This window comes from Ornithodoros turicata, chromosome 3, assembly GCF_037126465.1.
Source record: "Ornithodoros turicata isolate Travis chromosome 3, ASM3712646v1, whole genome shotgun sequence".
Taxonomy (NCBI): domain Eukaryota; kingdom Metazoa; phylum Arthropoda; class Arachnida; order Ixodida; family Argasidae; genus Ornithodoros; species Ornithodoros turicata.
Genome location: NC_088203.1, coordinates 32377018 through 32521196, shown reverse-complemented (window position 1 = coordinate 32521196; position 144179 = coordinate 32377018). Strand labels below are relative to the sequence as shown.

The 144179-nt window shown below is 45.8% G+C and overlaps 1 protein-coding gene and 2 long non-coding RNA genes across 3 annotated transcripts; 1 reads left to right on the top strand and 2 right to left on the bottom strand.

The window, feature by feature from the left end:
- Window positions 1-42316: 42316 nt before the first annotated feature.
- LOC135389272 (zinc finger BED domain-containing protein 4-like) lies at window positions 42317-113750 on the bottom strand. The gene is made up of 5 exons (XM_064619336.1): window positions 113553-113750; window positions 111887-112813; window positions 109821-110059; window positions 109444-109651; window positions 42317-42576 (listed from the first exon to the last, which is right to left on the bottom strand). The coding sequence occupies exons 1-5, from the start codon at window positions 113748-113750 to the stop codon at window positions 42550-42552; spliced, it is 1599 nt and encodes a 532-aa protein (XP_064475406.1). The 3' UTR covers window positions 42317-42549.
- Window positions 52239-90817, top strand: LOC135390162 (uncharacterized). The gene is made up of 3 exons (XR_010421741.1): window positions 52239-52293; window positions 57489-57672; window positions 90447-90817. It is a non-coding gene; the product is annotated as an uncharacterized LOC135390162 (long non-coding RNA).
- LOC135390161 (uncharacterized) lies at window positions 91708-92850 on the bottom strand. Its single transcript, XR_010421740.1, has 2 exons — window positions 92405-92850; window positions 91708-92330 (listed from the first exon to the last, which is right to left on the bottom strand). It is a non-coding gene; the product is annotated as an uncharacterized LOC135390161 (long non-coding RNA).
- Window positions 113751-144179: the final 30429 nt, after the last annotated feature.

The window sequence follows — 144179 nt, the reverse complement described above, 5'->3', positions numbered from 1 at the left end:
GCGTGTCCTCTATGCTACTCGATAGAAGTCGCTTGCAGGGCGGTATCGAATTTTCCTGGGGAGCGGGTGACGGGGAATGTGAGCACGCAAACGTAGGAAGTGCCGAGCCGTTTCACGTTCACGTAGAACCTCAACCGGGAGTTCACCAGGTTCAGCCAGTACTTGCCGTGTTTCAGCCATTCTTGGAACTCCGAGACAGCGACAAAGGCTTCGAGCAAACAGGGACCGAAGGGTATTCCAATGATGTTATTGATATCCTGTGCAGAATAGGGAGGCTGTAAAGCAGTCGCCCTCACCAACGCCTCGTGAACTGCGAGCAGGGAACGCTGATCGCAGCCCCATCCTGAGCCAGAAAGATGTTGAATTGAGGGGAGCTATCGCTGCACTTTAGTTTCAAGGTGTTTAATGTGGTGAGGCGAGCGCAAGTTCGAGTCGATTATCACGCCAAGGAAGCGGTGGAAGCGTACCGGCTCAAGCTTCTTGGCACCAACCCAAAGAGGGAAATTGGTCATAGCTTTGCGACGCAGTTTTCGGGTGAAAGGTCCATCCCAAGGTGCGTGAGGCACGTATGTACATTATTTAAAGCGAGCTGCAGGCGGCGCTGTATGGCCGGGCGTGATTTTCCTACTGTCCAAAGGGCGACGTCATCTTCATACACGGAAAACGCCACTTTGCGAGGAATCACTGATTGTAGGCCGGCCATCACCACATTAAAGAGTGTCGGACTGAGAATACTTCCTTTGGGGACTCCTTGAGGAACAGGAGGCTGAAGGCATTGGCCTTGGGACATACGGACAGCGACAGTTCGGTCCGTAAGGAAGTCTTGGAGCCAGATGAAGAGCCGACCGGATACCCCAAACGAGTGCAAGGCCTGCAGCAGAGAAATGTGCGAGATGGTATCATATGCGCGCTTGATGTCGAGGAAAACCGATAGGACGATCCGCTGATGGGCACGAGCATGTTGGACTGTAGAGACTAGGTCGGGAACTGGATCCAATGAGCTGAGGTGGCGACGAAATCCAGCCATTTCGTGGGGGAACGCACGTTGTTTTTCGAGCCACCAGTCGAGGCGATGCAAAACCATTCTCTCTATAAGTTTTCCCATACAGCTTGTCAGGCTCACCGGGCGAAAGGAGGATAGGGCATTTGGGGGTTTGCCTGGTTTCAAGATGGGAACAACCAATGCCTCCTTCCAGGTAGGTGGTAAAGATCCTTGTTGCCAAGACGTATTATACACATGAAGGAGAGCTCGGAGTGACCGCCCGTCAAGGTTTCGCAGTGCGGCATAGGTGATTTTACCGGGTTTACGAGCCGGCGTTCACAAGCTTCAACACTTCCTGTAGCTCGATTAGTGTGAAGTCGAGGTCCATAACTTCCGGTGGACGGGGACAATCTTGGTGAAGTTCAGCCGTCAACCTGTGGACAAAACTGCGGTGTAGCGGTGTCGTCGAGGCAGTCGCCGGTGTCGTTAGTACCACACAGAAGTTCGTCGCTAGCGTCTTTTCGTCTACACCCTTATAACGATAGCCAATGCCGCGAGTTGATTATTTTAAGGGTACGCCTCCTTGAGAGATCGGATTGTCTGCCAGATTTTCGTGACCGGTTCAAACGCTGAAAGATGGTGACAAAACTTACGCCTACGCTTCGTATCCTCTTTCTTAAGTTCTCCTGTTACTTTCATCCGGCGATATTCCACAATGTCCGTAAGTTGCCCTGTGCGACGAGCCGTTCTTTCTGCTTCGCGACGTAATGCCCTAAGGTGGTTAATTGCTGGGGAATGACCGACATGTCCTGTTACCCTTTGAGACATGACCACCGCGTCCTGAATACCGCGGCTAATTGCTTGCGAGAGAGCCTCTGGGGACATACCGGTGTGCACAGATGTTCGGAGGCCCGCTCGAAAAAGTCTCCAGTTTGTGAAAGAAATCAGTTCAGTAGTTGCTGAGAGGGGCAGTCTGTCGTGCGAAATGTATAGAGGAAAATGATCGCTACCTCTAGTGTCGACATCTGTAGCGCACGACAAGTGGCGAATTATGTCGGTTGAGCACCACGAGAGGTCCAATACATCGAGTGACGTTGGGGATGTCATGTAAGTTGACTCTCGATTGTTCAGCAGTCACATGTTACCCCTACCGTCCGTCCTTCGGCTTCCCCAGGCCGAGTGATGGGCATTGATGGGCATTGAACACCATGCCCCCCAGGCAAAGGGGACAAATTGGTGGAGATAGCTTTCTTACGAAAATGCGAGCCGATAAAGAGATAGAGGGAATAGGGAACTTACCCTTCATTGCCGGTAGCACGCATCACAGTTAACTTGAACGCGATTGCGGCCTGTGGATGGCGTTTTGGTCATCTATTTGCAGTTAGTGGGGTGACCCTCGTTATGAAGGCGTTGCTTTCTGATAGGCGCTGCCAGGGTGGCTCTCTTCCAGCTTCGCAGACTGGAGCGGTGTTCAAGTTAATGATACATGATCATTCATGGTTTGGGCATGCCCAGTCACGTTGATCTGAGGTACTTCGGTTGAAGTGCTAACGGTCCTCGCCACCGCTATTTTGCACTGAACTACGGTGTACAGTAGAACGAGTGGCAGGGTAAGTTAAAGGAGCTAGGAAAGCACTTTAATCACTAGCATTTTTTTGAACCAAGGGGTTAATAAGCATATCAAAATGCACCATGCGAAGTAATACTATCAACAGGTGCATAAATATCGCAGAATTCGATTTTGAAAATCGCGACCGTGCGCAACGGTGGCAATACCCGGAACGAGCCGTCGAGCCGCTTGCGTCATTTTGACGTCAGAAAGGTGGATCCCCTCATTGGTTTCGAAGAACGTCGTCTGCTATTTTTCACTCGGAACGCCGCTGCAACGGTGGAAGAAGTTTCTTTTGCTTTTTCTTTGGTTTATCAGATACAGTAAACGAAGTCTGGTCTACAGACACTGTTCAAGGTTAGACCGTGAGATTGTAGAGGCCTCCTCATTGAACTCCCCGAGCGAAGTCAACCAAAAATCGGTCAACCTCTCCCCGCTTGACCTTGCTTTTCCTAAAGCGACCTTCCGGAGTAGGTGGATTATGAAAATAAACTTCAGATGCCAGTTGAACGCTGTTCTGTCCGTGTCTGTGTTTTGTATGCTGTTCGTTATCGTGGTGACTGTTTCTTGTTGTGTTGTTGGTGGCAATACGTATAAACACAGTGCGGCACTAAGCGCTGCTTCACTTCACGCCTCGAAATGATCGCTGCATGGCTATGACCACTAATTCCGTCCGCTATGTCATTATATCAATATACGCTATATCACTAATTCGCTATGATCACTAGTGCCCGTCACTTTGACTAGCAACTTTGTAGTCATTCAGTTAATTCCTTATTCAGCTGGAGGAGCGTTCTTGCCCATACGTTGTCAGATGCAATCCAGTGAAATCTATCGCAATATGCCGCCGCCGGCACATCGTGGCATCAGGAGTTGAACATTAATTGCCTGAGTTACACACCAACATAGCCAAGCAGTGTCATAAGACCACCACAATTTATGGTCAACTTACCAACCATCGAGCTAAACGAGAATTGGTCGATGCAGACTACAAATGTGGACGACGCAGACACGCAAGTTTGAGTTCATCCGTGCTTGGCGCCATTTGTTTTGTCACCATATAGTGCATCAGTTTTATCCACCATATAGTGACCGACAACGCCGGTGAAGTTTGCGCCCGACGACATATCAGCGTGCACTGAAACAACACGTGACTAGCGTAAATTTTAGCTGACTAACTAAAACTGACTAAAATTTTAGCTGTGCACATGTTGCGCGCGGAAAACTGCCAACGGCAAACTGTGACTAACCCACCCATAATATTGCAAGCACACAACTAACCAACCAACATGCCGCCCTGCTAAGCCAAATGGCTTCTAAATGTGTCTTTCGTTCGCTAAGGCGACTTGAACACATATAGAAAATTCCTGAATTTGAGTGGTTAAATAGTGATGTTATGTTCTTAATCGCGGCATAACATCTTACGAAGCAGCATTTCCACTTTTCCTTGTTTCCAGAACATGAATTTCGAGAACGGGGGTTTCAGGACCATGAATATCGAGGTCCTCCCTTATTCATCCCTTGACAGAGAGAAAGCAGGGTGAAAGAAAACGGAAAGAAAGAAAAGAAAACCAGTCAGCACTGACCCGGATAGAAGCGCGGTCGCAGCTTTCAACTTTTATTACGTCACCAATGACGTTTTTTTCTTTCTCCTCCTCGTTTGACCCGGAGGAGCGAGTCGAGTGGGAACACGCGCGACGATGTTCAAGTGTCTTTTTTTCTACGAAAAACATCGCGCACAGATAAAATTTTCGTGTTAATCATCAAGTTAAGTTACCTGCTTCCACAACGCGTTCGGAACGGAAAATTTTTTAGATGGCTTTCAGAGCTCCTTTAAGGGAACTGTACAGTGAATGGTAAACCCATACAAAAAGTAACTTTTTATGAAAGCAGGAAACCAAGTTATGTAACTTGGAACACATAACGTTAACGAAACGTTCTGAAGAGACTCCCGCGCCATCTATTGACAACTTAAGGAACTGCATTAGCAGGGGTCATCGAAGCGTCGAAGATGCACGCTTCGTTGCATCAACGGAACATCACAACATAAGCCAGACATTTATAGAAAATAGCTGGGTGCGAAGTATTGCACGCGGCAGCGAGAAAAGCGGCTTTCACAGCTTTCACTCTCTGGTCACTCTATTCACGCCGGGACATGGATAATGGCGGAAGAGCAGTCTGAGCAGACGACACGGAGAGAGGCGAACACATGGCACAACAAATGTCGTTGACGCAAGGGTTGCAGACCGCTCCAGGCGCGTGACGTTCGTACAGGTTACAACTCTCTAAACTATGATTTGAACCGAACTAATCAGTACCTGCCGGCACTTTTTCCAAAACTAGCTCAATTGAAATTAGTACCTTAATGCCACATGATACATCTCTGTCAATCCTGGTTGGCCTCTAGAGGTGTGCGCCGCGCCGCCACGCCGCGCCGCCACCGGGCAATTTTTGCTCGCCGCCGCCAGTTCACTGATCGGCGCGCCGCTGTCGGTGAACAAAATTTTATTTTTTTCCTGGGCATTTTACAAGTCAACAGGGTGTAAACATGAGTTCCTGGGAATAATATTGCGACTGTCCCATAGACCGTTCAGTTATTATGGCGAACTGGAGCTTCAGCTCTGAGCAGCAATGAAACCGCAATGGTATTGGCACCGCAGGCAAAAGGTGATAGCAAATTCGAGGAGTGCATTGGCAGACACGGAGTAAAGATTCGGAGAAACAAGACAAACATGCTAGTGTGAAGTCTCCCTCACACATGCCCATAGCATGTTCGCGATTTCTCGTGCCACTTTAGGCTAGGTTGGGTTGAGTTTGGTTAGGTTAGGTTACGCTAGCCAAACCAAATGTGAAGATGAACTCACAGAGATTCCAACGGTGTCAGGACAAGAAAAAAAAAACACTGCTTACATCAACAGGCAACTTCATCGCAGATTGAATGTCGCGATCATCATAGTCGTACGAGAATGTTCCCACCATCTGAGTCAGTGACGGGCTGCAGAGAGCAACCCGAATAGCAGATTCCAGGAATACATCGCATTCAATAAGGTGTAGAAGATGTATTTAAGAAAATGTATTTTCTAATTTAGATAGCCTAACAGAAAATGTACGGGTTTAGGAAGGAGAGAGTTCGTGAATGCGAGTCTGAAATAACCAAATAAAACGACTATATCAAAAAATAATGATACACCGGGTTGACTTTCACATTTCAGAATTTGCTCATCCACGAATCAGGCGTGGACATAAAAGGGAGGGGCATGACTTGGTCCCCCTAAATTTCTGTCAATAAATAGCGCTTCAATTGGATTTAGGTAGCGCATGTGTATGACATGTTGTCCAAGGTCGGAGCCCTATACCACGAGGAAAATCCTGGATCCTCTACCGCACAGAATATAGGTAAAGAACAAAACAAAATATGGGTTTCACCGAATCAAGTGAGCCATGAATTGCATGGCGACGATAAGTAAAGCCCCAGCGGTCAGTCGAGGTGCATGGGATTGCGTGTCATGAGGTTTTTCTTTCTTTTTTTTAATGTTCATTCGCATAAAGCATACGATTTGTCGGATATCCCTCATAACCTTCATCTTGACTGTGAGCAGGGTAGACTTCTCGGAGGGGGCCAGGCCCTCCATGTGAAAGTTTCGGGGGGTCTGAGGACCACAGGTCCCTACGGTCGGCGCCGGAGGGTACAGGATTGGTTACCTTTGTGGTCCAAGTGATTTTTCCGCAGTTCGAAACATTGTTCACGCAATCTAACATTTCGTTCCTCGATTATATACCCTGCTGTGTTTAGTGTCAATTGGAAGCGGCACAGAAAGGCGGACGCAGCCAGTAAATGTATAATTTGACTAATGCGCCGACTACAAAAAGCATTTTTATGTACATTGAGATTAACTGCGCCGTCATTGTGCGTCCGAGAAAGAGCGAAAAAAATCCCGCCATATCTGCTGACACAGGAACGGGGGACGCGTCTCCAAGATTCCATCATATCTCGTTGCATAAGGGTGGAATGAGTAAATGCTTAATAAACTTGATATTTGAGAAACAGACAGCGGACGATTCCAGTGTCCGATTTTTAACAATAGCGGTAGTGGTTCTTCTTTTAGCTCATTTACAGTTTTGCTTTTTTTCTCTCTCTCTTCACGTTAGGGCTTTTGTAAAGCGATCAGAAACCGTAACAACACATTTCTTCGAATTACTATTAATGCGCGCACGCTGGAAGCATTTATGTGCGACGCGACCAGCATAAATACAAATATTGATATAAAAATGCGTCTTGGTGATCTACGAAGTGTCTGAAATAAATTTGAGGAGAGATGTTGAGTGCACCGCACTGACTACCAAGTTTTTAATCTGTTATGAGGGCTGATTGACTCTTGTAATAGAGACGGCGCATGTAGCACCAGCTTCAACGACGGTTTGACGAAGTAAATGCAACTAATTTTCACAGTTCTGAATTGGTGTTATATCTTTTGTGGAATTGATTTCCCTGCACTTCGAAACACTGTTGGCATAAATAATCATTTTGTGCCTCGAGTAAAGCTTGTTATGTTTCGTATCAATCGAAAAGGAATCTCACATAAAGGCGAACGCAGTCAGTAAAAATGTTATTTAACTAAAGTGACTTAAAATGCTCTTTTATGTACATTGAGATCGCCGGCATCATGCCACCGAGAAAGACAGAAAATGCATCTCATCCCACAACCACCATAACTGCCGACGCAGAAAGGAGACGCCTTACGATTCTTGAAGGTTCCAGTACATCACGCGTTTCCAAAACGGCATGGTTTTTACCAGTTTGGACCAGTATAGCTATTCCAGAAAGGAGGATGACCAGGGAAGGAGGTATGAACTGATAAACAAATACAAGCAAAAAACAGTAACACGGAGGAGAAAGATACGCCATTGGTGGTCACGCAGTGGCTTTGGCCAATCTGCCGACGGGGAGGGGGAGGTGGTCCAGAAGTCGCACACGGGGGGTACGTCTTGCATTTATTGTTTGCAGTTTCTTACTACCTGCCATTCTTCCTCGAATAAATCATGTTGCACCAATGCACCAATTTGTTGTATTCTTTCAATATATAATTCTCGAGAGTTTGTTACATTGAAGCACTGTGTGGATCAAATGTGTGGAATTTAGGGTTCGTACCTTCAAGCAGAAGCTGTCTAGGAGAGGATGTCTAAGTGGACGGCGTTAAGTATCAAAATTCAAAGGTAAACTCGCACTTGGATACTCATTTATTCAGGTTCTAACAATTCAACGGTGCGTAGAACCGCATGACAGTGTACGTCATATATTAGAAATTCATAACGAGGCTGCGTTTCACAGTGCAGTTCGTTAAACATGAAGGAAGTGAACTAGTTGCATTCGGAGGATCTTCTTTATCAGTGTTCACTTTTAATTTCGAACCATTGAGTGTATGACACCAACTCGCTTGCTTTGTAGCTGAAATATTGTTCGTTAATGCCATGGAGGTAAGGTTAACGCGCGGATGAGCACGCCGCCGATCTGCGCTAATTGCCGCCGCCGGCGATGATGCCGCCGGCTCGCTGATTCACGCTGCCGGCCCAAAATGGACCCAACGCTGCCGCCGACAAAAACGGCATTGGCGCACATCTCTAGTGGCCTCCACAAAGTTTCGCATGGCGGACATCTGTGAATCTTTGAAATTCACCAATGAATAAATGGAAAAATTGAGACGTAACCGTTTGCGTACGTCATCACAAACCCAAGTTCTACCTGGTGGTTCATAAAAATAGTGGGGCTGCATTTCACTGTACAGTACCTTTGAGGTATCGTTCCGTACACGCCGCTTGACTACCGCTTATTAAGGAGAGACAAAATCGCAAAAATGTCGCCGCTGAATTAGAGGGTTTCTACGCGGCTTTCAACCGCGTCCTCGGCGTTCGTCTTCAAGCGGTTCCCAGGGGTTCGTATTTTTCCCTCGCGCTCTTTCATATCGTTTCCCATGCTATGCACCACCTTTCCCCTTCACTTCAGGTGATTTCAGACGAGGTGACTTAATGCGACCTGAGATCTTCGGGTGAATTCAGACGTCTTCAGGTAACTGCACACTTTTTAAGGTGGCTTTAATGACTTCATACGACTTCATGCGACTTCAGATGACTTTTGGGTGTCTTGATGCGGGTTCAAAACTTTTCAGGTGACTTCAGGTAACTTCAGGTACTCCAGACAACTCCATGTGACTTCAGGTAACTTCAGGTTACTCCAGACAACAGCAGTGACTTCAGGTAACTTCAGGTGACTCGCAACGTCTCCAGGTGGCTTCAGGTGACTCCAGACGTCTTTACGGAACTTGAGGTAACCTGAGGTGACTTCCGTTAACTTGAGTTGACCCCACACATCTTCAGATGACTTCAGGTAAATTCAGGTGAGCTCACTCTCGTCTTCAGATTGCTTCGGACGACTCCAGATGAGACCGAGCGGTTTCAGGTGATTTCAGGTAATTTCAGACGTATTCATGTGACATGAGGCGGTTTCAGGCATGTTCAAGTGACTTCAGGTGACTCCAGATGTCTTCAGGGGACTTTACATGTCTTCAGGTACCTCTAGGCGACTTCAGACATTTTCAGGTGTCTTCAGCTGGCTCCAGACGTCTCAATGTGACTTGAAGTGACTTTAAACGACTTCAGGTGACTTCCGACGTCCTCAGAGTACTTCAGACGACACCAGATGACTTCGAATGACTTCATGTGACTTCAGGTTCTTCAGGTAACTTGAAGCCACCTCAGACGACTTCAAGTAAGTTCATACGTCTTCATGTGACTTCAGACTACTTCAGGTGACTTAATGCGACCTCATTTCTTCAGATGACTTCAGGTAGCTTCAAGTGACTCCAGACGTCTTCATGTAACTGCATTTTGAGGTTGCTTTAGGTGATTTTAGACATCTTCAGGTGACTTGAGTCGACTTCAGACGTCTTCAGGTGACATTGCACATCTTTAGGTAACTTCAGGTCACTTCAGACGTCTATGGAAGTGTTCAGGTGACTCGAGAAGTTTTGCAGTAGCTTAAGGGGACATGATAAGTCTTCAGGTAACTTCAGGCTTTGGACTTGAGGCGACTTCAGACGATTTGAGGCGACTTCAGACGTCTCGGTTGACTTCAGACGAGTTCAGGTGAGGTGAGATGTGTTTTGATGACTTCAGCGGACATAGACGTCTTCATGTGGCTTTAGACGATATCAGGTGACTTAATGCAACCTCAGAATTCTTCAGACGACTTCGTATAAGTCCAGGTGTGCAGGTCTAAAGTCACCTGAACACGTCTGCAGTCGCCTCAAGTCACATGAAGACGTCTGAATTCAGCTGAAATCCCCTGAATCTGCCTGAAGTCGTCTAAAGTCACTTGAAGTCACATTAAGACGTGTGAAGACACCTGAAGACGCCTGGACTCACCCGAAGACATCAGAAGAAGTCTGAAGTAACCTAAAGTTTCCTGAGGATGTGCAAAGTTACCTGAAGTTATCTCAAGTCACCTGAAGACGTGCAAAGTCACCTGACGACGTGTGGAGTCACCTCAAGTCACCTGAAGTTACCTCAAGTCGCCTAAGTTTGAAGTAACCTAAGTAACCTGTGTTAGCGCTGCGCAGGTATGAGTAGACAGAGACCACAGCAAGAGTCGAACAAGGAACGACTTTACTCGTGAAGGAAAAGGGAAAAAGTAAAGGAACAGCGTGTTACGCGAGACACGCAGTGTGCGCAAGATGAAAGTGAACAAACACGTGAGCATACGTCAGACGAACACGAAAACGAAACTAGACAACACATTGTGTAAATATATCTAACACCCTCCCTCAATGTGTCGTCGCAAAAACCCTTGTCGATGGTATCGGAGTCTGATGTTTATGAAGACCCAGACTCTCACAATGCCGGCGTGTCCTGTTCCCATTCAGAGCCTTGGTCATGATGTCCGCGTAATTTTCCGATGTTCTGACGTACTGGAGTTTCAATTGTCCGGTCTCGATCTTCTCACGGAGAAAGAAGTGTCGCAACTCTATATGCTTGTTGCGTTCGGATACCACTTGATTATTTCCGACCGCAATTGCACCCTGATTGTCAACGAAGAGGGTATGTGGCTCACCGATGAATTCACTCGCTCCCACTCCCTTCGTAAAATGTTGCAACCACAAGACCTCTTTAGTTGCGTGGCACATTGCGATATACTCCGCTTCGACTGTTGAGAGTGCGGTTGACGTCTGCTTTTTGCTACTCCAGGATACCGCTGCACCTGCTAGCGTAAAAACGTAGCCACTGAAAGAACGTCTGTCAACACAATCAGTCGCCCAGTCTGCGTCGCAGAAGGCTTGAATTTGCTTCCCAGTCTTTGAAAACGTTAACGCAACGTCTTTCGTTTGTTTGAGATAGCGTAGCATGTGCTTCAATCCGCTCCAATGCTGTTCGGTAGGCTTCACATTAAACTGACTCATATATGACGCTGCGAATGCCAAGTCAGGTCTCGTTCCTCCAGCTAAATAAAGTAGCCCTCCAATCGCTTGACGGTACTGGTGAGACAATGCATTCGCTGCCTCGTCGTCATCACACGCTTTCTTGTACTTCATTCCTGGATCTAGTGGTGACGAAGCTCCCCTCGCATCTTTCATGCCAAAGGTTTCCACGAGCTCCTCAGCATACTTCGTTTGGTCCAGGATCAGGCTTCCGTCTTCATTTCTTCTGATTCTCATAGATAGTATGTGGCTCGCTTCACCAAGGTCCTTTACTTCGAATGCACTTCGCAGTTTCTGCTTAAAGTCCTCAATTTTCCTTTCCGTCTTCGCTAGGATTAGTATGTCGTCCACATACACACCTATAATGAGGTCTTCACAAAAGTAAACGCAGGGATCTGCTTTTGACCTTGTCATGCCTTCGTTCTTTAGGAGTTCGTCCAATCTTATGTTCCACTCCCTCCCTGATTGACGGAGTCCATAAAGACTTTTCTTTAACAGGCAAACGTTGTCCTGGTCTTCTTTACACAAGATAGTGGGTTGCTCCATATATATGGTTTCCTTTAGAATTCCGTTGAGGTATGCTGCTGTAATGTCAACCTGATGTATTTTCCAATCTCTCTCAATTGCAACCGCAAGGAGTATCCGTATTGACTTCATCTTTATAACGGGTGAATAAGTTTCGTTGAAATCAATTCCTTGGACTTGAGAATAGCCACAAGCGACAAGTCGTGCTTTGTACCGTTGTAGATTCCCGTTCTCGTCATATTTCTTTCGAAATATCCACTTGCATTTGACAACTCCTTGATCGCGCGGTCTTGGGACAATTTCCCACGTACCGTTCCTCTCTAGATTTCCCAGTTCTTCATCTATGGCCTCCTGCCAATAATTGCCATCAGGCATCGACAATGCTTCTTCCAGAGTGATAGGATCTGGGATAGCGTCGGCTTGTGTGACCGTGTAACAGTAGTTTGGTCGTGGTTTGTTCGCTAGTCGTTGAGATCGTCTTGGTAGCTGTTCTACTTCGTCCTCCACTTGACCGGCTTCATCGACGAGCTCTTCGTCTCTGTTTGCACATTGGCATGCCACTTCTTGTTGCTCGGGTTCTCGTATAGGAGTCTCCTTTGGGGCCTCGTCTTCGTCGTTGACTTCAAGATTTACGACTACGATTCCGTCGTCGTTACATGACTCCGCAGTCACTGGCTCCGTGACTGTTTCGACAGTCTCGGGTTTGCAGGGAAATACGCCTTCGTCGAAAACAACATCACGGCTCAAGAAGAATTCATCATTCTTCATGTCCCACAGTTTGTATCCTTTGACACCTTCAGGATAACCTACAAGAATGCATTCGACCGCTTTGGGGTCCAACTTCGTCTTTCTACGTTGTCTCCGCTGTACTGCCCAAGCTCGACATCCATAGACTCTGAGGTAGTCTATTTTGGCCTCTCGGTTGAGCCATAGGGTTTCCGGCACTTGATGGTTGACGGCTTTTGAAGGACACTTGTTACGTATGTGCGCTGCTGTATCAAGCGCATCTGCCCAAAGTGTTTTAGTCAGGCCGGACTCAATCAACAGACATCTGGTCATGTCCATCAGCGTTTGGTTGTATCTCTCAGCTATACCGTTCTGTTGCGGTGTCCCAGGTACTGTCAACTGTCGTGTTATCCCGTATTTCGTCAGGTATTGTTTGAAGTCTTCTCCAACATATTCGCCACCGTTGTCGCTTCGAAGGGTCTTGATGGTAGTGCTGTGAAGATTTTCCACCATCCGTCTATACTCATCAAACTTTTTAAGGACTTCGTTCTTCCTTTTCATGGGGTACACGACTGCGTATCTGGAATAATCATCAATAAAAGTTACGAAATACTTCGAACCTCCTTTCGAAGTTGGTGTCACACTCCCCACGTCTGAGTGGATCAGCTCTAACGGCGCTGTAGCTCTCACTGTGACGTCACTGCTCGGAAAACTACTTCTCCTGAGCTTACCTTCCACACACGTCGAGCATCTTCCTTCATCGCTCCTGAAGCTTTCTGGACAGAGCTGGTATACGGCATCCAGGTGGAGATGGCCGAGTCGACGGTGCCACAACGATGCATCTGCAGTACAACCACGTTTCGATAGCCTCGATGACGAGCACAACTCTTCTACCGTGTATAATCTTCCCGACCTTGTTGCCGATAAGATGGTCTCTCCGTTGCTCCGTCGCACTTCTGCTTTTCCATTGTGGAATGTTACTTTGAAATTAAGTTCCTCAATTTTCCCTACAGATAGGATGTTGCCGTCTAGCTCGGGTACGTACAGCACGTTCTTGAGAGTTAAGAAATTCCCACCGTACTCTTCTTTTAGTTGGACCTAGTACCTTTTTCGCTTGCCGTCGTCCTGTTGATTTCTGCGGTGTGGTGTCGTCATCAACCTCTTCACAGTGTTTGGCGATGTGTCCCAGTTTCCCGCAGGCGAAGCATCTCACACGTCGTCTTCCAACATCGTGTCTTACATTTTGAAAACTCTTCATTCCACGGCCTCGAGAGGACGATTTCCCTTCAGACATGTTGGACATGTTGTCGCCTACTGACTTGTACTGACTCTCAGCTTCCCGTTTGGTGAACAAAGCTCTTGCTGTACCATCACTCTCCGTCGTCTGCCCTTCATCTCGACGTTTCTTGCGTTTTTCTTCGACTAAGAGTCTTGCCTTTACTTCCTTAGCGGTGAGTGTGGCTTCGTCCTGCTCCAACTTGAGGATGAGGGCTTCGTAAGATTCCGGCAGTCCCATCAGCATGACAAGCGCAACCTCTTTATCAGTGAATCCGTATCCACCGTTAGTCAACTTGCGATGTAGGTCCATCAAGCGGCTCAGGTACTCCTTCATCGGTTCATCGTCTTTCTTCTGGACATTCACAAAATCTCGCAGGAGTTGTAGGACGTGCAGCAATCCGTATTTCGTGTGAATTTCCCGAAGGATTTCCCACGCTTCCTTCGCGGTTGTGCAAGTGCCAATGTCATCCAGATAACTGTCCTCTACTACAAGGAACAGGAAAGTGAGGGCCTTGTTATTGTGTTTCCTCTCCTCGTCTGTCATTTCTGAGCCGGAGTATCCAGGATCCACTGCTTCCCAGCAATTCTTTTGTACGAGTGCAGCTTTCGTCCTAATCGACCACGCATGGTAGTTCTCTGAATTCAGTTTCGTGATCTTGAATTCGTCGCTGAAAGCCATGACTGCTGAATCTTCTCTGGTTTGACTGTCGCCCCGTCTCGGTATGCGTCGCTCAGAATCGCTTTGTCGTCCCAGGCACTACTTCTGTGTTCCTGGCGTCTGGCTTCGCTAACGTCGCTTCGGGCTTCGGTCGCTATCTTCACTTGCGTCCTGGACTGCCCTCTTCACTTACGTCCTGAGCTGTCGTCTTCTCTTGCATCCTGACCTGTCGTCTTCACTTGCGCCCTGGGCCCATAACCTGTTAGCGCTGCGCAGGTATGAGTAGACAGAGACCACAGCAAGAGTCGAACAAGGAACGACTTTACTCGTGAAGGAAAAGGGAAAAAGTAAAGGAACAGCGTGTTACGCGAGACACGCAGTGTGCGCAAGATGAAAGTGAACAAACACGTGAGCATACGTCAGACGAACACGAAAACGAAACTAGACAACACATTGTGTAAATATATCTACCAACCTGAAGTAACCTAAAGTTTCCTGAGGATGTGCAAAGTTACCTGAAGACATCTGGAGTCACCTGAAGTTATCTCAAGTCACCTGAAGACGTGCAAAGTCACCTGACGACGTGTGGAGTCACCTCAAGTTACCTGAAGTCACCTGAAGTTACCTCAAGTCGTCTAAAGTATTCTGATATCACCTGAAATCACCTGAAGATGTCTGAAGTCACCTGTGATCATCTAACCCACTTGAAGCCACCTGAAGTCATCTGAAGTCACGTGAAGACGACGAAAGTCTACTGAAGTCGTCCAAAGACATCTGAAGTCACCCGAAATAATTTGAAGTCACCTGAAGGCGTCTCAAGTCACCTGAAGCCACCTGCACATGTCTGAAGTCACCTGGAGTTATGTGAAGCCTCGTGAAGCACCTGAAGACGTCTGGAGTCACCTGAAGTTACTCAAAGACGTCTAGAGTCACTTGAAGTTAATCAAAGACGTATGGGGTTACCTGAAGTCCTCTGGACGCATTTGGAGTCACCTCAAGTTACCTGAAACGTTCCGAGTTCGCATCAAGTCACCCGTTAGTCATCTGAGGTCACATGAAGTCGTATAAAGTCACCCAAAGGTCTGAAGTCGCCTCAAGTCACGTGAAGACGTTTAAAGTCACCTGAAATCACCTGAAGATGCCTGTAGTCATCTAAAGACCTCTGAAGTCACATGAAGTCATCCGAAGACGTCTGAAGTTACCTAAAGCCGTCTAAAGCCACTTGAGGTCATATCAAGACCTCTGAAGTCACCAGAGTTTCAAGTAACTAGAAGACGTCTGGAGCCACCTGAAGATGCCTGAAGTTGCCTAAAGTTACCTGAAGATGTGAAAAGTCACCTAAAAACATCTGGAGTCACATGAAGATACCTGAAGCCACTTGAAGACGTCTGAAGTCGCCTGAAGCCACATGAAGACGTGCAGTCACCTGGAATTACCTGAAGTCGTCTGATGTCACATGAAGCCGTCCGAAGTCCAGTGAGGTCATTCAGACCCATTTGAAGTCACCTGAAGACATCTGAAGTCACTTGAAGTCACCTGAAGTCGTCTGTAGTCACATGAAGTCATCCGAAGAGGTCTGAAGTCACCTGAAGTCGACTGTAGTCATATGAAGTCATCCGAAGAAGTCTGAAGTCACCTGAAGTCGTCTAACTGCTTGAAGTCATCTCAAGGCCCCCGAAGTAGTCTGGAGTCACCTGAAGACTCCTGGAGGTATCTGAAGTCGCCTAAATTTACCTGAAAACCTCTGAACTCGCCTAACGTTACCTGAAGACGCCTGGAGTCACCACATCTACAGGTGACTTTGCATGTCTTCAGGTAACTTTCGGCGACTTCATACATCTTCAGTTGACATCAGACGACTTGAGACGTGTTGATGTGACTTCGAGCTGCTTAAGACGACTTCAGGTGACTTCAGACGTCTATGAAGAGTTTGGGAACAAGAGAAGTTTTGCAGTAACTTTAGGCGGCTTCAGATGTCTGCAGGTGACATCATGTAACTTCGGGTGACTCCAGACGTCTTCAGGTAACTTCAGGTGACTTGAGATTACTTCGGATGACTTCAGATGACTTCAGGCGGTCTCAGGTGATTTCAGGTGAGTTCAGACGTCTTCAAGTGACTTCATGTAACTTCATAGGACTCCAGACCGCTTCAGGTGACTTTGCATGTTTTCAGGTAACTTTAGGCGACTTCAGACATCTTCTGGTGTCTTCACGTGACTTCAGACGTCTTCAGGTGAATTCAGGCAACTTCAGACGCCTTGATGTGACTTCAAGTGCCTTTAGACGACTTCAGGTGGCTTCAGACGTCTTCTGATCTCTCCGTGTGACTTCAGGTAACTTGGGGAGACTTCAGACTTGTGCATGTGGCTTCCTGTCACTCCAGACGACTTCAGGTGACTTCAGACGTCATTGGTTGACTTCAGTAGACTTTCTACATCTTCAGGTGACTTCAGATGTTTATGAAGAGCTCGGGAGACTCGAGAAGTTTTGCAGTAATTTCAGGTTGCTTCAGACGTCTTCAGGTGACTTCATGTGACTTCGGGTGACTCCAGACGTCTTCAGGTGATTTTGCACAACTTCAGGTGACTTGAGACATCTTCAGATTCCTTCAGACGACTTCAGAGGACTTCAGGCCGCCTGAGGTGATTTCAGGTAACTGCAAACGTCTTCCTGTGACTTGAGGCGACTTCAGACATCTTCAGGTGAATCATTCCAGATCACTTCGGACGTCTGCGTGTGGCCTCTGACGACTTCAGGTGACTGAATGCGTCCTGATACCTTTGATGACCTCAGGTAACTCCAGACGTTTTCAGGTGGCTCTAGGTAACTTCCGGCGTTTTCAGGTGACTTTGCACATCTTTTCATCAGATGACTTCAGACGTCTTTAGCTGATTTCAGGCGTTCAGTAGCTTCAGGTGACTCCAGGTGATTTCAGGTAACTTCGGACGTGACTCGACAATTGCGGTAATTAAGGTGACTCCAGACTTCTCAGGTGATTTTGCACTCTTCAGGTAATTTCAGGTGACTTGAGACATCTTCAGATTCCTTCAGACGACTTCAGAGGACTTCAGGCCGCCTGAGGTGATTTCAGGTAACTTCAAACGTCCTCCTGTGACTTGAGGCGACTTCAGACGTCTTCAGGTGACTATATGTGTTTGAATCACTCCAGGTCACTTCGGACGTCTTCGTGTGACCTCTGACGACTTCAGGTGACTGAATGCGTCCTGATATCTTTAGATGACCTCAGGTAATTCCAGACGTTTTCAGGTGGCTCTAGGTGACTTCAGACGTTTTCACGTGACTGCACATTTTTGATCAGGTGACTTCAGACGTCTTTAGCTGATTTCAGGCGTTTAGTAGCTTCAGGTGACTCCAGGTGATTTCAGGTAACCTCGGACGTGACTCGAGAATTGCAGTAATTAGGGTGACTCCAGACTTCTCCTGTGATTTTGCACGTCTTGAAGTGACTTCAAGTGACCTTAGACGACTTCAGGCGACTTCAGACATCGTTGGATGACTCCATGTGACTTCAAACGAGTTCGGGTGATATCGAGTGACCTCAGACGTCTTCAGGCGACTTGAAATGTGTGTGGACGACTTTAGTGGACTTAGGCGTCTTCATGTGACTTCAGACGATTTCAGATGACTTAATGCGAGCTCAGAACTCTTCAGATAACTTCTTGTACGTCTGGGTTATTCCGGATGTGTTTAGGTTCCTCCAGGGGACTCCAGACGTCTTCAGGTAACACCAGGTCACTTCAGCCCAGAGAGTCGAACCGAACCCGAACCTGAACCGAAAACCGTTATTAACCGTTATTTTTGGCCGAACCGGAACTGAACCGAACCAAAAGAGCCGACGCCATCTTGGAGCTGAACCGGAACTAAATCGGTAAAAAAATACCGGTTTCCGGTTCAAATAACGGTTCACACGGAATTAAGTGCGAAAGTTTGGATGTTGTGCATGAACACAAAACTATTTTTCGTATTTTTTCTCCATGTATTAGCTTCGTAGACATCGTCTTTCTTCCCGAAAAAGTCGCGCCCTGCAACAATGATTTGGATCTTCTCGAGTCACGAAATAGCAGCAGATAGTAACTGAAAACTGCCAGGACTACTAACGTCTAAGACATACACATAAATATATAAGAATTAAAGGTCAACAGGACATTAGGGACAGCTTTGGGTAGTAGTCATTAAGTGACATATTATAATAATATACTGGTCAGAGTCAGCTATACACAGGGTGCCCTGGCGCTGCATTTCAAGATCAGTCCATTGCAACAAAAACGTGTCAGTTTTTCTTTGACAGCGCTATGTCTTCGAGATCATCTCTACCGTTATCGCAAGCATCCTGTATATAAATACCAATACGCGGACCAACCGACGTATATGTCGTCGGCTGTGCGACCTTCGGTCTTTCAAATATTCTCCCCTTCGTTTTTTTTCTTTTTCTTCTTCTGTTCTCTTGCACGTAATGCATTGCGAAAGCAAGCTACCTGAGCTCAGCTCTAGCACATATTCGTGTATACAACGCTGCACCATAATTCCCAACGTGTGTGCGTGTGAACTTACATAAGCCCCTTATACGCTAGCCACACTTAATGAAACGGAATGGCGCTAAGTTCACCTCCTCACCAACTATAATCTTGTGTGGCTTGATGAAAGCAGGGGCGTGTTGCAAAAACGCAGTCATTCGGGACGATGGTTGCTCAGGAGGTGAAGTTACTGTCATTCCGTTTAAAGCATTAAGTTTGCCGCGTGCCTAGGGTACTAGAAAGTAAAGCACCGGCCACACCATGCTGCTCAAATGAAGAGAACATGAGTTGAGAACATGAGAACAAGAGAAAATGAGTCGAACTCTCTGTTTGCATGTTTGCACTTGCTTTGTCTTTGTTCCACATACACTTCACGCTCACGCCGAGCACGGCGGCGGTCAGTGCTGACACAATAACGTCCCCGAGCTCACGATCGCACCATTCCAATTCAACTACATACCATGAAGCGTCGTTATTTGATTAACGTGTATTCGCGATCCTTACTGATAACGAATAATTTCAATTACTTAAATGGCTTAGGCCAAGGTAGCACGCTTGGTTGACATGGCAGATAATCCTGGTGAGATTCCGCTAACAACCCCACGCCCTGAGCTATACGTGCGGGGAAAGTCAACCCAAACCAGTAATTCATGGGTATGCTCTTCTTGTACCCGCTACTAATCTTGTCTTTCATGTCGCACAAACTCTTTCAAAATCCTGAACCACCACTGACGCCTTCCTGCCCACTTCAAACACTGTAACACACACACGGAAGCTTCTTTTGACCTGCCTGTTGTGCTCCATTCGCACCCGTCGTTCCTGAACCGGTTCGGGAACCGAACCGTTTGGAAAGAACCGGTTTGAACCATTATAATTGCCTTCTGGACCTGAACCGGATCCGAACCCTTTTCGCCGAACCTGAACCCGAACCGGACCGCTAAACGTTTCGGTTCGACTCTCTGCTTCAGACGTCTTTGGATGACTTCAGTGAACTTCAGACGAAAGGCCAATGCAGTTAACTGAAACCATTTGACGTCACCTGAAGTCGTCTCAAGTCACCTGAACCACCTGAAGCCACCTGACGTCACCAGGTGACTTTAAGCGAATTCCGGTGACTTTAGGTGATTTCAGACGACTTGAGGTGATTTGAAGAGGCTTCAGAAGTCGTCAGGTGACTGAAAGCGACGTCGGATCTTGATGGTGACTTCAGGTAACTTAAGTTGACTCCAGACGTCTTCAGGTAACACGTTTCCAGGCGGCTTCAGGTGGCTTCAGACATCTTCATATGACTTCACGTGACTTTTGGGTGGCTTGATGCGAGTTCAGAACTTTTCAGATGACTTCACGTAACTTCAGGTGACTCCAGACAAATCCAGGTAACTGCAGATAACTTCAGGTGACTCCAAACATCTTCAGGTGACCTCAGCTGACTCCAGACGTCTTTAGGCGACTTGAAGTAACCTCAGGTGACTTCAGGTAACTTGAGTTGGCACCACACATCTTCAGGTGACTTCAGGTAAATTCAGGTCAGTTCAGCTTCGTGTTCAGATTACTCCGGACGACTCCAGATGACAGGCGGTTTCAGGTGATTTCAGACGTCTTCGTGTGACTTGAGACAGCTTCAGACATCTTCAAGTGACTGCAGGGGATTCCAAACGACTTCAGGTGACTTTGCACGTCTTCAGGTAACTGTAGGCGACTTCAGACATTTTCAGGTGTCTTCAGGTGGCTGGAGACGACTTCAGGTTACTTCAGACGACTTGAAGCGTCGTCAGGTGATTTCAGGTGACTTCAAATGTCTTTGTGTGACTTGAGACGATTTCAGGTTACTCAGACGTCTTCGGATGACCTCATGTGACCTCAGACGTCTTCGAATGACTTCATGTGACTTCAGGCGTCTTCAGTGACTTGAAGCGAGTTTAGACGACTTCAGGTGACTTCATATGACTGAGACGACTTCAGGTGACTTATATGGACAAGTTATGAGGTCATATTAAATGACCTGAAGTCACTTCGTATAATTTGAAGTCGTCTGAAGTCACTTCGTATAATTTGAAGTCGTCTGAAGTCAACCAAGGACGTCTGAAGTCGCCTGAAGTCGTCTAAAGCCACTTGAAGTTACATAAAGATGTGCAAAGCCACCTGAAGACGTCTGAAGTCGCCTCAAGTCACCCGAAGGCGTCTGATGTCACATGACTTTGTATCAAGTCACCTGAAAGCCATCTGAAATGACCTCAAGTCGTCTGAAGTCACCTGAACTTCTTTGACGCCTCCTGGAGATGTCTGAAGTCACCTCTAGTTACCTTAAGACGTCTCCAGTCATCTGAAGTTAGCTAAAGTGTTACGTAAAGTTACCTAAAGGTATCGTGTTGTCTTTTTTCTGTTCCGTGTCACCGGTTTTTATCGTCGTTTTACCTAAAGTGGTCTGGAGTTACCTGAAGTCACCTGAAGTTACCCGGAGTCACCTGAAAAGTTCTGAATTCGTATCCATTCACATGAAGTCATATGTCATCATAAGTCGTATGAAGTCACCTAAAGCCGCGTGAAGACGTCTGCAGTTAACTCAAAATGTCTCAAGACACCTGAAATTACCTGAAGTCATCTGAAGTCATCTCAGGTCGCATTAAGTCACCTGAAGTCGTCTGAAATATCCATGTAGACGTCTGAAGTCCACTCAAGTCACTCAAACACACCTGAAGTCACCAGAAGACGTCTGAAGTCACTTGAAATCACCTCAAGTCGTCTGAAGTCGTGTGCAGTCACCTGACGTTACTGCAAAAGTTCTCCAGTCACCCAAACTCTTCATAGAGTCACCTGAAGTTATATGAAGTGATCTGAACATGTGGAGCCCCTCAAGTCGTCTGAAGCCCATGAAGTCATTCAAACACGTCTGAAGTCACTTTAAATCGCCTCAAGTCGTCCGAAGTCACCTGAAGTCGCTTCAAGTCACATGAAGACCTTTAAGTAAGAAGTCTGAAGTATGAAGTCTTTGAAGTCTGAAGTAACTTGAAGACATCTGGAGTAAAAACTGAAGTTACCTGAAGTCACTTCAAGACGTCTGAAGTCGCCAAAAATCACATGAAGACGTCTGAAGTAACCTGAAATCGCCTGAAGCCACCTGAAGTCGTCCAAAGTAATCTGAAGATGTCTGCAGTCACCTGAAGTTTCCTCAAGTCATCTGAAGATTTGAGGTCATATTAAGTCACCTGCAGTCGTCTGAAGTCACATGAAGACGTCTGAAGTGCACTGAAGTCGTTCAAACACATGTAAAGTCTCCTGAAGTCGTCTGAAATCCCTTGAAATCACCTGAAATCGTCTAACATGACCTGAAGGCATCTGAAGTCGCTTCAAGTCACCTGAAGTTATATGAAGTCATCCAAAGACGTTTGGAGATACATGAAGCCGCCTCAAGTCACATGAAGACGTTTGAAGTCACCTGAAATTACATGAAAACGTCTGAAGTCCCCTGAAGTTACCTGAAGACGTGCAAACTCACTGGAAGACATCTCAAGTGACACGAAGCCATCCGAAGTCACCTAAAGTCGGTCGTCTAAAGGCACTTAAAGTCACATTAAGACGTCAGAAGTCATGTGAACTCACCTGAAGACATCTGGAGTCGTCCAAAGTCACATGAAGACGTCTGAAGTCTTTTGAAATCATCTCAAGTCGTCTAGAGCCACCTGAAGTCGTCTGAAGTTGCTTCAAGTCATCTGAAGACGTCTGAAATCACATGAAGTGATCCGAAGATGTGTGAAGTCTCCTGAAATTACCTGAAGACGTCTGAAGTTACCTGAAGATGTGCAACTCACCTGAAGACGTCTGAAGTCACACGAAGTCATCCAAAGTCGTCTGAAGTCACCTCAAGTCACCTTTGAGGTGAGTCGTCTAAAGCCAATTAAGGTCACATCAAGGCATCAGAAGACGTCTGAAGTCACCTGAAGACACCTCAAGATGTTTGAAGTTGCCAAAAGTTACCTGAAAATATGCAGTCACCTGAAGTTTTCAGGTAACTTCAGGAGACTTCACATAACTTCAGACGAGAGCATGGGGCTTCGGTTGACTTCAGATGACTTCATGTTAAATGATTTCAGTTGACTTCAAACGTCTTCGGACGACTTCAGTAGACCTTTGACGTCTTCATGTGACCTCAGACGCCTTCATGTAACTTCAGACGACTTCAGGTGATTTCAGGTGAATTCAGACGCGTATGAAGAGTTCGGGTGACTCGAGAAGTTTTGCAGTAACTTCAGGTTACTTCAGACTTCAAGTGGATTTGGCCCGATTTCAGGTGACTTCAGACGCCTTCAGGTTATTTCAGGTGACTTCAAACGTCTTCATGTGGCTTAAGGCAGCATTAGACATCTTAAAATGACTTCAGGTGACCTCAGGTGATTTCAGGAAGCTTTAGGAGACTCCAGACGTCTTCAGGTTACTTTGCACATCTTCAGGAAGCTTACGGTGAGTTCAGACGTCTTCACATTACTTCGGACGACTTCAGATGACTTCAGGCGGCTTCAGGTAATCTCAGGTGAGCTTAAACGTCTTCATCTGACTTGAGGCGACTTCAGGTAACCTCAGGAAACTTCAGGAGACCAGACGTCTTCGTGTGACATGAGGTGACTTGAGGTCTCTTCAAGTGGATTTAGTCGATCTCAGGTCTTCAGGTGATTTCAAGTGACTTCAGACATCTTCAGGCGACTTGAAGTAAGTTCAGGTGACTTCAGGTAACTTGAGATGACCCCACGTCTTCAGGTGACTTCGCACGTCTTCAGGGGACTTCAGGTAACTTCAGGTCAGGTGACGTTACATCTCTTTAGGTGATTTGCGGTGACTTCAGATATGTTCATGTGACTTCAGGCGACTTCACACAGCTTCAATTGACCTCAGGTAACTTCAGGCGACTTCAGACGTCTTGATGCGACTGCATGTGGCTTTAGACGACTTCAGGTGACTTCAGACCTCCTCGGATGACTTCGTGTGACTCTAGACGTCTTCAGGTTACTTCTGATGACTTCAGATGACATCATGCGTCTTGAGGTGATTTCAGGTGACTTGAAACATCTTGATGTGACTTCAGACGTGTTCGGATGACATGTGACTCTAGACGTCTTCAGGTGACTTGAAGCTACTTCAGACAACTTCAGGCCACTTGAGACGTCTTGAGGTGATTTCAAGAGACCTCAGACGCTCTTCAGGTCGCTTTTGACGTGTTTGAATGACTGCAGTGCAATTGAGACGTCTCCATGTGACTTCAGACGACTTCAGGTAACTTAAAGGAGTACAGAGGGCCATCCAAAAAAATTTCAGATTAAGACATCTGATGAAAGTGTGTGTGTCATTATACCGAATAGCGCGAAAGGTTTTGATGTGTGCAATTTGTTTCCCAGAAAAAAACTCACATAAACATAGCTCCACGCCTTCACCCTTAACTCGCCACTCCAGCTATAACGAGGATGAGGAGGTATGATGGCACGTCGCCGATGACTGCATAAGGAGACTCATTCTGGTTTGCTAATCAGTGAGGGTCAGCGCATTGTTCCTTTGCCGCCGTAAACCTGTTTTCCCAGTTTTCGCGGAGAATTGGGGATACAAGGAGCGCCCGAAGCATTACCGAGCAAGGAGAAAGGCTTTATCAGAACTCCGAACAGCCGAGTAGCAGACGACAGCGGAGTAGCAGACAACATTTTTCTAGGCCAATCAGCGAGCGTTCTCCTTATAGCGTCAGCGCGAGGTTCCAGGCAGATCACAGGCTGGTACTGCTCTTCACCACTGTTGCGCACGGTCGCATTTTGCGGCATATTTTAAATTCAGTTTCTGCGATAATTATGACTCTGTGGTGTAAATTACTTCGCATGGCGCATCTTACTGGCAAACTTAACAGTTTTATAAGAAAACTGGGTGTTAAAAATGACTTCTGTGCTACTTTAATGCGACCTCAGATCTTCAGATGACATCAGGTAACTTCAGGTGACTGCTGACGTCTTCAGGTAACTGCAGACATTTTGAGGTGGCTTCAGGTGAATTCATACGACTTCATGTATCTTCAGATCAGTTTTGGGTGACTTGATGATCAGTGATGGGTGACTTGAATTCAGAACGTTTCAGGTGACTTCAGATTAATCCAGACCTCTTCAGGGGACACAAGTAACTTCAGGAGACTCGAGACGTCTTAACATGAGGTGACTTTAGACGTCTTGACGTGACTTTAGACGTCTTGACGTGACTTCAAACGTCTTCAGGTGGCTGCAGATATCTTAAAACGTCTTCAGGTGACTTCAGGAGGCTTCATATAACTTTGGGTGACTTCTGATGCGTGCACGTGGCTTCAGGTGTGTTCCGAGGACTTCAGGGGACTTCAAATGATTTTAGTTCACTTCATTCGTCTTTGGACGACTTGTGTAGATTTTCGACGTCTTCATGTGACTTCAGACGTATTCAGGAGACTTGAGACGACTCCAAGTGCTTTCTGATGACTTCGTGTGGCTTCAGGTGTGGCTTTACTTGTGTGTTCAGGTGATTTGGTACGTCTTGAGGTACTTCGGACACTTCAGACGTCTTCACGTTGCTTCAACCGATTCAGATGACTTCACGCGTGTTCAGGTGCTTTTAGGTGACTTCAAACGTCTGGATGTGACTTGAGGGGAATTCATGTGGCTTCAGACATCTTCACGAGACTTGAAGCGACTTCAGACGACTTAAGGTGATTTCAAGAGACTTCAGACACCTTCAGGTGAGTTTGCACATCTTTAGGTAACGTCTGGTGACTTCACACATCTTCGGGTAACTTCAGATGATTCCAGGTGACTTCGGACGTCCATGGAAGCGTTCAGGTCACTCGAGAAGATTTCCAGTAACTTCAATTGACTCTGAGGTGAGACGTCTGAGGTGACTTTGCGTGTCTTGAGGTGACTTCAAGTGGCTTTAGACGACTTAAGGCGACTTCAGACGTCCTCGAATGACCTCATGTGACTTTACACGACTTCAGATGACTTGAAGCGACCTCAGACGATTTGCGGTGACTTCAGAGAAGTTCAGGTGATATCAAGTGACTTCCGACGACTTCAGGTGACTTAATGCGACATGAGAACTCTTCAGATAACTTCTTGTAAGTCCAGGTGACTCCAGACGTCTTCAGGAAACTTCAGGTAACGTCAGGTCACTTCAGGCATCTTCGGATGACTTGAGGGAACTTGAGACGTCTGAATTGACCTGAAATGTGCGAAGCCACGTGAAGTCACCTGAATATGCCTCAAGATGTCTGAAATCACCTGAAGTCTCGTGAAGACATCTGAAGTCCACTGAAGTCATCTGAAGGCCTCTGAAGTGTCCTTATGGTACCTGAAGACACATCTGTATGCTCTTGTAGTCACCTCAAGACTTCTGAAATGACCTGAAACCGCCTAAAGTCATCTGAAGTCACCTGAAGTTATTTGAAGTTACCTGAAGACGTGCAAAGTCACCTGAACACGTCCGGAGTCACCTGAAGTTACCTGAAGACGTCTGAAATCACCTGAAGACGTCGAAAGTCTACTGAGTCTACTAAGTCTACTAGAGTCACCTGCAGTGACCTCAAGTCACCTGAAGTTACCTCAAGCCACCTGAAGCCACCTGAAGTCACATCAAGACGTGTGGAGTGACCTGAGGACACCTTAAGATGTCTGAAGTCGCCTAAACTTACCTCAAGCGGTGCAAAGCCACCTGAAGACGTCTGGAGTGACATAAAGTTACCTGGAGTCACTTGAACACGTCTGAAGTCGCGTCAAGTCACATGAAGACTTCTGAAGTCGCCTGAAATCACCTGAAGGCGTCTGAGGTCGTCTGAAGTTGTTCCAAGTAATCTGAAGGCGTCTGAAGTCACTTAACGTTTTCTGAAGACGTCTGGAATCACCTGGATTTACCACACCTCACCTGAAGTTATTGCAAAACTTGGCGAGTCACCTGAAGGTACCTCAAGCCCCATGAAGACGTCTGAAGTCACCTGAAGTCGTCTATATTCACCTGAAGTCACCCCAAAACGTCTGAAGTCACCTGAAATCAACTGACGCCTCCTTAAGTAACCTGAGGTCGTCTGAAGTCATTTGAAGTCGCCTTAAGTTACTGCAAAGCTTATGAGTCACCCAAATTCTTCCATAGACGTCTGAAGTCACCTGAAATTCCTGAAGATGTGCAAAGTCACCTAAATACGTCTGAAGTCACATGAAGACGTCGAAAGTCCATTGAAGTCGTCCGAAGACGTGACGTCTGAAGTCGACTGAAATTATCTGAACGCACTTGAAGTCGTCTGAAGTCACTTCAACTTATGTGAAGCCTCCTAAAGTCATCTGAAGGTGGCTGAATATGTCTTAATTCACATGAAGACGTCTGAAGTCACGTGAAGCCCACTGAAGTTGACTGAAGTCATCCGAAGACGTCTGAAGTCACCTCATTTTATCTGAAGACGTCTGTAGTCACCTAGAGACGTTTTAAGTCTCCTGGCGGTTAGTGAAAAAAAAGAAAAGCTCCGTAGGTTACTGTTTAGTTATTTTTTTCTGCAACCCAAGTTGTACACAGAAAACCACTGCAAGTACTGCACTTTTTACTTCAAACTTGCTTTAAATTATTTTATTTAAATTTTTTAAAGTTTAGAATAGTGCAAAATCTGACTCAATGCAATAGTTGTCGTGGATTTTCTATGTACAACTCGGGTTGTAGACAAAAAATAACTAAACCGTACCTATACAGTAACTAAACAGCAACCTACCCAGCTTTTCTTTTCTTTTTTTGACTAACCGCCAACGCAACTCCTTAGGACAAGGTCCACCTGCATTGAAGCCATGCCATGACGTCATCACTCAGGCATGCTGCTGCATGATTCAAGGAGGTGTACGGCTGCGCTCCATACAGGAGACTTACTATTTATTGAATCACTCTCGCAAGGTTCTTTCCTTTATACAACTGTAATGATTGCATAAAAAAACAGAAGAGCACCATACATGAAACCTGATCATGACAAGCGTTCTTATCCCACTGATTTACTAAATGTGACTTACCAAAATGAAGAAAGAACAAAATATCCCAAGAACGAACACCATCAGTGACTAATAAGAGGACTAGGTACTCCACAAATCAAAACAGAGTATGGGTAACAAGGTGCGCAGAACGATGTGTCCGTTCCATCCGAGAGTCAGGCAGAGAACTGAATGATGATGCTTTCTTCCCCCTGAATAAAGGCACACAACGATCCCCCTTGCGGTTACTTTTCGAACTTATTTAATTGCAAAATTAATATGCCAGTGCTATTCACGACCAGATCAAGGGTGGGGCAGCGCTATCGTCATCATCAAGCAAGAAAGATCAACAAGAATCTTTCTTGTCAAAAAAGAAAAGAACACAGAGCATCAACGAAAAGAAAGCATACAGAACAGGCCTGGGCATCTCAGGACATTGTTCACTCTCACGCGAGGAAAAATTGCATGACTGCTAGACAACAAAGGAAAGCAAGCACAGAAAAATCACTTGAACAAAGTGGCAAATACATGCACTCCTCTTATTCAAAAACAGTCCTCATAGTAAATCCATCCACGAAGTCGCACACCATCGACAAGTAACGAGCCACACATCCGTACCCCGTCACAGGCAAACGGAACCCAGAGGAAGCTACGCTTTTCCACTACACACAATTGCTAGGAACAGAATCAACGCGTCCACACTCGTCAGTGGCCAAGAGAGATGTGAATCCTTTCGCCCTCTGCGGGCCTTGCTCATTGGTAGTGATGTCATCTTATTGCCTCAAGGCTACAGTGTTTTTTTTTCACTAGTTCCCAAAGCAACTGCTCTGAACATGGTCCACCGAAACAATAGAGCCGCAGCATGACGTCATCATCCAGACATGCATCTGCATGGTTCAAGGACGCGTACGCTCTAGACAGGGACCTGTTATTTATTGAATCATCATCCCAAGATTATTTCCGTTATTCTCTTATAATGATTGCATAAGAAACTGCTGCGCGAAAAGCACCATGCATGAAAGGTGATCGCAGCCATTAGGCATTTTAATCCCAAAGACTTACTAAAGAACAAAATATCTTATCAAGTAACACCATCAATGGCTAAATACGACAAGCTGAGCAAGAGATGTCCGTCTCATCCGATAGCAAGGCAGATAACTGAATAATGACGCTTTGTTCCTCCTGAATAAAGCCACGCACCTGTCCCCCTTGCGGCTACTCTCTGAACTAAAGGAATCGCAAAACTATTAAGAATCGTTCTAGTACTACTCCGAAAAATCGCATGTTAGTCAGACAACAATGGGAAAAAATCACAGAGAAAGCACTTGTACAAAGTGGAAAAGACACTCTCGAGCATCAACCTGTTTCTAACACAGACACACACACACTTCTCGTATTCAAAAACAATGCTCAGCGTAAATCCGCCCAAGAAAATACACACCATCGACCAACTTCCCATTTTCTATTGCTGCGCTTTTTCTCCACTAACGGTCAACGCATTGCTACAGACACATGCAACACAGAGCCACTGCATGACGTCATCCCATCCTGTCTGAAGAAGGCAGCGGCCAAGACAAACCCTCCTATTACTTATTGAATCGCAAGTTTATTTCCTCTGTCCTGCTCTTAATGATATTCACTCAAGTTCAAATACGAAAATGTATGACATCTGATCGAAGCGATTAAGCATTTTCACCCTAAAGGCTTCCCAAAAAACACCCTTGGTACTTTCAATCATTAGAATCACAACAGCAGTGAACTAACCCTGCTCTTTGAAATAATAATTGAGACCGTGGAACGCTCAGCATCATCACCAGGGAATATGTAATGCATGATGCACAACCTTTTCTACGCTTATATGCTCATTGTCTGAGGCTACACCTGCGAGTAAAGAGGCGCGAAAGCCTGGGGGCAATGTTCCATTCGCGCTCGACGGAGGACTAGACAGAACGCCGTTACGGGAACAGATGTATGTTGTCATTGCATTCCAACTATATTAATTGTCACTCTCGCGTTGCAGTTTAGAAAAATTGTCACCGAAAGCCCGTACTACTCTCAACTATAATCTCAGGAGCCTCATTATGGAAAGTATAATTGCGCTATTACTTGGGTTACTATCAGCCAAGCACTCCAAGTTTTTCTGTCTTGCCATTTCAGCCTTGTCATGCAGTGAAGCAGACTCACATCCAAAATGGTTAATTTATACAGAGGGTGGTGCGCTTTATAGTAATTTCTACTACACGCTCAGATACCAGCATTTCTGCTCAAATACCCATACCTGCAAACCGCGTACCAGATATCGACCACCCAACAACATCTAACAAACAAACAAACAAACAAACCCGCTTCTCCTGATATAACACTATTCAACTGTTCCAAGTGACTTTCTCCTCCATAAAAGCAGTGAAAGCAGGAAAGAGCAGCGATAAATTACACGCACTCTCGCGGTTTGGACACGCGACGCGCGGATCGCGCGCGTCGCATGTCCAAACCGCGAGAAAGGGCCCGCGTGGGGTGCGGTTCGCGCGCACTGTTTTATCACCTAAACAGCAGCAGAGCTGACAATTCTTCGGGTGTGTAAGGTGAGCCCAAGGCGTATTGATGCGAGCGCACTGCTCTGTCGGGTACCCAAGCTTGCAGTCAGTGATGCTGGAATGATTATTTGATTTTATTTTATTTTGAGTCATTACCGGCTCTCCTATTTAGTGAAGGGTCGTATGCTTCCTTGATGCACTCTGTGAGTGCAACGTACTCGGCCTCGCATGTGGAAAGTGTCACGGTCTGCTGTCTGGCGGATTTCCAGGTAACAGCGCCTTTGGATATCGTGTAAACGTAGCCGTTTCTCTATTTCGCAGTCTCTTCCTCATTGAAGCTTGCATCCGTGTAGCCCACAGTCGGTAAGCCACAAGCTGTGTAGGTTATTCCCGTCGTCTTGGTTCCAGACAGGTAGCAAAGTACCCGTTTTGCCTTCTTCCAGTGTGTCTCGTTGTAACGGTTGTTGAATTGGCTTAAGAAGTTCTTTGCGAAGTTGTTTGTCGCATCTAATACAGATAGAAACAGAACAACTCTAGAGAATGTTTTTTGCTTTCTTCCATTGCTTTGTTGCTGCACGACCAGAATTGCGCATTGTGCTGTGGCGCATGAAACGCTGCGCGCGCATTCATTTTTATATAACTAATACCCCTGTCACACGGCAACTTGAATTTCACTCCCAGCGAACATTTGACATTTGCACTGAATGTGCTTCATTCAACGCCACACGGTGACACCAAACGGCAGGGTGTCGAACCGAAACGTTTTTCGTTCCGGTTCTATCATAAACGGTCCGGTACTGGTTCTGCTCCGGAGCAAAGAAAAAAAATAACGGTTCATACCGGTTTTAACCGCTTCCGCTTCTGGTGGGCATATTCATTCCCAGAAAAAAAATCAGTGTTGCAAAATGTAAAGCCGTTTATTCCGCATACATGGTATTTAATATTAACAGGCAGTTGTGAAATTGGTAGCTCCTGGTTGCTGTAGGTGACTGTCTGTTCAAATAGGCTTTCTCATTTCTTGAAGCGCATGATACAGACGGACTTGTTTGCTGTGATGTCATACGTAAAGTACTTTCTTGCCAGATCAGTGCGATTGCGTCCCATGCGAATGCCTGTTGCTGCTTCCTCGCCAGCAAGCACTACCGCACGAGTAGGACGCAAATCGAGGGAACCTCAACTCACAAACGCGTTCGACGGCTCCGTTTTCTTTTCTTCTTGTCCTGTCCATAAAAGAGGCGCCACTTCGCACGCGCTTGCCTCGCGGATACGTAAATGTACTCAACTGCTTTCAAACAAGGTACGCGTTGCGCGACATTACCGGTAGAGAAGCTGTTTTGCAGCCCCCTTGGGTCGCTGTCTAGTTGAGGAGAGTTTGGGCAGATGAAATTAAAACGAACACTACGGCGCATTGGTAGAGAGTCACAACCAGTCATACATACATCTAAGTCTATGTGCGCGAACGATAAAAAGGTTCAAAGGGAGCCTAAGGGTCATATAGTATACCGACATACCGTAAACCGTAACCCTCGTAAAGTTTCCATGACATGACTTCAGAACACACGACGACAGTTTCATTCGCCTACTTGTAGTCCAAGCCGGCGAAGTTTTTGCTTGGACCGAAAACCGTTAAATAAATCTTTCGGTTCCGTCCTGAGCGAAAAAAACGCATACGGTTTCGATTCCGTTCCGGTTCGCACCAAAATAGCGTTTTTTTTCGGTTTTTCGGTTCCGGTTTTCGATTCGCTCCGACACCCTGCCAAACGGCATTCGCTCAGCGAATGAGCAATATGCTTGAGCAGCCCTATCGAATATGCTTGAGGCGAATATGATAGCGAATATGCTTGAGGAGCCCATTCGCTTTTCCCTCTCGCACCAGGTGCATACCCTCAACGACACAGACTCAACAAACTCAACAACAACACAGACACAGACTCAACAACAATGTTAAGCAGCAAAAATGAAAGGAACGTGAATGGAAACTTATTGTCCGCAGAGTTTATTTCTTTATTTCTGAAATTAAAGAATGGGGTCTGTACGCCATTTTCAAAAACTACTCTGGTTCCCAGTCAGCTCGTTCAGTGCCAAGCTGATTCGTACCTTACTGCCAGCTCTCGCTTGGCGACGCCCGATGCAACGTTGTGAGCGGGCGGCGGAAGTAGAGCCGTATTTCCGCCGCCCTGTCAGAGTGCACGATTTTTCATGTTCCCGCCACAGTGGCATTCCATCGTCCAAAGCAGACGAAAAATCAGGAGGCGCGGCCTTTCTGTGTCACCTTATTAGTCGCCAGCTATTGTTCTCGGCAGCTATCGCCGACGTCGTGAAAGAAGTTCGGCATGGCAATTTTTTTGGCTCGACGTCTCTCCTCTCCCGAATCCGAAAAATGCGCGTCTATTTCCGCCGCCCTCTCACGACGGTGGCGCAGCGGTAACGCGTGCGCTTGGAGACTGGGAGGTCCGCGGTTCGAATCCGCGGGCCGGCTGTGCCGTCTGGGGTTTTTCCTGGGTTTCCCTCAGATGTGTAATAGGCGTATGCCGGCACAGTTCCCCTGAAGTCGGCCCATGGACGCAGCTATCCTCCCCCCGAGCGGATTCCGCTCGGTCTTCCACTTCACCCTTTCCTCTCCTCCTCTCCACCACCTTTCCCTTCCCGAGAAACATGCCGCCTAATCAGGCTGGCAGACCTCTCGGGTTCCTCCCAACGACACTCCTCCTCCTCCTCCTCCCCTCTCACGACGTCGCGTGGGGCGTCGCGAAGTGAGAGCGGGCCCTTACAGCCGTACTGAGCGCCATCTGTAAGTCGTGAATTTTATTGTCACATCGAATGAAAGTACGCATGGACATAATATACAGGTCGAGGACCTAAGGGGAAACAATTCCCTGATAAAGGGTCCTCCATAATGCATACAGAAAATCACAAACAGTACATCCGTAGACTAATAAAACCATATATCTTGTCTGTCGATTGGGATTTGGTTACATACTTGTCTAGGCTAGTGCCCTCCACGTTCGTCAAAGCGAAACGAATATCGTGAATAGCCGTTTTAGTTATGCCAACGACACCCATATGTATAGTTTTTAAAGTAGACAACCGACTTATAAGGAATGCACACCAATATTCACACATTACGCGGTCAATCTATACCGCTGATCGTCACCGCCGTCGTTAGCGTGTACATCTTGCTCGAGCAAATGGCATGCAACGTGGCTGTCTTTAGTTGGGAATTAAATTCACTTTGCCGTATGACAGGGCCGGGGTGTAAGATAACAGTTTTGTAACATATGCCATACGTACTTCGTACACGTCCAAAAGAGTATGTAAGCAAGAATAGTCAGTTGAAATAGAAGGACTGGAGCAGAGTGAGAAAGCAGAGTCCCCTAAACTCCAAGTCCCAAAATACTCTCTTGCCAGTGTAAAATCTGTCATTGTGATCGCTAACGTAACGTTTACTGTCTTTTCTCGAAAGCGTCGAGTAATATGACTTGGGTCTTCAAGGCAGGCAAGACTACGCCATGGTAATGGGCAATAAATTTAGTTTAGCGCACGTTTCAGTGACGTCACTTCAGTATTACTTATCAAGAGTACCGTCTTTGGCGTTCTGCCGTACGGCGTTGAACGAACAGCAGCGCGACGATGTGGTGGAACTTCGTCAAACGACACTAGGCTATAAATTTGGAACCTTCTTTAGTCATGGCGTGTGGATGCGTCTAAACGAAACTCGTCCTTTTGTCCACGTAGTGAGGCTAAAGTTAAAAAATAAAAAATGTTTACCCCGTCTAAAGAATGATACAGCATTGGACAAAAGTTTACGGAACACCGGGGTGTCGCATTTCTCCGTTGGAGCGATACCGTAGCAGCAAACAGGTGCGGACACACGTATTGAGTGTTGAATAGACCAGCCGGACACCCTTTTCTTATTCCAACTTTTCCTGATATCTAGCAGGGGGCCGCCCCGATAGAGAAATACGCCAGTGCTGTGTTCCGTAAACGTTTGTCCCAAGCTGTACCTATCAGTGGCATGTCCATGTATTTAACGCTGTATTCGACGATCGGTCTCAGATGTGCAAGGCGTAGAAGGAGTTCGCCCTCTTCGGAGGTTGGGTTGTGTTCAATGCACATAAGGACGATGTTCTTAACTTATGCAAGGACACCACCTACACAGACGGCTACGCGTTCCTCCATTACGCGGCGCATTACTACATGCGCCGCCAACTTAGAGAATGTTAATACGCTGAATAAAGCTGTTGAGACCAACGGCGTACGCCCCTTTATTTATTTCTTAGAAGTAGAGAGCTTTAAAGGTGGTGTCCGCAAGGAATCCGGAATTACAAAGTTAATGTGATATCCAATTGGAGATGCCTTCCAAGAACAAAACACAAAAAAAAAGTTCCGCAAAATTCGTTCGTATTTTTTCATAACACGTCAAAAACATCCAATTCGAAGCAAACTGCCAGCTTCCGGTTGAAACGGCCCTTACCTGCTCCGCCTCTTCGGTGACGTAATCGGCATTGCCGGCGAGATTCACAAACGCTCAGCTGAAGGCGTTGCCAGGCTGGTTGATATTCCGACACCACCGAAAATATGAACGGATTTGTTTCTAGCGACGGTTCGGCAACAGAATTTGAGTCAAAGGACCGCATTTTGTGACGAACAGCCTGCCTTCATAACAGACTCCAGTGACGTCGGTCCGCACACTGTCGCCTCAAGTCAGCCGGAAGCGCAGCCGGCTACAACATCCGACTAAATTCATTTTCTAATGTTTCCGACTGTTTCAAAAAGAAGTATTCCGATTACATGTATTTCAGGCGCCCACTATTCGATCGCACCTTCAGTTCAAATGCGTTTTTTGTCCGGACACCACCTTTAACGTTATCACTTATCAGATACGACATGTAGGTAAAGGGAGTCCGAGAGCATTCCCTATAATCGCTAGTTTTAGTACACCGAAGGAACTCTACGAAAACGATACGATAAAGGAACTTAGCAATGTGGTGTAACCAGCTTCTGAGAAACACGGCAATTCACTTACTTTATATGGGTGATTCCATGTCAACTCACTCAAGGTGGTCCGGGCACCATCAGTAATTTTTATTTAAAAAATATGTGTTGTAGCATGGCTCAGATTGAAAAGGGAAGAGCAAGTATTTTGCTCTAGTTTTCGTAATTCCCGAGAAAAAAAAAACCGAAATAATATGGCAGATCCGACGCGCTTTCAGGCATAGCGAATTTTGCATTCAATATCTTTCCCACAAACGCGTTCACGGCTTTGAATTTTTTTCCCCACACTGTCAGCTATGTTGGCTTCTAGTGCTTGGGTTCTGTTCCTGCGGTTTGTTATTTTGCAGCCAAAAATACGCAAAGTTGGTGGCGACGACGAAAATCGCTCACATTCTTGCGGCTATTGCGGCACTTGTCTACATGTCCGTGAAACGAGAAAGATATCGCCGTGTAGCGGAGGCTGAGCTCGATAATTCGATATCAAACTTAGGAGTCTAGGCCATGTTGCTGTCACGTATGGAGACGTCTACAATAAGTGACATTTGAAAAAATGCGGTTTTTGAGCGCTCATATACGGGGTGTTTCAGTTAAATCCCCGGGCTAAATAATTCGCGAACCGGTGCACCAATCGAATAACTTTCTTTTTTACAAGTATCTATCCAACACCGCCTGCAAGACGCGCACTGCGTGAATGAGCGGGAGGCGCTCATTATTTAAATAAAAATTCAAATGAGTTTCGTGAAAAAAGCTAACTTCTAGGAGGAGGAGGAGGGAGGAGGAGTGTCGTTGGGAGGAACCCGAGAGGTCTGCCTGCCTGATTAGGCGGCATGTTTCTCGGGAAGGGAAAGGTGGTGGAGAGGAGGAGAGGAACGGGTGAAGTGGAAGACCGAGCGGAATCCGCTCGGTGGGAGGATAGCTGCGTCCATGGGCCGACTTCAGGGGAACTGTGCCGGCATACGCCTATTACACATCTGAGGGAAACCCAGGAAAAACCCCAGACGGCACAGCCGGCCCGCGTATTCGAACCGCGGACCTCCCAGTCTCCAAGCGCACGCGTTACCGCTGCGCCACCGGAGCTGGTGCAGCTAACTTCTAAAGCAGGGCACCGTCGGCATTAAAATGTTTACTACCCCTTTTGGGACCTTCAGTGGACACCTTTTAGAGAAAAATCTGTCACCGAAGCGGGTCATTTGTTGCAGTAATTAATTGGTTTCGGTTTACGTATTTTTGTCGCGGCTGGTCGCGGCGAAGCGCAAAATGACGTAATTCATTGTTGTAATTCATTGGTGTAAGGACGTAATTCATTGGTGGATAAGGGAGTGGAAGAGCGTCATTTTGCGCTTCACGGCGACCAGCCGCGACAAAAATATGTAAACTGAAACCAATTTATTACTGCAAAAAATGACCGGCTTCGGTTGCAGATTTTTCTCTAAAAGGTATCTACTGAAGATCCCAGAAGGGGTAGTATCCATTTTAATGCCGACGGCGCCCTGCTTTAGAACTTAGCTTTTTTCACGAAACTCATTTGAATTTTTATTTAAATAATGAGCGCCTCCCGCTCATTCACGCGGTGCGCATCTTGTAGGCGGTATTGGTCAGATACTTGCAAAAAAGAAAGTTATTCGATTGATGCACCGGTTCGCGAATTATTTAGCCCGGGGATTTAACTGAAACACCCAGTATAAAAAAAAAACACCTCGAAAATTCTTCAAACTTCGTAGGCACATGCTTCTGTATATGATATCTGAATGCACAAAAAATCGAAAGTTTTGTTTTCCTTGCACAATAAAAGTTAGAGCGTGCAAAAGTTTCAGTGTCCGACTGTGGTGCGTGTAATGACCATGGAAGCGCCGCGAGAACTTCACTGGTCGATATTCGCGTTTTTCGTTACACAGCGCACCGTGGCACTTGTTGTCTACCCAAAGAGACGTCGCTCAGTTGGCATGGAAGCGTAGACAACGGTTTCTGTGTCCTTCGGCGAGGTTTTGCCGTGTCATCAGCCGCTGCCGCTGCTAATGAACACAGAGGAGAGCAACAAGATTAGCGCCACCCGCACTAGAGCCGTATCCGGCTTCAGGTACAAAACCCAAGTTAGTTTGGAGTCATTGCGAGAGTGAGTGGTTCGTCTACCTGTTGCAATAGTGATTTCGTTTGTAACAGCCGTGTTTTGACACTGCTTCGACTCGCGTCGAGCGCGAGTCGGTTTATCTTTGCCACAACTGCTAATGTAATCAATCAAATGTAAATAAATAGTGACTCATCTTCTGACTCAACTGGTATGATCTAGAGAGATGGATTTAAACATTGAATTTTCATGCACGTACCGCGCACACAGTGACAGATACACTCAATCTACATTTCTCTATCTAGTGTCCTTGTGAAGCCGTCGTGCTGCTTTCGACGTGCTGGGGAAAGTATTCGACCCTTTGGGTTCTCAAATAGCAGCACGAACAGCACGGGCGGCTGTCACAAGAAAAACGTGAATGTCGACGAGTTAACTTCTCGCTGCGCTTGCATGGTCATTACACGCACCACAATCGGACACTGAAAATTTGGCACGCTCTAACTTTTATTGTGCAAGGAAAAAAACCTTCGATTTTCTGTGCACTCAAATACCATATACAGAAGCATGTGCCTACGAAGTTTGAAGAATTTTCGAGGTGGGGCTTTTGAGATATGAGCGCTCAAATACCGCATTTTTTCGTATGTCACGTGTAGTAGACGCCTCCATGCGTAACAGCAACCTGGCCTAGACTCCTAAATTTGATATCGAATTATAGAGCTCAGTCTCCGCTACACAGCGATACCTTTCTCGTTTCACTGACATATCCACAAGTGCCGCAATAGCTGCAAGAATATGAGCGATTTTCGTTGTCGCCACCAACTTATCAAATAACAAACTCTCCGCCGGGACTGAACCCAAGCACTAGAAGCCAACATAGCTGACAGTGCGAGGAAAAAAATTCAAACCCGTGAACGCGTTCATGGGAAAGATATTGAATGCCAAAATCGCTATGCTTGAAAGCAGGGAAGGATAACGGACGTATATTCGTTCCCGTTTTCATTTTCGTTACTGCTATATTTTCTTTTCCGTTATCCGTTTCTGATACCAGCTTTTAATTTCGTTTCCGTTACGTTTCCGTTACTGTTTCCGGTAATGGAACGGCTGTTACAGAGCTGCGGGAGGACAGCCAGTCCGGCTGTGTCAGCACCCTGTGTTGCCCAGGTGCTGCTTCGGTGTCACGCGTACACACTACAAAAATAATTTTACGTCGTTGGGATGCACACATCATGCATGATTTTTAAACAAGTGTAGGAACATGTCTTCAGTCAGTCTTCTGTCTTCAGTCACTCTGAGTTCAGCAACCCAAGATGGGCGTAACTTTCATCCAATGTCACATTCATAGGCGGACGGTCTGAGTAGTAAACAATAGTGCCAAAGCCACGGTGAAATGAAGAAAGTAAAAAAAAATCATATGTTGTCATCCCTGTGCTATGGTGGAGTAGAGTGCGTGGAGTCTACGTTGTGTAAGTCTCATGTCTTGATGTCATGTTTGTAGGTAATGTCACGAGTAGGTGAGCGGGTGATGCACTTTTGGTATCTATTATTGCGCTTTGTTTCCGTGCTGCGGTGTAGTATTTATAGCATTACAGGGAATGCAGTCGTCAAAATACGAAAATAAAATGAAAAGTCACTGATATGTCATCCCACAGCAGTAATAGCCATTACCCGAATTCAATACCGGACGATAATTTTCGTTTCCGTTTCTGGTTGCGGTAATGGAGGACCGTGGTATGCGTTTCCATTTCCGTTATCGTTACCATCTCCAATTTCGGTAATATACCGTTTCTGTTTCCGTTACCATTACTGTTACCCTTCCCTGCTATCAACACGCTCATAGTTTTGCAACTGATTGTATGATGGAAAACAGCTTCGTAACCCATATTATGCAATATGTTACGCATACCTGTTTGTGTTTCGCAGATGTGAGCTAAAAAAGTCAAAAAATGAGCTGAATAACATATAATTCCCAATAATTCTATTGCGCTTACCTTACGGGAGTTAGTGAAACTGAGGAAGATCGTAATTATATGATCAGTCTGCCTGATCAACAAGTAACTAAGAGGGATAATGAGAAATAAATTCTGCTTCTCCGTTTTCTCGCTTTTTTTTTTCTCTGTTTCACGTCTTCCACATTATTATTATTAAAATTATTGGTAGCGGTAGAGCAGAAAGAGTTCGCCACTACCCATATTTGTAGTGGAAATACTTTTCTCGTTACCAATTTAAAATACACCCTTAAAACGGTCACTTCTAATGAGAGGTAAAAAATGTATATACGTTTTTACCTCTAAAAGTAAAGGGTATAGGATAACCTCTAACGATAACTATAGCGTAACCGAGCATTGACACGGCATTGCACAATGTCGCGTAATACCGGGATCTGGTTGGCTGTCAAGATCGAAAGTATGCCGAAAATACACTTACATTAATATTCAAATCTGTTCTTTCTGTGCACTGTACGCGGTAATGTTTGTGCACAGATATTTATTAAATAGGGTGTGACTACTTCGTATCGCGGCAGAAATCTGAGAGCACTCCGCTGACACAGTACACATAAAACCGTCATAAGCGTTAACTGTTTATGCCTATTTACGAGTAACAGTTCGTTTACGCGTTACATCAAGCGCATTGTGATCGTGTAACTGTTGCGGATGATCATGGTGATCATGATCACGAGTTATTTGATAGCGTCAGCCCTGCGAGCTTTTCGGGAAACACCTGGTATACTGTAAATAACATACACACAAGTTGACAACAACCTCTGCCTCTATTCGCATTGTCACAGTTATAGTAGGCGACAGTCACTCATTTTGAGGTCAGAGTGCCAACATCCTGCAATTCTTTGACGTTCTCAGCTTGATGGGTATGCCCGTGACGCACAAATAACAAGGCGAAGGACTCCTGGCCTGTCGAAAGTTTCGTTTGTTTCCAGAGGAACAAGTCAGTCTGGCGCGTTAAATATATGGGACGAGTTTTTGAAAAGACAGGAAACCGTCTCACGTGTCATTGGAGAGTTTCCGTTGTTAAAATTGGCCATACAGACTGCGTTCACATCACTGTTGTTTGAGCTGCTGGTGGGCGTTTTATTTTTCCATGTTTCAAGCGTCTCTGTTCATATATCGCCAGAAAGCAATATGGGTGAGTATTATATTGTACCTATATTCGCCTCTGTTGATGTATTGGAATCGCCCTGCATGGTCATGACTACGATTTAGTGCATTATTTGTTTCTTTATTTCTAAATATCTCGAGGGTCCGTAGAGACAAGTTCTACCTGAGTACTTACAGCGCTCCCTTACAGTATTCTATACCAGAGCAAAACCTGAACAAATATTTTAGCATCGGAATGAGACGTACTTTCTTCGCTGAAGTGCGGGAAGCTGTTGTATCGTTATCTATCTTTGTTTTTGCTGTTTACATTAGGTATTTGCTGCACGCACCATGCGAGAAGTAGGAATTAGTTATTGTCTTTCTCTCTCTCTTACTTTCGCTCCTGATCAGTGTTGTTGCAGTTGCAAGCAATAAATCTAAATTATAATACACATTGCCTCCGCATATGTGCGGTGCCAAATGACCCAACGGTCGTACGCGTAATCATTCTATCGAGTTCGGTCACCACCAACCAGATAAGAGAAGTTCGACCCCATGCTTCGCTCTCCCGCGCCGTGATGTCACACAATCTCGCTCGGTTGCTTCGTCGGCTCCTACCGACGGTGCGAGATTTTACATTGCTAGATGCCCGCATCCCATCTTGTGCGTGATTATTTTAGGACCGAATGAGCTTTTTTAGCGTTGTAGCATGCATGATCGACGAGCCTGGATACCAGGGCAGTTGACCATTTCTGGGTACGCGTATGCGCATGCTCAGCCACGCCTGGCGGTCGCCGCCATGTTTGGTGACATGAAAACATGCTGTAGGCTGTGATGCGAATCGGCGAAGCTTTTTCTAGCACATCTAGCAATTCTAGCAAATGTGTCAAATGTCGAAACATGAAAGGCATAAATGTCGGTGTATGGCTCTTCCGCTTCCCACCCTAAAAGCATCACCGAAAGAAGCGGAAGTTTCGCATCCGCGCCGTTGGGCGCATGATTGCCGACGAGGAACTCACGTGCTACGCTCTCTGTCCTCAACATCTTTCTCTTTGCCGGTGTCGGCGCATGCGCTTTAAAGCTTCTCGCAATGCCTGTGATATGTTGCGTCGAACTGCACGAGCGTCGCCATGTCCGAGCAGGCAAACCTCGTTTTCTTTTCCCAATTACGTTACTACCACCACCACCACCAGCGTCGCCATGATAGTTGGCATGAAGACATGGCGTGTTATGAATATGTCTTAACAAGTTTTCATTTTTGGGGTGTATCACGGGTTGTGTGCTTCCACTGGAGCAGGCTATACCATTCAAGACAAATGTGATCCTGCTATATCCTCAAAAAATGCCAGCTACGCCCACGTGGTGTTAATTTGGCAACATTGCTTCGTCGTTTTCTCATCATGTCGTCTCTCACCGCCAGGAGCGACGCGTACATGGAAATGGTCCATTATGACACCTGTCCGAAACGGGGGAATTTTAATCATTGAGAGACCTCAAGGACTAAAGTAATAATAGAAGCTACCAACTGTGTTGACGAGATTTTCTTTTTTGTTCAACTGTCACTGGACCTTGCCAATAGAATAAAGCAGTCGGCCGCACATCCGCATGCTGATCCCAATCGCGGGTTCAAACCCGGCCGAGGCGGTGGCAACTTGGTCGAAGGGTAAAAGTTGCTCAGACACGCCGTCTTCCGCGAGGGACGTTAAATGTAGTGTGCCGTGTGTCGAGATTTCGGCGCACGTTAAAAGAACCCTCATGCGGGCGAAATTAAACCACACACCCGACCACTGTGGTGTGGCTCATGATCACAGTTGTCTCGCGAAGTGAAACCCCGAATTATAATAATATATAAGGAGATGCAAACATACATTAATACATATTTAGTTCATGACGTGCAGCACTGCATACAAGGCCTTAGTTCTAAAAATTCAACATTTCTACATAGGTTTGCGAGCTTAATTTTAAGACAGAACCAATCACGGAAACATCAAGCCAAGTTGACCGCATAGACAGGGAAGGAAGTCGTGGTGTGAAGGTCCCAAGGCTGACTCTCGGTGGTGTGCCATGTATATGTTCACCGCCCGCCCCAGTTATTTGGCTACTGCAAGCACATTACAAGAGGCACCTGGAAGAAATAACAAAAAAGCGAGTACTGAAGCAAATGCTTTGCACCTTGTGATGGAGTCAATGAAGGCAAATGAACAAGGAAAGGAAAAGAGGGGTGCATCATTTCAGCAGCTCCTGAATGTGGTTCTCTCACCTAAGTACTCCACATTCTGTGCAGCCGTCATAACTAAAAAATATAATATGAATACGTGTTCGAAGTGATGATTCCCCACAGACATCGTTACAATGTCCTATTGATAGGCTGTTATGTGAAGACTATATCAAGACATGCCAGCTGCATGACGGTGGCAAAGCAAATGTGACACAATGGAAATCCAACGCATTCTTTACATTGTTGACCCAATTCACCTCCTAAAATGTACCTGCAACAAGTGCATAACTCTTAATGAGGTGCCTGAGCAATCGGCAGGAGACAGAGAAAACAACACATCTCCTGTCTCCTGCCCATTGCTCAGGCCCTTCATTATGGGGTTCGTCCACCAGCTATCCTGTATCTATATGCCATTTTATCGTTAAACTACAACAACTGGCTCAAACAAAAGAACGCTGCAAGGTGTTTCTTAGAACCAACTTTCAGTGACACTGTTAAGGAAATCAAGGTCGAGGAAGCATCATTTAGTGCACTGTATAATTACTATGCGCATGAGAGAAACCAAGCTAACCCAGCCGAAACACGTACATTTGTTGTCAATGCTGTTCTTTATGCATCAGTAACTCGACAAGTTCGCATGAGCAAAAAAAAAAAAAAGTCTCTTCTAGAATAATCAAAAAGGGGCATTCAGCGTCATTGCTCAATACAGTGTGGAGGAAGAAGAATATAGTAATAGGTGTTCAATTCTAGAGATATTCGGAAATTTTTGCTCCAACACGTGCTAGCTGTTCAGCAACTCACCAAGCTGCGGAATATCAGTTGTGCAGGGATAAGCAGCAAGCAACTTCTCAGTGACAAAAGATATAACTCCACAAGGCAAGTGGTAATCATGCCATTGGATCAGAATGCTGTACTGGTGCCGTCGATAACATAGACACTGTTGCATGAAAAAACAGATGCACTTTCAATATGTCTTATGCATGCATAAGTGCGCGCCATCTATGTGCGGAAACGTAGACTACGTTTACGCGCAACGTTTGAGTATAGCTGCCAGTGGTTTCGGTTTTCGCCACATCGCCTATCACCAACAACGCGGCATCCCGGGAGGTTGATCGGCAACGCCCCATTAGTTATCCGTGCCACTGTGCACACACACACACAAAAAAAAGAGCAATATTGGTTTCAATACCAACAAGGTGAACCTTCTGCTCGCTAATATTGCCTTTAAAATAATTTAAAATGCATGTGACACGTTCACGGTCAGAACATGCTTAGATTGCGGTTGTTTGTCGTGTCACGGGACGGCAGTTTCTTTCAGAAGTAGGTCTATGCTACACGCGAGCCACAGAGGATTTCATTTATGTGCAGGAGTGTTGAATTTTTGGTGGAAGCGTACTGCAAGACCAGCATTTAGAAACTAATTGGGAAAATTCGCTTTTGTGCACTGTAACTCTTAGTGGTGCATGTCCGTTTGGGCCAGTGTTGTTATAATTACATTTAAAAAGGAGTTGTGTATCAAACCGATAACGTGCTCCTGGTGTGCTGTTGCCTTTACATCATAAAGAAAAGCAACATAACATGCGAGGAAATCGTCAAATCATCACAGAAAGTCTGATTTTCTGTGTCTGCAAGAAATGGGCTCTCTCTCTTTCCATGTGTGAACAGTCAGCCCCACATGACTACCATCTCTAAAAGCATGTATCAGTTTACCTTTTGTTCGGTGTCTGGCACCAAACAGTTACAGGTGCGGGCATGAAAGTACATCTGATATTTCACTCAAGTTACACAAAATGTGTCGCAGGTGCTCAAATTCTTTATTTCAGTTACTGAACAGACCCAGCAGCTAAGCAGAGAGTCCTCTAGTAATTCCATCGGGGGGGGGGGGGCACTCAACGCGCCACAAACGCACACAGAGGGACCCGCTACATAACCGCATAAGACACTGCATCACAATACCCTGCTGTAGACTTCGGGCTTGTAGCTGAGTATCCATATGAACAAAAGCGACAGAGTCCGAAGAGCGCACAACAGGACGTGAGATTCAGTCACAAAGTTGCAGCTACGCGCCGAGCGTGTTCGCTTTTTGCTCTTTGTAGAAGACAATATGACGAAGTTTTCCGAAACAAACCTCAGCTTCGTGAGCTCGGCTGTGCATTCTTCCTGCTCGCCTGCCATACTAAAAAGCTTGAATCTCAAGGATGCCCATTCTTCAGCTGGTTCCGCTACAGGACGTCGCACATAGCACGACCGCCCGAATACCCAAACATGCCGCCTCCGCCAGCCGCCGCCACGAGATGGCAGCACTTATGAATAAGACGTATTGTACGCCCTAAAGTACAACTTTTGCACGTATTTCGGAGTATGTTGCTGACAGACCGTTCTACAACTGCTGTGGATGAAGTATTAAAAGCTACACGAGTTAAACGAGTACTAAAGCTGTTCATCTCGCCTTCGTTCGTGCTTTCGTATACTCGTAACAAAAGAAGCTGTAAGTGACTCGGCTTGCCGCTGGGTACGTAACTATTCCGTACGTTATGAGCACAAATGCTGCGCAGTAGAGTCTCATTCATCAAAACGTACACGCTGGCCCGCTGTTTCACATCGAAAAAACGGATGAATTCGTCTTCGAAATAGCATCTCTGCCGAAAGCAACCATACAACAAGCGGACGTCATGTTGTATTCCCTTCGGACGAGATGTGGTGACGTCAATGAGCTATGGAGAGGCCTCCTCTATCCAGGTGGTGTTGGTTCGCTTCAAACGCTTGTAACCATCGTCATAATGGGATACTGCACACCCACACAGTGATACAACGTGCACGCGCAGCCCTTCAGATAGAGAAGGAGAAGGGAGGGCGAAAGTTCACTGGTGGCTTTTCCGTATCTTCCTGCACCTTTGCGTGCGAACCGAGCGGATCAACAGGCAATCTAGTATCGGATAGTTGAGCCAGAGCGCATGAAACATGTAAACCGAAACCAATTAATTACCCGGAAAAAATCATTTCATGTCCAAGCTTTTTTTTTCTGTGTTTAATGTTCTGTTTCACTGATAGTCCCGATACGTGAAATAGAGGTTTCGAAAGCGTATTTTGAATTAATGAATGAGCGTATGCAAATGAGCCATTCACTGCTCAGTGCTTGGCCAATATCTCTAGGATCTTTATAAAAAAAAGTTCTTCCACGGCGCCACCTGATTACGAATTATTCAGCCGGGGCTTCGTGAAACACCCGCTTCATCGACCATGGTTGCTCGCGAACTTCTACGTTGGAAGGAGCCATTGCCCCCTTACGTATCCTTTGCTCTCTCTCCAACCTTTTCTGCTAGCCTATCTCGTTATTATTTCTATGTCTCGTGGAATTCAAAGAAGAAGGATACACCTGCGGTGGATTTGCACAACGCCCATTTGATGACATTTAGTCACAACAGCAGCGAAAGAAACGTATAGGCGAATGAGATTTGTAAGGGATGCCACGGGACCAGTTTCAATGAACAAGAGTACATGCATATGGCGTGGAAATCTTGCCCTCGCTATAAACAAATAAAACAATCCTGGTGAACTTCACCGCACAGCACGCTCCTAGCCGTCCATCATCCCGAATGACATCGTTGTGCCTTGTCGAAAACGGGAGGCGTACGTCTTTTTGTGACACTTATGCAGGAATATTAAGTGTCACAAAAAGGCGTACGCTCCGTGCTTTTCAGAAATCAGGATGGATAAAGGAATCATTCTGTGCAATTGTTGGCCTTCAGGGTGCTGTGAGGTCAAGTTCTGTTTTGTTTTAAGAGTAAGCTCCCTCCGGACACTTGTGCCCGGTTCCACGACACGCTCAAAAGGAAATGCATCATGCCATATATTTCTCGCACCAATCGACTGTCGTTCGTTCCGACACTGAATTCGGAGCACGGAGAACTGGCGGAGTGCTCGGAGTGCGCCGACAGAGCATAAGAATATCGATTCGAGTCTGAAACAATCGCACTAGGGTGTACTTCACCACATGAAATGCTCCCACCTAACCATCGTTCCGTTTCGTATCCGTTATCTCGTCTCACTCGCTGAAGATTGCAGCCGCAATCTTCTGGACAACGCACTTCTACCCCAAAAGGTAAAAAAAAAAACGTTTTTTCTTAGAGTGTAGGTGACGTTCCAGGAATTAGGGATCAAATGGGGGTTATGGCGACGGAATGAGGGCACAGGTGCGGAGTACAAAGGTGAGCAGTGGACCGTGAGAACGTGAAGACAGAGGTGGGGGGTCTCAGGAGAGAGTCACACGAAGAGAATGTGGAAAGAAAAATGGAGAGTTGTTTTACAGTTTGTGTGTGTGTCTGTGTTTATCATTATTTTATTTTATTTTATGCGAGAAATGATATTTGCGGGTTAAATAAGTGTAGTGGGCCTGCGTGGATGTTCAAACCGTGAGACTTCAGAGACTGGAATTTTGCGATTAAAAAAAATTCGCGATTTTTGCGCTTCATGTCGCTGTTATAACCCGATTCAAGGATAACGATTTTGAGGTCTGTACCCAAAGCGTGTCCAGGAAGGTTCGACATTTCTTAAGCGCATGCCTCAAAGTCTTCTGGGTTAGAGCATATCCGTTTTAGACGGGTCCAGGAAGAAATGTCCCCGGAAAAAATGCCCCCGGAAAAATTGTTCCCGGAAAAAATGTTCCCTGGAAGAAATGTCCCCGGAAAAAAATGTCCCCTGAGGAAAATTCACTTTTGGTAGGCGTGGACTGGTTGACTTCGGACGTTGAATATTTACTAGGACGGTGTGAACGTTTGGATTTTTGAGCACCAAAGCGAGTAATCGTATATACTAATCCATTTCCGAATCAAATATCGAATTCAACGTTCCAGTTCCAAATCGAATTGATGCTTCTACTAAACCGAGTATATTTGAATAGTCCCGAAGCTGCACATGCAAGGCCGGCATCTCCTTTTTGTGTGAATAAACATATACCCCCCCGGCACATGTAGGAAAAAAAGAGTAAGCGCTATACTTAGGCATACATATACCGTACATGTTTGTATTCCAATATATGTTGTATGTACCCAATTACGGTTATTAAACGAGTAGCTTAATTTATTCGTATTCAATTCCATTTTAAAATGACTCACACATAGCATTTCTTTGCCGAGGGAGTCGGTGTGGGTCAGTTTTGGTGAATTTACTTCGTTGTGTCTTGCAACAAAGCGGCCTGTACAGTCATGGGGCTCCCGAGATGTGACACCGCTAGACATATTGAAATACATTTCTGCCTGTCAATTTTGTTGCGTTGCCCCACGCATTTTATTTTCCTTTTTACACATCACCCCGCACGTCGATCTGCGCACTTCTAAAACAGAACTTGACATGCTCCTGGCCATTCCGAATGGCATCTTCTCGCCTGATTTGTTTAAACTGGACGGCGTACTACTTTGTGTGACACTTCACGCTTGTGCTAATTAGCAGAGAAAATGTTTTTCCGTGTTAGCGCCGCGAAGCAACTATTGCTGTACGCGGTGTACAGGCGTGGACAGAGGACACCAGGAAGGAGGGTGACAGGGGGTTAGTATGCGTCCTGGGCCGACTTTAGGGATAAGTGTGCCGATATTCGTCAGGAAAGTCCGACGGAAAACCCAGGGAAAACCTCAGAGAGCACACGTGGTGACACGATTTGAACCCGTGTCACCTACCAGTCTCGACGTGAAAGGCGATCATCCAAACCGCTACTCCACGCGAGCTGGTACAGATAAAAGTACGTCCCGCTTGTATGTTGATGTTGATGTTGATGAAGAAAAATACTAGGGAGACGTTAATTCCCTCAAACCTGAAAGGATAGCTGTGTCATCAGGCCTAAAATCTAGTCTCAAAATCCCGGCGTTCTGATTGCACATCAGTCAGTACGACGTCACGCAGGATATGCGTCTTAGTATAAGAAGAAAGAAACAAAATAAGAATATCCCAGCCAAGTGTGCAAGTTGTATCAACGAACGTGACAATTGATTGTAGTGTATTCGCTACGAGAAATCGTAAGTGAAAGTAGGTCGAGCTTTCCAAGTAAAAACACTTAGTAAGTGGTTAGGAATTTTAGTATTTATTTTTAGCCCGAGGACTTCAAGACCTGCAATATCGCAACCGGGGACTTCGCAAAAATTACACGCGTAGCAAAAGTCGATGTTTCTCGAGGGGACATTTTTTCCGGGGGACATTTTTTCCGAGGACATTTCTTCCTGGGACATTTTTTCCGGGAACATTTTTTTCCGGTTCCCGTTTTGGACGTGTGAATTGACCAAAGGGGATGTTCCTTTTCTGAGTATTTGGATGGTAGCTGTCAAAATGAAGGTACTGGCGTTTGTCAGTGGGTTTCTTGTATAGACTCGTGACAGACTGTATAGAGATAGCCACGTCTAGAAAATTCACTGATACTTGAGAAAGGTTACACGTGAACTTGATGGCCTGATGTACGGAGTTTAAATGCTAATTTAGCATTTGAGCATTTTAACATTAACATTTTTTTACCATTTTAATTCTATATATCAGGCCATCAAGTTCACGTGTAACCTTTCTCAAGCATCAGTGAATTTTCTAGACGTGGCTATCTCTATACAGTCTGGTAAGCTGGTCATGACTCTATACAAGAAACCCACTGACAAACACCACTACATTCATTTTCACAGCTACCATCCTAATACTCAGAAAAGGAACATCCGCTTTGGTCAATTCACACGTCTAAAACGGATATGCTCTAGCCCAGAAGATTTTGAGGCATGCGCTGAAGAAATGTCGAACGATTTTAGAAAACGAAATTACCCTTCGAACCCTATAAACGATGCTCTCTCCACGTGCAAATCTCTAGATCGGGATAAATTACTTTCACATGAACCGCGGCAGCAACAAAATCCCTTATCCTTCGTTACCGGCTATAACAAAGCACTGAGTGGCGCAGGATCCATCTTCACCCGCCATCTCAACATACTTCACAGCGACGAAAGACTCGAAATAATCTTTCATGCTCCTCCCAATATCATATTCCGCTGATCACGTACCATTCATAACTTACTAGTTTCATCCCGTCTATCCCGACCAAATCCTGGGTGTTCCCCTTGTGGTAACAAACGCTGCCAAACATGTCACATTTCATTAGCTCGTGTACATTTATCTCAATCACCTCAAATTCTTTTACTTTCGGATTCTCACAGGGATTGCACTGCAACTCTTTTAACATATGTTACCTTATTATGTGCACTAAATGCTGTATTGAGTACATCGGAGAAACCTCGAACACCATGAGGGAAAGGTTTTACGGCCATAAATCCGATATTGTGAATAACCATCCTACACCCGTTTCTACACATTTTAATCTTCCTGGACACGCTTTGGGTACAGACCTCAAAATCGTTATCCTTGAATCGGGTTATAACACCGACATGAAGCGCAAAAATCGCGAATCCTTTTTAATCGCAAAATTCCAGTCTCTGAAGCCTTACGGTTTGAACATCCACGCAGGCCCACTACAATTATTTATTTAACCAGCAAATATCATTTCTCGCATAAAATAAAATAAAATAATGATAAACACACACACACAAACTGTAAAACAACTCTCCATTTTTCTTTCCATATTCTCTTCGTTTGACTCTCTCCTGAGACCCCCCACCTCTGTCTTCACGTTCTCACGGTCCACTGGTCACCTTTGTACTCCGCACCTGTGTCCTCATTCCGTCGCCATAACCCCCTTTTTATCCCTAATTCGTGGAACGTCACCTACATGCGTTCTCGTTTCCTGTGTAATCCCTTGGACTCGCGTTATGTTGCGCTTCTGATACCCCTGCGTTTGTATCTGTGTTCTTTTCATTTTTACCTGTATTTGCATCCTTTCCATCACCCTGTTACCCTCTCATGAAAAAAATCCCCCGTCAACTGTATATATGTTCCTGTACCATGCTTATATTTTCGTAACCAGAAGAAGTGCAGTCTCGTGCGCGACAGTCACGTTACCATGTGTAAATAAATAAGTTGCTCCTACAGTTTAATATCACTCTTCAATAATAGATCGACAGAAGCCGCGATGTTGAAGCAAAAAGAAATAATTATACGAAACTTTGAAGAAAAAAACTTAACGTTAGCGGTGTTTATTGATTTCCGCAAAGAGTTTGAGTGTATAAATCATAATATACTTACTGATAAATTGGAGAATTCGTGGCGTCGCGCTTCATTTAATAAGGTCTTATCTATCGTCCAGAAAACAGGCTGTAGTTATAGGCAATATTGCACCTGACTTTGCGTATATAGAATCAGGAGTTCCACAGGGCAGTATTCTAGGACCATTACTTTTTAATATACATATATATCATAAATGTTGCCCCACCGTATAGCGGTACAGACAGATTAAAGTTTCTAGTAGACGTAGTATCGTCTGCGTAAATTTTGTAGTTCACGCGGACGATACTACGTTACTTTTCTCTGGATCATCGGCTGCAGAAATTGAGACCTCTGCAAATGACACCTTACAGAAGTTAAAAGTGTGGTCAGACAGCAATTCCCGAAGTATCAGTATGACAAAAACTAAAACGATGCTCTTTCGTCCAAGAGGCAAGGCTATCTCTCGGAACTTTACACTGTCTTATGTCAATCAAAAACTTGATTTAGTGTCCGCTTTCAAAACATTAGGTGTGATATTTGAAGAACATGTGTTGGGCACGGAATTGAAGTGTTGGGCACGGCACCCGTTGCGGAATGTTGCTTCACAAACGCCTTGTTCTTGCGTTACAGGTGTCCATTTTCGGAATTTGCCCGTTTTTGCACGTTCTGGATACTGCCTTATTATCGTCTTTTTGCGGTGCTACCAACTACTACCCTAACGAACTTTTGCCCTTGGATCCGTCCCAACGTTCTCATCTTCCCAAGCACGTGTCAGCGTATCGTGTGCCTACGGCTACGGATTCTTCACCCGTCGCGTGCAACCTGCCTATAAAATGTCACCTGCTACTCGACGACTTCAGTGTTGGGCACGGCACCCGTTGCGGAATGTTGCTTCACAAACGCCTTGTTCTTGCGTTACAGGTGTCCATTTTCGGAATTTGCCCGTTTTTGCACGTTCTGGATACTGCCTTATTATCGTCTTTTTGCGGTGCTACCAACTACTACCCTAACGAACTTTTGCCCTTGGATCCGTCCCAACGTTCTCATCTTCCCAAGCACGTGTCAGCGTATCGTGTGCCTACGGCTACGGATTCTTCACCCGTCGCGTGCAATCTGCCTATAAAATGTCACCTGCTACTCGACGACTTCAGTGTTGGGCACGGCACCCGTTGCGGAATGTTGCTTCACAAACGCCTTGTTCTTGCGTTACAGGTGTCCATTTTCGGAATTTGCCCGTTTTCGCACGTTCTGGATACTGCCTTATTATCGTCTTTTTGCGGTGCTACCAACTACTACCCTAACGAACTTTTGCCCTTGGATCCGTCCCAACGTTCTCATCTTCCCAAGCACGTGTCAGCGTATCGTGTGCCTACGGCTACGGATTCTTCACCCGTCGCGTGCAATCTGCCTATAAAATGTCACCTGCTACTCGACGACTTCAGTGTTGGGCACGGCACCCGTTGCGGAATGTTGCTTCACAAACGCCTTGTTCTTGCGTTACAGGTCAGTATTACGTATGCCAACGTTGATTCCTTGAAAAGTAATTACCTATGCCTGATTGTACTGCCGTGCCCACACACACTTCTTTCAATTATTAGTGATTGTTCTGATATATTGATGGCGGTATTGTTGCTTTCTGGAGATATTGAAACAAACCCAGGTCCCAATACAGCTGAACTATTGGCTAAGGTCCTCGCTAACCAAGAAGAAGATCGCAAACTACTTCAGTCCATTCAAAGCAGCCAATGTATCGCTGAAAAATCGTTAAACGATCTTAGTGCCAAGGTGGCTTCAATTGAACTGAAAGTGTCAGAGTTAGAAACCCTGAAACTATCAGTGGCCGAGAGTGTGTCACAGATTGCCTCTCTAGGATCTAATTTCGTCTCACTAACTCGTAGACTTGACGACCTCGAAAATAGATCTAGACGGAACAACCTTATTATATACGGTATCGAAGAAACTAGTACAGAGACCCCGGATGATTTACTAGGAATTGCGCGGGATAACATATTTCGAGATATTCTAAATGTTGATGTCCACAGCATTGAGCGCATTCACCGAATCGGGAGAAAACATGAGGGCAAATCCCGACCAACGATTCTGAGGTTATACAACTTTTGCGAAAAATCAAACATTTTGAAGAACTGTTCTCGCCTAAAAGATTCACAGTATACTATCAGCGAAGATTTCTCCCGGCATGTTCAACTTACCCGGAAGAAACTATGGGACAGCGCCAGGACAGACAGAGAACACGGTCATAGGGTTCGACTAGTCTTCGACAAACTATTCATCGATAATCAGCTTTATGTCTGGGATGACGGTTCGAACACGAGACGCCCTGTCAACAGAAACCATATGTCTGTCCTGCCAACTAGCTTAGGCTCCGATTCAACCGCACGTGTCACAAGATCGAAGTCGATGCCCCGAATTGTTCCTGCTCCAAATGTTGGAAACAGATCAAAACCGTGACCGATAAGTAGTAAAATCAAATTCTTATATGGTAACATCCGTAGTGTTGTTAACAAATGTGATGAGTTGTACTCAATAATTGACGACTGTGACGCAAATATATTTGCTCTCACCGAGACTTGGCTAAACGCTGATGTTTCTGATATGTTCTTGCCGGCCGGTTTCACTTATGTTCGCTACGACCGTTCGTCTCGTCGTGGTGGAGGTGTGCTCCTAGCGTTCAAGGAAAATATCTCTTATTCTGCAGTTAACTTAGATAGTAATCTTGAAATGTGTTGGGCTACCCTGTGTTCAACGTCACTGAGACTCTTAATAGGCGTATGCTACCGCCCGCCTGATTCGATTTCATTTGCTTCTGATCTTCAGTGTGTCATATCTAACCTAACTGCCACATATCCGTCCTACTATTTATTACTTATGGGCGACTTCAATTACCCTAAAATAATTTGGACTGAAAATAGCTATCAATTGCACCTTTCCGCTGAGGAGCGTGACTTTGTCAACATGTGTCTGATGTTTAACCTGAAACAGTTAGTCTCGTCCCCTACAAGAATCACTAATTCTTCGTCCAATATTCTTGATCTTGTTGTCACCAACGCGCCCGATGTCGTCTCTTCACTATCTTTATTTGATGGCCCTAGTGACCACAAGTTCATCTCCTTTTCCGTCGAAAGAACTGTTCCTCGGCTAGGAAAACGTACTAAGGCTATAAAAAATTATAATCGAGGCAATTACGCTGCTATTATTTCAGAACTTAACATATTTCTTGAGCATTTTGTAGCTAATTTTCCATATAAGTCAGTAGATGAAAACTGGCGTATTTTCAGGGATAAATTAAAAGAAGTTGAGGATGTTTTTGTTCCTACGCTCCTGGTCAAGTCTTCTCCCCTTACACCTTGGTTCAACAACACTCTGAAACGTCTAAGAGCCAGGAAGAAGCGCCTATTTCGGTTAGCCCGTACACGTAACACTCCAGCAGCATGGAAGCATTATCATCTCGCCAATAAGGCATTCAAACTGTCTTTTCAAAACGCTAAACAATCCTTTTATTCCTCAACCCTACCCCACATGATCAGTTCGCAGCCAAAAAAGTTCTGGAGTACGATCCTCCCCCGCAGCGAAGCCCCCGTATCCTTACGGGACGCATCAGGATCAGTTGCCTCGCCAAACGATTGCGCTAATATCCTTAACAACTATTTTGCATCTGTTTTCACAGAGTCCTGCTCGCCATGTATCCTTCCCACATCACCGTGTGACTTCCCTCAGATGACTAGCATAGAAATTAATTACAACGGTGTTTTGAAGTGCATCGAAAAATGCAAGCTTTCGTCCGCATGTGGCTTTGATTCCATCAATTCAAAACTTCTTAAAAACACCAAGAATGTCGCAGCTGAATTTCTAACTTTAATCTTATCACAGTCACTTTCGTGCGGCGAAATCCCATCTGACTGGTTAATCGGGAAGGTCATTCCAGTATTTAAATCTGGCAACAAGGAGGACCCATACAATTACAGACCAATTTCCCTCACTAGCTTACCCTGCAAGTTTCTGGAACATATAATCATCTCCCATCTCACTGTTTTCCTTGAGGATAATAATTTTTTCTTTCCTTATCAGCATGGTTTCAGGCGCGACTATTCATGTGAGACACAGCTGGCAGGCTTAACTAACGACATCCTCTCTACCTTAGACATGGGATTCCAGGTGGATGCCATATTCATTGACTTCGCGAAAGCTTTCGACCGTGTTCCCCATGACCACCTATTAATGAAACTAGCAAGACTAAACCTGGATCCATTGGTTCTGCAATGGATACGAAATTTCCTGTCAAATAGATCGCAGTTTGTTGTTGTCAATAACACGTCATCTAACATCACCGAAGTAACATCCGGCATTCCTCAAGGTTCTGTTATCGGCCCTCTACTTTTCTTAATATACATTAACGACCTTCCGATTGGCTTATCTTCGACTGTTCGCCTCTTCGCAGACGACTGCATTATCTACCGGAAAATAACAGCAGTCTCAGACCATAACCACATCCAAAGCGACCTTGATAAAGTGCAAGCCTGGTGCTCGAACTGGCTTTTACCTGTTAACTCAAACAAATGCAAAATTATGTCGTTCACACGTCGAATACCAGCCGTTGTACCTTATCATCTTGGTTCCTGTGACCTTGAGCGCGTCTCCTCATTTAAGTATCTCGGTATTATCTTAACAACTAACCTCACTTGGTCAAACCATATCGCTTACATCATATCTAAAGCTAATCGTTCGTTAGGATTCTTACAACGCAGTCTAAAGCTAGCACCCCCATCAGTTAAGAAACTAGCCTACACTACCCTGGTAAGACCTAAACTGGAATATGCTGCATCCATCTGGGATCCTTACCACGCAACTCTGATAAATTCCATCGAGAGCGTCCAGAATCGCGCCGCACGCTTCATTCTCAACGACTACAGCACTAACTCCAGCGTCACGGCAATGAAGCAATCCCTTTCCCTACCCCCCCTAAGCCTACGTCGTTCTTTATCCGGACTCTCCCTTTTCCACAAAATATTTCATAACACATCTTTACACTCTTTAATGTTAAACTCTCCATCGTACGTCTCTGAACGTCTCGATCATCCATTCAAAGTCGTAGTTCATTCCTCGAGGACTAATTACTATTACGAATCCTTCATCCCTCGCATATCTCGACTCTGGAATGACCTCCCCGGCGACTGTGTTACCCTGACTGACCCAGTTCATTTTAAGCAATCTGTAGCTGTCTTACTAGGTATTTCATTGCGCTAACCTGTATTGTGTATCCTTGTGTATATTTTATTGTCTCTTATATATTGCATTGTATGTATTGTATAACTCTTGTGTATTCTGTTTATATGTACATACCTTATAGCATATTGTACGTCTTGTTTTCTCCATCTTTCACTCTGTTTCCTCTTAATTTTTTTCTGTATCCTTACCGTGTGCCCACCTCCGTTATGTAATGCCCTCGGGCTTTTAACGTATTAACAATAAATAAATAAATAAATAAATAAACATCTAACATGAAATATGTATGTTGGTTACATTGCCAAGAAATTAGCGTCCGTAAATGGAATGTTAAGCAAACACCGTTTTTTGTTGCCAGAAAAAGTAAAATTGCAAATTTACAATTCGTTGTTTGCTTCGAGATATACCTACTGTTTGTTGATATGGGGTACGACAACTATTGGAAACATAAAACAATTATTCGGTTTACAAAAACGGACCTTAAAAGTGGTCGCTCGTGCTTGCCGTTGGGCAGAAGCTGCAGATTTGTTTAAGCGGTACAGAATTATTCCTGTAAGAAAGTTTTTAAATTATAAATTGATATTGATGTACTCTATATGTGTTCGAAATAATATTTTTGAATTTCTGCAATCCCAGATGACGCACGTCTACATATCAGCTTCGCAGTCAGCGGTTTCATGTGCCTATAGGTGCAGGACGAATTATGGTCAGCAATCCTTGACGTTTGTGTCGGCTTGTCCTCTCAATCAGTATGCAGAAATTCCACCAGACCCACTGTTATTGTCGAAACAAAAACTGTCATTTTTTTAGAGTTTGATAGCTTGTAGTAGCTCGTATTAACCTTGAATATTGATTGATGTTCGAAACGTCGAAAGTTTAATTAGTGTATCGAGTGATGTACGCAGCATATTGGGCCAGAGTCTCGTCAAGCCATCCGGCTTTGTACAATGAGTTTCCATTTCCGTTTTTGGAAATAAAACAATTGCAATTGAAATGGAACTGAAAAATTGTGTACCATGCACTTTGTCATGTGTGCCCCTGATATGTCGATGGAACATCATTTTCTTTGCAGCCATACGCGCTCCACTTTCTTTTTTCTTCATTAATGTATGACATTTATTTATGAATGAGTAAGCTTCTTATGTATGCCTTGCATGCTTGACTGGAACAGTACGTGTATGCGTTGTGCGTATTCGTTATTTTTTTTCGTGCGCCAACGCTAAAAAGCGTTGTGCTGTTCTTGGACGCGAAATAAAATAAAATAAATAAAAGTCGTATTACTATTATTATTGTGAAGGTTCGGAGTTCCAGAAAGGGCATTCCTTTTATTTTATGGAAATCAGCAAACGCAATGACACGATTCGGAATGACGGCCTGCAAGGAGTTTCCTATGTGCTGAAGTTCATTTTTGAGAGTATACTTATACACACTCATCACCTGCACTTCGTCGCTTCCAGATATGAAGTGGCTCGCCGCAGTAAGCTTCATCTACCTGACTTTGCCACTATTAGCAAGAGGTGCACCGAACCAGTCGGAAGTGCCGTCATGCGCTCGGCAAGCAGGGAGGGGGTTTTCATCTAGAGATCGAAGCTGTGTCCGACGGCAGATGCAGCTTGCCTACCAGGGCTCCCCAAGTGCAAGGTAACAGCGATCTAAATAAATCAGAATGCTTCACTAAGGTTGGAGAACCAAGGCCCTCTGGCCAGAGTTCAACTTCTGAATATTCTATAGCAGCCGTTAAGTGCGTCATTTCGCCCGTGATCCGCCAGAAGCTTGCGCGCGGAGGCAAATGCACTTTCATTTGAAATCCCCGCGTACCAAAACTATCATTCAACTGACATGACGGAAGACAAAAACGACAGCCCAACACAACGAGTACAACCCTCCAGCTCGCATCAGTGCCGTCCCAAAACTATGTATTCGCGTTCTGTCACGTAATTTCTGCACCACACCAACGTTATACACAACTACAACGCTCCTTACGACGTGTGAGCTCAAGATGAATGTCAGAGGAGTCCAATACTGGATTGAACATGACGTTCGTTATCGAGATGATGGATCATACAGGGTGTCCCAGAAAACATGTCATTGAATTCTAACTAAACAAACAAAAAAAAAAAAAAAAAAACTACGCCAGCTAGAATCATGCGGTCAACGGCATTTGTTCTTACTAGGTTTTTGCCACCTCCTGATGTGCATGTCATGTAACCGAAGTTTAATTATGTATATTTTTGCGATGTGAACTCAGAAATTTGCCAAGTAAATGTCACTTTTTTACCCCACCAACATGCAGAGCGTACTGAATTTACTAAAATTCGTGATAATTGACAGTGATGTTCACGATCTATCCTATCGGGAAAAATAGCCGAATATCATGCTTTTCGGAGCACCGGAGCAGAACCCGTGATGTCCTTTTGAGCGCAATCGCTCACAGTCCGACGAAAGAGGTTCCAATACCAGTCCACAGAGTGATAGTAGAAAAAGTAACAGTAACAGTTCCTAAAATTGGGAGAGGGAAAGCATTATCCCAGCCAAAGTCTGACGTGATAAACCATGCCTGTGTTATCTCTTTATGCGATGCCGGGGTGGGCTGGGTTTCCAACCTCCTTTCGTCGGACTGACAAAGATTGCGCTGAAAAATTCATCGTGCGCTATTCGGTGGGGGCTCCGTAGAGCATGATATTCGGCTATTTTTTCTGATGGGATAGCTCCTGAATATCCCTGACAATTATCATCAATTCCAGTAAATTAGACACGCTCTTCACATTGGTGGGGTAAAAAGTGACATTTACTTGGCAAATTTCCGACTTAAGGCTCGCAAAAATTTACATAATTAAACTTGCGTTACACGACGTTCACGTGAGGAGGTGGCAAAAACCCAGTAAGAGCAAATGTCATTGGCCGCATGACTCTAGGTAGTGTAGTTTTTTTTAAATTATAATTCAACGACACGTTTTCCGGGACACCCTGTATATCTCCAATTTTCTGAAATTGGGATTTTTTACTGCACGTCCTGCTTTACCTCCGACTTTGATTCTTTCTTTTTTTTGTGGTTGTAGCAGTGTACCAGTGTAGTCGCAAAAGATAGCCGGAATGGGTATTGTTAATTTAATTAATCTATCTTTTTCGCCAGCACTAACGCCACATTTTCTTCTCCTAAAACCTAAACCAGCGGGATGTATGCTGAAGTAAACACTTAAAATTAATACATTAAAAATCCACGCTAAAATTCCACCCATCAAAATCCATCTGCTGAAACAAACCATTTAAGAATCCACGCTCTTAAAATTCGCACTGCCAAAATAAATCATAGTTACCTTAGCAGGGATTACTGCCGTACGTTCGTGTATGGGCAACAGAACGTTACGTACGAGATATGGACGTACAAAAAACGGTTCCGGTACATTTGATCGAACGTCGTTTGGTCGAAAGCCGTTTGATCGAACGCGGGACATTTGGTCGAAAGCCATTTGATCGAACACCGTTTGATCGAAACGGTAGCGGTCGTTTGATCGATTTTTTCATTGGTTCGCTTGGAGCGTTGATGAAACAAAGTAGAAGAAGAAAACAACAAAAGAAAGCTTCAGTTCAAAATGCTGTTATCCCAAGGAATATTTCACTCTGTGCAATCGGCTTGCCCACAAACACATTCCTCATCCTAATCCACTTTTTCGCATCCAGAGGGCGATCCGATAGCCTGGGTTGTTCACCCTCTCTCGTTCGACAACTTGATAGTTTTTTCCTCTGTGACAGATAGTAACTAAACGTGGCATACATGCCTTTCACCCCTAGTCCCCCAACACTTGGTGAAATAATCAGCATTTTTGACAAATAAATAAATAAATCAAACAAATAAATGATATTTTTGAATGATTTATTCGCGTCGAACGTGGATAAATTTTAACAACGTATTATTAATGTTTGTAGTTAACTGACCATTGGTTTGGAGAAAGAACAGTTTTAGTTTATTTACTATATCACCATTACTTATTTCTCGTTTACTTTCTTTACTTTGCGCCTATGTGCAAGTGAATCTAAATTTGGTTCTTCCAACATACATGTAACCGAAGAAGTCCTTCGAAACCGAGACAATATAAGACGGGGAGCAGATCTTTGTACTTTGTCTTTTTATCTTTCCTTTATTTTTTCATGGAGTGGATGTGTAGGTATCTCAGAATGCAGGTGTATACTCTAAACAAGGTTGAACTAAGGTCTTATATGGCTGTTATAATAATATATTTATTTTATACTATGGCGAAATTTCCTTCTTAGCATTCACAGAGTGCCTTTCGTGCACATATCACTATCCCATTTCGGATTGTTCCCTTTAAATTTGTAGCCAGCAATGGAAAGGGTGCCCAGAAGAAGAATAGACTATTGGCGGGACATTTGCTCGAAAGCCATTTGATTGAACGACGTTTGATCGAAACCGCAGCGGCCGTTTGATCGATTTTTTTATTGGATCGCCTGTAGCGTTGATGGAACAAAAAAGAAGAAAACAAGAGAAAGCGTCAGTCCTAAATGCTGTTATCCTGAGGAATATTTAACTCTGTGTAATATGCTTGCCCATAAACATATTCCTCATCCTAACCCACTTCTTCGCATCCACAAAGCGGTCCATCCCATGGGTTGTTCACCCTCTCCCGATCGACAACTTGATAGGTTTTCCCGCTCTGACAGATAGTGACTAAAGAGGCATGCATGCCTTTCACCCTTAATCCCCCAACACTTTGTCAAATAATAATTGATGTCTATTGTTAAATAATAAACATTTTTGACAAATAAATAAATCAAATAAATAAATGACGTTCTCGAATGATTTATCCGCGTCGAACGTGGACAAATTTTAATAATGTATTACTAACGTTTGTAGTCAATAACTGACATTGCATAGGCGAAGGAACAGTTTTAGGTTATTTACTGTGCGCCTGTGTGCAAGTGAATTTAAATTTGGTTGGAACCGAAGAAGTCCTTCGAAACCCAGGCAATATAAACCGGGGAGCGTATCTTTGTTTTTTTTTTTTTTATTGCGTTCATGTGTAGGGATCCCAGACTGCAGGTGCATACTCTAACCAAGGTTGAACTAAGGTTTTATATGGCTGCTAATTTAATATCATTATTTTGGACCATGACGAAATTTCCGTCTTAGCATCCACAGACTTCGAGTGGCTTTCGCGCACATGCGGCTATCCCATTTCAGATGGTTCCCTTTAAATTTGTCGCCAGCAATGAAAAGGGTACCCAGGAGAAGCATAGACTATCGGCTGCTCCCAAACTGAGGTCACTTGCTTCAATATGTGTCCTACCGTTCGCCGGATTCTTCCGCATTGTTCTGTTCAGCTGTGCTGTTCGTGAATGAAAAAGGCCTGCAAATAACCAGAGGTCTCCCCTCTTTGGCTAAAAAAAGCAAGGAAAAAAAGAAGAAGCAAAGGACACGGATTGCTTGCTTGCGTATGCTCGAGTCAAGAGTTACAGAAAAAGAGGTGCGAAGGACACGCTGCGAGCTTTGAACTCCTATTCGAACAAACGTCTTTCGAACAAACGGCGTCGACCGAGCAGCTCTCGATCAAACGGCTTTCGACCAAGCGGCGTTCGATCAAACGGCTTTGATCAAACGGCGTTCGACCAGACGACGTTCGAACAAATGGGCGGACACCGTTCGTGGATGACAAAGGTCCGCAAATAATCAGTGATCTACCCTCTTTAGCTGAAAGAAAAAAAAAAGGCAAGAAACAAACAAACAGAAAAGCTGAGGACACCGAGCTCCGTACGCTCGAGTCAAAAGTTACAGAAAAAGAGCTGCTAAGAACACGCTGCGAGCTTTGAACTCCGTTCGAACAAACGTCTTTCGAACAAACGGTGTCGATCAACCGCCTTTCGCAAATGACTTTCGACCAAGCGGCGTTCGATCAAACGACTTCGATTAAACGGCGTTCGACCAAATGGGCGGACACCACAAAAACAATAAAACGTGTGTAAAAACAATATGGACGTTCTCTGTCCACATCTGTTCTAAACTCTGTTTCTTCCAATAATAGTTCAGGAAATCGAAATATCTAGTTTCAGGTTCAGACGCCGACACGTATGAATACAAGAATAACACACACATTCCTGAGTTATGCTAATGCAACAGTGTCACTTTTATATACGCTGGAAGACATCATGGCATAAAGGGATCAATGATGTACGTTGCTTTGTTCGTTCCCTCGTTTTCTCCCCACACTCAGAGATAGGCTGGCTACGTAGTAATGGCAAGTGAAAGTGGTGGATGCATGACCGGCGTGGGTTGAAGCTAGCTGACGCTTCTAATCAGTCCTCTTCTTTGCTGTTCTCCTTTAAAGTAGAAATACAAATATACGAAGCACGTAGTCATGGAGAACGTGCACACAGCCCATTTCCAGTAGAGCGAAATTGTCGTTCTCAGATGAATGCTCATTCCAAGAGTGAAGATTTATTTGGACGCGTTGATTTTGCGAAGTTTATTTTTCAGGGTCTATTTTGACCAGGTTGGTATTTACGTGATTTATTTTTAAAATTTACTTTGGAAATTGGATTTTGAAGAGATTTATCTCATCGTCACCCCAACCAGCACCATGGTCAAGCGGGCAAGAGCGACCGCTCGTTGGCGGTAGCCAAGGTTGTGCTGAAGAATGGGATGGGGGTGGGTTCGAATCCTACCATCCGCTATGCTGTCTGAGGTTCTCCCTGGGTTTTCCGGCAGACTCTCCCGACGAATGTCGGCATAGTTCCCCTTGAAGTCGGCAAAGGACGCGTAGTAACCCTCATGTCCTCCACTCCTTCCTGTTGGCCCCTTTCCTCGTCTGTACGCCGCCAACAGCTATAGTTGCTAAAAATAACCCTAAACATGAAGAAATTTCGGATGCCGCGAGTGTGAACCGCTTCGACTGTGGCGACTGATGTTGCCGAAATGTTGTAAAATTAACACTCCTGTATCAAACACGATGTTGGCAGCAGCGGTGGATCCAGGGGGGAGAGGGAGCGATCGCCCCCAGTTTATACATTGAATTTCTTTCTCACCCCTTCACCACTACGCGCTTAGACAAGGAAACCCCCCCCCCCCCCCAAGTGAGGGTCTGACCCCCCTTGTTGGCACGCAGTGCCCTAGGTGGGCCGCACCTTCTGATCAAGACAACAGAGTATTTTGCTAAACACTGCAGTTCCGAGTATGTGCATACCCTATAACATTTTATTTCTCTGGACACGAATTCGATCATCTTACTGCCCCAACGACAAGGAGAAGCGCCTCCTTTATTACTCTATGCCTGTCAAACCAGTCTCCCGGCGCCGTCCCCCGCTAAGCTGCCCGCGCAACATTTCTCCCGCCAGGAGCGCTGTGCAAGTAGGGTAGAATATATGAGCGAGCAAGCCAAAGTTCACAGTGGCAGTGGTTCTAGCGTGTTTCACGCCTTGCTTCTTGCACACGTGTGAAGCTGGTCCTTCCTTAATGAAAAGCCTGAGGTAAGACTTTATTCCTCGCTTTTAGTGCATTAGCGAAATGTATATATAGGCGTGGTGTCCCAAGCAGCACACAATATTGGACCCATATTGGCTGGTCATTGGCGATACGGGTCCAATATGGGACCCGTTTCGCCAAGATTTTCCCCATATTGGCTGAAAATGGGCAATATGGGCCCCATATTGCCCAGTTTCAGCCAATATGGGGAAAATCCTGGCAATATGGGCCCCATATTGCCCGCTTTGAGCCAATATTGGGAAAATCTTGGGAATATTGGCCCCATATTGCACGCGTACACCCCATATTGACTGAACAGGGTACGTAGCCGTGTTGCACAAATGCCCAAGCAGCACGGCAGGATTGAACGTTGAAGCGTGTGAAATACCCAATTCACTACATCGTTACATTCAACAACTTCCCGCAGATGATACACATTGTTCGAAACAGTCAACGTACTTGGCATTCCCAACGTAAAGTTCGCTAGAATTCGACACCTCAACATTCCACGTCTTGAAAGTCGCCGCCATCTTCCTTCGCGATGCCAATGCCAATCGGTCGAGCCGACTGAGAGCAAGCGAGTTGTTTGAGCGTAATCACGCGTCCTACAACTAATACGCATGCGCGACAGCCCGAACGGACGTTTCATAGGGCTAAAATGTCGCTGGGTGCTGTAATGATAACGAAATTGCAGCAGGTCAAGTAAAAAACACAATGCTTGATAGGAAGGGATGGCTATTCTGTAAAGTTAGGTGATTTCAAGTGGCTGCAAGCAGTGTAAATTGCTCTGGCGTGTGTCCTTCACCGCCACGAAAGTGTTTCGCTGCTTTGTGTTCTCGGAGCGGGTTGGAAATTGTTAGTCCACAGTATATTGCGATTCCAATGAAGTAGTGATGGGCAAGTCAGTTCACTTTTGTGAACTAATTCATTTAGTTCAGTTCACTCCACTGAACTGTCTAAAAGAATAGTTCATTCGTTCACCTGTTCGCAATTAAACACAATCAAGTAATATAGTCCCGTGACAAACTTTAAAGTGGCTCGACCAAGAGAGATAATAATAATTGGGGGTTTACATCGCGAGACAACTGAGATCATGAGCGACTCCACTGCGGTTGGTCTGTGTTGCTTTTGCCTACCTGAGGGTCCTTTAAGGTGGGATGAAAGCTCATCACACAGCACCCTGTATTTGACGTCCCTCGCGGAAGACTGCGTGTCTAAGCAACTTGTACCCTGCCGCCAAGTCGCTGGCGTCCTCGGTCGGGTTCGAGTCCGCGACCTCGGGATCAGAAGGTGAACACGCGACCGACTGAGCCGCCGAGGCCGGTACCAAGAGAGGTACAACAAAATGATCTTGCAATTTAGTTTTCCAAAGGTTCAAGCACATCAACATAGCAACCGTAATCTTTTATGTCGCTTTTTTATTTTGCTTTAATTTTCTACCTATATTTCTAACGAGAAAAGTAATGCACAGATCACTATGCAAGGTGCAGTCGTCGTTCAGTGTTACAATCGTGGTTTTCTGATCACTTATGCCTGCTTGCTGCAAGCTTGAGAACACAGAAGTGTTATAGAGTAACTGCAGTTTCAACTCAATTCATTCAATTGCACGAGAGATCTTGAAGAAAAGTACAACGCCTAGCCTTGTGGAGGGAAAATTGGGAAGCTTGCAGTGTATTGCCGCGAAAATAGCCTGCCCGCTTCAGGGCGTGCCAGCCACAAGCAGTCAGTCTGAACATAATGGCGCCACTAGCAGTAAACACCTGCGAGGAGGAGTTCAGAGCGATCTCAGCGCAAGCAGTTCTAAAGTATTTACTCTTGCTCAGCGTTCGTCGTTCATATAGTTCACTTGCCCACAGTACTTCAATCCATACGGCGTTCAAAGCCGCTCCGCTGGCTCTCCCTCCCCGCGCTTTTCCTTAAGCGCATGCGCTGTGGACGAGCAACAGTTCTGACAGGCGCTGCGAGTACTTCAAAACGACCCGCGGCATCGTTTAGTTCTTTAGTTCATCCAGTTCTCTTCCTGCACCTTCACACAGTCCACTTGAAGCTCTCCCTCCCCGCGCTTTTCCTTAAGCGCATGCGCTGTGGACTAGCACATTATTTGACAGGCAACGGCAGGCTTTCCGAGTGCTTCAAAACGACCCGCGGCATCGTTTAGTTCTTTAGTTCATCCAGTTCTCTTCCTTCACCTTCACACAGTCCACTTGAAGCTCTCCCTCCCCGCGCTTTTCCTTAAGCGCATGCGCTGTGGACTAGCACCTTCTCTGACAGGCAACGGCAGGCCCTCCGAGTGCTTCAAAACGACCCGCGGAATCGTTTAGTTCTTTAGTTCATCCAGTTCTCTTCCTTCACACCTTCACACAGTCCACTTCAGTCTCTGCCTTGCTTGCCGCCCGTGCTTTTCCTTAAGCGCATGCGCGGTGGACGAGCAGCAGCTCTGACAGCCAACGGCAGGCTGTGCGAGTACTTCAAAACGACCCGCGGCGTCGTTTAGTTCTTTAGTTCATCCAGTTCTCTTCCTTCACCTTCACACAGTCCACTTGAAGCTCTCCCTCCCCGCGCTTTTCCTTAAGCGCATGCGCTGTGGACTAGCACCTTCTCTGACAGGCAACGGCAGGCCCTCCGAGTGCTTCAAAACGACCCGCGGAATCGTTTAGTTCTTTAGTTCATCCAGTTCTCTTCCTTCACACCTCCCCACAGTCCACTTCAGTCTCTGCCTTGCTTGCCGCCCGTGCTTTTCCTTAAGCGCATGCGCGGTGGACGAGCAGCAGCTCTGACAGCCAACGGCAGGCTGTGCGAGTACTTCAAAACGACCCGCGGCGTCGTTTAGTTCTTTAGTTCATCCAGTTCAATTCCTTCACACAGTCCACTTCAGCGCAGCGTCACAGCCACTCAAGGCCACAGCGTATGCGCTGTTGTCTCCCGCCCCTCTTCTTGCACGCATGCGCTTTGTTACCGTTACCGCCTTTACAAAACGTTCCATAGATGGCGCAGATGTCAGACTTGGAAGCGTATCAAAGCATATGCGTTGTGGGTGTTGAGGCCCAATGAACTGAACTGCGGAACTAATGTTTTGGTTGTTGTTGAACTAGTTCGTTCAGTTCACCCGAATGACTAGTTCAGTTTGAAGGGTTCGTCCACGAACGACACATCACTACAATGAAGGCTTCTGAGGGATCTTTGGCATTGGTCTCCCTTCAAATCCGCGTATTGATCTTTCGGTCTTTCGCGGTGGAGGGAGGCGAAAGGGAGCCGGTCCTTCATATTTCGAGAAGGGCCCCTTGATAACGCGGTCCGCCCCCGTGTGGGCCGTGTCTTGGAATGCGCGGCCCGTAAAACGGTCGTCGGGGCAACATCGCTTGCGGTGTTGTTTCCGGGAAGATTTTTTCTAAAGATCTTTGGCATTGGCAGTTCTGTGGGACTGCTTGTGTCCTTCAGCAACGCGGGCGTAGCACCTGTTCTTCGTTGTTTGTTTGTTTGGGCAATGCCGTGTTTCCTTTTTTTGTTTTTTTTTCCAGTGACGTGGATCAATTAGATCTGCAGAAATAAAAAAGCAAAAATCAGACAAAAGTAATATCAGTGGTGAATATTATACAGCATAATGCTTTATTATTACACGGACTCCCCGTTGGTGTTATCACAGAAATATTGGCAATATTGGCGCAAAATGGGCTTGCCAATATGGGCAGCCCATATTGGTCCAATATTGGCAATCTTGGCAGCCCATATGGGTCCAATATTGGACCCATATGGGCTGCCAATATTGGACCAATATGGGCTGCCCATATCGCCAAGCCCATTTTGCGCCAATATTGCCAACATTTCTGTGATAACACCAACGGGGAGCCCGTGTAATAATAAAGCATTATGCTGTATAATATTCACCACTGATATTACTTTTGTCTGATTTTTGCTTTTTTATTTCTGCAGATCTAATTGATCCACGTTCACATCACTCAAAAAAAAACAAAAAAAAGGAAAGAAACACGGCATTGCCCAAACAAACAATAAAAAAAAACGAAGAACAGGTGCTACGCCCGCCTTGCTGAAGGACACAAGCAGTCCCACAGAACTGCCAATGCCAAAGATCCCTCAGAAGCCTTCATTGGGATCGCAATATTCTGTGGACTAACAACAAGGGTATGAAACTCGCGAGTTCACTTGCGGACTAAAGTGAGGCGCTGCGAGCCTTTCGCGTCATCAAACGTCAAAATTTTTACGTCGAAGCGCGAGTTCTCTACCGAGAGCATCCCATTGGCTCCTGCGGCCGCTCCCCTGGTATGCGAGCGCTCATTGGTCGGTTTGAAATTTTAACCTTTTCGTGGCGCGCGTAAGCCGGCACCGCCAGCTCCCGTGGCTCTGTGGTTAGCGTGCTGGCCATGTCACGTCGAGACTGGGAGGTACCCAGGTTCGAATCCCGGTGCCGGCTGTGCTGTCTGGGGTTTTTCCTGGGTTTTCCTCAGACGCTTTCAGACATATGTCGGCACAGTTCCCTTAGAAGTCGGCCCAGGACGCACATTCCCCCAGGGCGTGAGTCGTGACGTTGCCCACATACGTGAGGCCAACAACGGCAAGCCCTATCACCACCACCACCGGCACCGCCGTGTCTAGGGTGCCGGAGAAGCTCGCCGTAAAGTTTCGAAATATGGTGCAGCGGGGACGCACGCAAAGCATCTTTGCCGGTACCGCTTTGGATGGTTTTTCGTGCCCGTCGATACCGACTCTGCAAAACTCAAATCCTCTTGGATACTTCTGCAAGTAAATTCAGTGATAGATAAGTGGAAGGCAGGTCTGCTTCGCTTGCTTGGCGCGACAACGATTCAAGAAGGATCAATACCGTGTTTTTCCACTCGATGGCAGGTAAGTCACTTCCTATTCCATTCTGCCGCTATGCTATAGCGTAGCATAGCATAGCACCGCACCTGTGGCGTATACGCAACATTTCGGCCGGTAGAATTTTTAGTTTTCACGTTTTCTTATCCTCGTTCTGGTCTTTCTTGTTCAGGTATCAACTAGGTACTGCTCAACTCATATCTGCTTCAGAAAAGCATCTGCATGGACGCAATAGAATGGATATGCCACTCTGAGTGGTTGGAACATCATCTTTCGGCTTAGCAGCTGCACAGGTTCCTTTGTGACAGGTCAGCCTTGACATGTGACGCTACACAAGCAGCAAAGAGATATGGACATGTTTTCTGTCATGCTGGATTTGTGAATGTGTGTGCCTGTACAGTAAATTTACTGATCTACTGTGAAATCTTCCACGTGAGACATATCAGCTAACAGTGAATGCGAAGTTGCTTTGGCATATTACTCGAACTTCAGAAACAATGTTCATGTGAAGTTTGTGTTTGGCGCAGATACAGAAGACTGCATATGTGTGATTTGGAAATACCAATCCCGAAAAATAAAGCACCTTGTGCAACAGAAAGAGCCAACGCTTCCGCGTTTTATTTATTTCACTGGATGCGAACGAAACTCCAGAACCGCCAAAGCGGGGGAGAGAACAGAGGGGAAAGGGAAAAAGAACCCGTCGGCAGCGTCGCTTTACGTCACCGGTCATCCAGGAAGACAAAATAAAACAAAGCAAAAACCTACTCTACCGAGGCCCAACGATTGGCCCGACGTCAGAGGTCACGTGAGTTTTTCCCGACAATAGAAATATACTACACGTTCATTCCCCTGCTAACAATTTCCAACCCGCTCCGAGAATACAAAGCAGCGAAACACTTTCGTGGCGGTGACGGACATACGCCAGAGCAATTTACACTGCTTGCAGCAACTTGAAATCACCTAACTTTACAGAATAGCCATCCCTTCCTATCAAACATTGTGTTTTTTACTTGACCTGCCGCAATTGCGTTATCATTACAGCACCCAGCGACATTTTAGCACTATGAAACGTCCGTTCGGGATGTCGCCCATGCGCATTAGTTGTAGGACGCGTGATTACGCTCAAACAACTCGCTTGCTCTCAGTCGGCTCGACCGATTGGCATTGGCATCGCGAAGGAAGATGGCGGCGACTTTCAAGACGTGGAATGTTGAGGTGTCGAATTCTAGCGAACTTTACGTTGGGAATGCCAAGTACGTTGACTGTTTCGAACAATGTGTATCATCTGCGGGAAGTTGTTGAATGTAACGATGTAGTGAATTGGGTATTTCACACGCTTCAACGTTCAATCTTGCAGTGCTGCTTGGGCATTTGTGCAACACGGCTACGTACCCTGTTCAGTCAATATGGGGTGTACGCGTGCAATATGGGGCCAATATTCCCAAGATTTTCCCAATATTGGCTCAAGGTGGGCAATATGGGGCCCATATTGCCAGGATTTGCCCCATATTGGCTGAAACTGGGCAATATGGGGCCCATATTGCCCATTTTCAGCCAATATGGGGAAAATATTGGCGAAACGGGTCCCATACTGGACCCGTATCGCCAATGACCAGCCAATATGGGTCCAATATTGTGTGCTGCTTGGGTAACTTCGGTGTTCCCGGACAATCCATCGCATCTTCAGCCACGACAAATTTCGAACCGCGGTGATAGCTCTATCAGGAAACGAAAGTTGGCCAATGACACACGCGGCATCATCGATTCAGCAAAAGAATTAAGCTTGCCCAGAATGTTGCGTTGCCAGAGGAAGAATTTAAAGTCGACCAGACTCTCAGCATGGACACTGACACTGTACGGTTCGGCCTGAAGAAAGGCTGACACTAGCAGTAACAGCGGATATGAGCAAAGCACCACAGCAAACACTACGATAGGACTAAGCAACCCAAGTGGACAACCTCAGGAAGGGGGGCATCACTGCACTTGAAAGATCAAGATAGAACAGGAAGCTGAGGAACATGAGAAACGCTTCACAAGACCTTCTCCGTGCCGTGGACATTCTGAACAAATTTGCTGATGCTGCGTTGAAGAGCAAGCCAAACCTGCCTCGCCCACTGGGTACACTGCTCAAATATGCTGTGCCTGCTCTATCTTGCTGCCCGCTGTTGCAATGTCCTAGCCATGACTGTGAGCTTAGGGAAGAACTGTGCACTTTGATTTGCAGATATTTCTTCAGGACACTTCTGAGCAACTATGCCTTCACTGTCACCGACAAGAACGATGTGTACAAAGCATTCCGCCAAGAGCCACTCTCTCGCAAAGTTGTAAAACAGTAGTTGATGTGAATAATAAACGTTATGTTTTCCTTGTGTCTTGTATTCTGGCGTAGAAGGTGTGCTCATAATGCTAGATAGTCTTGGACCCTTTGTTACACGGGCGTGCATCCTTTGTAACCGCACGTGAACGTTCGTTCCATACACGCTTGCACATCGGTACGTTTCTGTTATACTGTCGGTGATGTGAAGCTGAACACTCAATAGCTGACTGCAGAACATGGAGCATCAGTTCGTTCCAAAACAAGTGATCTTCACACGAAACCTAAGCTATTGCCGCTTACCCGTCATTAGCTGGTGTCCGGAACCTCGGCAGCCACCCTACTTCAACAGCGCCACCACTCACTTTTGCGGCGGAGCTGGGGAACTAGCAAGGCCAGCCTCTCCTATTGTTATCGCTCCTTTCTGACAGGCATTGAGTAATAAAGGAGGCGCTGGTGGTGGTGGCAATTGAGAAGAATGTGCTCTAGATATTCTACAGCACCACAGTGACGGCATTGCGGAGAGTAATAAAGGAGGCGCTGCAAGGAGTCACCAAAAAATTGGCACACAAATACAGGAAGTCGAGCTGCACTTCTGGATCATTTGGCGTGGAGTCACCGAGCAATTATAATTATATATAGTAAGAAAAGGCAGATCAGAAACATTTAATGCAAGGTGATAGCGCAAGAAAACTCACCAGAAGCTGTATGAACCGCTAGCGACGCGCTAGTTGATATAACTATTAAATATCCTACATTCTACTCAGGAAAGGGCTGCCACATGGGGAACGGAAAAGCCCTTGATGACAGCTGCAGGAGATGTTACGTACTTTATAATATTTGACCAGCTTTTAGGGCTCGGAGTGGCGTACAAAAATGAAGCCCAACGCTGCAGCAATATTTAGATAGATTCACAGGTTGGCTCACACTACGTGTAACACTATACCCATTTATGTGGTGTGATCATTAATCCGTTAGAGATCCCCCCAATAAAAAAGGCTGCGAGAACAGTACAGACGCCACATTTGCAAGCCGAATATACGAGGAGCTGGACATTCTGTCGGAGACAGTACGAAACTATTAGATGCCTAATTATCCACCTAAAATCAGTTAAATCTTTTAATTTAAGGTTCTAAACGAGAAATTTGAGTCAGCACAATCTTAAAACAAACTTCACATCACAGCATGCGGAAAGCACGGGGCGTACGCTTTTTTGTTTCAATTAAAATTTCTGCAGAAGTCTCACAAAAATGATGGTTGGCTAGCGCGTACTATATCGTGAAGTTCTGGTTTAAGAGTGCAGAGTTTAAGCCAGTCATCATTTAAAGACACTCCTTTTTTTTTTTCGTTCCAAAAGCGGCACGTATTTTAAGCATCCATCGTCATATTTTGGCATTAAAATGAGTCGAAAGCGGTGTTAACCGCCCCGGGAGCGCAAGAAGGACAAGGCCTTCGCTTTGGGCGCCCCATCCGGGCGGCAAAGTGGTGGTGGGACTACTTGCCGTAGTCGGTCACGCGGCAAAGTAGCGAAAAATAAGTAATTGGGGTAGATTTACGCGTAAGGTGTGTCAGCCTACACTCTTAAGAATGAACTTCACTGCATAGCAGGCTCATAGCCGTTCATTCTTCGGAATGGCAACGTCCTCGCCTCGGATTTGTTGAAAACGAGAGACGTACGCCTTTTTTTTTATCATTTAAGCTATGCAGTGCATAATTGGTTCAAAAAAAGGCGTACGCCTCCCTTTCTGGTTGTCTAGAAGTGTGCTATGCAGTGAAGTTCATTCTTAAAGGTCAGCTATGCCGATATCCCAAATAGTCGAAACGGTTGTGATATTCTGAAAGCCCACATCCAGCTCTCCCCAAAATACACCTTCATTCTCTCAGTTCGGTACAGTACCATGTAAAAAAAATAGGTAATTCATTCCGAAACACACATGGGCGCAGCCATTTTTATGACCTCAGACCTTTTCTGTTTTTGTACCTCAGCACAGTACAGTTTCAAAATTAACAAACTGCACAGCATCAGCAATCTTAAAGTATCTGAAGAGGGGAATCACATAAAGCTCCAATAATAGACTGTGCAAACAAAGCTAAAAAAAACAAAGTACTTCAAGAAAAATCTGAATAATTGGTTGCCGTTGTGATATGTACTACTATGCACAGTTCATGAATGGAACATGTTACCTCATTGCATTGCCTCCATGTGAGCATAAAACAGGCAGCTTTTTAGGTCGCTCTTTCCGTGTTTTTCTATTGTCTTTTTTTGTTTTCTGTTTTTGCAATAGCAAGCATGGCCATAGTGAATCACAAGCAACCAAGGACAGGATGAGACATCTACAATGCGACTGCTAGCTCTAAACTGATATATTTATTAGCAGACTCTGGAATATACACACATATGCTGCTAAGAAAATGACAATTTAACCAATAGAAGAACAGACAAGAAAAAGGGTTATATATCTTCCCCTCTCCTCATTCTATTTCACAGGCAGCCCTAGTATCATTCTGAGTGTGTCCGTGTGTTCCCTTTGAGATAACGTATCTCTGACAGAAGCAAATCCAACAGCGGACTGCTTACGGATGCAACTATCTTGGATTTCTCTAACCACTTGTTGTTTAACCGCTGCCTTGAGCTGTGTGTTCTGGAAATTTAGGCAGCATCCAGAGTCCCTGCAATGTGTTGCCATGTTTCTTGAGGGCCTGTGTTTCACTATGGCTCTCAGATACAAACTACCCCATTTCAACACAGTAGAAAACACAGATTTGTAAATAGCATCTGTTGATTGCACTGTACATACCCCCCACATAAAGGATCATAGTGGATACTACATCTTGTGCGATAATGTCAGGAACACAAAAAAGCTAGATTTGAAACCACTCTTACGTCGTAGTAGTAGTATTTGTGTGAAGCTGCGCAATTCCTGTCCTGCAAATAATTTAAACCATATGTTTCATCTGCCAGTGTGATGATCCCCTGAAAAGCAATTCACACTTGGCGGGAACTACCGGTTCTGAAACTTATTCCTGACATGTGTAGCCATCAGGGAGGAAACCCAAGGGCTGCGGTGGAAAAGACAAACACGGGCTATGTTCCAAATTAATATAACATTGCTTGACATGATACGCCAGCAAAAGCTAACCAATAAAATTAGTAGTTAAATGTACAATACGTAAACCCTTGCCATAACATGACAGTTTCCTTCCTGCATTCATGCGCTACCATTCAACCCACACAAACAGTGTACTGAAGTTTTTTATAGCATTACAGGTTGTTTGACAGAACTTGAACAAGATTATATATGAACATAATGTGCAGAAAAAATGGCTGCAAGCAAGCGAGCTGGTGAAGATGATGCATATGTAAAACCCCGAGACTAGGGAACACAAAGGGACATGTTTGTGTCTGTCCCTTCGTGTTCCTTAGTCTTGGGGTTTTACATCATGGATAATGTGCAGGTTTGTATTCACGCTTAATGGCCGTAGCAGTAATGCATGAAGACCACTGCTAAGTTGTGTTGAGAGACACCACTTTATGTTTGCCATGTCTGAATGAAACGTACCTGACGTGATCCAAATTAACCGTTCTGAGTCTGGAACACACAAAGAGAAAAACGCAACACACGCCACAACATGAACAGATAGCAAATGAGCTGTAGCGAGCTCCACCTTGGGACAACACACACACACACATACATTGGATGATGATGGGGTGGGCGATTCACCGCCGCTGAGGCGGTACACTGCCTTATTTCGCATTGGGGGAGGATGAAGGCATGATGATGGGGCTTTCAAAGAGCCGTCGCCAGACCGGTGGAGCACAAGTACTCCGCCAGAAGACGAAGGCCCTGCGTCTGGTGAGCAGCGTTCGACCACGGACCGAGGATCTTCGCTAGGTTGAACGGCCTCTTGTCAATGCGTTTCATAGAGAGTTCCATAAGGGCACGCTCGTGGTGGTATTGCCCACAAGCCAGGATGACGTGGCTGAGGTCACCGTGCACTCCACAAGTGGGGCAGAGGGAAGACGAGGTGGAGCCGAGACGGTGTTGAAAGGCAGGTGTAAAGGCAACGTTGAGCCTCATGCGGTGGAAGAGAGCAGTTAAGGGGCGAGGTAGTCGCGGAGGGAGGACGAGAGAAAGCGTGGGGTCGACTTCAGAGAGAAGAGAGTGAGCTATGTCGTGTTCCCACTGAGCCTGCATCTTGGGACCGGTGAGTGTCGAGAGAAGGTGTCTTCGGTCGCCCGACGACATCATTATCGGGGAAAAAGCTGCGTGCTGATGGGCGTTCAATGCGACTCTGTCTGCTTCTTCGTTGCCGCTGATACCGACATGTCCGGGGATCCACTGCAATACTACAGTGTGCCCTGCAATGGTCGCCTTCTTGTAAGCTTGCAGGATGTCAAAGACAACAGGACCGAGGAGTCCACGTATCCCCAAGTTGGCCACACACTGGAGCGCTGGTCTTGAGTCTGTAAAGACGACCCAGGACTGAGCTGGACTGGCTGATATTTTTTGCATAACAAATAGAATGGCGTAAAGCTCGGCACACGTAGACGATGTTCTGTGAAAAAGACGGTGACCACAGGAGACTGACTGAGATGGAATGACAAATGCCGAGGACGATCCACCCCGAGTAGATGACCCGTCAGTGAAAACTGACGTTGACGCCGTGTAGTTGTCGTTCATCATGCCCAGGGTAAGCTGCTTGGCGACACACGGGGCTGTATCCCTTTTCCTTCCATGCAGGCCAGGAACAGTTAGGCGGGTGACTGGGCTTGACAGAGGCCATGGAGGGGCACTGGGAGCCACTGTCTTCACTACGAAACGTGGGACGCTAGGCTTCAGCTGAGTCATCACCGAGCGGACCTTGCAGTGCTTGCGCCTCAAGATCTTCGATACGAGCGGGTGCCGCCGATGATGGGATAAAAGGCGGAGGAAAAGTCAGCAGGTCTCACCGTAGCGAAGAACCTCCAGCGGGGTGTCCCTCGCTTCAGCAATAACTGCTCGGGTCTCTGCTGCTCGGGGGACGCCGAGGCACACACGAAGGCTTCGCGCCAGGAGGCACTGCAGCTTATGATCTGAAGATGTCGGCAGGCCATGAAGCACCGGCAAACTATACGCGAGGGACCCTCGAGCCAAAGCCCTGTGGACGTCCAACAGAGATCTCGTGTCACTGCCCCATCTCATGCCTGTCAAGCGACGGTTTACTGCAATCCAACGGTGGATCTTGATCTCCAAGCTTGCAATATGCCTCCGCCAAGAGAGCCTAGCATCAACAGTGAGACCGAGGAACCTATGGTGAGACACGTGCTTCAACGGTATGCCAGCGACGGAAAGCAGGAAAGGCCTCATGTTCCGGCTTGTAAAAGCAAGTACTACTGTCTTTTCAGTCGATATGTCTAAGCCCGCCAGTGACAGGTACTGCTGGATAGCATCGAGAGCGAGTTGGAGGCGTCGCTGGAGGGCAGGACGGGATTTACCGCTGGTCCAGATACAAATGTCATCAGCATAGATGGAGATAGCCACTTTCCTACCGACGTAACCTCGAAGGCCAGCCATAACAATGTTAAATAAGATGGGGCTCAGAACACTCCCCTGGGCACCCCATGGGTCAACTCGACAAAGTTTGTATCCCCCTGGCTTGTACGGACGAACAGTTCCCGTCCATGAAGGAAATCAGTAAGCCATGAGAGAGCTCTGAAAGGCAGGGCGGCATCAACAAGGCCATGGAGGACAGAAGCGTGGCTGACAGTATCGTACGCCCGCCTAACATCGAGAAAGGCAGCCAGCACAGTCTTCTTGCGCACCTTTGCGTCTTCCACAGAGGTGATTAAATCGAGTACCGAGTCTATTGCTGCTCTGTGCCGTCGAAAGCCTGACATTTCTTCCGGGAAGACGCGGCGATGTTGGAGCCACCACCCCTTGGGACAAAGTCAGCAAGTAATTCACCAAAAGTCAATGAGCGCCTGAAATGTAACATCTCCAGTGGCGTAGCCAGACCTCAAAGGTAGGGGGGCTCGATACGAAAACTCCCCCCCCCCCGCTGATCCTGTGTCGACAACACACACATACTTGTGCACACTGCAAACTGAAGATTAAAAAAGGGAACGAAAATAGTTGATTTAGACGTTCACAGTACGATTACATGTATAGGCTGTCATGACCAATGAAGTGGTGTCACGAGATTGGAAGTATCTTGAAAAGCTCATACTTTGAAAACCATTCAAGAGTGCTTCTTAGATAGACGCCATGAACTGCAAGAACTTTCGCGATAGTCACACTGGTCCCCCCCATATATTATGTTCTCGGATTTGCACGATTTGTGTGGGTCGGTCCGTGGCAGGTACGTACGCAGGTCGGTACGCCACTGAACATCTCTGACTGGTAACAGGACGGTCCACGTTCAAATCCTGGTGCTAGCATCGACTGGCTTTTTCATGAATTATTTGTTGGAAGTTTCGATGTGCTTGAGAACCATTCATCAACCATTGTATCCTCATGAGGTGATGAGGGTTTATCATCCCAAAGAGACTCCCTTTCTGGCATGTGTCCTTATGGATGCTCATCACTGCAGAAAAAAAGAAAGAAAGGAAAATCATTTAATGACAAGAAATGGATAGTCGCATTTACTGTATAATGATTGTGCACAACAGAAAGAATACTTTTGCACAGAGGGCTGTACTTCTTGATGTCTAACATCAAGTTACAAAATTCCAGAATATATGACATGTTGTAAAGTAGAGAATAAGTAGAGTTATTGAGCTGTCGAGTTGAGTTGAGGGGGGAGTTGTACCCCCTTTTTATTTTGTTATATATGATTATATAATTATCTTTATGTCTGTACCACCCCTCGCTCTCTACATTACAACATGTTTTATATATTCTGGGATTTTGTAACTTCATGTTAGACATTAACAAGAGCAGCTTTGTGCACGAAAGTCTCGTCTCATTAAAATTTAGATGCTCTCAACAGTCTTCCTTGTGTTGTGAATCTCTATCGCAGCGTACCTGCACATTGCTGTTCTACGTACTGTGACTTTGCAGTAAGAGTATGGACTTTGGGTAAAAAGACTACACAGCACTGCTCAGGTATTTTTGCCTCTCGAACAGTATGTATGTATGCAGTGTGCACACAGTATTTGTGCACCGGACCCACTAAAAATGTAGTGAATGTGGCATTGCCCACGGTAATGCACCAAGTTGAACACAATTATTGTAGAATCCATTTACTTTAGCTTACATATCAAGCCAGTACCACACCAGTATCCAGTGTGAAGTTGTGACAAATAAATAGTTTCCATTTTTCTTAGCTCTCAGAAAACAGACAGTGAATTAATAAGAGTAGACAATGTTAACATGAATTCTGGGCTATTCTTCAGTTGAAGATTCACAGATAGTAAAGGCACCTTCCTCAATGGACGTTGATGACACTGCAAATTCTAAAACGTTATCAGAGGCGACATCAGCTTCGGTGTGTCAAAAGATTTTATGTCCAACAGTAATCCAGCTAACAGTAACAAAAATGTGCAAAAGACAAATTAACTGAACTAATGTAACGTACCTTCTATATCAGACAGTGAAGCTTGTAACACCCCATCCACAGGAACCAGTGTCCAGACAATAAAGTGCTTGAACTAGGAGATAGCAGCTAATCGGAATGGCGACCTTTGTTTTCCACCCTGAAAGCACAGGTTGTAACTTTGAGGGCAGATTTAAAAGTGGTGTCAAGATGTCTGCACGCGAGTGCACATGAAAAGTTGAACATAGATGAATACTCAAATTATAACATCACATTGTCATACTTGTTGCTGGAGGTGGACTGCAACTAATGTGTCAGCAATTTCTTCATGACCAGATGCAAGCCAGATCATGCTTCATTTCCGCCTTCAGCGTGCACCTGTGATAATTCAGAAGTTAGATTATCAATAGTACTATTGTGTTGTTAATCGTGATTATATCAGAAGGACAGCTGCACAATCGATTCATTAAGCTTGCTATTTTTTATATCTGAACTTCGACTTACCATTTTTTGCTCTCGTTTTTTGCCTTGCTCCTCCGTGGCACGTTCAAAATGTTATGCGTCGGGCACCTCAGATTTTCATCAGACGATTTCGTGCCGAGATTCCAAATTGCATCTGGAGTCGCGCGTAACCTATGATAACATTCGTGGACGAAATCCTTGCAGTGGAAATTAGCAGGCACCACTGTCAGCCAAGAGCTTCGCACTGCTTGGTCTTTTGGCAGCTTATAACAGGTAGCACTTGAATGCTCCGATGAATTGTTCTAACAGCGTAGCACTGTCGCATCTTCGACAACTTCGCCGTGGCATATTCACGAATCACATCGCTCTAGCCCATAAAAGGCAAGGTCAGAACAAGGAAGTGCACTTTGCAAACGACGCTGTGCCAAAAAAAAAAAAAAACATTCACATGCTTTGTTTCCGGCTTAGCAACAACATAACAGCTGTTCGCTTATGTACGATGCACAGAGGAGGAAACGAAAGAAGCCAAGCAGCCAAGCCAAGAGTCCATGCCAAGCCAAAGACAGATAAACCGAGAGCAGTGACGTCGGTGCGCCCGTGCGCAGGGTTTGCCGACGGTCTGACGGCCGGGCGTGGGAACTAAAAAAACTGTTTTCTAAAAAACTACGAATAGTTGGAGCAAGATATTTCGCACACATAATCAGTGTTCGGTAATGAACACACAGCGCGAGTATCGCTCAGTTCCGCGGCACTTCAAAATCGGCATATCTGACCTTTAAGACTGTAGTGTGGTGACATGCAGCACGTGCTGCAGGGCGCTTTGCCGCATGTGCAGCATGTGGCAAAATGGTTTAGGTGGTCAGCAGATCAGTGCCTGCTCCGATGAGCTCCATGGCTCCAAAGCACGTGGCCCTCCGACGTCAAATGCGCGTGGTCCTGCCAGCGCCCCCAGCGCTTGTTTCGGTTTGGGCTAATTTGCATATCAGAACTTGGTACTGAATATTTCAACGTGTTCGCTTGTTTCTGGATGTTTAAAATATAGGGTGGCTTGAACAATGACCCTGTTAATTAAGGAATTTCGGTAATTACTCATCTCCTAGTTATGTAGTCTCATCTATAAAGTGTCCGCCTGGCTGTATATAATCCCCTTTCGAAGACTCCATCCGTGCTGCTGTCATAATCTTTCTTAAATAAAAATCTGTAACGAATAAAAAACACCCTAATTACAGACAGAAACTTCATAGAATATAGAAGTTCATATTGGCGCATTGCACCATGGCGTAAGTTTTGTCAACACCTTTCACCGTTTGCCCCGGTCACAACGATCTGGTGGATAATTCGAGCTCTGAAGGATGCGTCCCCACAAAAGAATCCTCTCGCGGCATTGACTATCGTTAAGGGTGTAGACGAAACCAAGCTAGCGACAGATTTCTTCGTCGTACTAACGACACCGGCGGCTGCCTCCACGACTGCGGTACACAGCAGTCTTGCACAGAGCTTAACGACCCGGACCAGAGGTTATGGACCGCGACTTCACTCTAATCGAGTTGAAGACAGCGTTGAAAGTTGTGAATATGGGCTCGTCCCCGAGACCAGATAAAATCACCTATGCCGCACTGCGAAACCTTGACGGGCGGTCACTCCAAGCACTCTTTCATGTTTATAACACGTCTTTGCGGCAGGGATCCCTACCATCTACCATGTCCCCATCCTGAAACCAGGCAAACTCACAAATGCCCTATCCCCCTTTCGCCCTTTTAGCCTGACAGGCTGTACGGGAAAACTGATGAAGAGAATGGTTTTGCATCGCCTCGACTGGCTTGGAAAGCAAGGTGTGTAGCCTCAAAAAATAGCTCGATTTCGTCGCCACCGAAGCTCCATGGATCCAGTTCTCGACGTAATCTCTACAGTCCAACATGCTCGTGCACATCGGCGTATCGTCCTATCGGGTTTCCTGGACATCAAGCGCGCATATGATAACGTCTCGGATATTTGTGTGCTGCGCGCCTTGCGCTCTTTTTGGGCTATCCGGTCGACTCTTCATCTGGCTCCAAGACTTCCTTACAGGCCGAACTGTCGCTGTCCGTACATCGCAAGGCCAAAGCCCTAAGCATCCGGTTGATCAAGACGTACCCCTAGGAAGCATTTTTTCTCTGTGTATGCTGATGATGTTGCCCTTTGGACAGTAGCAAGTGAGGACCACCATTCACCGTCATTTGCAGCTAGCCTTGAATAATGCCAATCAGTACCTCACGTGACTTGGGATGGATCTTTCGGCAGAAAAGTGCATCCGGCTCTCTTTCACCTGCAAGGCTATGACACATTTCCCTCTTTCGGTTCGTGCAAAGAAGCTCAAACCTTCCTCAAAGCTTCAGGCTTCCTGCAATTCAACATCTTTCTGGCTTAGGATGGGACTGTGATCAGCGCTCCCTTCTAGCCGTTCATGCGGCTTTGGTGAGAGCCACTGTGCTTTACTGCCTTCCAATCTCGCACACGATTTCTACAACATCGTTAAATACCCTTCGGACCCCGTTCGCCAGAAGCCTTCGTCCCTGCAATGGAGTTCCAAGAATGGCTCAAACACGGCAAGACCTAGCTGAAGCTGGTGAACTCCCGGTGGAGGTCCTCCATGAGCGAGGAACGGCTCGACACTTCCTACGTTTGCGTGCGCACATTCCCCGTCACCCACTCCTCAGGAAAATTCGATACCGTCCTGAAAGTGATTTCCATCGCGTAGCGCAGAGGACACGCCAGGCTCTCACTGGCTTCATAGCTAAGGACGTCACAAAGCCGGACGACCCCTGGTCTCTGCCTGTGCCACCCACCTTCGTACGTCTTGCGGGCCCTGGAACGAAGAGATCAGGTTTTCCTCAAGTTCTTCGAGCCCATTTTTATGCTCTGGTAGAGGCGACGTTTTTTACCTCTACCGCAGTATACACCGATGGCGCATCTCGAAATGGCAAGTCTGCCTCGGCATTCGTCATTCCATCCGTAGACGTAGTGGAAGGCCGTCGTCGCCTTTCGCACCAAACCTCCTCCACAGCTGCGGAACTCTATGGCATACTTTCCTTTCTGCAGCATATCGTTGATTTTACCCCACGGGGATGGGTCGAGTTCACTGACTCTATATCTGCGCGGCAAGCAGTTCAAAATTCTGGCACCCGAGGCTCATCCGCACCGTTGGTGATGGATGTGTTAATGGCTTACAGCCTTGTCTACGAAGCAAGGCACAGGCTGGTTCTCCAATGGGTTCCAGCGCATTTCGGTGTCGAAGGGAATGCGCCGCAGAAGCTGCTCTCTCCTCTCGGAGACGGACGAGTATTGCGCTACTGAGAGGAGGTCGTCGTTCCGGGTAACATCTCATTACGGCCGAAAGTCTCATTACGGCCGAAAATCCTTTAATCCCCAAGTGTCTCGTTACGGCCAAAGTCTCAATACGACCGAAGGTAGTCTCATTACGGCCGAAGATGTCTCATAACGGCCAAAAAGAAAAAAGAAGCATCCACCATATTAGCTCTGTATATACTGTGTTTTATGCTTCCCAAAATGTGTCCGAGGCGGTGTGCCCCCACGGCTTGTGTCACACACAATGGTTCATGCACACAATATTGCGACAGTGTTTCATGCATCCCTCGTGAAAAATGTTTTTATTGTCATATGTGTCACATGATATTTGTATGTGTTGCGCCATTTTCTCTCAGTATTCAAGCAACATCCTACTCATTAGTTTTGTGAGCAAACTGTGCGTGTGTGTTCTGAAAAGTACTCCACAAGGGAGCCCACTGGGAGCTCCAGGAGCCACATGACCTATGACCATGATCTTCTCCCCCACTAGCTGCCTTCTACAATTTACGTCACCTGAAATTTAAAAAAAGTACATAAGACACTGAACAAAATGACATATGCTCTTGTTTGATGATGACCATAAGACATATACTGTCAAGCAGACTTTTTTTCATATATTCAAAACATATTCAAGAATTATGGACCACAATGACAATTACGTCATAATGGTGCAGCTGCATAGCCAGGAAAATATTTCAGGAGGTGTTTTATGAGGCTTGACATGGGGTGGAGGAGTCCCCCTCGTCAGTGCTTTATCCAGACCCCCCTAACTTTTTTGCTGTGCACCCCCTACAGGGGGTGCCCTTGCAATTTCAGCTTCAGATACGTCTGTAATGATATGTTAGCTGTAATGACGTAGCTATAATGATGACCTCCCCCCACAATTTTTTTCAACACCCCTCTCGTGCTTGGGATTCTGGATAAACCACTGCCCCTTGTTCATTTTCGTGGGGCACTACCTTAGAGCTTATGCCACTGCACTGATGTCACAATGTTATAAGTGTGTGTCACTCGGGGCATTCGGAATTCCTCTAAGCTACAATATGTAAATTCAGAATATCCGAAGGGTACGCATCATATGTTACCTGCAGGCTTCATGCTGAAACACGTGTACGCAAAACACTTCCGCCGTGGTCGGCGACGGCGTTAGTGTAATCATACACGCAAGACAATTGCGGGCACATGGAGTAGTGGCAGCAACCTGAAAACGATACATTTTCTTGTTATATATCAGTAATCAAAAATATACATTCCCACATGTTTCGTTTCGTCGTTTGTAGGAAGCGCTAGTAAGGGAACAGCACTTGGTTGGTCACATGCAAGCCACAATGCGAGAGGTGCCGATATTTCGATTACGCGATCGAAAATTAAAAGTCTAGAACCATGCACACTTCCCCAGCATCGTGAGACATGACACCCATGACATGACACCATGTATTCACGTATAGTGTAATGTGAAATGATATGCAGGAATGAAAAAGATTCCAACATACCTGTAATCCAGTGTCCCATAAGTTTGATTCGATTTCCTGGCAGCTATCATGAAGAGCAAATGCACGATTGTTTCGTTTCGCCATTTTCATTGCTGTTAATTTCGCAAGCGTCAAGCAATCCCACGTGACCTCCTTTGGATCAGTGAAAAGTGAAAATTACTCGCGTCATGAACATATATGTTCATCTCAGCGCAAATCACGTTTTGCATGCTATAGAAGGAGGGGGGATCAATACTCTTCCTTTTGTGTTTTGATATCTTGTTGTTTTGCTACTCTCACTTTCGAGTTCGGATGGTGTCTAGCAACGTTGGGTACCTCGTTTCTTGTGTGAGTGAGTGGTTGCTGTTTACGACGTGTTCATATATCGATTTGTAGTGCTGTAATGTGCAAGTTAGCGGACTTTATAGCGGCTCTCTATTTTCCGTCGTTGTCTTTCGAGCAGCGCCTGTTGTTCCGGTAAAAATCGAGTTGAATGAATCGCCACAGCCCCAACGTATATCGCGTAGTGTTGACCAAGACCAAGTCTAGCAGGAATTCTGGTGAGTAATGCTTTCGTAGATTGTCTGGCTGGTGGATAGTGTGCTGTCCACACATAGTTGGATTCCCATACGAGTAATTTAAATGAATCAAAACAGCCGAAGTGCCTGTAATAGATGTAACTCGGTATCTGTTCGTAGGTTTGCGCCGTTTCTAGTTGGTTGCGCGTTTAGGAACAACAAATTTATTCGAAGACGATAAGATACCGACAATGCATCACCGTACAGCAGCATTTACTCGTATCATTGTGAGCCATATTTAATTTGTTAAACTTTGCCGTCGTATTTCTTCAAAAATAAAAGCGCAAGTCGGCGTACTTGAATTGATCTCCTTGAACTGCTTACGTCGAACGTCTGCAAATGTTGTACTTATGTGCCTTCGCGCACCATACTAGGCACAAAAGCATATCTGATTAGAATAAATACTTCAAGAGGAAGTCATTCAAATACATTGTTATTTATAGCTGGTTTTCCATTCCAGGCATGGTATGTGGTGCACGGAGGATTCCGAAAAAGAAAAACAACAACATGGCTAATAGGATATTGCTGCCCAGGGAGTCCTGGCCGAAGAGGTGAGCTGTTAAAATCATCATAAGGTTCTGTTGTGAAGTGAGAAATTTTGTAGTAGTGCACGAATTAACATTCGTGCACTGCTTTTATAAAAAAGAAACCAGAAATGGAAAGTTATGCATGCATCATTTCATGAATTGTAATGTATCATTATTTGATATTCACATGTTTCCATTAAGGGAACGAACTACTGAACCTATATTCATATCATGGTCATGCTCTGTGTTTACCTGGAAGTCACATTTTTAAGGCTTGTCATTCTTTTGTCTAGATGAAGATTTATGTTAACCTTGTATGAAATAACAGACACGTATCAACACATGTGCAGCTTGTGCACATTAAAACCAGCCATGTAGAGACAAATGCTTGTTTGTTTTTTTGTTTTTTGTATTCTAGCCTATTCATGGTTGCTCTTCGCTTCTTGCAGGTTTACTCATTCCAGAAGCAAGAATTGTACCATTGTAAGGCGAATAGAAATAAACTGACATCGACTGAGATAGCTGTTCCGTCTTGGCCAGTGACTTGCCTGTCTTCAGCTCCAAAGCGTCACAACAAAGCCAATATTCATCTAGCTCTCTACAAGTAGCTAACTCCACATAGTAGCCTGCTTTGCCGTTATGAGACATCTTCGGCCGTAATGAGACTGCCTTCGGCCGTATTGAGACTTTGGCCGTAATGAGACACTTGGGGATTAAAGGATTATCGGCCGTATTGAGACTTTCGGCCATATTGAGACATCGGCCGTAATGAGACTTCGGCCGTAATGAGATACAATCTCGTTCCGTACTTGGACGCCTCGTGACTCCCCTGGCTTCCCGCCAATTGACCACTGACATTCTCCCTCCATGCTGAGCCTGCGCTCCCTTTCCGGATACCTCAACGTACCTATCGTATTCGCCTGAGAACGAACACTAGCGGCACTTCGGTCAGCCATATCACGTGATACTTTTACATCACGGGCTTGATAGATTCTGGCGTGTGTGGAATTACCCGTGGTGTCTGCACGTTGCTTTCAAACCTGTTTCTCCTCACCTGAAAGACGAAACATCAGACATATTGCTAACCGTTCGCTTATATTTCCTTTGGATGTGTACAGATGCAAGTTATTGGCCTGGTTATTTATAAGAAAGTGGTTGGTCACAAGGGCGGTGTCACACAGTGTACAAGATGCTTTTATGTGAGTGTGTCTTCACCTAAGCAACAGTTTTCGTATGCAAATATTAGTGAAATTCACATGATTTAGTGCACAGTTAAGAGAAGCTCCTAGGTGCCCTTGAACCCAGTATTTGTCATATTTTTGGCACTTCGCTATTGGGTCATTCCATGCCAAACTCCCAGAGGCAACGCTCGACCCTCGTCGATTTTGTTATAAAAATTCATACTGATTAATTGCTTGGGGAAAGCCACTAAAACAAATGTTTTAGCTGCCATCGCATAACAGTTGTCCCTAAGTGTATGTTTAAAGTTACGGGTTCAGCCCCTGTCCACCCCTGCTGTCTACGCATGCCGCCGCCAAAATTATAGCGATATCGCAATTGTTTTCATGTCGCGGTGAGGGAGAAGTGTCCATCTACCTATATGAGGGTCACAAATATTCTGGTTACTCGCTATATGTGTCCTAAAGGAGGTGCGAAAATTGCGTCAAGAAGCAAAGTTTCGCATTTTTTCTCGACTACATCGCTAGAAGTAAAGAGACAAAACTATTTTTAACATTGAGATACGTATGAATACAACACGCCAAAAAAGTTTCGTTGAGAGGCTAAACACAATAATATGAGAAAAAAATACGCGAAGAGGCAACTTTGGCGAAAATACGGTAACTTTGACCCGAAATAACAAAAATGGTGGAACGCAGAAAGAAGTTCAATGAAAGCTGGAAGAAAGCGCCATGCCCAAAGAACAGTAGGAGTAAGTTTTAAAAAAGCATATTATTTTATAGCGGAGAAAATAATTTTTGAAGTTCGGGTACGGCGCAGATAGCGCGCGCAACCCTAACAATGCTCTCATGCTCATTTTTTCGGCGGCATGCATAGACTGCAGGGGTGGTCGAGGCTGAACCCGTAACTTTAAACAGACACTTAGGGACAACTGTTTTGCGATGGCAGCTAAAACATTTGTTTTAGTGGTTTTCCCCAAGCAATGAATCAGTATGAATTTTTATAAGAAAATCGACGAGGGTCGAGCTCTGGGACGTTTGGCATGGAATGACCCTATTGCTATGCATGTTGAACCTACATCGGTACATGAGCCATTTTACGGGTACATGCTAATGAAAAGTAGACACTTTGCTACTGATTTAGCAAAGTGGCCTCATCAAAGTTCCTACTAAAGGTGAATAAATTTTTCTCACACACAAAAAGTATACTGACTGGACTTTTGTTACTCCTGTCTGAATTTGAGTTTGCGGAAAATAGCAGCTCGTACGCTTTACAGACACGCCATGCCCCGCCAGTTCTCGCTTGATACAAATGCAATTTTGTCTCCTATCATCTGTTTTGGTCCTGTATTTAACGAGTGAGTCAAGTTATACTTAGTATCAGAGTCATACCAGCACAGTTGTACGCAAACGTCATACACATAAAACAAGCTCGTACCAGCGTACCAGCACGTACCCGCACGTACCAGCTCGCCTGCACCCTTGCACTTCTACCATTGAAGCTCTCAAGAGCTATGCGTCGTCTGCTCTCCCGCCCTGCATCCAATGCGTGACGTCACGGGCTACTCCCCGCGAGTTGGCGACACCAAAACTCCAAGCGAATAGTTCATCGAATGCGCCTCGATGTGGCTTTTACAGCTCAGTGACGATGCCGCTTGAGACAAGTTGACTCTCCGCAATGCCGTCACTGCGGTGCTGTAGAATATCTAGAGCACATTCTTCTCCATTGCCACTACCACTATTGCCACTACCAAACTTCCCGAACCATACTCTCCGGGTCCCTTAACGAGCTGGCCTCTCGCTCCCCCCCCTCTTCCTCTCTCTCTCACACACACACGCAAAATTGCTTGGCCCCTGGCCACAGTCCACCAAGGTTCTGCCCTCAAAGCTCTCTTCACCATTCTGGATGCCACAGGACTTCGATCCTTATTGTGAAGGGCTCATTATTTCATTCCCCGCATCACAACAAGGATTGGGGTAGGGTATCGCCCCTGGCGATGAAATTCCCCATCCATCGTCTCAAAAGAAAGTTATTTTCGTTGTTGAGGTTTGTGGAATTTTACACTAGAAACGGTGCATGTTGCACTGAATAAGCGCAAAAAAGTAACGGCTGTCTTTCGGAAGTTCATCATAACGGGGATAAGAGCATATTTCTGAGGGCCAGACATCTTTGCAGTAATTGCTTTACTTTTAGCCTAAGATACAGCGGAATCGCAGTGACTGCTGAAGTATTTCTTCTTTTTCTTTCGTAAAGATGAGAGGGCGTGTAAAGCCGATTAAAGATTTAGTTGCCTGGCAATCATTCCAGGGCCCGCTTGCACGAACGTTGAGGCTATTCCTCAGTGTTTTATTCCGTAGCTTTGCCTGTATTAAAAGACAGTGAGGCGTCTAGGGCAGTAGAGCGTGCAAAATATACTACGAAAGCTACGGAGTACAGCACCGAGAAACAGTCTCAACGTTCGTGCAAGGGGGCCCTGAACTGCAATGTGTGTTCTCTACTCTACTAACTCCGGAAAATGTTCATTTCTTAGTGGCAATGGAAAAGGTAACCAGTGGTAGGAAACGGGACGACAGAAGTAGAAGGAGAAACACAGACGCTGGCGTCCGTGCGCACACCAGCGTCAGTGTGTCTTCTCTCGTTCCGTTTTCTACCGCTGGTTACCTTTTCCATTACTATGTACCAACAGTCCCAAACATTCACCCTTCTTAGTGGCAGCAAAGATGCTGTCACCAGATACACGAACTGAATAATCTGTTCTGCCCCCAAGAACACAATGACCTCCTGTGTACGTCCGAGGAAAGTCATCAGCGGACAGAAATAACATCCCCAGGACTTCCCTACCGGGTCCTCAATTTGTTAGAAATGTGACACTCCCCGTCATATTCTCAGGACCTCCAATGGGAGCTACCAAATGACGCAGCTAGTACTATCCTGGGAGCAAGCAGATTCCTTAGTGAATTATTTATTTTGGGACGCGCGGGCACATTTGCAGGACCCAGTCAGCGTGTTTTTTTTTTTTCAATCTCGGTCATCAGTTACCATTCGTGGTTTCTCATCTGTATTTGTTGAGTGTATTTCTCATCCCAAAAACAATGAAAAGGCCCGTAGGCCACTAAGACCAGCGAAACCACTTAGAAAGGCATATGATGCAGCAGCATTTCCTTTCCAAGACAGAACAGATACAACTTACTGCTTGTCTTGCGAACTTCAGCAGATTCGGGAGTCCTCTTCGCATCTCAGTCAAAACAAAGGGTGAGGTATCTAAGTTTAGCTTGATTTCGCACATAACCAACAATGAACTGAGAAATTCTTTGGAGTATTAAATCACCATCAAGGTAGTGTCTGTGTTTCTTACTGTTCTGGTTTGAGGCATACATCATAAGTGAAGCTTGGGCAGGGAAACGCTATTATTTTTTGTCTCTTCGGAAATAAAATGCTCTGTGCAACCTCCTGCCAGGGACCTTTTGCGGACACTCATGCAATAAGACCGCAGTGAAAGGTCTAGCAAACTGTATTTTACTGCACGCCCAACGCAGCACATGGACGGATTCCTTTAAAATCCGACGATCAGTATTTGCACCCCTATATCTGTTCTTAATTTATATTTTCGTTCGTATTTTCTTTTTAACTGATGCATGAGCACTCCTTCTTTGATTGTATTGGGTAATGAGAAATAAACCGAGGACTTGATTACTGCTAGCAGGTAATAAAATGCACGACGCAGTATTAAAATAATTTACTTCTCCTCTGCTTGTCCCCCGGTTGGCAATCGCAGGATGTACGCAATTGACAATCACTGGAAGCTCCTATGATGACAGCCTGTGGACCTCCTCCGTTCATCCCATCACGGACAAGGACGTGATGACACTTTGAGGACATCCTGGGGACCGCGTGTGTTCTTGGGGACGCGGACGACCGTAATGGTATTTGTCAGCAAATGAGATGCTTTAACTATGGTTTGGTTCCCTTCAATGGTATTCTCTTTTATATCTGTCTCATCTCTTATGCCGTTTGGTTAGAGGTTTTGTGATGTAGCTCGACTATCACGATGGCACGTAGTTTTTCTGTGGCTGAAACATGCAAACGACCAACGAACACAACGAGAGCCTCAAGATGCAGAAGAACATAAACAAGTTGAAATATGGCATATGGCAAAAAGCCAGAGAGCGTCGGATATCCAATCACGCATCTCTCGATTGCAGGTCGAGTGCGTTAGCCAATTACCCTACTGTGGCATCTTACCAACGACTTACTTATGACGACGGTGACGGTTTACCAAGGGGCCTCATTCAACCAAAGGGACAAGTACTCACTCTCTTCACATTCTCTCCTACATTTCGCCTCATACAGACATACATGCATACAACACAAATGCGAGGCAGGCATCTGATGAACACCACGGAAAGTAACTGCCCTGAGGCAGACGAACGCAGCACAGACCTCATTGTGCCTAAGAACATGATCAAGTAAAATGATGACGTCATAATTTTACGAAAATTACCAATTTATCTGAAACCCAAACGTGAAAAATTACTTCCCGCTGTTCAACATTTCCAGGTGTTTAACATCTGTGCTGCTGGATACCTGCCAGCCGAAGTATGAGAACGCCATAGCTGTGTACCGCATAGCCAACATTAATGGTCCTGTGTCACCATCCGTGGACGAACATGACCGCATCTTTCACTGGCCTTCACTGTTCACACCCTCTCCATCCAGGTACGCCCACTGCAGAGGGAATTATAATGCTGTCATGACGTGCGGAGCTTCTACTAAGCCACTGGCAGCGAATATCAGCAACTGCCTCGAAATCCACGTGACTGGTCGGGAGAAGAGGGCCTTTCGCCAAGCAGGAGAAGCAGGACGCCGCGGCGGAAATGGTAGGATTTGTGATCGCTATCGGCAACGGGGAGGAGGAAGACGGGAGTAGACGAAACGTCGAGAGTCAGGAGATCCGGCATTGAGCCTCGTGCTTTCGGTCGCACAGGCTTTGATCACCTCATACTCCATAACGTCAGGCGACACTGATTTGTAATGTTAAATGTCTTTAATGGAGTCTTGTTTGTCAGGAAATAAATCGGTTTATTTTCGTTTTGAATTATGTCATTTTGATATTGCCTGCAGCGGCTACCCTGATCCTACTGTCGTACTTCAAGACAGGGTATACTGGTGCACCGGTGCGGTGTACTGGTCCTATTTTAGCCACCAGTACTCGCCGCAACGAAACCTGTAAGTAGAACATCACCACAGAGAACTTCATCACGGCTATAATCGTGCTTAACTTAAGAAGGAAAATAAATCTAGTCCGTGAGCTCCCAAAATATTTTTGGGCCGCAGATAGGATTGCTGTACACGGAGAGGTCACGCTCCACCCTGCGCTAGATAATGTAATCTATGATACACACCGTGCTTCCGTATTGAAATTTAAGAAACAACGCCAGCCCTCCATGCCCTCCCCTAGCTGCTACCATGCTACTGTCTGATTGCCCGTTATCTGTCTTATCTGTCTGTCTGATTGCCTCTCACCTTGACTAAGGCCACCTTGGTCACCTTGACTAAGGTGAGAGGCACGTGACCAAGCTTTCTTAGTTCCTTCCCGAACAGTTCACGTTCTTTGGATAACTTCTTGCACTGCGTGATGATATGGTGGGTGGTATCCGGGAGAATGCACGGTGAGCAATCAGGAGAGTCTGCTTTGCCCTGCTTTAAAGGAGCATGGAAATCATTTGGAACATATATTTTTTCACCGCTTGATATGAACATACTACCTTCATAAACTGTTACGGAAAATATTTCCTTGGAAAAGCGCGAATTTCCTGAGAAAATTAGTTTGGAAGGATGCGCTCCGCGGCGACAGTCTCCCCCAAGCCGAGTCTGGCGTGTGGTGACGTCAGGCGTCCGAGCACTTCATTGGCTGCCGGAAGCGTCCGCTCCCCGCCAGAATCGTCTGCTAGCTCAGGAATCGTGGCAACTTACCGACTGAGACGCTGTTGCTATTTATTTGCGTTTGACATTCACTTGCGTTCTTACATGATTTGTCTCGTAAGTTTTGCATAAAACAAGACTGCGGGCAGTGTAAAAGGTGTAGCCAGGCCTCTGTGTTGCAGTGACGGCCCGGGTTGAGGTGGATCGTACGCGGTTGTGATTTCTGTTCCGATTGTGCTGAGGTGTCGTTCATTAGTGAACAGTATTGTGCCTGTGTGTGCAGCATATATATATGTGATACGACTAAATACGTTCCTGTCAGTTGGAGATTTATTCCATGTGCCAGTGTTGTATTCTGCGTATGACCATTCAAAAAAGAAAATGATTATTTGACCATGTATTTTGGGGTTTCCCACAGATCGCTAGCAGATGAACTTTACTAACTTTATTTTGGTATTCATGTTGTAGTGTTTGTGGAGACGTTACGCTCCTGGTATCACTAAGATATGGTAAGCGCAATGTTACATAGCTATGCGTTCATCGGTCCGCTCTTTCGCCTCAGAGATGCCAGTGTCCATGCGTTTCAGAGCCCATAGTGTTGACCACAACACGGAGAAGTCATGATGGTCGGCAACATCTTCAAGTGAAAACACTGGTCACTGCGCCGCGTCTTCATGACTATGCATTTGTAAACAAGAAGAAGCACTATATTTTAATCCGAATGTTCGTTCACACTTAGCAGCATCACTTACCAGCCTCCGGTACATTCGTGTGGCGAAATCGAAGCTCGAGGAACTTAGCCTCCAACTCCATAAAACGTTTCGTCGAGAAGAGCAGACGTGTCGCCTAAAGAGTGTTCAATTCATCACCTGTCCTTCGCACGGCGTCCGATGAGCAACAACGCTTCCTTCCCGGTCGGCTTGCCAGCGCGCGCCGGAGAAATCGCAAAAAATAAAGAAAAAGACGGCGCGGTCACATGACGTCAGCGGCTGACAGCCGAGTGAGGGGGCATTTCTGCCGCGAGATTCAAAGCTCCCTCGCGCTCCAGGACTGCGCGCTACGCTCAAACTTTTTGTGCGAATATGTATCACAGGGCTCAGAATCATAATTTCTACTTCTCCCGTCATATTTTATTCCGATCATTTCCATGCTCCTTTAAAAGGACTGAGTTGGGTGCCAGGGCTCCGAGACGTATGCGGTGAATCAATGTGGTATATTCGCGTTTCATGTTGCCAGGTATGGAATACTTGAGCTCAGGATCAATATGTTTTATGTAATCTTCTGATCGCAACATTTTCAGCCAGAGTCTTTTTTTTTCTTCTTTTTTGCGTATACTTTAATTTAGAGCATAAAAATGGGTCAGATGGACTTGGGGCGAGGGGGGCTTGGTCTCTTCACTTCACAGTGTAAAAGTTCGAGGTCCCACAAAGAAGCTATTCGCAACTCAGCGCAGGTGCTTCCGATGCAGATCACAACGATGCAGATTAAAAAGAAAGATCACAACGATGCAGATCGACCAAACAAAGTAGACACCACCCAACGCGTCGTTCCATTCCGTCCAGACCGTCGTTTCATTCTTCGACGTCTAGCGGCACTCCTGGCTTCCCGATTCAAGACTCGATTTTCGAATTTCGATTTTCATTAATTCATCGAATGTGATTCAATATGGATTCCACAGCTCTGTGGCGTTACTGCTTGAGACAAGTTGACTCTCCTAGTTGCCGTCACTGCGGTGACACGGAAGATCTCGAGCACACTCTTCAACATTGCCCACCCTACCGGCCCCTTCAGATTCACTTTTTTCAGCGTGGGCGGATCCATCGGCAGCCCCCCTTTTTCCCGCGCACATTTTCCGACACAATCGCGAGCTCCTTTTGGCACAACGGCGCAAAAATTGCAAAATAGGCGCGCAACCGCTGCGGCGTACACTCGCAGACTCCGCTCCTTATGAATTCAATGTCCGATGCATGCTCCATAGGCTTATAAAGGCGTTTATTGGGGGAAGGGGGGGGGGCTGACGTAGGGGTTTCGAGTGGTCTGCCTGCCAAGAATGGCGGCACGTTCTTCTGGGGAAGGGATAAAAGGGACTCCAGCAGCTGGAGAATCCACTCTTGCTGGGCAAAAATGCCCCTGCGTGGCTCTAGTCACGCCATCCCCGTGGCAGTAACTCCCGTTCTAAAATTCGAGGATTGAACACTTCAACTCAAGAGAAGGGATTCCCCCCCTGCATTTTTGCAAATCCCCCCCCCTCTGAAATTTCTCAGGTGATCCCACCCAGCTCGGCCACCAACGCGTTGTGGTAGAGAGTCTGGCGCAGCGAATTACATCCTGTACTGTCAAACTTGGGCTGTAGGACCACAGTCATGCAGATGATCGTACCATGCATTTGTCCAAAATCATTTGAAAGTGACTGTTCAATGTATATATTGCGCGCATATACGAGCAAAAATGCGTGCGGGCACGCAAACTCAATGTGGATCATCAAGAACCATTTGCGATTTGATTATGCATCTTAATGTTGAAATGCCGTTCATAATGAATATCTGTATTCTAATGTACTGTGTTCTAACGTAATAGCATGTACAAATGAAACGGGAAAGCTGTGCTGAGATGTCACCATTGTGCCACGATTCTTTCCGTGTCTAAGAAAAATCCCTTAAGTGGAACCTTCATCAACCATAACCCCCTCCCCCCTTGTAAGCTCGGCACCCTCCCAGCAGCGATTTCCCCAATTACTACGTGGTGAGCAGTGAAATCACTGCTCAAGATATGTTCGATAGTCGACGCGCAGCTACGGTCCTCTCGATGCGAGTCACTGGATTCGATGACGTACGATGACTCCTATGCGTTATGGCTTCGACTCGCGGGTCGCGCGAGTTGAATAAACGAACACAACCAGAGGACCGATGACTCGGGCGTCGAGAGGAGGAATCGCGGTCACCTCCTGTCCGCACAGATAACCTGACCCACGAGGTGGAGTGACGCCTGCTCCAGCGACGTCGAAATTCCGTACGCAACTCCAACACTCGCCACCAGATGGCGCCACAGACGAAGAGCGTCAATCCAGCCGCCGGCTCTAAAGCGAAACGCACCGCCTCCAAAATATTGTCGCCACCGGCGCGCGTACTCGGAAGATCTCTGATTGGCTGCGCAATATATGTATAAATATTGGGATGCTCATTGGTCTCCAAGAACTGGCGTCAGTTTCCTACGCGCTGATTAGGGAGAATCATTTGATTGAGGCGCGCGTATATAAACGGTCGGTCGAACGGAGGAGAAAGAAAAACGACAGAGGCAGAGATGGGACGCTCCCATTGATCGCAATGGGGACGTTTTTCGGGCAGCAGCAGCGCCAAATACGACCCCAGTGGTTGCAAGACCAATTCTGCGCATGCGTATTCGCTATGAGTTTGGAAAAGGCGGCGGGTACCACATTCGTTCGAGGACGCTGTTTTTCATACTTATCCAACATGGCGGAGCGCTTTGCGGCCTCTCCGGTGCTGCGGTTTTGTGCCTTTCATTAATTATTCTACTGGTTTACGAGGCGGACGTCAGAAAGTGACAGTCATAGAGACGTTGGACCTCCCGTCCAGATTATGGCGGGAGGTCCGTGATGGTTCGATTTCTTTTTCAACGGTTCTGAAAAAGCCTAAAGGCTAAAGGCTGTTCCACTTCACAACGACGGTTATCCTCGTTGCTGCTTATCGTCCCAGAAAGTGACAAACACAGATATTGGAACGGAAACACTGATTTATCAAGCTTATTCATAGATATGCAAATATGATTTCACTACTTTTCTCAAAATCGCTGCACAGGCGATGCGAAAAAGTATAATTACAAAGTTAATAAACACATCACAGGGTTTCTTCGCAACAAGTCTCTTCTGGAGGAGGCATGCTTCGTGACTTGCTTTCCAGTATCATGAAGCTTGGCTTTCAGGCGGTCTTTATACATTTGCAAGGTTCTTTGGCATGTCAATATGGATTTCCGTACGTACACAACGCTTCCGGGAAAGCAGTTTCGGTGCTCTGCACCTCGAAGGGCCTGAAAATAATCGATCAAATGTGAATCCTGCAATTCCGGTTTCCGCACGTACTAACTACCTTCGCACAGATACGAGTATTCTTATTCTTACCAGTGCGATTTTGCTTGGCGTATATTCATGTATCCGGAACTGGTGTCTATCACATCTATGCAATACAAATTCGCATAACAGTTCACGCACCCACCCAGGCACATTAATCATAACTCATAATATTTCTACGGTTGCTTACTTTGAAAAATACAGGCTGATACAAAGCGCACACTAACGCCAACATGCCAACAGCCAACAGCGCCAACAGCCAACATGCTGTCAATAAAAAGAATAATGGAAGGAGCTCAATATGATCCTTAGGCTGTGCGTGGTCATTGCTTTCTGACAAATGGTGACTTAGAATTTCAGGACAGTGCCTGCAGTGGTAGTATTCTTGTGTTCTCACCCTTGACGCCCATTGCGTGTCATCGGTCACCTGTAATCTGGTAACATGCACATAGCTAAAACAAAGTATATTTGTATTTCTTTGCATACAGTTGGTACAGTACATTGTTTTTTACATGTTCTTTGGAAAATATAAATAAAAACATTCTCTACTCTGCAAGTCTCCTGTTAGCTCTACAGAGCAGCTTCGAATTTCACTAGAAGCCACGTGTGAAACCTAGACCAAACTAGTGTTGACGGTCCATATAGGTCATAGATAGATACTATTGTTATTATTAGATCATAGGTCAGGCTTAGGTCCTGGTTGGTAGCAACGCAATTGAACCTTATTAAAAATTGGTGCAGGAGGTGACCAACATAACTAAATACACCAACTGACTCTCACAAATTGTGGTGTTATACTTTTGAAACAACATTAATACGCCGCAATGGCCTTTTCTCCTTTGTTCCTTTTAACCTAGAAATATTAGGTCTTCGGCATCACCAGCCTTAGTTGCTGAGCATGCCGTTATTTACGTTAAGCGCAGCAGTTTCATATTTGTTTCTCTGGACAAGCAAGCCCGGGCTTCCCCATTTTGATAAGGGCCTTTCAGCTTTGACAGGGTATTTGTGGACAAGGAAAACATTTGGACTCTGTGTATTTTGCTTCGAAGTGCACGGGACGAGGCAGAGGACAGCATAAACCATTTCCATCAAGGTTATTAAATTTGTGATAAACTATATATAGCTTTTGTCACTGACTAATTTGGCGGCAAAGTTACATGAGTGGCAGTTTTGCAATTTTAAGCACATGTTCAAAAAAAAAAAAAAAAAATTCGGGTATGGGAAGTGCTGCATGGTTGAACATGTGGAGTACACAATATAATAATTGGGGGTTTATGTCGCGAGACAACTGAGTGTGGAATACACAGCACAGTGTAATGTTCCTTATTCTGGCAATGTTAGGTCTGGCATGGTTCAGCCCAAGCAGCACACAACATTGGGCCCATATTGGCTGGTCATTGGCGACACGGGTCTAATATGGGACCGGTTTCGCCAAGATTTTCCCCATATTGGCTGAAAATGGGCAATATGGGCCCCGTATTGCCCACTTTGAGCCAATATTGGGAAAGTCCTGGCGATATGGGCCCCATATTGCCCGCGTACACCCCATATTGACTCAAAATACAGAAAATGGTACGTACCCGTGTTGCACAAATGCCCAAGCAGCACGTCAAGATTGAACGTTGAACCGTGTGAAATACCCAATTCAGGACATCGTTACATCCAACAACTTCCCGCAGATGATACACATTGTTCGAAACAGTCAACGTACTTGGCAATCCCAATGTAACGTTCGCTAGAATTCGACAACTCAACATTCCACGTTCTGGAAATAGCCGCCATCTTCCTTCGCGATGCCAATGCCAATCGGTCGAGCCAGGGGGATGAACGTGTAGTATATTTCTATTGTCGGGAAAAACTCACGTGACCTCTAGCGTTGGGCCAATCGTTGGACGACGGTTGAGTAGCTTTTTTGCTTTGCTTTTTTCTGTCTCCCTGGGTGACCTGTGACGCTGGCGGTGCCTTTCCCCTTTCCCTCTCTCATCTGTTCTCTACCCTCTCCCCCGCTTTGGCGGTTCTGGATTTTCGTTCGCGTCGAGTGAAATAAATAACAAAATGCGGAAGCGTTGGCTGTTTCTGTTACACAAACTGCTTTATTTTTCGAGATAGATATTTCCAAATCACAAACTGCAGCCTGCTGTAGCTGTGCAAAACACGAACATGATATAAACATTGTTTCTGAAGTTCGAATGATATGCCGAAGCAACTTTGCATTCACTGATGCTGATGTCTCACGTGGAAGATTTCACAGTAGAACAACAGTATATTGGCTGCACAGGCACACACATTCAGAGATCCGGCATGACAGAGAACATGTCCATATCCCTTTGCTGCTTCTGTAGGCACCTGGTTGACCCGCCACAAAACAACTTGAGCAGCTGTGTATGCCGAAAGATGATGCTCCAATCACTCTGAGTGGCTTATCCATTCTACTGTATCCATGCAGATGCTATTCTGAAGCAGATATCGATCAGAATAGGGATCAGAAAAGTGAAAACCAAACATTCTACCTGCCAAAATGCTGCGTATGCCACAGGTGTGGCGCTATGCTATGCTAAGCGGCAGAATGGAATAGGAAGTGACTTTCCTGTCGTCGAGTGGGTAGCGGAAAAACGCAGTATTCGTGTCCTTCTTGAATCGTTGTCGCACCAAAGCAAACGAAGCACACCTGCCTTCCACTTATCTATCACTGAACTGACATGCAGAAGTATCCATGAGGCACCGAGCTTTTCAGAGTCTGTATCGACAACATGTTAGGGAAGGACACTAAAAACCACCCAAAGCGGTACCGGCACAGATGCTTTGCTTGCGTCCCTGCTGCATCCAACACATTTCGAAACTTTGCGGAGAGCTGCTCGGTTGCTCCGGCACCGCCGACACGGTGTCGCCGGGTCGCCGGCTTGAGCGCGCCAAGGAAAGTTCATAATTTCAAACCAACCAATGAACGCTCGCATACCGGGGGAGCGGCCTCAGGAGCCAATGGGCTCGTGCCTCGTGGGCTCGTCGGTTGAGAACTCGCGCTTTGACGTAAAAATTCTGACGTTTCATGACGTTTGATGACGTGAAAAGCTCGCAGCGCCTCACTTTAGTCCGCAAGTGAACTCGCGAGTTTCACCCCCTTGGTCGAGCCGACTGAGAGCGAGCCGGTTGTTTGAGCGAAATCACGCGTCCTACAGCTAATGCGCATGCGCGACAGCTCGAACCGTTCTGAACCGGACGTTTCATAGGGCTAAAATGTCGCTGGTTCCTGTAATGATAACGGAATTGCGGCAGGTCAAGTAAAAAACACAATGTCTGATAGGAAGGGATGGCTCTTCTGTAAAATTAGGTGCGTTTAAGTTGCTGCAAGCAGTGTGAATTGCTCTGGCGTATGTCCGTCACCGTCACGAAAATGTTTCGTTCCTTTGTAGTCTCAGAGCGGGTTGGAAATTTTTAGTTCACAGAATAGTGCGATCCCAATGAAGGCTTCGAGGGATCTTTGGCATTGGCAGTTCCGTGGGACTGCTTGTGGCCTTCAGCAAGGCGGGCGTAGTTCTTCGTTCTTTGTGGGCGATGCCGTGTTGTTTCTGTTTTTTTTTTGCAATCATGTGCAACGTGGATCAATTAGATCCGCAGAAATAAAAAAGCAAAAAAGAGTATCAGTATTATCAAATATTATCAGTGGTGAATATTATACAGGATAATGCCAGGGGTACGAAGCTGTAGTAGAAATCTATTGTAGCAGAAAACTCACGTGACATCCGGAGCTCGACCAATAACTGAGGACTAGCCACCCTATTTTTTTTTTCTTTTTTGATTATGTCGCGAATGACGAAAATGACGTGTCATCCGTTTCTCTTACTACTTTCCTCCTCTCTGCTTTGCTTCCCGTCCTCTTTTGTTGTTCCTTTTTTTCTTCCATGCACTGTTTTTTTTTTGTTCGCGTTTGTCGGAATGCAGTGGGAGTTACAGGAATACGACTGAGCCTTGGTTGTTTTTGTCACATGAAGTATTTTATTGTGCGACATACGGTTATGCAAGCAAGACGTACACAGGATGACATTAATATTGCTCCAGAATTTGCTTGAAGAAGCCTGATGATGTCGGACTGCCTCGGGCAAGGACTGCTACTGGGAACTGGAGCTCAGTGGCTGCAAGATGGAAACAATTGGTATCAGATATACGGTTATGCATGTGAAAGTTGCAATGTAAATAGAAAGAATAAAGGTGCTATTAAATGCGAAAAATAAGAACGGTGGTAGGGTTGTGAGAAGCTCGCAGCCATGGGGTGTGATGAGCGACCTTAGTACGAAAAATACCTTTTATTGCGCTACTTCACAATTATATATTCAGACCGATTAGCCTGACAATCTTGGCTTTGGCGCTACGTACAGAACAGCTACTAAGTCAACGCGTCTGACGAAACTTGTCGAGCGAAATCACCAAGAACAGTAGAGTCATACCTTTATACAGTACGACGTGAACGGGTATTTAATCATAACATTTAGATGATATTGTTTCACGAAAAGAAATATAGTCTACCATCGTATCTGCAAAGCTACGCAGTCTGTCTCGGTCACCGCGTATTCCGGTAACTGTTAAGCAACTTATTCACAATACACGAAGTGAATGCGGTGTTGTAAGGCAACAAGCAACGACAAATGACTTACCTCTCGGCAGTCGTTGACCAGGTATCGGGTACGAGGCGTTCGGACGCTCGAATAGTTTCTACACCAAGAAGCAGAACACAAATGTTGCGCAGGCATCTTCCCTGGCAGCTGTGACTGTTCGAGGACGCTCACATGATACAGCTTGCGTTTTTAAACAGGAAAAATCAGAACTCATAGTCCAACACAACCGCTACACAACACGAGCCGTCCGAAACGGACGCCGGCGACTCGGTGGACGCCGGTTCCAACCGGCACAGCCGCCGCGCTGTCGCCTGTTCGAGCGCTCGCGAACAAATTTGAAAACAACCAATCATCGCTCAGAAAACGAATTCATCCTCATGGGAACCAATCAGTAATCACTAGCCACCGGATGTCTCCATGACGTTAAATTTGTGACGTTTTCTGACGTCCGATGACGTGAAACGCATGAAGCGCCTCACTTTATCCCGCAAAGGAACTGGCAAGTTTCGGGCCCTTGATAATGCTTTATTATTACACGGACTCCCTGTTGGTGTTATTACAGAAATATTGGCGCAAAACGGGCTTGCCAATATGGGCAGCCCATATTGGTCCAATATCGAGCCTGGTTGCACTCCCCATATTGGTCCAGTATTGGCAGCCCAGATTGGGTCAATATTGGCAATCTTGGCAAACCATATGGGTCCAATATTGGACCAATATTGGCGTGCTGCTTGGGAAGAACTGTGGAATGTTGCACTACCCTTAATAACATCTGTTGGGCCCAGCAAACAGGATACATATACCCTGATCTGAAGACACTATGCCTAACTCAAAAGCAGTATGAGATCGACCTGTACGTGTTTATTTGCGAAACTATTATGAATGAAATATGGCCTGTGTGGTATAGAACAATGAGCACACTCAAGTAAACATGCAAAAAATACGTATAAGGGCTCTCGATCTACATACCGCGATGCGCTCTACGAGATAAACAACACACTACAAAACTACATCCAACACTTTTTGTGCGGGGCAACTCTAATGACCACTTTCATATAACCGACGAATGGTTGAACGAATGTAGTTCGAATGGTCACGATACATTCCTACGTCGTTCATTGCGGTCACGCTATGATGCTGCACAATATATGTATCTCGTGTAACAAGCCTGGCAATCGCACGATGTGCATGGGAAGAAATACGGTCTTCTTTCTTTGAAGACCAGTCCTCTGCAGGTATATGCTCAAACGACCACCAAGGCTCACGTTGTCGCTCAATCGCTCCCATTCCTGCACTTGTAATAAAAGCAGCAAACGGGTCGACGTGAATGGCAGCTGAACGGTTGAACTGCGAAGTTCTCGAGCACACAATCACAATTTCACGCCGAAAATGTTGTTGAGGTGAGTTCGCAGTTGTTATTTCCATCGTTCAATAGTTCTCGGGATTACCTCGGACGAAACGCTCACCGTAGCCGAAGGCCATAACTGGATTTCCTCGCTAACGGGAGAAGACGCCAGGGAAGTAGGAGAAAGCCTCAGCTTACATCCACTCTCTATCTACGTAGACTCAGCAGGTTTTTCCCATCTTTCGTCACAAAATGGCTGCGCCCATGGCTTGTTTTGGTTTCTTTGATAAATTAATTTCCGTGATAGGAAGACAAAATTGCGAAACGAAGGTGCGTTTCGGTGGCAGTTGGATGTGCTCGTTCTGAACATCACAACCGTTTTAACACATCGGGAAATCGGCGTAGCTGACCTTTAATGCCATTACACTACATCTGAGCCATTCAGAATTTGTAGTTTATTGAGACCATGTACACAAAATCTAGATGTTAAAATGAACCAAATATCTCATAAAGAAGGAGGTCTTATACCAGTTTCAAGAGTGGTGTTTCAACGATGGAGCAAACAGGAATGGACCAAAGAAAACACATACAACAACAGCTACAACATCAGCTACAAACAAGCCTGTGCTGCTATTTTGTTCAATAATTGAATTGTGCTTATTTCTTCAACGTCATATATTATTGAGGAAACACTTTTACACACCTGGTTGGGGACTTACATATTTTTCCATGCTCATTCTTTACAAGCTTCTCTCTCAACTTCATACTGGCATTGTAAATTTCACTAGCATTATCATCGCACCATTACATGCCAAACCATCACCACCACCAATGCCAAAAAACTGACCACAGCTCATACCATGCCATGCTGTAATACGGGTGCCAACAGCACATCATGCACTAAACAAGCGTATGAAGGCGGGGTAGTTCGTACGAATCATGGTGTGTAGACAGCCAAAGGACGCGGACAGAAAAACGATGACACGGACGACTGCATCATGCACTATGCTCTGTGAAGTCACTCCTTACAGGAGTTTTTCTTTTTAGGTTTTTAATTTAGGTTTCTTGTTCAGAAAGAATTTGCGTAGTGATGCCGTTGGTTATCACTCCACTCTGACACAGATCACTCAACTTTGAGTGTGAAATGACATAAGAGGTCTGTGTGATGCCACGAGAAAGATAACTGCCACTGTACAGTTGTGTAAACTTATTTTGTGAATTTTTACTTCAGCAGCTCTTCACCGCTTTCTCGGCATTTTTTTAGTTTCCCAGTCATGGAATAGTTCTCGGACTATTTTCCCAATTTTCCATGCTTGACTGGATTGCAGACATCCTGAAATACAGACGATAATTCAAGCGACTAAGCAACTGGGCATTCGAGGATTACATGTTTGTATTGTCCATATTTGTGACCTGCCTCGACTAATTCTCGTTCTTTACACATATGATAAAGCTCTGAAAAATTATTGTACAGGCTGCATTTCTGGACCGTGTGGTTACCTTTGACCGTGCAGTTTGACTGTACGGCTTTGTACTGAGAGATTGTGCTATTTCGAGAAAAACAACACAGTGGAATATAAAAGAAAGGCATACCTAGAGGTGCTCATTCTAGCATGAAATCTCAGTGCCACAGCAAGCAGTAGCACCGATCATTGTCCGCTTGCTTTTTGTATTGATCTATAGCAGACAGTACGATGAAGTTCGCAATGGACAAATGTATGCAATGCAAATAAGCTCATACAAAGAAAGGAATGCAACTTGAAATCATGTGCGTCTTAGCAACAATGTGCTGTATTACTTTTATTAAAATTTACATGATTGTATATATTTCTTCTACAATTTCACTTATTTTTTGAACCACTTTGGTAGTTGTCACTTTGTAGAGGCGGACATATTCATCCAGTTGTGTCAACACAAATCTATGCAACTGGACAGTTTAATGTAGTGAGCATGGTGTACTGCATCACGAAGACAAAGTCTGGGAGCCGATGTATGGGACATAACACTGAATATGTAGTAAAATAATATATATGTATCTGCATCGCTAACCACCTAACTTCAGTAACGAGTGATGAACATGCAGTGTCTTCAGGCAACTTCAGGAAATAACACATGACCTATGGGGAGATGGTTTGCAAGATATACCAGCACCGAAAGCAACAATTTCACAGGGTCCGGGCAAATGCAATTACGTTGGCACACCCCCAAGATGACGATGTAATTATTTCGTTCCACTTTACTGAACTTTATGCACCCTTAAGGGTGCAATTGAAAACGTGGGATTAGAGGGGGGGGTTCTAAAAAGGAACAAGTATTGTGAATTTCCCGTTAAAAAGAAATGAAAAATCCCACACACACAACCACAAGATTTATGGACCTATGGTGAAGCAAGCTCTTACACAGATATGTTTTTCGTGTGTCTCATGAGGGTCAGTTTCGTTGGAGATGACATGGGATGCCATAAGCCTAAGCTAATGCCACCCACATATTTGTATAGCAATAAATTTTCTTCGCATGTGGCGTTGAAGAACTGCTTACCTGAAACAAAATAAATAACCGGGTGTGACACATATACAATCATATGTCACAGGCATTTGGTGCCAGTCATTCAGTGAAAGTAGTGTGCATGAGATGCCACATGTTCTCCTGGTGACGATGAGGGGTAAGGAAGCTTTCCAGCGATAAATGTATGTCATGGTGTCTCGTATAGCAACAGCATTCAGGCACTGTTTCGAGTGACAGATTCATAGATGTTAGAATCATTTGTCATGACTCTGATGACACACTCTTAGTTACATTAGAACTTTGTTACCGTAGTATTCTCAAATTCTGTATACCCTCCACTCACTGCTTTAGGTGTGTCAAGGGCCAGTCAAGGTAGAGGAGACCTGGTGTGAAATAAGAGTACCCGTTCTGCATAGGTAATGTACAGGACATGTCATATGGGAAAAACCGTGGACACTTAGCATGCACCTGAGCCGGTGTAAAGAGAACACGTTGGAACATAATTGAATGTACAGTGAGGTACTACACATATGCATATTAGAAGTGGATATCGGTTTCCTTCACTATTTTTGAACTCGGCTATTGTTGAAGACAGGCAGAACACCAAATTAGAGGCATTGTGGCATTCGCGATAAATAGAAGCATGATTGCAATGTGGATGCGGGAGTATATTATAAATCATGTAGCATGATTCCACAGGGATGTGATTTTCCATTCTGAAGATTTACCTGTACAGGATGTGAGACTACACAACAAGAGTGCGCAGATCACACGAGTGTAAAGCTGCAGTGTCGTCAAGCAATTTTTAACAGTCCTTCTCACAGAAATGATGCAGAACAGCATGCATATATTTTAGCTTGAAAGAAAAGTCTTGAGCTTCAGGAGACACAGAATGTACACCGTTTTATTATTTTTTTGTTTAGTGCTATATTGACACTCAACACCTTAGCACATGGATAAACTCTGTTGCCATATGACATTATCAACAACATAAAAGAAGGAGAGCTAGTTTAACATGGATGCATGTTTACCCTGTTTTACTACTGTTGTCTGTATCCACACTGAACACATGCGCACAGAAATTAACTATGCGACCATATAGCAGCTGTCAATAACGTAAAAGAACGATAGCTACTGTTAACATGGTTCCATGCTCTTCCACGTGCTCATGTGCTCAGTGTATATACAGGGTGTTCAAAATTAAGCTTTCACTAGCACTTTATAAATAAGCGAACAAAAGAAAAATGGGCTTAAAATGAACCAATCAACGTGAAGAAACTCGGACGGCGGTAGTGAACGCTGGCAAGGTACGCACCAGGAAGTCTGCAATAAGGCGTAGGCTAGAACCACATAAAAAGTCAGCCTGCAGCCTAGATCTCGTTTCAGGGCTGAGCGAAGGCATAGGAAGACCAGGGGACGGTGGCCGACCAAATGAGGTCTGTCTTCACGGGCCATGAGAGCGGTGTTCAAGTGCCTTTGCGTGCGCTCGACGAATCCATTAGAGGCCGCGGGTGATGAGACGTGGTGCGAAGATGGTCGTTAAGGCAGAGAAAAGGCGGCTCTCGAACTATATGACCGCGTTCAGTGGCGACTTGGGCGGGAACACCGAACCGCGATATCCAAGTAGAGAAGAAAGTCCGCGCAATTTAGTGATTACCCCAAACTCACTTCACTTCAATTCGGCGGATCGAGTACGTAGTCCCGAGAGCAGTCGTTGAGGTACAGGTAAAAATGTTGATGAAGTAATAGGGCCTGGCAATCACGATATTTTTCAACAAGCATTTTTAAAGGGACGGTCTCGTACAGCCGGGGCGATTCCGAAACTTAGCCAAAACTAGCTTCACGAGTACTGTACACATACAACCGTCAAGGTTTCATTCGGAATAACCAAGTCGTTTTCGAGGAATTTGTCGAAACGTGCCGTAATAGCAGACGACGAAACGTACGCTTCTCTCATGAATACGTCACGTATGACGTCGGCCTGCGGGTACGTCGTCGTTGTCATGGTAATTGTAACTTGCAGAAGCACCTTGGGTTGAGTCATCCCCCTTGCTCTTGAAATGGGGACACTCAGGCATATACCTCCGCGAGCGTAGAATGTAGACCGAGTATTGACTGTGGGGTCTCCGATAATGTAGCACATAATCGGATACGTGGAAGCTAAGTCACGTGTTTTCTTTCCGCGGGTATTTAATGCGGTTTTTAAATAAACATGCACTCCTTCCCCATGTACGTCGTCAGCGACATTTCATTTCGAAGCATGATCAGTGTGCAACGGGGAGTGTAGTGGAAGCGCGCGTAATATATTTTTGGTCGAAGCTGTAGTGCGACCACGGGCGCCGATGGCCGGCGACATCAGATTTGTGATTGTGGGTGGGGTTGTCCTGCGACTTTTAACTTGTCTCTGAGGATTAACATAGTTGTTCAAACCACCATGCTTGCCACTTCTTAGAATATGCATTTTTCACCTGAGAACTGAAAGAAAATGTACGAGAGTTGCCGCGGTGCCCAGTAACTTCTGAAAGTCGTCTGCTCACGCCGATGCACTAGCGCGCGCAAAAACAGACGATTTCTGTGTCCTATCACGGACTTTCCCGCAGGGCGACGTGGCCGTTCTTATTGTTGCCAACACAGATCGCGGCATGCTCTGCAATCTTTATCAATTTAATTCGGTTATTTAATAACTGTGGCGTGTTTTGTCGGGTAAATTCGCAGTATTCCAGTTTCAACAAAGGGCAATGGAATGGTACACTTGAGGGGGGCATGGGGTACGAGACCATCCCTTTTACGGGCTTGCCTATTTGATATATGTAGTGTAGAATGTGTGTAGCGTGATATCGTGTAGGACTATGCCAAAAGAAAATGTAATTACTATCGTTAAAGGTCAGCTGCTGGGAAAATTCATTGTCACAGATTATAAGAAAAGCGAGCAGGCACAACAGTTGATGTCTACTGAATGTACTTCCAAAAAAGTTTGACCAGATACCCTGTATTTATGGAGAAATCGATTTTTTGGGTTGCCGTCCGATCGCCCGCTCAAACCAGTGACGTCATGGACAGCTTTCGCTTTGCCTCTTCTTGGCTTGTTTACTTGCTCGCAGTTTCGCTATCGCTAACAATCGTTAGGCTGAAAGCGAAATTGAGAGTCGCCCGTGCATATACTAGCACCGCGAACACCAGTCTCTTCGTCTAAATTTGATCATCATCGTTTTCCTTCAGCTGGTCAGTACACAAAACTTCGTCTAAGGTGTCACCTTGTGAGCGATGCGGTGTGAGAGATTTGTGAGAATGCTCTGCTCCTCGCCGTACGAGCTGGCGAGCGGTTGTATGTAAAACTACGCAATATCTCAAAGAAGTTGCAAAATTACATGGGGCCTGAGCCTTGGCACAGAGAGGACAAAACAGTCACAGCAGCTGAAATCAGCAACAACTTGAGGATTCCTGTTTTGAGACAATCTCTGTCTGTCCTCACTTCTGTATGATCACGCTCAGCGTCTTCCCAACCGTGGGACTGCCCCATATCCCACTCATATGGCAGCATTATTGTTCCTCCGCCGGGCCGGGCCTGTGTCTGTGAGTGCGTGTGTTGAAGTTGTGTTTTTACATGCCACAAATTCCACTGTGTTCTAGTCCAACCAGAAGTCCTTCAAAGGGTCCTCCAGTAACTTGACCAGCAAGGGATGACAGTCAGAATGCTCGTCACCGATAGGCACAATTAGGTGAAGTCCTTCGTGGAAAACACTCATCCATCTGTGAATCATCGCTTCGACGTGCTGCACGTTGCAAGAGGTAATAAGCCACATTTCCTTTATAGTGCACACCGTCATAACCCAGATGTACAGTCCGGCTTGTGTATGTTGTTTGCCAACATATTTCCTAATAGAAGGGGTACCTATGGGTGCACGCTTTGCTGTTAACATTATTGACGTAGCTTAAATGTGTAGATGCTTTTTGCACATTTTAAAAGCAATTTTAGCCTTAACCCGTATAATTATAATCTCTGCTTCTCCTTGCTCAGGTCCCAGGAAAAAGACACATGCAGCAGCACTGGTGAAGCAACATCCGGTGCAACAAAAATGGTGCCACAGCATTGTTAACCACCTCTACTGGTGCTCATGGACAAGCAATGATAATGGGACGTTGGTCCTGGTAAAGTGGCTCACGATATTATCATGAATATTTGGATCATGGTGTTGCTTCACATGTTCATGAGAATCAAAGCCTTGATGTAAGATGTGCATATCTAGACATTGGAGAGCAGCTTTGGCTCCATGAAGGTGGTTTACAGTATTTCAAGCTAGCAGGGATTACTGAGCAATTGTCCTGCATTCCTCACTTACAGGGACTGAAACATTCGAACAATTGGATGGGGTAGTGGATGTACTCTAGGGGACACGGTTGTCTAAAATCAGCACTCCCAGTCGAAAAAAAGGAAATGGTCCAGTTGGAATTTCTAATTGGTTCGAATAGGATCCAACAGGTCCCATGTCAAAACCTGTTGGATCCATAGCTGGGCGGCCTCACTCATGAGGACCCTCATGAGGACGCCTCACCCTCACCTCACGACGATGAGGTGAGGGTGAGTGAGGCCAGACCACGCTGAATGTTCCTCATGAGGACAGTCGTGAGGTATTGTCCCTCATGAGGCCCACAGTGAGGGCCCTCATGAGGCCAATCGTCGTGAGGCCATCAATCCGTGAGGGTACAACGTATTTTGTGAGGAGCCTCACAGATGAGGCCGATGAACTTTTATGGCTGAACCCGTACCCGAAACGAACCGAAAACGTTTCGGTTCGACGCTCTGGTGCTTCGAACACGAAAGTATACGGCAGAAATGTGACAACGTGTGAAAGATTGCATTATGAAACAAACTGTAAGGCATAGAGGCTATGTGCCCATACGAGTTTCATTTTATGACGTGGACATTTTTATGCAATTAATATTATTTTGGGTGAACACCTGTCATATAGTAGCTGTTTCGCAACGTAAAGCCTTGAGTTACAGCATATGCACCTATGCTGGTTACTGTAGAAAAATATTTTACGGTGATTTCTGTCAAATAATGCTGCACGCATGCACAACCGCAAGAAATACAAGTGGGGAAACAAACTTGAGTATGTATGTCCGCACACAGCGTTGAGAACCGGGAAGCTCGAGAATTGAATAAGATTCGAAACTAAGGTCATTGTTCCATCGAGAAAATACAACCACGGGGACACCATAAAAATTATAACAGCTTCTACTTACCTCCACGACTTTCTCCAAAAGGAGCTCCACAGTTGCGCGAGCAGCTTCTGAGTCTGGCATCAGTAGGCCAGGTGCAAAACCCTGTTGGAAGCTGCGAAGCTTCAGTCGTGGGTTCAGCAGGCTTGCTGCGACGAAATAGTCGTCTCCCCGAAGATTGCTAAAACGTCTGTTAATTTCTTGCAGTACTTTAGCTTGCAGTTGCTTGAACCTGAAACGAACACATAATATAGTTGTGTCTGTATAGAGACACTGCAATTAAGAAATTGGAATCTGCGAATGTTTACACGCATGTTACAAGTGCAGCACAATGTGTAAAAATTTTATTTTTGCCGTGAATGTGTTGGTTTTGTTGAAGCAATGGGGAACCATATGCTTACTCGGGCAGTTTGTATTGGCTTAGTTGTATGAAACAGGTGCAAATGCAAAGGTGGAGCACAGCGGAAGTCACCCCGTCCCCCTGCAATCGGTTTGTCGCATCATTCAGCGGCTTCAGAAGGGAACCCAGTTGCTCCAGTCTTTCATGAGTCACAGTCGGTGGCGACAACTCTATGCACTTGCTGGGGTGCTCTTCGTTGTACTGCAGTACCAGGAACTCAACCGCGGTGTACACCTCGTCCTGGAAGTTTAAGACGAATAGTTATATTAAGCTCATAGCAAACACTTCTCTGATGTAAGTGGCTTCTAAAAAACAACACAATATAACGACGGCATGGGATATTTCGCCACACCGCACCCTATCCCAGCCCAAATGAGGGGACATTACGGACAAATCGTGCTTTGAGTTGGATATCACTACATTTATCCTTCAGGTGAAACTATCCCTCTGTGCGTTTTCCAGCCTCTGAACTGGACCTAAACCCTTCACGCATGTACTCAACATGTGCATCCATGTAATATTATAGGCAGAGGTGTCCAAATACCAAAACTCAGAATGCGAGTAGTTTTCGAATAGCTGAATTAAAGTGTTTCTGCACTCTGATCGCATACTTTTATTTGTGAGCGTTGACAAACAAGTGCACCTCGACACAACAAAGAAAAATTCAGGAATAAATAAAAACAAAATATGGTTGACTTCTATACAGAAAAAAAGTTTGGCTGACAATCAGAAGAAAAAAATGATGCTGAATCAATGCACGAGAATACCCTTACACGCTGCAAAAGCTTATTTACAGTTAGCTTCCTCCATAAGCTCGCATGCGTGGTGAGTCCGCTTTAGGAACGGAACAATCGTCAGCGCATTCAAAACGAAACAGCCAGCCCCTTCGTCTTCCTTGCGGGGTGTGGGGGGGACGTCAGGCCGCGCACACGGGACTGGCGCTCACTTCGGCTTCAACTTCGCCTGTCTCCGTGCTTTTTTCACGTTGTTCGAGCTCTGAAATATTCCCAAGGTAATTTTCATTCCCATCCTTCGACCAATGAACTGCACTTCTTTTTTGCCATTTCGTAAGCTACGCGCTCTCCGTTACGCCCCTTGGGGTTCGTAAATGTTCCAAAATAAGGTGCAAGGATATACTACTCTGAGGCTGGACGACATCTAACAGGACAACCGCAAACCAAGCCTCAACGCCTATGGACAATCAATTGGAAAGAAGGCAGTGGTTGAAAAGGAGTGGAAGGAGGAGTGAAAGGAGGAGGAAAGTGGTGGTAGGAGCCGTGGTTTATCCAGAATCCTAAGCAAGGGGTGGTGTTGGAAAAAAATGGGGGGCGCATTGTTATAGTTACGTCATTAAGCTTAACATTTCACTACCGACGTGTGCCTGAAGCTGACATAGCAAGGGTACCCCCTGTACGGGGTACACAGGTGAAAAAGCTAGGGGGTGTCACTGAACATTTGGGGGTGGGGGTGTAGGGGGGTCCGGATAAATCACTGGGTAAGAGTACATGCTTGAAAATGGACTTCACGACATAGCATGCTCCTAGCCAACCATCAGCCGGAGTGACGTCGTTCTCTCCCCTGATTTGTTGAAAACGGGAGGCGTACGCCTTTTGTGACACTTATGCAGAAATGTTATTGTCACAAAAAACCGTACGCCCCGCGCTTTACACAAATCAAGAGTGATATAGGTATCGCTCTGTACGAAGGTTGGCCTTCAGCGTGCCATGTGGTGAAGCTTTGTTTTAAGAGTGTAGGGTGTACGGTCCAGTAACCTTCGGATTGCAGGTCCGACGATCTACTAATCGAGCTACCCAGACACGACCCTCCAAGGAAAGGATGGTCGTGGCTCAATTGATAGAGGTGAATTGGGAGGGCTCAACTGGTAGAGCATCAGACCTGCAATCCGAAGGTTGCGGGGTCGTACTTCGCTCCTGCCTGACCTTTTCGACCACTGCCTTCTTTCAAGTTGGTTACCAGAAATAGAAATTTACAAACTAAAAACACACAAAGTTCCTCTACTGACGTTATTAGGACATAAATATAAAATTCACATAGAACTCGGCTTACCTGTGTCAGTCGTTGTAGTGCAGCAACAGTGGAGTACCAGCGAGTGCCTCCTATTGGAACCAAGTCCTTCCCACAGCGCTCCTTCAGTGCGCTGGTCATGGTGGGCGATCGTCTGAATATGTTTATAATCTTGGACACAATTTTTAGAAGTTCACAGACGCCATCATCCGCCTTAATAGCGGCATTTACTGCCAACTGCAACGTGTGGGCAGCGCAGCGTACACGCTTGGACGGCTTGACAGCTGTGAGCACATCTACATCTGGCTCGAGAACTTCAACGTCCTCTCCAGCCTCATCTGTTCTTCGCCACTTATCTGGAAAGAGTTCCACCATATCGAACGCTTTTGTCATGTTGGACGCGTTGTCACAGATCACAGCCCCCACTTTTGTAGGTGCTACACCGTGTTCTTGAAGGACACCCTGGAACGCCTCTCGTATGCTGTCACCAGTGTGTTTCCCTGGGAAGTTCTTGAATGCCAGGGTCAGTGTCTCCAGTTCCCAGTCATCCTTGACGAACTGCATTTTAACGCCGAGTACTGCGTCTCTCCTCCTGCTCGACCACAAGTCGACCATAAAATGAAGTCCTCCGTCTGGGGCACTCTGGATAGCCTTTGCAAGTGAAGGCCTGACACGTTTACTTGTAATATCTTCCAATATTCTCCCAACCGTCCTTCGCGAAATTAGACTGAGTTCTGGTTTCAAAAATTTCATCAGCCTCTGAAATCCCAGCCCATCGGCGATGCTCATGGGCAGGCCATCAACTGCCACCATTTCTACCAAGAGACGATTGAATTTCTGTTGGAACGTATCGGATGGGGGCAACTTCTTGACAGTTTGTGCTTCATGTCTGAACATCGCCACAGCCCCGTCAAGCGTCGGCTGATTGCGGGATCCATAAGCTTCGTTGTACTGTTTGGTGTGCACAAGCTGCAAAAATAATCTGGTTTTTCATTGCACATAACTGTCACCCCTATCTCCGCTCGCAATTGATAATTATTTATTCACTCACTCGCATTTTGAAACAACACAAACAGACATTCTTAGGGGAACATTTAAGAGTTTTCCTATAGCCTGACCTGGAACCAGAGTCCGAACTTCAATTTGAGATTCCCAAGTCACCTTGACATTTCTGCTTGATATATTTCGGATCCATTATCCCTATTGAACTTTATCTAACATCAATTTTGTGACGGCCTGAAATTATTTCGTGCGCATTTGCAACCCGTGATTTAAAGACCTGTGTTCGAAAGGAGCAAAACGCAACGTTTCCGGGCGCTCGCTGGCAAAATCGATTATCTAAGTCTTATGCGTCTCCGGACCGTACGAATTTCTGGCCATGTGGTACAGTATGTTACCAATTCCTTACTTAGTATCAGTAGTTAGTTAGTTAGTTAATAAATTAGTAAAATAAAGTAAACTTTGGAGCTTTCAGCACCAAGGTTTACTTTATTTGTGATACGGAACAAAACTAAGGAACAAAAGTATGCGAAAGCAGTAACCTTCCATCCGCGTGACGCTCAGACGGCGAATTGACGCAGACGAATAGAATACAGGAATCGGCGTTACATATCTCATTTTCTGCCGCCGGAGTGTCGCGCTGATAAGAGGTTACGCGTGTTCTATAGACTTTTGTCCCAAACTTATAGACCGTGAATGAAACGCTTACCTTCAAGTGCCGAACAAGGTTGGACGTATCCCGCTTCTTCCCTCGTTTTTGCTGATTGCAGTGCAAGCACTGGTAGATGCTGGCAACTCCGTCACTCGTCGATCCGAGATACTTGAAATGTTTGCTTATATTGTCCGGCACAATATGGTTCGGGTCTTTCACCACGTCATCATCTGCACGACGTTTCTTAGAGCTCATGGTTCCATTGAACTATTAGTTCGCGCACACACGGGATAGACACTACAAGAACAGAGCATGCGCGAGAGCAGCACACTTATTATAAGGAAGAATATATTTTCTTCCCTTTTGTCACGAGGTATGGTCCCATGCAATAAAAGGTAATCACCAATCGCTGGGTGGCAACAGGGGAAGGCGCCTCGCATTCCATGACACGCACGTGACGGCGGCCCAAACAGAGCCCGCGCAGGGAGATTCCCTATTTAGCCTTCGCTCACATTTTTACAACATGCCTCTACTTTCGATTGTCTTAGCAACGACTAGCTTCTCTAACTTCGAAGTTTGAGTTAACCATAATGACAGGGCGGCGATTCTACGCGAGATTATCCAGCGGACCTGCTCGGCCCTCACAAAACTATCGCGAATTTTTACAATTTTTTTTTAGCAGTCCCTAATAGTGCAAAACGACGTACCACAAAACATTTCTTCCCAGATCTCAATGTGGCGTGCTAGACACGAGCAAAGCTCGCAGTGCTGCGAAAACCGTGCCTGGCGTGAACGGCATTTGAGGCTCATAGAAAGCACCTAGAACGGTGCGGTGTGGTTTTCTTTTGCGTATAGAGGAAACCATGCTATACAGAGCGTCCAAATCCCGGTTGTCGTGCTGTAATCGGTGCTGGTATACAAAGGCCGGAAGTTTCGCTATCTTCCTCCTACTTCGCGATTTTTTTGTTGTCGAAGATCAAACCATTAAATTTTAATGAATATTTTTTTGCTGCCAAGGCCTCATGGAATGCTTCAACAGGAAAAATCGCAAGACTCCTAACTTTCGTAGTCATTGCAAGAAAAATAGGGGAAATATGCGATTTCTCCAAAATTCGCTACAATCGAGCGTAAAACACGCAATGAAGAGGTCGGAAGGGAAGTCTGAAGCCAACGCAGTTTGATAGAACGAGCCTTCCTTTACAACGTATTAAAACATATTGAGATTTGTATATAAGATATTTTTTTCGTTTCGTTTCTTTCTTTTTCTTTGTTTTTTTTTAGTAGAGTGTATTACGGCCACACTGACCCACGTTACATATATCCGGTGGGGCGCTATATTTGTTTCTTGGGCTCCCGTTTTAATTTTGCGTATTTCCGATTTTTTTCTGGTTTTCAAATGTGACAACCATCCGGACCGAAGGAACATGGCTCCAGTTGAGCGCTGTGGAGTTGCAATCCACCATCATGGATATTAAGCGCGTAAATGCATGTTCAGTTGATGAAAGTTCCCTTTAACTGTTACATTTAAATTCTGAACAATTCAGCAAAAATATTAACCACGAAAAGTCTAACAAATTATAACGCTAGGGGAAAAGACGAACATGCAAAAACGTCATTTACATGGCAGAACTACTGGAAGCGAGGGAATCTCGTGGTGGTGGTTTATCGTCCATGCTATCCTAGGTTTCAGTGAGGCTCACAGCTATAAAGCCTTGCACCATCTGCGTATGGAAGCGTATACCCGCGGATATCCGCAAGGAACTTCTGGGTTCGGATGAAATATGGACGTTTATTGTGGTCTGCGGATCGGACGCGGATGGCGCCGGATCAGGAGCGGATCAGATGCGGTCAAACCGCGAAATTGCGCCATCAATTTGCTTCGCACTAGGTAGTAGGTACCGAACACAGAGTACAAGGCGTACGCAAGCCGCTCGCGCGTCTGGGACAGATTTCTGGCGTCTCGAGTCGAGGTGCGTGTTCAGCGCCGATTTTGCGTTTTACTTGCAATAAAGTCTACTTATCCCGTTTGTTTCAAAATGTGTTGCTGTGCTTGGTGCCGCGTATTCTTTCGTGGCAGCTAATCTGTACTTGCTGTCGTGTATCCTTTGGTTGCATCATGGACGCTCAGGACCTCTCCTCGCTACAATAGCTATGCCTCTCCGGGATTTTCACTGTCAGAACGAAGAGAGAAGTCACCCTTGTGGATGAAGTGCGGTGACAGCCGTTTTTTTTTTTTTTGTGTGTGTGTGTATGTGTGCTGTTTTGTGCTGACGGGAAATGAAGTATTTCCAGGAAAATTGGCTATATATATGGAGCACAGAACTTGAACTATTCCTGCGTGCCGTGGGAGACGCGGATTTTTTGGATAGGATGCGGATGTCAAAAAGCTCATCCGTGTAGGGCTCTAGCTCACACGACCGAAAGTATTACTGAGACCTGCCTATCACCGCTAATCCCCAATCTCCGTCGCCGGCACCGTGCACACCGGAAACAATGCCATAAACTTAACCACCCAGGACTGTAATACGCGCGTTATGCTACAGAAGAAAAGACTATGGTAACCTTGCAGAAGTCAGCGCCACAGCATACTGCTTGCTCATTAAAACCCAACCACGCCAGAGAAAAATTTGAAATAAAATGAATTAAAACAGGAGCCCAAGAAACAAATATAGCACCCCACCGGATACATGCAACATGGGTCACTGCGCTCGCAATACACTCTACAACAAAAAGATTATTTTCTCCTGTATCTGAAAAAACACCTTCGAGATTTTTTAATATGTTGTAGAAGAAAGATCGTTCTATAAAACTGCGTTGGTTTCAGACTTCTCTTCCGACTTCTTCATTGCGTGTTTTGCGCTCGATTGTAGCGAATTTTGGAAAAATCGCATACTTCCCCTTTTTTTTACTGCTATGACTACGAAAGTTACGTGTCTGGCGACTTTTCCTGTTGAAGTATTCCGTGAGGCCTTGGCAGGAAAAAATATTCAATAAAATCTAGTGGTTTGATTTTCCATCAACAAATCGCGAAGTAGGAAGATAATTGCGAAACTTCCGGCCTTTGTATACCAGCACCGATTACAGCAGGACAACCGCGATTTGGACACTGTGTAGAACATGGTTTCCTCTATACGCAAAAGAAAACTGTGCTTCCAATGAGCCGCAGCTGCCGTTCGCGCCAGGCATGGTTTTTGTGAGCGCTGCAAGGTCTAGCACCCGCCACCAGAGCCGTAGCGAGGCAAGTTTGCGCCCAGGGCAGGGTAAATCTAAAGCGCCCCACGTTCCCTATCCCACTGCCGTCAGAAGCTGTGTAAACGAATGCATGAAAACGCCTATATCTGCATGAATGAAAACATATCTGCACTGCCGACACCGTAAATTCATATTTTCGTCGTTCCTGCTTTATCCTGTCCATCCCTACCTGCCAGGGCCTGCCGTTCGGCGCCCTCTCTGGCGAGTGCGCCCGGGGCGGCTGTACCCCTCGGCCCCCATCCCCCTTCCGTCGCTACAACTCTGCCCGCCACATTGAGATATGGGAAGAAATGTTTCGTGGAATGTCGTTTTGCACTATTAGGGACTGCTAAATAAATTTTCGTAAAAATTCGCGTAAAAATTTCGTAAATATTTCGCGTGGAATCGCCCAGGGAAATTTGTTCGAAAGAATATGACATATCTTTGCTGTTGAGTACGATAGAAATGAAACACATAGTGAAGAACCGCCTTGTTGTAAAGCTGGCTGCACTAAATTAGCGAACAGCGCTGCCAGACGGTCAATCGTCACCAAATAATCTTTATTCACCCAGCAAGAAACAATACAATGACAATACGCACCAACGGTAAGTGTTATAACAGCTCATACCTTACGCAAGCACAGCACACAATCAATGCAATCAATGCAATAACTTAAATAATGCAATAAATAAAAATACAACGGATTTTTGTGCCACCGTCGACCTTGTTATCTTCTGGGGGAGGGGGAGGGGGATTCCCGAACCTGACTTCCCTCGAACTGAGAAAGTCCCACAGATGGTCCATATGTTTATTAATCCTATACCATATGTCTGTTAATTATTTCTATCACTTTTGTAATGCTATCATGACTTTTACCCAGTTCGTGATTATTTGAAAGTGACATTTCTTGGACCCACATTTTTGTAGTCTGAAGAAGTGCAGTCTCGTGCACGAAAGTCTTGTTACGATGTTTAATCAATTAGATGCTCCTACCGTTGAACTTTACTCTTTGACTTCATATTTCGATATTAAGGCTAAATTTATTTAGGCAAAAAATTGTGGCAAGTCATGTGTAGCTGTTGTCTGTACCTGCAATCAAACGTAAATTGTTTGAGGGGGTTGTGTACATGTATACTTATTAACTGTAAAATAAAGCATTGTAATTATTATTACAATGACAGGCACAGGTTGCAGGTCGGGAAGACTCGCCGTTTGTCAAGGCCGCGATCTTAAAACAGATCCATCTCCCGTGGGTCAGGGTCACGCCGTGGGCAACATTGGTGACGACTGCTTCGCTAATACAGTGTATTGTGTGTGTTAATGTTTGCAGCTGCGTGCTCCCTTTCAATGACGACTAATGCCGCTTAATTGCGGCGGAAGGAACATCGCTTTGCATCGCTTCATGTTAAGTATAGCAGCAAAAATATTTCAGAGTTCCTGATGCCGACCTGTGTGTTCATGCAGTATATAGGAGGCTATGGTTCATGACGACCTGTGGCGTAGTGAACCGTACTTAGATGTTATCGAGATTAGGGTACCTATGTTTGTGGCTCGCAGGGATTTCATATTTTTAGCCTGTCACGACGGTTCCTCTATCTGGAGAAATGTGACACGTTGTTGTGCATGGTACGTCCATAAGCTACTGTGATTGGATTGTGACAGCAGAAAGAAATCATGACGAGCGAGCGCAGGACACCTTGGAAGCCCACTATCTGACCATTACTGCACATCGTACAAGAAACATGGTTTAAATGTTCAAGTTGGAACACGAACACAGCCATAATGTACCCGTGCGGGATGGGATACAATGCCCCTTTGATGCCCAGTACTCTATTATTTTGGCATAAATGTTCCTGGAGAATACAGTTGTAATAATACAGATATCCATGATCCACGAAAAACAGACGTGCAAACTGAGTCTTTGTGTGCGTCGTCCGTTTTTCGTTTTTTCCCCAGTCTCGGGCTTTTCATCCTGTAATAGTTTTCATAATATTTCTTTGTCTTTTCAAAACGTACCCAGGAAAACTGGAATCCCCGTGACTACGTGACGTAAAAGAAGAAGAAAAACAAACAAGCAAACAAACAAAAAGGCACTATGTGATTGCCGGTGCGATTAGTACCATCGTTGTGCGCAAAGACTTCAGCTTTTATTTATCCCTTTTATCCCTTTTTTATTTATTCCACCAACCAACCAACTTCAGCTGTGAGGGTATCCTCCGATTCTGGCAGCAGCGTCATAGTGTTCTGAGAATCGAGTACAGGATGTCTTCAAGGACTTTTCCCGCCACCGCCCCATCATTTCCATAACAATCTGCACCGTAATATTTCGGGCTCCACTTTACTGATGCCAAACACTAACGTGAAAATTCACTGTGACAGTAAGAACTACTACCAAAAAGCGCAGCACGAAACCCTATAAACAGTTTAATTCCGCAGAGTATGACTGACTAGTACCAACTATGGAGTACGGACACAATAGTTCAACGCCGACGTCTCATGTGAATATGACGGAAAGTTCTTTTGAGGCTCATGTGCCTCCTATAGTGACTTGAAGACATGTGAGGCCATGAGGGTATTCACGAGGCGAGGGCTTGTGAGGATGAGAGGTCGTGAGGCCATGAGGGTCCTCATGAGATGAAGGTACGTGAGGTCATGAGGGCCCACATGAGGTGAGGGCACGTGAGGATGAGGACTCGTGAGGCCATGTGGGTCCTCATGAGGTGAGGACTCGTGAGGATGAGGACCCTCATCAGGTGAAGATACGTGAGGCCATGACGGTTGTGAATAGCCTCATGAGGTGAAGGCATGTGAGGATGAGGACGGTGAGGCGTTCCAGGATCCCGGCGCCCTGAGGTGAGGTTTGTGAGGGCAAAATTTAAAATGGAATGTGAGGGTGAGGGCGACTGAGGTTAAGCTACCGGTGAGGAAAATTTGGTGAGGGTGAGTGAGGCCGATAAAGTCTGTTCTTCGTGAGGTGAGGAAGAGTGAGGTCCCAGGAAAATGCCCACCTATGGCTGGATCGTTCAGTTCCAATTGGACTATCCAGTTGGTAGTTGAGCACCAATTGGAAGGTCCATTTGGTTTCATGCACTCCAACTGGACACTCAAATGTACATCATGGGTCCAATTGGTCGTTCTGATAGGGAACTCCAGTTCCATTTGGTCTCTCGGTCTCCAACAGGTCCACCCAATTAGCAACTGTTGGCCCAATTGGCAACTGATTCCAATGTAGAGTTGTAAAGTAAGTGTGTTACTCAGTATTTTCAATACAATTAGTTAATGCATGTGTACCTAAACTATTAATGCTATCAATAAGCAACAGTAATTTACATTAACAGTATTTTATATTTTAAGGATAGTTCGTCCCCCGGAGAGCGAGGTTTTTCGATATAAATAGCAGAAAATGCGTAAATTAGGTTTCATAGCCACAGCTGGGTAGAATATAAAATGATAGCGCCAAAGAAAGTTCGTGGTTCTACATCGCACGAGTAAAGCTTTCGCTGTCTTCGCTTGAGTTTGAAACCGAAACTTTGATGCTCTCATCATCATGTCTGACGCAGCGCATCGGCATCACCCCAGAATCTGTTTGAACAAGTTTCCGTTGGCGTCGGTCGCGTCGATTGTGCAGCTCCGTGAATGAAGCGTTTCGTATGGTTTTTCAAACCGTGTAAGAACGCGAACATAATTGTATCTGTGTCGTGAGCTGCTGTGTTATGCGTAGAATTTTCTCTTGGCACCAGTGCACCAGCTGAGTTACGAGAAAGGACAAGCGGCCCGTGTATGACAGTTGTGAATTTCCTGAACTCTCAAATCCGAGCTAAGGTGGGTGATAGTAACACGATAGATATGTATATTTATCTGAACCTCCCTTATGACGTGTCATCGCCTTGCGCCAGATAGCTAATAGCTTTTTAATAAAAACCTGTTGTATTGTTTTCGTTTGGAAATGACCATTGTAAAGTACTTTGTTCTGAGCAGTTCCAGTCAACACGACTAGTCCGAACGTACAATAAACAACAAGTTGTTACCTCCTGCATATGTTCGTGTGTGATATTCACTGATGAAACCGTAGCTGTAGCCCTATGTGGCAGACCCGGCAGGGCTACTTGTTTCCAATTGGAGACCCTACTGAGTCCACCTGGACCATTTGGTGTGACCATTTGGATTGAGTTGGTTAGCTAGTATGGGACCAATTGCTAAGCCTGAGCTTGCCAGTTCTTTGTAATGGGGGAACCATTTGATTTCAACTGGTTTCAGTCCAATGGGTGACAAAAACACAAGTGGAATTCCAATTGATTGGAATGGGAAAATGTCCAATTGGACCAATTCCTTTTTTTCGACTGGGCTCCGTGGTTTATCGCATCTCACATGTCCAGGTGTAGTAAGAAAATTTCTTTTGAGTAATAAACACGTGTTGCACATGGCCGACCTTGAAATACAATACTGGCAAAACACTTTCAAACGCAACCGAGATAACATGGTACGGCGAAGCACTGACAGGCGATTTTAGCTAACCGTGTCCCCAACAGTAGCTCCTCTTGTGAAGGACATCCTGTCATTATGTGCACTACAAGTTTCCGTACCTCAGTTCTGTTTCTCAGTCACGTATCTAAGACATTAGAGCACCACTTCTAGTTTATGACTTTGTGCCACATGTTTTATCTACACAAGAGGAATACATGCGAAAAAGCTATTGAAATATGAAATTGCATTGTTCCTGTACTGTGCTGGCCTGTTCAGTCTAGTTTAAGCATTCTAATAATCCTAATTTTCATGTTACGTTATGTCCAGGAGCTTACTGGACCTGTGCTCAATCTCTGTGTGCGGGGGATGTTCATCATACCCTGATCAAAAGCAAGAGGCTACACAAGATCACCACAAGAGATATAGTGAATGAGTCACTAAAACACTGACAACTCTGCAAAGCATTAACTGCAAGTGGACAACCGAGGGGCTTCAGTGAATGTGCGCAAGCAGTCTCATACCTAACATTTTTGGTTTCGGGCACCTCATTCGCCATTAATCGGTGGCTTCTGTAGAGGCGCAGGGATGGGGGAAGTATAAGTAGTATATAGTCAGCTCAAGTATCGGGAAACTCACACAGAGGCCTGGGCGCCATTAATTAGCAATTAGAGCTAACTGGGACCCCCCACATTATTAAGCACCCTCCGATGAGTCGTCACACTAATTGGGGAGCATCTAACTCGTGTCCAGACCACTGTGTGAGTTGCCGGCTACTTGAGCTGATAAAAAATAAAAAAAGGTAGAAAATAAAATAAAAAGATAGAAATAGAGTGGAGAAGAGGAGTTTAGTTGAAGATCAACGACGCCATCATGAAGAAAGCGGTCCGGAACGGCCGCTGACCATCGCTGGGCGACGGAGCGCAGAGGCAGGTTGCAAAGCAGCTCCAGCTGTGACCACAAGTTCTGGACATCCTGTGACGTCAGCTGTGATGTCATCATGGTATGTCTGGGCAGGTTAGGACAGCTCTGGACATGCAAGGAGGAAAAGACTCGTAATACAGAGGTTGTGCAAGCAAGAGTAACTATGCTAACCATCAATAGCAATCAAGAAAATGAATCAGGCACAGAAGCAAAACAGCCCACCACAACAGCAGTCACGGGGAGCACAGAACGATGCGACAGCTCCATCCGACCGCCAGGCAGACAACTGACTCGTAATGGTTTTTTCTCCTGTATAAAGTCCCGCAGCTGCACCCCCTAGTGGTTACTTTCTCAACTAATCTCATGGCAAAATTATTAAGAATCGGTTCAGTGCTGCTCTCGTATCCAAGGCAGAAGAAAATTGGCGGGGATGCCTGGACAACAGCAAACAGCACCCGACATGCCCGGGCATGAAAATCATAAAAAGCGGGAACAAAGTTATCACGTGCGAAAGAATTAGTTACAAAACAAATCAGCCCACCACAACAGCAGTCACAGGAGCACAGAACGACAAGTCCATTCCATCCGACAGCCAGGCACAGAACTGAGTCATAGTGCTTTTTTCTCCTCATAAAGTCACGCATCTGCTCCCCCCTAGCAGTTACTTTCTCAACTAATTTCATGCCAAAATTAGTAAGAATCACACCAGCGCTACTCTCGTTCCCAAGCCAGAAGATAGAAAATGGCGGGGATGCCCGGACAACAGCGCCCGACGTGCACGGGCATGAAAATCATAAAAAAGGGGGGACAAAGTTATCACGTGCGAAAGAATTAGTTACACAACAAATCAGCCCACCACAACAGGAGTCACTGGGAGCACAGAACGATGTGACTGCTCCATCCGACAGCCAGGTACAGAACTGACTCGTAATGCTTTTTTCTCTTCTATAAAGTTACGCATCAGCAGCCCTCCTAGCGGTTACTTTCTCAACTAATTTCATCGCAAAATTATTAATAATCACGACAGGGCTACTCTCGTTCCCAAGGCAGCTTTTGCGGAAGATAGAAAATTGCGGGGATGCCCTTACAGGTACAACAGCAACCAGCGCCTGACATGCACGGGCATGAAAATCGTAAAAAAGGGGTCAAAGGTATCACGTGCGAAAGAATTAGTTACACAACAACTCAGCCCACTACAACGGCAGTCACAGGAGCGCAGAACGATACGTCCTTTCTATCCGAGAGCCAGGCACAGAACTGAATCGTAATGCCTTTTACTCCTCTATAAAGTCATGCATCTGTCCCTCTTGCGCTTACTTTCTGAACTAATTTAATCGCAAAATTATTAAGAATGGTTCTAGCACTATTCCCATTCAGGGCAGCACTAGCGTCATCGTCAAGACAAGAATGTCAAAGCAAACTATTGTGTGAAATAGTGGTTTAAAAAATAAGGGTACTCGCGTTTGCACTGTTATCTGTAGATAGGGCTTTGTTTTGGGGAGACTATTTTATGAGTGCCTGACGCCGGTCCTGTTGCGGTGCCTTTGATACACTTTCCTGAAGCAGTGTGGTTGTACTTGTAGTGTGGTTCACGTCTTTATCAGCAGAAATGAATAGGAGTGTTTGTTTGTTAATATGTGTCTGTCACGTTCGTAGCGCTGTTCAAGCTTTGTTTTCTTTGCAAAAATTCAGACTTTATGGTATTAAGCTGTCTGAGAAGAAGGGACTTTCCGTGCTTGCTTAACATAAAATGTGTGTCCTTTTTCTGTGCTTTCTTCACGCAGGGACAATGCAATTCAATATTTAGCATTATGCAATAATTATCTGATAGCAGAAATGGGTGTCTTTCTCACAGTTTATTAGCGTGTGCCTCGTTATTTTATTTTTTTCTCTTATAGCTATACGAGCAAAAGTGCGTGTAATTTTTCGCTGCTCTTTTCTTATTTTCTCTACTTTTACGCAGAAGAAATCATCATTGCATGTGTGGACTTGTTTAGCAGTGTCTTTCTTGTTGCAGTTTTACCCGCCGCTAGTATCTTGTTGGTGTCATGTTGCGCTAGCCGTGAAGTTTCGTTGCGATAAGCGGTGATTCTCCAATTAATCCATGAGCGGTTCGACTTAAGCCTTTTCCCGGCTCACTTAAGCAAATTTGTGTATCCCTGTCCTGTGCTTTCTTTACGCAATGGCAATGCGGCTGTGTATGTGACACTATGCAAGAATTATCTGGTGGCAGAAATGGGTGTCTTTTTCTCAGTTTATTAGCGTGCGCTACGGTTTCTTGCAGTTACAGCTATTGGAGCACAAATATGTGTAATTTTTCGCGGTTCTTTTCTCCTCTCACTGCTTTTACTCAGTATGTAGATGAGGGGAAACAGTCAGCATCCAGGTAGAGCAGAAGAATGCCGCTTGGCAAAGGAAAGTTCATAAGAATTGAATTTGTTTGTTTTTCGTTATATGATGTTGAGTGTCAGTGTTCACTTTGCTCGATATGTTGATGGAGTAAGCTGTTTGCATTTATAGGTATTTGTGCAGAAATGCTGGTATCTGAGTGTGGAGTAGAAATTCCTATAAAGCACGTCTCCTTGTGCATTGCTGAGCTGCTGTCTGAGTGTGCGTGCTTTTTTTCTTGATTTGTGACATCATCATGGCATGTCTGAACTTGTTCAGCAGTGTTGCAATTTTACCCGCCGCTAGTACCTTGTTGTTGTTGTTATCTTGTGTTAGCCGCGTGGCGATGTCCAGTGACTCTGGTATTATTCCTGAGCGCTCCGTCTTAAGCCTTTTCCCTGCTCGCATAAAGGAATTTGTGTGCCCTTGTCCTGTACTTTCTTTACGCAAGGGCGATGCGACTGTGTATGTAGCGTTATGCAAGCATTATCTGATAGCAGAAATGGGTGTCTTTTTCTTAGTTTATTAGCGTATGCTTCGGTTTTTGAAGTCATTGCAATTCAAGCACAAGTGCGCACAATTTTTTGTTGCCCTTTTTCGTTTTCACCAATTTTACGCAGAAGAAAGTCGCATGGCACACCTAAATTCGTGAGAAGAGGGTTTGCATGTTTTTCGTTTGTTCGATTAATAAGGAGCACGGTATGTTGAGCAAGTCAGCTGTTATAGGTAATTGTGCAGAAATGCTTGCATCTGAGCACAGGACAGAAATTCGTAGCCCGCCACCCTCAGTGTATAATTATTTTGGTTGTGAGACTGCTTCACTGCACGACAAGGCTGAAATGGGAAGAGAGAAAAATTGGAGCGCTTGATTAATAGCGAACCAAGTAACAGAGCAATTATAGTTTCCATAGAAAGAAGAATTATAAGGCTCCTAAATTTTAGTTGAGCGTTGTACGGATTTTTTGTGATAGTCTTTCTAAACTGCAATGCAATAATCATTTATATAGTAGGAATACAATCATGTTCCCGTAACGGCGTACTGTCTAGTCGGGCTTTCGCGCCTTTTTGCTCGCAGGTGTAGCCTCAGACAACGAGTATACGAGCATAGAAAGGGTCATGTATTACATAAGCCTGGTGATGATGTTGAGTGGTCTCACTTATTATTTTAAAAGAGCAGTGGTAGTTTACTGGTGTTGGGATTCTAATTACCACGATGAGCCTTTGGGGTGAAAATCGCTAATATGCACGGTGCTTTTTTGTTGAATTTTAATATAGGAATGAATATCATTAACAGTAGGACAAAGAAAATAATCTTGCGGTTCAATAACTAATAGGAGTCTTTGTCTTTGTCGCTGTCTTCTTCAGACAGGATGTGATGACGTCACACAGTGTTTCATGTGTCTGTAGCAATGCATTGACCGTTACTGGAAAAAAGTGTAGCAATAGAAAAATGGTGTGTATTGTCCAGGACGGATTTATGATGAGCACTGTCTTTGAATAAGAGGAGTGTGTGTGTGTTTAGAAATAGTTTGATGCTGGTTTTCTGCTTTGTTCAAGTGTTTCTCCTCGCTTTTTCCCCCCTTTTTGTCTGACATGTAGTTCTGTTTATGTTTTTGACAAGTACCATTCTTGTCTTGACGATAGTGCTGCCCTGAATGGGAGAAGTGCTAAAATGATTCTTAATAATTTTGCGATTCATTTAGTTCTGAGAGTAACCGCAAGGGGGACAGGTGCATGGCTCTATCCAGTCGAGGAACAAAACGCCATTATTCAGTTAGCTGCATGGCTGTCGGACGGGATGGACATGTCTTGCTCAACCATTATGTTCTTTTGGAAGTCTCATTTAGTAAGACTTTGGGAGTGAAATGCTTAATTCCTACAATCACCTCTCATGTATGGTATTTTTCTGCAATAGTTTGCTATGCAATCGTTATAGTAGAATAAAGGAAATAATCTTGGGATAGTGATTCAATAAGTAACATGTCCGCTGTCTAGAGCGTGCGAATCTCACAGGTCAATCTCGGGACTAGTTCCGCGATATGTACTTTCGACCTGTGCTGTTCACCCGAAACACACCCTACCTGGTAAACAAGAGCACAGAAGAGATGTTCGACGCCAATGAGTACCTTGCAGCACGTTTGAACACAATACTGTGAAATGAGATGAGTCACAAAGAAAATGTAGCTTTAAACAAAACAAATATTTACTTAAGAAACAGCGAGGCCTCTCATCGAATAAACTAACCAATGCATATAGAACACAATGCAACGAATACAAACAGGCAAACAAACAAACAACACATGTTACAAAATGATACGTCATGCGTATTGAGGAACGGTTACAAAAGAGCTAAGACAGGCAACAAATAAACAAATGATGAAAGAGGGAAGTCACTGAAAAGGTTAGCCAGCTGTAGGACAAAGAAACAGAGTCTTAGCTGGTGCCAGCTGAGGGTCCTTGACCTCGGAAGGCTGGGGTCCTTGCTCGGCTGATGTCCTGTTGGTGGACGTCACACACACGCAAACATTCACAAAGTCCTCGTTACTGTTGTGTTGTAATGTGACGACTTCCTTGCCGTGACAGCTATCGTTGTCACCCGTGGATACATGAGGCCAACGGACACTGACCGCCCCGGCTTACCGAAGTCGCGAAAGTCCCGGTTTAGGGCCACCCGCGTAAGACGGAATCGAGCAAGCTATACATGTCCCCACCAAGACGGCTGAGCGACTCCACTTGTCCCCTCTACATAGCCCATTACGATGCATTCAGTCTACATGTGTTACGTCTCACCCCGGTGCCCGACTAGACAAACACAAATACAAAAGATGCAGTACCGCAAACATAGGTTTGGCTAGCCACAACATGCCCGGATCTCCAAATTTATTGCTGCCGCTGTTTGTCTCAGACGCCTGGGAAAAATAGCGCAAGTCGAGTAACCCGACACCTCGGACGCATCTCTATATGTCCTCCAGGTCGCCTTCAACCACCATGGGTGCCATTCTCCGGTCGTTCGCACCATCCACGGCTACTCTGTTTCTTTGCTTTTGCTCCGAGATTTGGGAAGAGTCTTCACACCCCAGATATTTGCAGAAAGGGAAGTAAATTATTGCCCTTTACGTAAAGCTGCTGGCCGTGTTTTGTGACACTGTGAACCAACGTTATGGGCTCCGAACCCATCTTGGGACCCCTTGCGAACTTTGCTGCAGAGCCTCGTTCGCATTGGAAATCGTCAGTGTCCGTCCAACGTGCCTAAGAGGATAGCAAAGAAAGCTAGTTGCTGGCCAAAAATCGCCTGTCAAACTAAAGCCAAATAATTTGAATGGTGGTGGTTGTGGTGGTGGTGACGAAAACCGGCTTGCCGTTGTTGGCCTCACGTATGTGGGCTGCGTCACGACTGTAGCCAGGATGAGATGAGATGGTGTCGTGGTGGTGAGATTTGAATGGATTAATAAGCCTGACGAGGTGTCATCAAATGGCGAAGTCAAGGGTGCGTCCATCAAAGGTGAGAAAACGGACCAAGAGATCGAAAAGCCCTGCCGAAGTACGCAAAATAATGCGGCTTGCTCCAAGCATGGATAACCCTGACAGGTAAGGAAGGCCCTGCATGCACGTCATACTGCGATAGTCACTGTTAAGAGTGGTGGAACATTCAAAAAGTCTGCCCAGAGCCAACTTTCAATAACAACACTGAGTAATCTGCATCGACGGAAACATCAGACGTAATTTTCATGCTCACCAGCGGCTTTAATCATCGTAATATGGTATTTGTTGCCACTTGTCACTCCGACACTTTAAGCGTAACGTTCCGTTCCGTGTATCGGTAAAAATGTTATGTCCATGGGTATAGCTGGGTACAGTTCGCAATTCAAGCTCTCCTGCTTGATGACACTTGATGAGACTTGCGCTTGTCCCATCCTACAGTTGGCAACATCGACAATGCATGTGTCATCATAGTCTTCGAAAACTAGGTTAAAGTAAAAAGATATGACAAAACGCGATTTTTGGAATGCGCTGTGGTCATATAACGCACTTTGTCCCTCCCCACAGTCTGCAGTAGAAGATATGACAAAACTTCTCTGTTGTAACATACTTGATTATACTCGGACGGATACATGAGAGAACTGATGTTCTGGGGCTGGAACAACATAGATGGGACAAATACATACAAAGCCTCAATTGCCTAAGAAATTGAAATTGCCTAATGAAAGATGGAAGTCTCGGAAAGGGTAGCCAGCTGTAGGAGTCGAACCCACATCTTCTGGACTACCGGTCCAGGGCTCTACGGATACGTAAAACGAATTTTGCATTTTTCGTGTAGTGCGCGCATGAACAACTATATACAGGACAAAACGCTATTCGCAACTCAAGAAATTCTGATGTAGCACCCAAAATCAAGAACTCGATATGCACATGACGTACGTACAACAGAAACAATAGAACAGAAACTAAAAATAAAAGAAGAAGAAGAATAGTTTCCCACACATACCAAGACACCACTTCACATCTTCCATCTCTGATTCCAACTTTATCTATGAAGGCTATCTCTTTTATACGTACACCCTTCGGTGCCTGTTTGCTCGAAGCCTTCGTCGCTGCCTCGGAGCTCCAAGAATGGCTGAAACACGGCAAGCCCTGGCTGAAACTGGTGAACTCCCGGTTGAGGTTCTACGTGAACGTGGAACGGCTCGTCACTTCCTGCGTTTGCGAGCTCACATTCCCCGTCACCCGCTCCTCAGGAAAATTCGATACTGCCCTGAAAGCTGCTTCTATCAAGTAGCGTAAAGGACACGCCAGACTCTCACTGGCTTTATGGCTAAGGACATTATACCGCCGCAATCGCCCTGGTCTCTGCCGGTACCGCCGACGCCTTCCGAGCCTTCTGGAAAGATGAGATCAGGCTCCCCCTCAAGTCCTTCGAACCCATTTTCATGCTCTGGTAGACGAGCAGTTTTCTACGTTCACGGCAACATATACAGATGGCGCATCCCGAAACAACAAGTCCGCCTCCGCATTCGTCATACCATCCGAAGGCGTAGCGCAAGGACGACGCCTTTAACATCCAACCTCCTCAACAGCTGCGGAACTCTATGCTATCCTTTTCTTTCTACAACACATCGCTGACTTTACCCCGCGGGTATGGGCAGTTTTCACAGACTCCAAATCTGCACTTCACGCTATTGAAAATTCCGGCATACGAGGCCCATCCGCACCCCTGTCACAGATGTGTTAATCGCTTACCAAACTGTCTACGCAGCAGGCCACAGGCTAGTTCTCCAGTGGGTTCCGGCCCAGTGTGGTGTCGTGGGAAATGAGCAGGCAGACAGCGCCGCAGAAGCAGGGCTCTCGTATCGGGAAGGGACCAGTATTGTTCTGCTGAGAGGGGACAGTCCTTCCATTCTGCGACGCCTCGTGCCACACCTGGCTTCCCGCCAATGGACAACCGACATTCTCCCCCCATCTATGTTGAGCAGAGCTGATCCAACGCTCGCTTTCCGCATGCCACGAAACACCTCTCGTCAAGATGATGCATTAATCCACCGAATGCGACTCGATGTGGCCTTTACAGCTCAGTGGCGTTACCGGTTGAGACAAGTTGAGTCTCCCACCTGCTGCCACTGTGATGCTCTAGAGGATCTGGAACACATTCTTCTTCATTGCCCTCACTACCAACCTTCCCGGACCTCACTGTCAGAGTCTCTTCGTCAGCTAGACTCTCACCCCTTCTCCCTCTCAAAATTGCTTGGTCGATGGCCCAATCCAGCCCAGCAACGTCAGAGCTCAAAGCCCTTTTGACATTTCTGGACGCCATCGGACTTCGATCGTTATTGTGAGGGGGCTCTGTGTTTTATACCCCACATCCCCACCAGCGATGGGGGTAGAGTATCGCCTCTGGCGATGAACCTCCCCACTCTCCTTCTGAAAATAAAGCTGTTGTTGTTGTTGTTTGTACGTACAAAGTGCAACAGATGGTTGTATGGTTAAATTTTGCAAGATATGGAGATTATTAGTGCATATACTCTTCCTCTCAAATGTGTTTGTTTCAGTGGCAAACGGCATAGAGGCTGCTCTGCATCGACAGGAAAATTTCCCGTAATATTTCGTAATTCTGTATGAAAAGATGTATAACGGAGGTTCACGGACGAACTACGCCCCACGCATAAGATACATCTATCCCTGCCACTCCTCCCTCTACTTTCTCTGAAGTTCGGTAATAGTGAGTTTTAGTGCATCGTCTTAGCGTACGTAAGGGATAGCGTGATGGTTCTGCGCACTGCGCTAAGCTCTCGTTATGGTTTGCGCGTGCGCACAACCACCAATGCTACCCGTTACGTACGCAAAGGCGATCGCATACGGTACACTAAAGCTCTCTAATAGTAACGGCTATTAGAGAGCGGTAAGACGACGGTGGCAACCCCAATTAGCAATTCGCTTTTGTGATTTGCCGACTTCGTACTGATTGAGGAAGTTCATCGTTCACGTATCTGGTGTAGGAGTATACCCACACAAACTGGTTCCCTATTTGGGTTACAACTAGAAGCAGCAGCAACGTTCACTTCACTCGTCTTCAGCGGCACGAAATATGAATAGCAGTGCTCCACATATTAACGTAGTAGCACTCAACTTATTCTATTATGTTTCTTGCTACTTATAGTGGCCAAGCCGGTGATCCTGGTGAGGTAATGGCATGGGAACCGTCAACATCAGGTGTTACAAGTTGCTCAAGCGTGGAGCAACCTATCCCGCAAAGTTCTCAGGGTAGAGACGACCACGAAAATGTGGCAAGGACTGCAGAGGACGTTCATGGTGAAAGAGTCGTAACTAACGTGAACCTCGCGTCAGCACCGCTGTTCGACGTCCGGTCTACGCAGACAAACACAAACAGCGGTAAGCACCACTTGCTTCACGAAGTGTCATTCTCCTCAACAATTACACGTGACGCACCAGACAACTTTGCTATACATCGCCGAAGGATGCAGTGAACACCAGCCAGCGGATACTGCCAACAACCACAAGCACTAAAAGAGCTAGCCTAGCTGTCGACTTGCCACGAATACTCGAAGAGTATGGCAAAGCCAGTCTTGCTCATTCACAGGATTGCCTATTTTATGGTGAGCTTCATTTTCACAAAGAAGTCAGAGTAGGGCTTATCGTTACTCTAGAATATCGTTGCTCGAAGGCACCTCTCTGCGCTTTTCGTCACTTCGTGCGAACTCAACCGGCATGGATGTCAAAAGACAGCGTCAACCCAGATATTGTTAGAGGATGCCTTTCCATCGGAATCGGGTATGCGCAAGCTCAAGATTTAGCAGCTTCAGTTGGACTTCCCTTCCTTTCTTATAACCTCTATCAGAAGTGTGAAAACAAAATTGGCGAGAGTCTTTATGCAGCAACATTGGATTCATTGAACGCCGCAGCAGAAGAAGAAATTGAACTTGCGAAGCAACGCAATGAGTGCCATGATTCCGACGGCTTTTGGGCAATTCCTGTAATTGTGGATGGAGGATGGTGCAAGCGATCTTTTGGATACGGCTATAATGCGAACAGCGGAGTCGCCGTTATTGTCGGCCGGTATACGCGAAAAATACTTTTCATGGGAGTCAGGAATAAGTTCTGCACTACATGTCGCCGTTCAGAGTCGGAACAGAAATATCCCTTGCCACACAGCTGCGCACGCAACTGGGCTTCATCTTCGACTTCGATGGAGAGGGACATCATTGTACAGGGATTTCGCGAAAGCGAAGAGATGTATGGCATGAGGTATACCACACTAATTGGTGACGGAGACAGTAGTGTTTTTGTAGCTGTACAAACAGAAGTGTCGTACGGTCGTTCAGTAAAAAAAGTGGAGCGCGTGAACCATATAGTGAAAAATTACACAAAAAGACTGTAGCACCCAAAATGAAGAACTCGATATGCACATGACGTACGTACAACAAAAACAATAGAACAGAAACTAAAAATAAAAGAAGAAGAAGAAGAAGAAGAAGAATAGTTTACCACACATGCCATGACACCACTTCACATCTTCCACCTCTGATTCCAACTTTATCTATGAAGGCTATCTCTTTTGTACGTACACCCTTCGGTCCCTGTTTGCTCGAAGACTTCGTCGCTGCCTAGGAGTTCCAAGAATGGCTGAAACACGGCAAGTCCTTGCTGAAGCTGGTGAATTCCCGGTTGAGGTTCTACGCCACCAGCCACTTCTCAGCCACCAGCTGAAGAATGGGCCTTACCACGTCTTCGGTATTCACGGTGGCTGTTCAAGTGCGTACTGTCCTATTATGAGAGGTGATGCTGTGGAACTTGAACGGAGGACAGAGAAAGGGAGGCTTCTTGTAAGGTCCAACCTGATGATTGAAATTCAGAAAGCTGTTGATATACTTGCAGACAGATGCGACATGCTCCTACTTGACGCAACAAGCAATGCTGCATAAACATACATGAGTATGGTTGCGCATACAGTAGGACGAAAACATGTGGACTACGCAACAGAAGCTACGAAAATAGATGTCTCGAGGCTCTGGCGTACAACCTGAGGGTTGCGAAGTGGCACGCTTTCTACCTGCGAAAGTCCGCTGCAAAGAGTCCGGCATCGGCAATGAAAAAGATAATAAAACCAAAGCAAAGACGAGCAAAAACAATGGAGGAGAGCATTGAGATTCGATAGAGCTTCAACCGCAAAGACCCCTAAATTCGCGAGCAGAACCGGAGAAAAAGACTACGGCACGAAGTCTCAAAAGCCGGATCTCGACAAAACGATTTTTCTGGAAAAAGCAAAGGAGTTGGTACAGGGCATTAAGCTGAGCACTCAGGATGCGGAAAATTTAGAGAAATCCACAGTGGAGCAGAGCAAATCCGAACTATGGCGAAGGCAAAGAAAAATGAGAGTATCGTCAACTTCGATATACAGCATATGTCGCTTACACCGAGAAACTTTCAAGTATTCCTCTGTGGTCAAGCAAATAATGTATCCCAGGCCGCTCAAGAGCAAAGACTGCCAGTACGGTATCGATCACGAGGATGACGCCGCAATGGAATTTAAAGCACAAAATCCAACCACTGTTGTGAAAAGATGTGGCCTTTTTTTTGTAGATCCAGAAATACCGTATATATGCACCAGTCCAGACCGTTTGAATAATGATGAGGGCATTCTGGAAATAAAATGCCCTTCATTTGCACAAAATTACATGTCGACTGCAGAAACTGCAAGAAAACATGCGATTGGCGTGAAAGTATCAAAAGAAGGCTGCTTGTATCTCCCACAATCGCAAAAGTACTTCTATCAAATTCAAGCAGAGTTGAACATTCACAAAGAGAAGCTATTGCAAACTTGCAGTTTGGCCATCAGATATGCAGATAATCACCATAGCGAGGGACACAAAATTCTGGAAAGAATGGTTGCGTCAAGTAAAGAAATTTTACGGGCAGTACATGATTCCTGCGCTAATCGATCCCCGTGTAGAGAGACCATAGGTGGGCATTTTCCTGCGGCCTCACTCATCCTCACCTCACGAAGCACAGACTTTATTGACCTCACTCACCCTCACCAAATTTTCCTCACCAGTAACTAAACCTCAGTCGCCCTCACCCTCACATTCCATTTTAAATTTCACCCTCACAAACCTCACCTCAGTGCATCGGGAACCCGAGAGGCCTCACCATCCTCATCCTCACATGCCTTCACCTCATGAGGCTATACACAACCCTTATGGCTTCACGTATCCTCACCTCATGAGGGTCCTCATCCTCACGTGTCCTCACCTTATGAGGGCCCTCATGTCCTCACGGCGCCTCACACACTTTCGCCTAATGAGGACCCACATGGCCCCACGAGTCCTCATCCTCACGTGCCCTCACCTCATGAGGGCACTCATGGCCTCACGACCCCTCATCCTCACGAGCCCTGGCCTCGTGAATACCCTCATCGCCTGACGTGTCTTCAAGTCGCTAGGAGGCACATGAGCCTCAAAAGAACTTTCCATCATGTTCACATGAGACGCCGGCGTTGAGCTACTGCGCGTGTAGTTGGTACTAATGATACTGCACGGCATTAAACTGTTTATAGTTTTTCGTGCTGTGCTTGGATAAATTTGGTAACAGTTGTTACTGTCACAGTGAGGTTTAACGTTAGCGTTTGGCATCAGCAAAGAGGAGCACGAGCCCATCACATCATCCGTGAGGCCCCTCACGAAAGGCCTCACAGCCTCATCTGTGAGGTCCCCCACGAAAGGCCTCACGGCCTCATCCGTGAGGTTCCTCACAAAGGGACTCACGACCTCATCCGTGAGGCTCCTGACGGAATACGTTGTACCCTCACGTATTGATGGCCTCACGACGACTGCCCTCATGAGGGCCCTCAAGGTGGGCCTCATGAGGAACAATGCCTCACGACTGTCCTCGTGAGGAACATTCAGCGTGGTCTGGCCTCACTCACCCTCACCTCATCGTCGTGAGGTGAGGGTGAGGCGTCTTCATGAGGGTCTTCATGAGTGAGGACGCCCAGCTATGAGAGAGACACATGGAACTGAGAGAAGAAGCAATTGAGATAAATGAGCTTCGTGACCTCTTGTAGTGTGAAACGTCGTGACACACCACAAAGTGGAGACATTTTCACGGCAAGTGGTGCTACGTGTTTGCTACACTTGTCAACTGACATTTATGATCACACACAAGCGATGAGATATAGCGTCTAGCATAACCACGGAGCATGCAATACGCACAACTTTGTGGTTACACAATGCAAAGATTGCCGCTATCTCCGGCCCTCAGGAAGCGACGAGTAATGTTGTTCACAGCATGAGAAAGGCACTATGTATGAGGGGTGTTCAAGTCAAACCGGGACTTTCTGTCTCCTGAGTTTACAGATGGCTCGCGCTACTTGTTTTTCATTTTCACACGCGACAGACCTCCGCGTTCACCACGGGGTGGTCCAAAGTTTGTGCAAAACAGAAAACATGTGCTGGACAATATGGCCGACAACGAGGTGAGAGCGCACATAGAACTGCGAATTGTCATGAAGTTTCTCGTGAATGGAGGCGTGAAGTCATCTGAAATTCACAGAAGACTATAGGCTCAGTATGGCTACGATACACTTAGCCGCAGCCGTTTGAGTGGTGCAAACGGTTTCGAGACGGCCGTACATCAGTGCAGGGCGATCCCGGGCGGGGCGGCTCAGAGCCTAACGTCAGAGTTCCTGAGAACATCCAACTTGTGGAGCGCCTGATACTCAAGGACCGACGGATAACATGTCTCGAACTGACTCGAAAGGCGGACCTTTCTGTGGTAACGTTGAACACTATCCCGTTGGGTCCCTGTAGGGGTGCACTGGTGAAAAAGTTAGGTCACTGAACATTGCGGGTGTAGGGTGTCTGGATAAATCACTGTGTGTGCTACTCACGTATCACCTATAGCCTCACATATACCTTCAACCTCTTTTCCTGACCCAGAAGCGGGCACTGCAGATTATTCTTTTTTTTTTTTTAGATCCTGATGAGTCTGTCTCATTTGGTTTTCCCCTTTTCTGCATCCTCAATGCACACCAACTTGTGAAGTATAAAGTAGCCCAGGTTATGTACCAGATATTTTACACACCTTCTAGTCAACTTCAGTTAGCCATGCACAGTTATACCACACCCTTCTCTCAGGCATGTGCACGATTAATTCTGGTTTCCTACTTACCACACTAATTTCGCTCCATTCTTTCTTTCGTCCTTGGGTAGTCAAATTTGGAACGACATCCCTCTATGGCAGTGTTTCTCAAACTTTTCCAGTACGTGACCCCTTTGAGTAGCACCGAACCTACCATGACACTCACCGTTACCTTCACCCCACCTTCCGAAAATTTACTTTTTTTTTCAATGGCGCACGTACATTTATATTGTAACGAGTTTAAAACATGTCAACCACAGAGACACACGAAGGGAGTTGCCTCAGGACAGCAGCCGCCGATATTTTGAACAGAGACTGTTCTTCTCCTGGGCACCGTTCTCATCATTGGGATGGTATTGAACGGGTTAGATGTGGCGTGTTAAGGGTTCATGCAAATTGTGGGTCAACAGCCCGGAGGGAAGAGAGGATCCGTATACTGGCTTCTATGGCCAGAGTGAATGGCCACTTTGTTCGAGTGTGGAGGTGATTATGAGAATGCAGTGATCTTGGCTCCAGACCGAGATCTAACTTATGTTGAATTCCAACGGCAGATTCGGAGCGTCTCCGGAGCAAGTTTTGTTGCTCCGCCGAGAGCAAGTCTGTTCGATTGGCAGATTGGGAACAGTTCTGGAGTCTTCCAATGAGAGCTTCGGAGCGGCATTCGAGCTAAGGTCGCTCCAGGGAGCAACCCAGACTGCTCCGCCAAAATAGGCCGATTCAACAGGAACTCTATGTGACGTGTCACAAGTCGCGTGCGCTTCCTATTTCCTGTCTCTGCTTCACCAACATGGCCGCCTCGCAACGCGTCTTCGCCGTGACTAGTCTTTCGCGTCGTACGTTGGCGATTTTGTTTCATGAAGAAAGCGATAAGTCAGACACTACAATGGCAACGCTAGGAGATTAGAAGGACCTTGATGTTGCAAAACATAGCGTTATAATGGAACATGAGTACCTTCTTCTTCTTCTTCCTCCGTCTCTGGCCGTCATTCACCAAGGGAGATTGGCCAGGGCTAAACTCCAAGTTGGGCGCAAGTGTTCTAGTCGCAGGTTAGGATCACTTGCTCTAGGCCTGATCAAGCCGCTCCATTGCCGAGGCTGCCACTTGCTCCGACTCTGCCATTGGAATTCAACATCATAGATATCGCCTATTCTCTCCAAAACTTTTACAGGGCCATGCCACGGTCTTGCCAGACGATGTGTCTCTCCTCCCGCCCTGTCTGGCAAAACCCTGTTGTGATCGAGGACGAAATATCCCATGCTGAACTCTGGATAACGTCGAGATCTGTTGAGATAACCAGCGCGTTTCTTACACTGCTTTGACAGCTCCTGTCCTGCTTTTTGGAGGCGCAAACATTTCGATCTTGCGGCGTTGTGCCAAATGATACAGGTGTTGTTGCCATCCCACCAGCATACTATTCAACTAGGGACGGGGTCTGGGGGAGGGGATCCGGATGTCGTGACCCCCACCCCCCACACTCAATTTAAGTCGTTACACAGAGTTTCCGTTGACCCTGGTAGTGGAATAGCCTAAGGGCAGGAATAGCTGTACAGGGCAGCCCCCCCCCCCCCTCAGAAAAAAATATCCAAGATCAACAGCAGTCAAACGTTGGTTATTTTTCGCATGTGCGACGTCAAGACATAGCATGGAACTCACGATGTTCGGCGATACACGATTCTGTTTGGGACAGAGCACCTGGCAAGCCTGGAAAGGCGATGTATGCAACAATTACGACATGCGGTTGGTTCAGTACTCATTCGCGGTACGCCCGCGGCACACGGTTCGGGGTTTCGCGGGCTCAAATAAAATGTACTGACCTCGGAATTATGCACATCAGATTCGTTAAGTTGACCGTAAGACCGTTGTCGCCAGAAGTTGCTCCGAAGATCGTGGGGACGGCTCCTACATCGAGCCGCATCTTCTTTGGCGCCATCCCGAACCGCGCTTGCAGAAGATCCCTGACCATATGTGCGTCATCAGCGAAATGTGCGGAACACACTCGTTTCACATTCAGGACTTTCGTTGAAGACGCTTCGAGTATGTGATTCTCGATGGTTGCTTCCCATTTACGCTTCGTCGCTTCGTCCTTCGGGGCATAAAAACTCAGATTGCCATTGACAACACACCTGTTGTTACACCCAGGCACGCTGCAATAGTTTCCACCATTCGGCATGTTCCGTAGGTGTAACGATGAGAAATTCACGAAACACAGAACGGTAGTGTACTAGGCAAGCTCAAGGCGCCAAGTGATTTTATTTAGGTCGAGTCATCCCAGCTTCCCTTTGCTCTCGAAATAGGGACGCAAAGGTGGATTGACACCATTTCTCTAAACCAGCAAGTTGGCCGCTTCTTACAATATGCGTCTTTCTCTTGGCAACTGAAAGAAAGTACGAGAGTTCCACGGTCTCCACCAGCGGCATGGCCGAGTGGGCTAAGGCGTCCGCTCGTTGGTGGCTCGCTAGGTCGTGCTGTAGACTGGGAGGTGGTGGGTTCGAATCCTACCGCCGGCCGTGCTGTCTGAGGTTTTCCCTGGGTTTTCCGAGACTTTCCAGACGAATGTCGGCACAGTTCCCCCTGAAGTCGGCCCAGGACGCATACTAATCCCCCTGTCCCCCATTCCTTCCTGCTGTCCTCTCTCCGTCTGTCCACATCTGTACGCCGCTCATAGCCACTGTTGCTTCGCGGCGCTAACATGCAATCCAAAAAAAAAAAAAATCCACGGTCTCCAGACACTTCTCAAAGTCGTCTGCTAGCGCGCGCGAAAGCAGACGATTTCTGCATCCAATCGCGGAGTTTCTCGCAGTACACGCAGGCCGACGTAGCGGTTGTTGTTGTTGCCAACACAAATCGCGCTATGCTGTGCAATCTTTATCGATTTAATTCGTTTATTTAATAACCGTGACGTGCTTTGTCGGGTAAATACGCACTATTCCATTTCCAACAAAGGGCAATCGAATGGTGCACGTTATGAGAGGGCCAGGGGGTACGAGACCATCCCTTTAAGGTCTTGAAAAAAATATTTGCACTCGCTTTACAAAACTTTTAAGCAAACACAACGTTATCATTAATGAACAGTTGGCCTTTCAAAAAATAACTCTTCTGGATCGGCATTACTGAAACAAAAAGAGATGCTATTGCAGAACCTTGAGGAAAAGCGCCTAACATTAGCAGTCTTCGTAAATTTCCGGAAGGCGTTCGATTTAATAAATTATAATATATTAATTGATAAGTTGGACTGGTATGGAATTCGGGGCACTGCATCAAGGCTTCTAAAATATTGTCGTCCAGAAAGCAAGCCGTTATTTTTAACAATATTGCATCTGCCCTCGCTTATGTAAAATCAGGAGTGTCTCAAGGTAGCATATTAGGACCTTTGCTTTTTAACTTTTATATAAATGATATTGTTAATGTATCCTCTGCAGTAAACGGGTCAGCCAAATTAGGTATTATAATATATGCCGTCGACACATAAAAAGGTTTGCAAAGAACATAATGCAAAAACTAAAGCAATGGCCGGACTGTAACTCCTTAAAGGAACCGTCGCATGCAGTGGCATGTAAACCGAAACTCTGGTGTGGGTGTATGACATAGCCGACAATAGTCAAGCGACGTCATACTTTGCACGCAATTTGAACAAACGTGCAGCTAGAGTAGACGACGGTGAAACGGAAGTCCCTCGCCATCAAAACGGTCAAAACGTCACACGGAATTCCAGGCGGAGGAACCAATCGCCGGACATGGAAGACGACCGCTTCCACTTTGCATCGAGGTTCCTGCTGTGGCGATGTTTTGCCAGGCAGAATTGTGGAATCTCGTTCGTGCCGTGCTGCATAAATTATTATGGAAGATCGACGCATCATTTGCTGACGCTGGTAGAATACTGCGTAACTGGAACCGCAGTTAAACGCGTAGCCGACACGAGTGCGCCGCTTGGACAATCTTTTGTTGTTGTCTCTGTGTATTTATCTTAGCGCTTCCAGTTATAACTGGACACCGACAGGACTAGCACACAGTTTTAACAATTTGTAAGCTAACCCTTTGTAAACTGGTCACTTCGCTCACGGAGTGTGCCCACATTTGACGGATGGTGACATCGTTCATTCATGCAAACAGGTATTTGTGCTTTCTTGTTCAACAGTAGTCATATTTAACAGGACATTACACAATGTGCGTTACTGACTCCTGGCCCGCTGTAAATTGGTTTTGCAGTCACCCAGTAAACTACTAATATCCCTAGGAGATCCTTACAAGATCGTGAACGTACTGAATATCTGGACATTCATGCAATATCTGTGGGATGTCCCAGAACGACATTCGCGTTTCTATTTTATTGAGTAAATGACAGATGTCCTAGGTACGTCCGCAGGATATCGCACTTTGGACATTTGAATGGAGATGCCTGGAGATCCCTTGGATACCCATGAAAGATCCAGTACACGATATTTTGGGCAGTGGTTGAACGTCACAGGAACGTCACCAGGACGTTGACTGAAGATATGCGAATAAACGTGAAGTTTATGACATCTTGTTCCGACAGGCACATTTTTGTTCTGCTGAGAGGAAGCAAAAACTTCTGTAAACGTTAACTGGATGGGGGAACAAGCAAATTCGTTATATCTTTGTATCGTTCACGTGCTGCTAGCCGTGAAAGTATTTATCTATATTCGTAGCGATCGTCAAGCAACACTGGATTTTGATCACTTTTATAGCTCCACTCAGCAGCTAATCCCATTATAGACAATATAGATAATAGCTTGAATTAAAAACACAGTACCGGGCATGAAAGAATGTGAGAAACGTTATTAGTTATACCATGTCTCTGCAGATCCACGGATTAATTGCAAAGAAGCACCTCCTCAGGTCACACCGTTACAGGTGTATCACGGCCCAAATACAGAACGAACTTGCCCCAACGGCCTTTATTTCAGTATAAGCTCTGGGCATTTTGTCAGCATAACCCGTTGTGAATGCTCCCTTCAAATTCGCAATTGGCAATACAAAATTCGCGTACGCGGTGAAGGGGACAAAAAGGGAGCCTGCTCTTTTTAGGGTGGAAGCACGTGTGGTAACAAGGTCAGCCTTGGTGGACCGTACGTCAGAGTTTGGTCGAACGCTGGCGGGGCTTACTACATTCCCTGAATTTTTGGCTTGTTGTTGATGTTCGAGGCATTTATTTCTGCACACACACGTAAAAATTAACATTGTACATAATACGTATGCAAATACATATATATTTACATACATATCAGAGTGGTGGTGTCATGTCAGATATCTATCAACAAAAAGCAAGTGCGTGTTTGGATCTGCTTGCATGATGTCCCACGTAGGTCCATATATCCTAAAGAGACGTTCCGGGGTATTCGCAGGATCTACAAATGACAAAGAAGTGCCAGTCCACAGAGCGTCTCGGGGATGTAAATGGGCTATGTGGCAAAGTCCGTGTGATATCTCAACGACGAGACAAACAAGCTGCATTCAGTTCCTGACAAGGAAAAGAGTCTGGTTCAAACCGCAAATAGCTATTATTGCATGGCAGACAATATAATGTTTTGACAATGAAGTTGGACAGAAAACAAATTTAAAGCTGTAGAGATCTGACGCGTCCTTTCAAATTTATTCTAAGTGGTACGTATTCCCTTGAATTAGGAGTAATCTACAGGACAGTCAAAATTTTCTGCCAGTATTTCAACCATTATATAAAGTGTTATGTTATGTTATGTATGCACCATCTACACAATAAGGAGTTCTGAAAATCTTCAGCCTTGTGAAACTGTGCAGGAATGATTTTGTTGAAGCCGAGGAGGACAAATTAAAACAGTGCAGCTGCAATGGTCGGTGTGTATACAACCAAACAGAAATTCCAGCTTCATTTCACAAAGATATATCTCCTATCAGATCCTACTCAAAACCGTCCTTGTGCAAACCTTGACGTTCAGGAAAAATGAAATTTTGGAAATTCGTATTCCTGTTTCTCAGATGTGCTTTTGTGATAACTCAAGGCTTCTCGCGATTTGAGTGCGAGCAATTCTATACTAAAGGATCCACTTTTGGGCGAGACTGGGAGTGAGTGAGAACAACAACACAGTTCATAACAATGGGAACTGTTTATTAGTAAACCCGTTCTCAATCTAACCAACGCCTCGACCCCGGGTGCGCTCTGGACTCACCTAGTAGAACTTGGTTCCGGCGATTGCTTGCACCGTCCACGTCGCCGTCCTCTTCTGGATTGGCTTTTCTTTCCGATGCTTTACGTCCTGACTAGGGGTTGTTGCTCGTAGAGTCGCTGTGATGAGTCGGAGGCCAACGTCCGTGTGGGAAAGGGGCCGCACGTCGCCACTGGACAGTAGAGTTCCACTTGGGTGCAGGAGTCCGGTGTCCGTGTCCGGAAAGGGCCTCACGACGCAAGTCGGGGTTGCGGATCCTCGTGGGCAGCTCTCCGGTGACAGGCAGGCCGATCTTCCTCCTCGCAGCAACACTCTTCACTGTGGCCCAGGAAACTGTGTCAGCCATCGTTCGCCGTCGGCTTTTGTAGAGACCATCGGACGCGGTTGACCTTCTTGCGTCGGCCTGTCCCATTCTCCCGAAATTCCTTTTCCCTTTCAGCGGGACGTGCGTCCCCATTGACAAGGCCGTCGCGCGACAGTTTTCTAGGAACCGCTGTCTGCTGCTTGGTTCTTTTTGCGGTGTCTGAAGGTTAGGTTGTACGTCATTCTGTGTTCTGGGGATTCCTCATCGTGGTATGCTCTTCGCTGGTAAAGACGCTGCAGCACTGGTTGCCTCTTCGGTTTTTCAAGGTTTGGGACAGTGAGAAGGGCGTTGTTGTAGTTTGTCTCGGGGAGTGCAGAGCCGTGAAGGGCACATTACAATGCCCAATCCTTGTCCCAAAGGTGAGCAGAGCGCACGTGCAAGGTCAGGCGTCCATATATCTACGGGTAGTTCTTAGAAACAATAAAACGTGTGGCGAAGCATCACACTTTGCTGCCTGTTACTTCCCTTGATGCATACCTACCTTGGGTGTGCATACCTAATTGAGCAATATGTTGTCTGAGGATGTACCATGTATTGGGATAGAGACATATTAGGTCACTGTAGATGCTGTTGTGAAATTTCTGATTGCTGAGACCAAAAGGGGAAATCGAAGCCAAGATATTTCTGCAACTGCAGCACTCAAGTGGGCGGTCACTACTGTAGCTTTTTTCATAGTTGTAGTGAAAACGCAGGTATCCAACAAATAACAGACAGGCACAAAGCTTAACTGAATGCACTTAGGTTCTTCTTGCAGTGCTATCCCCATGTAGAAGCGTTGGGTTGCCTCAAAAGGGCCGTTTTGAATAGCTGTGGTGGTAGATCTCAGAGTGGCACACACGAGTGGTTCAGCAGCATTGAACTCTTCACTTATGGAACCCCTGCAAGGAGGGTTAAATGCAATTGGTTGTAGATGCTCAGATAATACATTTCCTCTTCTTTTTTTGTGGCATTCGTTTCATCCTACTTCACTCTGTTGCTCCACAGTTTCTGCAAGTATCAGTTTGCCACCACATGCACGAGCAGGGACAGGGAGCACTTCAACATCCGGAGCTTCGTTGGTGACCTTTAACATAGGACAGCACCGTATGAGCCCCAGCACATGTGTATAGCCTACACACAAACAAAAACATTGTTTGTACATTGCATCATGTCGTGTGCAAGGCAAATTATTCAAGTGAAATCACGCATTGAAAAATGTGTACATACGGTGCTGCAATGCTGTTTGTGAACACGTTGCTCGAGTGCTACAAATGAATGTTGCAAATGAAGTTAGCGACGTTTGGGCAATGCCGCAGTATGACACTGATGAAGTGTTGCCATGCCATTCGGTGCTACCTGGGGTGTGTTCAACAAACAGATGTAACGCTTTACAATGTTGTAGGAATGTTACATAACTGTCGCCTAAATGCTGTGTTGTGGTAAAGAAATATGGCTGTAACAGTTATCATAATGTAGTGCAAACATTACCCAAATGTTGCCACAATATTGTGTGCGCGTTGCTGCGT

Excerpts from the sequence above, each read along its gene's own strand:
- LOC135389272 (XM_064619336.1), bottom strand. The coding sequence starts at position 113,750 with ATGAGCTCTAAGAAACGTCGTGCAGATGATGACGTGGTGAAAGACCCG. Across the intron at positions 109,652-109,820 it reads AGCCAATACAAACTGCCCGA|GTTCAAGCAACTGCAAGCTA; the intron begins GTAAGCATATGG and ends TGTTCGTTTCAG. Across the intron at positions 42,577-109,443 it reads TTTTGGAGAAAGTCGTGGAG|GTGCCTCTTGTAATGTGCTT; the intron begins GTAAGTAGAAGC and ends TATTTCTTCCAG.